The 144,179-nt window shown below is 38.2% G+C and overlaps 3 protein-coding genes and 1 pseudogene across 3 annotated transcripts; 3 read left to right on the top strand and 1 right to left on the bottom strand.

Moving 5' to 3' along the window:
- The first annotated feature begins 29,375 nt into the window (after nucleotides 1-29,375).
- LOC145772790 (uncharacterized) lies at nucleotides 29,376-33,035 on the top strand. Its single transcript, XM_082584670.1, has 5 exons — nucleotides 29,376-29,625; nucleotides 30,415-30,570; nucleotides 31,502-31,573; nucleotides 31,648-31,701; nucleotides 32,494-33,035. Exons 1-5 carry the CDS (start codon nucleotides 29,417-29,419, stop codon nucleotides 32,558-32,560), a joined length of 558 nt encoding a protein of 185 aa, XP_082440796.1. The 5' UTR covers nucleotides 29,376-29,416; the 3' UTR covers nucleotides 32,561-33,035.
- A 10,595-nt stretch (nucleotides 33,036-43,630) lies between these two features.
- Nucleotides 43,631-62,453, top strand: LOC145769611 (sorbitol dehydrogenase-like). The gene is made up of 7 exons (XM_082581283.1): nucleotides 43,631-43,699; nucleotides 51,220-51,253; nucleotides 55,284-55,611; nucleotides 56,076-56,260; nucleotides 58,564-58,751; nucleotides 58,829-58,950; nucleotides 62,286-62,453. The coding sequence occupies exons 1-7, from the start codon at nucleotides 43,631-43,633 to the stop codon at nucleotides 62,437-62,439; spliced, it is 1,080 nt and encodes a 359-aa protein (XP_082437409.1). The 3' UTR covers nucleotides 62,440-62,453.
- A 226-nt stretch (nucleotides 62,454-62,679) lies between these two features.
- Nucleotides 62,680-129,808, bottom strand: LOC145769602 (rho GTPase-activating protein 5-like). The gene is made up of 28 exons (XM_082581270.1): nucleotides 129,681-129,808; nucleotides 120,466-120,633; nucleotides 119,840-119,965; nucleotides 118,182-118,340; nucleotides 115,084-115,332; nucleotides 100,834-101,005; nucleotides 97,583-97,775; nucleotides 96,676-96,898; nucleotides 90,523-90,627; nucleotides 90,231-90,355; nucleotides 89,745-90,015; nucleotides 89,399-89,556; nucleotides 87,820-87,949; nucleotides 87,345-87,594; nucleotides 86,492-86,754; nucleotides 85,938-86,194; nucleotides 83,213-83,282; nucleotides 82,696-82,849; nucleotides 82,134-82,201; nucleotides 81,872-82,042; nucleotides 78,385-78,503; nucleotides 77,754-77,973; nucleotides 77,348-77,518; nucleotides 74,705-74,891; nucleotides 73,781-73,858; nucleotides 65,982-66,119; nucleotides 64,221-64,326; nucleotides 62,680-63,516 (listed from the first exon to the last, which is right to left on the bottom strand). The coding sequence occupies exons 1-28, from the start codon at nucleotides 129,744-129,746 to the stop codon at nucleotides 63,327-63,329; spliced, it is 4,587 nt and encodes a 1,528-aa protein (XP_082437396.1). The 5' UTR covers nucleotides 129,747-129,808; the 3' UTR covers nucleotides 62,680-63,326.
- Nucleotides 125,832-127,951, top strand: LOC145775373 (zinc finger MYM-type protein 1-like; annotated as a pseudogene).
- Nucleotides 129,809-144,179: the final 14,371 nt, after the last annotated feature.

Here is a 144,179-nt window from a genome sequence, read left to right as displayed (position 1 = left end):
TACGACTATTATTATTGGATTATTGTTTGTACGGATTATCACTTCAAGCCCTGATTGCTGTCTCGATGAGTCTGAACTATAATCACCAGCTCTATCTAGAATTGAAGTAGCCTATATCTGCCCACTAAGTTTGTTAAACGACCTTGCGGCCTGCAACCCCGTAGACCTTGCGACCTGCAACCTTGTGGCCGACCTTGCGACCTGCAACCTATGTGACTGAACCTTCGACTTGCAACTTGTGATCTTGTGACCTTGTGATCTTCTGACTTGTAATCTTGCAACCTATCTGCCACAATAAACTAACAGAACTCAAGACCGCGTTCAGATTCAATCTACTTGGCTTGTTTTTCTGTCTGTTGTAGGCGCATAACCGTATTAACTGAGCGACGCATATAATAATCCAATCCACTGTTTGGCGCCAGTGAGAAAGATATTCTTTAACGTAGAATTCGCGTCAAAATTCTACAAAGGTTTTGTGGGGCCCACGTGGGATTTCCATGGGCATTCGTGGGCTTGTGGGCTTAAGGTGAGTTTATCTGATGTTTCCGATTAGGCCCCAAGTGCGCAGCCTACTTCATATTTTTTTCTTTACAACCGATTCCCGACATATTTTATTGAATTTATCTTAATAATGTTATCATATCATGAAAATGTATCTGGGAATTTATTTTTATTTCTTGAAATAAACTTTCTGGGCTTTCTGTGGGCATGAAGTGGGCTACCCACCATGATGAAAAATTATAAAATATACGTTTGCACCGGTCCATTATGCTATATTAAAGTGCAATAATCATAAAAATTGAATATATACAACGATACAATGCGACGGCGGTTTACATTTTAATAATGGTTTCATGGTAGGCTGCCCACCCATTAGACGTAGGTGGGCTGCCCACTTGGGACATTTCTGCAAACCGTGGACACATAGGTACTGGGGCCCACGCAGTACAATGTGGGTAACCCATATGCAGCCCAAGTGGGCCCCACGAACCTTTGCTGACTGGGTTGTGATGTCATAAAAGACTCAGCAAGGTAAAAATTACAGGAAACCGGTTCAGCAGTGTGACCATGCAGATTCAGAAAAAAGGTAAATAAAAGTAGAGATATCATTAAATATAATAAAATACAGACATATAGGCTACTGCTGTAGCTGGGGTAGCTCCTGCGGTTTTTCTTATGTTTCTTTGCGTCTAATTCCCGTTGTGAAACCTGTGTTTGTTAGTAATTTGAAACGCTGGCTAAAATTTGGACGTTTCCTTAAGAATTTATAACTTACCACTTATTAGGGTTTGGTTGGTTTGTTTTGAATCTTTATTCTCAGACTGATAAAGCCTTGATTAAGTTTGATATTATACGTAGTTTTACGTCGTTGTAGCGTTGTGCATCTGTCGCATGCTGCATTGCTTGGAGCACTGAGTTTCCCTTAAATCAACTATCTATAGCGTTAAACAAAAATCAGTGGGCTATGGTTTTTCTCAGTCAATCGGGTGGTGCGTTAGTTTATGTCAGTTCACTACAATTTTTTTTCCTGGAAGTCACGGTGTCAGTTTAGTTATGGTTGCAGTTTAGTTTTATGTTCTGAATCATGATTTCGATTCAGTTCATCTCAGTCTGTAATCAAGTTAGGCACAATTTGACTGCAGCGTTTTCGATCTGGAAGCTTGTTCTTATCTTTGGAAGTTCAGTTCAGTTGTTTTTTATTTCTGACCATCATATCAAAAAAACAATACACGTCAACATAGCAAAGGTCGAGAAAAAGGTAGAAGCGACAAAACGCGAACGTTAAAACGTGCTTGTGACCGAAGTAAGTTATTAAGTTGAGAAATTTGGCACGGTCGCAACACCTTCAGAAAAATTTAAGATATAAGGGAAAATAAAAAAAAAGAAACTGTTACAAAAAAATAAAATAAACAACATATATATTTAGGCTATAGCTTTATTAGCCCAAAATAGCTTTAGCTGATATATTTAAGATTTGTATGGACAGTTGCTAAGATCGGCCATGGTGCGTTATCAAGGTACGAAAGTTATCAAGGTAGGCTATATCAAGGTACGAAGGTTATCGTTATCAAGATACGAAGGTATCATTCTCAACATCATCCTCACTACTATGCTGGCACTCGGGATGTTGCTGTAGCAGCTACAGCTAGGTATGGGCGGATGCTCCAGACAACTCGACGTCCGCTACACTGCCTTTGTTCAAATAAACTTTAATCAGGGTTATCTAAAGAAGGGGATGCGAAAGCTCACAGCGATTGCCTTATTCTTTAACACTACCAGGGCGGTAGTTTGTAACGCGTTAAACATGCGGTTCTTTTCAAAATTGCAGACAGTTTTATAGTGCAGCTGGTAGCCTATAGGCCTACAGTCAGCTACAGAAGACAGTTTTAGTAAATGCTACATAGAGCATATTCAAAGAATACTTGTTTGAAGAGACAGTTGAAAAGTTACCAGTAAGCTGTTTTTCTTAACAAAGCCTTTGCAGTAGACTAGATGTAAAGCAAGTATACAGGTAGTTGAATTAACAAGTAGCCTAAACATGAGCATGCAATTTGTATCAATGACTGATGCCGATAGTGCAATGCAGGTTATCATAACATAATCAGTTATTAAACTACTATCGGTGCCAATTGTCATTTTACGGTAAACAGAGATTATTTACGATAAACAGAAGCCCTTCTATTGTCAGACGTATTAAAAGTCTTCATATCCACTTATTTAGGCTAGATATCCCTGACTTTAATCAATGAATTCCAGTTTTAATTTCCAAAGGTTTTGCAAAAGATACAAGTGAATAAAAGTTTTGGCGATTTAAATGCAATTATTATTTCACAAAAAAGTCGTCAAAGTGATGAAAATTGAAAAAAGTATTAAAAACAAATTAAGCAGAAAGATTATAATTGTAACAATTTGTATCAAACATTAAAGCTACAGAAGTGAAATATAAGTTACTAGTCTTGTTAATACGAATTCTATTACAAAAAATATATAAAAAGAGCTGGCAGCACTGCTTTTAAAAATACAGTGAGGCCAGCGTGGGAAATGGAAATTATCGAGGCACAAGAGCATTTGAACCAAGGATGCCAGAGCTTGGTTTTTCCACCTAGATCTGGGTTTTAAGTTGTTTTTTTTTCAAATTTAGGTAAATCTAGGTTTTTTGGTTTTTAACTTTGTACAGAGCTTGCACGGTGTTAAGGCACTGGGATCCTTGATAAATGGTCCACACTGCAACACAAAAATGATAAGGTAATGTTTTTTGCATCAGCTACCGTACTGCAGTCAGTGAGGTACAGGATGCTGAAGAAATGATCCAACTTTATGAAAATGTGGATGACTAAAAATTGGTGTAACACAGCTATTTGTGTTACTGAACATTTATTTATTGTGAATTTGAGTTATTCTTTCAACGTTATGTTCAAATGAAAAAGGCTAAGCAGGGTTTATTGCTAAGAACCAATTTAGCTGTACACCAAACTGTAAGCAGGCATGATGCTTCTCCTCAGCCACAGTCTACAACTCACACAGCAAAAGTTTAGTTCAAAAGTCAAAACTAAGTTAGCAAAGTTTAATACCATGATGAGGAACGGTAACGACGCCATACTATACCGAGTCCAACTACCATCTACCATCCATCTCGCACGCCAGACCTACAAACAAAAGCCGAAAAATTCATTGATGCAGTAATTGCATGCATTACTCGTCGTTTTTCTTTGTTTAACACTAATCCCGTACTAAGAAATACGCAAATTGTAGACCCAAGAAAATGGCCCATTGACAAAGTTGATTTACGTGACTATGGCAATGTTGAAATCGAAAGCCTAACCAATCATTTCCAAAGCATACTGCTCGCAAAATCTTGCGATGTTGGCATGATTTTAAATGAATGGGTAAAGTTGAAATTGTTTATTAGAAGGCTAAGTGGCTAACCACTTCAAATTTCACTCAAATATGGCCAATTATTTTCAAAAATCGGTGCTGGTTAAAGATCGGCCGCCTTGGTCAGTGACGTCACGAAAAAGTGTGACATCATGCAAAAAAACGCAACTACTTTTAGGAAGGGTGCAAAAACGCGGAATAGAAGTAAAAGCGGAATGCTTAACTTAAACTGTACTATTTTGTACCAATTCTCAGCAATTCAATTTTTACAATAAAAATACCAAACCAACACAAATTAAAAATGTATGTTTTGCTTTATTAACCTGCCAAGTTTCACGTTTATATGTTATCTACAAAACAAGCTTTTTTCCAAGGCGATTCGATCGTGGTTCAGTATTAGCCGCCCACAGTTTGCAGTGATCGATGAATACTGCCTCCACCAAATATGCTGTAGCTTTCTCATTTCTGCTCGGATTTTAACAATTTTTCTATTGTTGGATGGCATTATGCTTCATCTACTCGAATGCATTAATTGCCAATCTAAAGTAGGCATTATATTTATGTAGCGCTAACTTAAACTTTACTATTTTGTACCAATTCTCAGCAATTCATTTTTTACAATAAAATTACCAAACCAACACAAATTAAAAGACTATGTCTTGGTTTATTCATATGTTAACTTTCACATTTATATCTAATCCACAAAACGAGCAATTGTTGTTCAAACGTAACCGCTCGACGAAGCTTAAACTTTACTATCTTGTATTAATTTTCAGAAATTCATTTTTTACAATAAATATACTAAACCAACACAAATTAAAAGAGTATGTCTTGCTTTATTCATATGTTAACTTTCCCATTTATATCTAATCCACAAAACGAGCAATCGTTGTTCAAACGTAACCGCTCGACGAAGCTTTTTTCCAATGCATTTTTCAAGGCGATTCGATCGTGGTTCAGTATAAGCCGCCCACAGTTTGCAGTGATCGATGAATACTGCCTCCACCAAATGTGTTGTAGCTTTCTCATTTCTGCGTGGATTTGAGAAATTTTACCATCGTTGGAAAGCACGATACTGCTTCTATCCGATTTAATTGGTTGCAAGTTTAAAGTATGCATTATATTGATCTAGCGCTAACTTAAACTTTACTATTTTGTACCAATTCTCAGCAATTCAACTTTTACAATAAAAATATCAAACCAACATAAATTAAAAGAGTATGTCTTGGTTTATTCATATGTTAACTTTCACATTTATATGTAATCAACAAAACGAACAATCGTTGTTCAAACGTAACCGCTCGACGAAGCTTTTTTCCAATGCATTTTTCAAGGCGATTCGATCGTGGTTAAGTATGAGCCGCCCACAGTTTGCTGTGATCGATTCATACTGCCTCCACCAAATATGCTGTAGCTTTCTCATTTCTGCTCGGATTCTAACAATTTTACTATCGTTGGATGGCATTATGCTTTATCTACTCGAATGGATTAATTGCCAATCTAAAGTAGGCATTATATTTATGTAGCGATAACTTAAACTTTACTATTTTGTACCAATTCTCAGCAATTCAATTTTTACAATAAAAATACCAAACCAACACAAATTAAAAGAGTATGTCTTGCCTTATTAACCTACCAACTTTCACGTTTATATGTTATCTACAAAACGAGACATCGTTGTTCAAACGTAACCGCTCGACGAAGCTTTTTTCCAAGGCGATTCGATCGTGGTTCAGTATTAGCCGCCCACAGTTTGCTGTGATCGATGAATACTGCCTCCACCAAATATGCTGTAGCTTTCTCACTTCTGCTCGGATTCTAACAATTTTACTATCGTTGGATGGCATTATGCTTCATCTACTCGAATGGATTAATTGCCAATCTAAAGTAGGCATTATATTTATGTAGCGCTAACTTAAACTTTACTATTTTGTACCAATTCTCAGAAATTCATTTTTTACAATAAAAATACCAAACCAACACAAATTAAAAGACTATGTCTTGGTTTATTCATATGTTAACTTTCACATTTATATCTAATCCACAAAACGAGCAATCGTTGTTCAAACGTAACCGCTCGACGAAGCTTAAACTTTACTATTTTGTACCAATTCTCAGAAATTCATTTTTTACAATAAAAATACCAAACCAACACAAATTAAAAGACTATGTCTTGGTTTATTCATATGTTAACTTTCACATTTATATCTAATCCACAAAACGAGCAATCGTTGTTCAAACGTAACCGCTCGACGAAGCTTTTTTCCAATGCATTTTTCAAGGCGATTCGATCGTGGTTCAGCATAAGCCGCCCACAGTTTGCAGTGATCGATGAATACTGCCTCCACCAAATGTGTTGTAGCTTTCTCATTTCTGCGTGGATTTGAGCAATTTTACCATCGTTGGAAAGCACGATACTGCATCTATCCGATTTAATTGGTTGCAAGTTTAAAGTATGCATTATATTGATCTAGCGCTAACTTAAACTTTACTATTTTGTACCAATTCTCAGCAATTCAACTTTTACAATAAAAATATCAAACCAACACTAATTAAAAGAGTATGTCTTGGTTTATTCATATGTTAACTTTCACATTTATATCTAATCAACAAAACGAGCAATCGTTGTTCAAACGTAACCGCTCGACAAAGCTTTTTTCCAATGCATTTTTCAAGGCGATTCGATCGTGGTTCAGTATAAGCCGCCCACAGTTTGCAGTGATCAGTGAATACTGCCTCCACCAAATGTGTTGTAGCTTTCTCATTTCTGCGCGGATTTGAGAAATTTTATCATCGTTGGAAAGCACGATACTGCATCTATCCGATTTAATTGGTTGCAAGTTTAAAGTAGGCATTATATTGATCTAGCGCTAACTTAAACTTTACTATTTTGTACCAATTCTCAGCAATTCAATTTTTACAATAAAAATACCAAACTATCACAAATTAAAAGAGTGTGTCTTGCTTTATTAACCTAACAACTTTCACGTTTATATGTTATCTACAAAACGAGAAATCGTTGTTCAAACGTAACCGCTCGACGAAGCTTTTTTCCAATGCATTTTTCAAGGCGATTCGATCGTGGTTAAGTATTAGCCGCCCACAGTTTGCTGTGATCGATGAATACTGCCTCCACCAAATATGCTGTAGCTTTCTCATTTCTGCTCGGATTCTAACAATTTTACTATCGTTGGATGGCATTATGCTTTATCTACTCGAGTGGATTAATTGCCAATCTAAAGTAGGCATTATATTTATGTAGCGATAACTTAAACTTTACTATTTTGTACCAATTCTCAGCAATTGAATTTTTACAATAAAAATACCAAACTAACACAAATTAAAAGAGTATGTCTTGGTTTATTCATATGTTAACTTTCACATTTATATCTAATCCACAAAACGAGCAATCGTTATTCAAACGTAACCGCTCGATGAAGCTTTTTTGACAATTTTACTGACGTTGGAAAGCACGATACTGCATCTACCCGAATCAATTGATTGCATGTCCAAGGTATACAGTATATTTATCTGCTAACTTAAACTTCACTATTATAACATCAATTACTCCGAAAGTGATATGACATTTGGACAACACCATGAACTCCAAACAGACTTAAGCAATGATATCCATAAGCAGACACTAGGCAAAAAGTGTTTACTAATTCTCTTTAATTGAATCTTGCTTGAACATTTTTAATTATTCCAGACATGTTGGATCAATGTGCTTGGCCTACGCAGTTTTTGAAGTCAAGATTCAGTTGGTCAAGTAAAAATAGTAGGCTACACATTTAGCCAAACGCAGCAACACCAGTTTTCAAGATTAAACAATAGAAACCCTTTAATGATGCAGAAATCAGTAGTCTTAACAGCATCAAATTTTACGTCTTGAAGCAGTTTAACATCGCCTATTTTAATACGAGAAGTAAAATGGGGTGACTTTGGTCCAATTATGAGCCACCGCTTACTTTAATTTTACAATGGTTCTGGGAGAAAACTTTAATTGTGACCGATATTGAGGGCTATCAAGAGCCCTTACATATTACCAATTTTGAAGTCATTTGGTCCATGCGTAGAGTTTCAAAAAAAACAAAACTATAAGTGGTTTTCACTCCAGTGTTTATTAGGGTGGTCCAAAAAAAACTTTTTTTGTAAATGTTAATGTCTCACCCTAAAATATTGTTACCATTGATGAGAAAATGATATATGTGAATTTTCATAAAGATTGGTTGATATTTAGGGGTTGCTACCGGGGTTCAAAGTTTTGTCGTTTGCCCCCATTTTAACGTTTTAAGAGGATGTGATACAGATATGATATGATACGGTACAGTAAAAAATATGGTACAGTGCCATGGCATATTGCAAGAAAAATACAGTTTAATAATTACTCTATATAGTCTGTTTATAATCTCATGTACGTCTGTATTACGAATTATACTAACTGGTCTACATATATATACAAAATGTGCGACTTTGTATACTTGTGTTTAAAGTTCAGAGACTAAATTTGACAATCAATAACAGCTTTAGAAGACAGTAAATAAACTACATGTACAAATGTACATGATGTAAACTAATATATTATACATAGTACATACATAGTTATTACCCTCTAAACCAGGGGTTCTCAACCGTGGCCTTCGGCCCCCCAAGGGGACCACAGAGCGTTCTCAGGGGAGCCACGATAAAAAGCTTCATTAATAAATTATAACATGTATTGATGAATTATAACAGAATTGTGACACAAAAAACACTCATGTAGGTGTTAGTATCGTAAAGCTAGCCAAAAGCATGTTTTTTCATCATATGTTCTATCTCACTGCATGTTGCATCATCTTTTGTGATTGTAACGTAACAATTAAGGATACGCTTGATTTACTAGCGTAGTCTATTACGAAAAAGAAAGCATTAAATCATTTAATCATTCGTTAACTGTTTTTATTGATTTCGTTTCATTGTTCTTTAAACAAATACATTTTTATTTTGCTCAAGGGGGCCATGGTCTTTTAGAGCCACAGTCTGGGGGGCCATGACTCAGAAAAGGTTGAGAACCATTGTCTAAACCCTTGACAGCCTGTTTCACCCTAAAAGGGTAATCATCAGAAAGTCCTCCTTTTAGGTTAAAACAGGCTGTCAAGGGTTTAGAGCAGTGGTTCCCAACCTTTTTGACCTTGCGGCACCCTATCGAAGAGATAAATAGTTTGCGGCATCCTGGCAAAACTGGGTCAATTTTATGAGATTTCTGTATTTCAAGTAACTGTATGAAATAGCACAGAATGAGTTGTACAGTATAATATAGCGCGCATAAATAAATGTATTTATTCAAAATTTAGTGTGAAATTTGGGCTTGACTTCTTGCACAAGTCCCTTAATATCTCGAGGCACATTCGACAAAGCCACCCACATTTCTTCCTCGACTATAAGCAGTCGTTCTCGTTTTTTTAGTTTTAATGTTCGTTTGTACGGAAAATCCACTAATTTGGAGACCCAATTGTAATCGCAAAGCAATTCACAAAATATATTCATATAAGTATAAAGCAGTGCTCCGCAACCGGTGTGCCGCGGGATAACTATCATCAGAACATACTTTTTGAAAAGAAAGGAGTTTTTATGTTTTAAAAATTCTCGCTTTACCACTGCAAGACAACTCAAACTCTAGCTAGACTTCCCACAGTGCATTTATGATTTTTTTGCCTCACATTGAAGTTTTCGCAATGGGAAGGCTGCCCTAGTTTTAAAAAAGGCTGGTTAACGTGGTAGTGCGTTTTTAGAAGTCAGGCTAGGTCATTTTGAATTGTCAGTTAGCAGTGTTTAATGAAAAATTTCGTAATATTGAAAGCACAGCTATTAAGTGTAGTAGCCAACGTTTTGTCAATGGCGAGTCCATAACAAACGAGTAGCCTAATTATTTTGCAAAGAACTTCCAGCCAGGAACGAACGACTGGCCAGGAAATTTTTAGAGTGACCAACGAGTTTTTCATAACCCATGGTATCCATTGGAATAACTGCATCAACGTTTGCACAGATGGTGCTTCAGCAATGGTGGGCGAAGGAAGAAGTTTAGCTGCATGGGTAAAACGTCAAAATCCAGCCATTCAACTTATGTATTGCTGCTTACACAGGGAAGCCTTGATGATCAAACATTTTACAAGGGAGCTGACAGAAACAATGAATGACTGTATCCAAATTGTTAACTTTATTAAAGCAAGAAACAAGCGCAAATATCTCATTAAAAAGATGATAGTTATTTTTTACATTTTGAAAATGTGTCGGCCGAATTGTGCCGCAAAATTTTAAAGAGTTTTTAAGTGTGCCGTGAGTAAATAAAGGTTGCGGAGCACTGGTATAAAGAATAAATCAATTATAACTTAGCCTTTTCTCGATTAGCTATGTAGGCTATCGTGTTTGTATGCGCAGGTATGGTATCCCCCATGCAAAAGTTTCTATTTTATAGTGGTTCGCAAACAATCGTGCAATTTTATAATCGTGCTGGGTCACACAATCCGATAATCCATCACTGCAATTTGACTTTGTGCGCCGTGAAACGCAAAATAAAATCATGAAACCTGGCAATAATGATGCGTTTCAAACGTTTTTATGGAAAAAACAGCAACGATTCAAAATCTCTTTCACGCTGTTATTCCTGGGCGAGAAAACAAAGGCTTATTGTGGATTAGAGTTAAAATAAATAAATAAATTCCACACTTAACGGGTTAAAGTTAAAATATCTCGCGGCACCCTTGAGCATTGCAATTGGCACCCCGGTTGGGACATTGCCGAGCGTGGAGTGGCGTTGATCACGGAATACAACACATTACACACATGTGACGAAGAACAAAAACAGTATCTTTTGCGTGTCGTCGCCGATCACCGTCAGCGATATCCAGACTGCAGTAGAAAGACCCTCGCGCAATAATTCCTGTATGTAGTTTATTTGTTGTATTCTAAAGCTGTTAATGAATGTCCAATTTAGTCTCTGAATTTTAAACACAAGTATACAAAGTCGCAGCGGTGACGCGCTCGCTTTCCAATTATGCAATCCTGGTTTGACTCCCGGCTTATACTGGTTGTTGACAAACACCGCCCACGCCCACCTCTACCCAGGGTATAATATATTGGGTGGGCGTAGTTGCTGAAGTAAAGGCAGCCGAGAGAAAGGAACTGGCCACCCTACTCTCGTTCGGAATGGCCCGTTTCGGCTAGTCCGATTGGGCTGATCCGATTCGGCTAGTCCGATTCGGCTATTACCCTTTTCGGCTACAGCCCGATTCGGCTAGTCCGATTTGGCTGATCCGATTCGGCTAGTTCCCTATTGGGCTACAGCCTTTAGCGGTTAGTTCCCTATTCGGCATTTTTTTGAAAATCCAACGATAATCCTTCTGTAATCCAACAAAATCCAACATCGTTTCTTTTGCATTCCGACAAATTTAGCGAAAAATGTTTGAATTATTAAATTTCTTTTATAGTTGAAATTATCGAAGCTTTAGATGAGTGGGGTTTTGACCTAACCCTTGAGATCTTAAAACTAAAAAGCGAATTAAATTTATTTTTGAACTATTAATGTTTGCTCAGATGAAATTGACATGCATCATGCGTCGCCGTCTGCATGCAAACTTAGAATATATTAGAATCCTCAACTATTACAAAATTCTAAATCCAACGACGCCTTCTGTTTATTTACAGTAGAGAATTTTGTATTTTGATCTCGAAGCTTTAGATGAGTGGGGTTTAGACCGAACCACTGAGATCATAAATCATATTTATGACACCGGCATAGGCGCCGACTTTTAATTTTGCACGGGGTGGCGGATAGCACAATATGGCAACCTAAAAACTTTCAAACTGCATGTTTTTGTTTTTTACTAAGCGTGTTTCGTAGATGCAATTGTCTTTTCACACCTGATTTGTAGCTCGATTATTTACAAAACAACTTTACAACAAACCACAGGAAGTATGTCGTGAATTTTATTGTTACGTTGTCGCTCCGACATTTAACATTTGGCAAAAGTATTTTTGCGAACGGCAGCTCTGTCAATCCAACTGTTAATCAACTGGTCAAGTTGTAACCGTTAAGCTTCAGCTTGATAAACATTTAAAATTAGGATGTGGTTCTATCGCTGTTGCGTCATGGTAGATCACAAGTAGGTTTTTATGCGCCTGAGTGCATTACTAAACGATCGCTCCGCCTCGCAGGTGGTGGAAGGCAACGATAAGTATATTTTCACAATGCAGACCACGTTTAGAAGCATTAATGAGATTGTTTCATTGCTTGCAAATAGATCAAACAGTTGCGACAGTTGAACGCTTTTTCGGTGGCATCTTTAAGCTGAATAAAACTGGAATGTCGGGGAAAACTTTTACTGGACGACTTTTTGTAATTTTTTCTATGATGTAACAAGCAACTCCTAACTTATGTCAGACCAATAAATTCCCTCCTCAAAACTTTTACAGGACAACTTTTCGTAATTTTTTCTATGATGTAACAAGCAACTCCTATGTAAGACCAATAAATTCCCGCCTCACAATTTGTCACGCATTGACACGCAATATTACATTATTACTGCATGAAGTAGATAACAAAGTAGAAATTAAAGCAAGAAGTAGATGACAGTACACTCCAATTGAAATCGGAAAATAATTCAAAATGCAAAATCTTGACTAATTGAAAAAGGTTGCTTTCATTATTGGAAATTGGCAGGGGGTGTAGCTTTCCTCGAATAGAATCATATAAACGTGTAAATTTGCAGAACGTTAAAACTGCTACTTTACTAGGTGCACTTTTTAAATAAAAACTCAAAAAGTTTCGAAAATTGCATTTTTTTTAATAAAATTTGAAAATAGATATTCATTTAGGAGGTGGAGCTATAAATCATCGAGATAATTTTATTTCCAAGTATTTTATAGCTGTCATAATTTATAGCGATATTATGAGCAGTTTAAAATTTTTCAAAAAAGATTTTTGAGGGAGGCAATGGAAAGATCGTATTTTATTGATTAATAAATCCCATTGTAAACCTAACAAATGTAACAATGACTTATGACAAGTAACAAATAAAACGATCGCAACAACAACAAGGAAAAAACTCGTAGCCACGTGTTGCGTAATCTTCACGTAGCTTGCTTGATGTTACGCGAGTATCATGCTTGTGACAAAAACAATCATTTTCTTCGCAATACTGTATTGGTTCACCCCTTGCTTTACGTTGACTTGAAGCGAAAACCAATGATCAAAAAAAGATTTAAACGTCCGTTCAAATTACATTTATTTGCAGTAAGTAATATAACCTAAACGGGGTGGCTGCCATCATGCCATAGAGGTTATGGGGTGGCGTGGCTGGCCACCCCGTAAGTCGGCGCCAGTGGATGCATTAGACATTTGCATTTTTGTAATGATTTTCAAGCGAAACAGAAGTGTTTTGTTAGTTGTTCGAGTGTGTTATTGTTCAAAATACATTTAAAAACTTACATACGAGTTATTAATTAGAGATTAGCATAAATTTGATGCTTTAAAACAAAGTCATATATTATCATTTATTTCAAAAAATAAAGTCATATTTTTCAATTTTTTAGGTAAAAAAAATGGCCCTAGTAATAAGTAATAGCACAACGTCACTATCAAAGCAGTTGTAATTATTAGATTAGGCCAGTCCGTGGTGCATTCCCAGGTCCAACGTCAATGCAGGTGAACAATGGTTGCGATTATTACAATTCAAGTACTTGACATTTCTTGGCACATTTTCTCAAATGATCAAAATATAGTCATCATAACACACATTATTACCTGATTTGTTGCCACACAAGTGTGGATGCGAGCCTTGCATTTCTCATTACGTCGGGAACAACGCCAGTATTTCTTAAGCCCGTCTGGACTATATTGAGCTAGTTGAAACATGTAGCCATCATGTAGAAAAACCTCACCTTTGCGCTGCGTACTAATCGATTCCTCTGCCATGATCAAGTAACATCAACTGAGAGTCTAACGAAGGAACTAACCAAAGGAATTTCAGGTCATGTAACGCCGAAACCCAGGTTTACTCTGAACTGCCACTTAGGTTTTAACTTCATCTTTTATGGCAAACGCTATTTGGCAACTGTCTTTTTTTCGTTGACACGTTTTGGCTGAGACTTCATCTCATTAACCCTTATTGGTAATCATGAAAACTGTTATTTTCATGTAAAACACATATTTTGAACGAACCCAGACATCAAAACTCGTCATTTTTACATTGATTCAACGTCTGCAGACGTTGAATGAATGTAAAAATGACGTATTTTGCCGTCTGGGAAAGCACTCAAAGGTAAACACTGGATAAAATGCAAGAATGCAAAAGATACCATATTGTTGAATTAAAATACAAAATCCTCTAAATAAACAGAAGAACCGGACATACATTTTTCTGTTATCATTTTTAATGTAAAAATTCCTTTTGTGGTCCCTTTGTCTGAAACAAATAAAAACTGTGCTGTTGAAATTTCCGATTGTAGTTTTGGTCTCAATCTCATCAACATGATTCGGAGTAAGCTGTTTGTTACGTAATTCACAAGGCTAATTGTTCTGTGGAGTGACCATTCTGTTGCTCCGGTTTTTTTTGGTAAAGTTATGAATATAGAACGTACCATATCACTAGGGATGTAACCGGTGTCATAAATATGATTTATGATACTCCACTCATCTAAAGCTTCGAGATCAACTATTGTGGAATAAAATACAAAATTCTCTACTGCAAATAAACAGAAGGCGTCGTTGGATTTAGAATTTTGTAATAGTTGAGGATTCTAATATATTCTGAGTTTGCATGCAGACGGCGATGCATGATACACGTCAATTTTATCTGAGCAAACATTGATAGTTCAAAAATAAATTTAATTCGTTTTTTAGTTTTAAGATCTCAATGGTTAGGTCTAAACCCCACTCATCTAAAGCTTCGATGATTTCAACTATAAAAGAAGCGATATTACAACATTCTCTAAATAAACAGAAGACGTCGTTGTCCATTTTATGTGAGCAAACAGTTAAATTTAATAGTTCAAACATTTTTCGCTAAATTTCATTTCAATTTGTTTTTCTTTGTCGGAATGCAAAAGAAACGATGTTGGATTACAGAAGGATTATCGTTGGATTTTCAAAAAAATTGCCAAATAGAGAACTAACCGCTAAAGACTGTAGCCCAATAGGGAACTAGCCGAATCGGATCAGCCAAATCGGACTAGCCGAATCGGGCTGTAGCCGAAAAGGGTAATAGCCGAATCGGACTAGCCGAATCGGATCAGCCCAATCGGACTAGCCGAATAGTAGCAGACCCACTCTCGTTAGTGCCGAAGGCTTAGTATAATGAGAACCTCATCCCTCGATGCTTGTATTCAAGTATGGGACTCACCTTTACCTTATACAAAGTCGCACATTTCGTACATGTACACCAGTTAGTATAATTCGTAATACAGACACATGAGTTTATAAACAGACCATAGAGTAATTATTAAACTGTATTTTTATTGCAATATACAATGGCACTGTACCGTATTTTTTACTGTACCGTATCATATCATATCCTCTCGAAACGTTAAAATGGGGGCAAACGACAAAACTTTGAACCCCGGTAGCAACCCCTAAATATCAACCAATCTTTATGAAAATTCACATATATCATTTTCTCATCAATGGTAACAATATTTTAGGGTGAGACATTAACATTTACAAAAAAAGTTTTTTTTGGACCACCCTAGTGTTTATTTGTGAATTAGGGTTAACTGATTCGTGTAGATGAAGTATCGTGCTTTCTAACTATGGTAAAATTATTGAAATCCGAGCAGAAATGAGAAAGCTAAAGCACATTTGGTGGAGGCACTATTCACCGATCACAGCGAACGGGGGGAGAATCGAGTCGCCTGAATGCATTGGAAAAAAACTTTGTCGAGCGGTTACGTTTGAACAACGATTTCTCGTTTTGTAGATAACATATAAACGTGAAAGTTGGTAGGTTAATAAGGCAAGACATACTCTTTTAATTTGTGTTGGTTTGGTATTTTTATTGTACAAAATGAATTGCTGAGAATTGGTACAAAATAGTAAAGTTTAAATTAACGTTACATCATTATAATGCTTACTTTAGATTGGCAATTAATCCATTCGGGTAGATGAAGCATAATGCCATCCAACGATAGAAAAATTGTTAGAATCCGAGCAGAAATGAGAAAGCTACAGCATATTTGGTGGAGGCAGCATTCATCGATCACAGCAAACTGTGGGCGGCTAATACTTAACCACGATCGAATCGCCTTGAAAAATGCATTGGAAAAAAGCTTTGTCGAGCGGTTACGTTTGAACAACGATTGCTCGTTTTGTAGATAACATATAAACGTGAAAGTTGGTAGGTTAATAAGTCAAGACATACTCTTACATACTCATACATAAGTTTAAGTTATCGCTACATAAATATAATGCCTACTTTAGATTGGCAATTAATCCATTCGAGTAGATGAAGCATAATGCCATCCAACGATAGTAAAATTGTTAGAATCCGAGCAGAAATGAGAAAGCTACAGCATATTTGGTGGAGGCAGTATTCATCGATCACAGCAAACTGTGGGCGGCTAATAGCCTACTGAACCACGATCGAATCGCCTTGGAAAAAAGCTTCGTCGAGCGGTTACGTTTGAACAACGATGTCTCGTTTTGTAGATAACATATAAACGTGAAAGTTGGTAGGTTAATAAGGCAAGACATACTCTTTTAATTTGTGTTGGTTTGGTATTTTTATTGTAAAAATTGAATTGCTGAGAATTGGTACAAAATAGTAAAGTTTAAGTTAGCGCTACATAAATATAATGCCTACTTTAGATTGGCAATTAATCCATTCGAGTAGATGAAGCATAATGCCATCCAACGATAGTAAAATTGTTAGAATCCGAGCAGAAATGAGAAAGCTACAGCATATTTGGTGGAGGCAGTATTCATCGATCACAGCAAACTGTGGGTGGCTAATACTGAACCACGATCGAATCGCCTTGGAAAAAAGCTTGTTTTGTAGATAACATATAAACGTGAAACTTGGTAGGTTAATAAAGCAAAACATACATTTTTAATTTGTGTTGGTTTGGTATTTTTATTGTAAAAATTGAATTGCTGAGAATTGGTACAAAATAGTACAGTTTAAGTTAAGCATTCCGCTTTTACTTCTATTCCGCGTTTTTGCACCCTTCCTAAAAGTAGTTGCGTTTTTTTGCATGACGTCACACTTTTCGTGACGTCACTGACCAAGGCGGCCGATCTTTAACCAGCACCCAAAAATCATTACAGTACATTTTCAAATGTTTTGCATGTAATAGAGATCGTACTGACCTTGCCTTCATCATCTGCGCACGTAGAGCGCTGTTTCTCTCTCTTGAAGCGACTGTTGGGAGATTGGAGAACTTCATTAAAAGCAAAAACAATTGAGTCATTAATGCGTGTATCTCTGGATGGACCAGACTTATCAGCATATGACCCCGAACCTGCCGTGATTGCGTGGCATACTGACACCATTATGACCCGTAAACTTGAGTAACTATGCCTGTAATACACCCTCATTATTTTACTAGAACACTCGTCTGAATTTAGCCAGCAAAACCTGCCTGGAAAAACAAGTCTTTAGACTATAAGAAAAAATATGCACTGGCACAATGAGTCGATTGTTTCTGGTTTTATTGAAGACTAATCTCCTTCGCTCGCTTTCAACCAAGAGAAGCATACCTTTGCAGCAATACATCTCGTGGGTGCTCGTGCATCTCGAGTTGAATTTTAAAGGTCTCACACGAAATTGGTTAATCACATTTCCAGTTCGTCATAGACTTAGGATTATCTGATATTGTTTCATGTTTGTTACATTGGTTTGGGATTTCAAATTATTTGTACGCAATAAAACGAATGCGTTTAAGCGGTAAGCAATTAACCAATTTCGACTGCATTCGAGTTTTGCCTGAAATGTTCTCTCTTTGACCCTGATGTAGACTACACTCTCTCTTTGTAGGTATCATGGCTGATACAGCCCTCGATGTACAATGATGTTCCAGTTTGAACGATCTCGTGCGTCTTGCCAAATTTTAGTAGGATTTTTGATTTGTGGTTGAAAATTGTGCAAAAATGTGAATCTTTGAGCTCCTCTTGACCGTTTTCCTATTATTTTTCCACTTAAAGATAAATCTTCAAGTTCGCCTTTCCTAATGCTGTGACCCAAGAACTTCAGTTGCCACATTTTTATAGATCTCATTATCTGCTGCTCCTGGCCCATCTGTTGGAGAACTGCTCTGTTGGTTCGAAAAGCTGACTACACTGTACATATAAACTAATAAATCACCACCAGCTTTGATATGTTTGCACTGCCTTTTGTTTGAGAGCAGGTGATTATAACTACAGGTAGGCCTACCAAATACCATTATTTCTCGACCAGCTTGATAAAATACATAGGCCTTTGTAGCTGTAAATATTTCAACAAACCTTTTCCAATACGCTGGGCCCTTCTGCTTCAGGTAAGCTGTTTGTGTAGATTTTATGGTAAACTTTTGTTCCTTCCCATACAACAAAGTTCGTCATTTTCGCATTGATTCAACCATTACAGACGTTGAATCAATGTAAAAATGGCGGATTTTCCTGTCTGGGTTATCAGTTAATTATCGCGCATCAGGCAATGCGATTTACTCATGCGTGTCGAAGTTCGGATGGCCGCCATGCGCTTGTGAATGGCCGCCGAACAGCTTGCTTCAGTCGGACACGATTGGCCGCCGGAAGAAAAAAAACGTTTCGAGGCCTGCTTAACCCCCTAACCCTTAACCTAGGGGTGTTCAATTTCGATTATTTGAATATTCGAAACTCGAAATTCAATTTATTTTCGATTTCCGAATTTCGATTTTGAATATCACAACTATTCACCAAACTGCAAACTGTGATTTTATTGAAAGAAACGACATGAAAATTTGCTAGAAAACGCGAACAAAAGCCATGAAAATTTGGAATAAAGAACACAAAATAACGTCTACAGCTCCAGGCCCATGTTGGTGTTTATGAACACAAGCTGATCGACATAGTCACCCGTCAGTCGGGATCTCAGCTTCGTAACGGTCAGGCCAGCTTTTGAAAACAATCGCTCCGCTGGACCCGAGGTCGCTGGGATCCCAAACACTTCAAGTTCATTTTCACAGCGAGCGATTCACTGCCGTGACATTTCACTGCAGAGTGCAGAACAGTGGCGTATCCTGGTTGATTTTCGTAGGCATGCAATGGAAGGAGGGTCATAGCCAGTGTAGGGGGGTCTGGGGACATGCCCCCACAGAAAAATTTTGCAAATTTGTAGAGCTCGACCGATATATCGGTCAGCCGATATGTACGGTATCGGCCGATATCAGGTGTAGCCGATATATCGTATCGGCTATTTTTCGCTGATAAACATCGGCCAGCAAAAGCACACTCAAAACCAGCCATGCATGCCTTTAGAAGAAACACAAGTTTCTCAAACGTGCTTGCATAGCACAAACAATTGCTGTGAGAATATAATTTCCCGCCCATTCTAGTGCGAGCATCTAGAAAATGTTAATACTGTATCCCTTAGCTTCAATTCAAGCAGGAAAAATTTCGAGTTTTACGTTGCTTCAACGATTGATGACATTGAATCAGTGTAACAAAGGTGAATTTTTCGCTAAGAATCGATGGGAGTGCGGGTGTACTTCTACACTAACCACGCACAGCTTATTTCAAGTCTTACGTCACAATGCCTGGCTTTGATCTCCGAGTGATATTGATAAGGCAAGATTCGTTACAAAATGAGATCATGCGAGTAGGCTATCGCAGCAAGATGCAGCAAAATTTGTCAAGTTTTGGTATTACAGTAAGAAAGAAAAGGTCCAGGGAAAATTAACTTTTGTTCACATGACACGCAAAAATAAACCCAAAGAAAAAATCCTAGTGAAACTTTGCACGGAAGAAAATAGTAGCGTCATTGTAGAAGTTGCAAAAATAAAGAAAAAATCCTGGTGAAACTTTGCACAGAAGAAAATAGTAGCGTCATTGTAGAAGTTGCAAAAATAAACCCAAAGAAAAAAGCCTAGTGAAACTTTGCACAGAAGAAAATAGTAGCGTCATTATAGAAGTTTTCCGATTCGTGCCGAGAGCATTGTGACGCAAGAAGCCACACGACCTCTTTCGGTGGAAGTTATGCGGCGTAATTAAGCAAGCAACCACCTGCGCCGAGTCCCGGGCGGGTGGGCCGCGCCCGCCGGACATTTCAGGAATTAAAAAAAAAATTAATTAAATTTTAAGTCCAAAAATTTCTGTAACCATCTGCCACCTTCTAATACTAGCCTACTTACCTTATTCGCAAGGTTGTTTTGTCGCCATATGATAGGCCCTACTAGACCTACTAATTAAGCGATTAGTTTTCGTCAATTATTGCCATGTTACATTCATGCAACGTTAAACAACGTTGATTCGCCGTTAAACGAGCAAAAGTGTCTGTCCAGCCGCGCCGTTTGTCTCCACTCTGCCACTCGTAAGCCCAGTGCTATAAATCAAGTAAATTGTGCAAACCTGTGAGGAACTTCATTTGCAGCAAAAGTCTGACCGCAATTTCCACTGCTGTTACATCGTTTTAACATCGCCAGATGTTAAATCGATGTAAAAACTGTAGCATTGTTCTTCAAAGGAGTAATTTTCTCTCAAACGACGTCATCAATTAACTCTGCTGCTAAAATGCTCTATGTTGTCGTCTCAACCATCACAGTTGCGTCTGTTACGTCACTGATATTAAACTGTGCACTACTGAACAGTGCACACGTGTTGGTTTGGCCGGATGAAACCGTTGGTTGTCACTCATTAGTTGCAATTCAGCTCCTTCGTTAACTGTTCTATTGTAGATTCAATGTAAGCTCGGTTCAATAGCGCAGTTTATCGCTAGATATTTGCAATTTATAGTAGTAGGAACTAGGAAGCCTAGATCTTGGACCTTGGTGGCAAGAAAACAACAGTGGAATTCTACATTATTATTGGTGATCACGACGTGACGCGACAGTATGTGTTCGCCCGCCCAGCTATTTTGAAAACTCGGCGCCTATGACAGCAACCAATGCATAAACTTTCTTGGACTGGTTTGTTGCTTAATGACCTTGTTGGTAACAAATTTTTCGTAATTGATATATATTGCAATCTGAGCCTTTCTTAGCTGATAATTGTTTAAGCTGTTTTGCAAAAAATGAGGTTTGGAACGCACCATGAGTCCAATGTCTTAATTTTATATCTTTATCCTGCATGGCAGGAAAGCGGACTTGAAGGGCTATGTAGCGGTGTATGGCCTTCAGCATACACCCGACCCGTTTTCTTGATGATCTTTTTAACTACTGTGCTTAGGTCTCAAGTATATCATACTATCTACAGAAGAAAACCGCAAGGACTTAAACTATGAGAACCAAAAGAAAAAAGGCCAAACAAATGCCAATCGGAAAACTAAAAAATACCAAGTGTCCAAACAAAAATAGTTCAACCAAGCACTTTTTAAAAACCCCAAATTTCTGAAATTTGGCCTTAAAAAGACCAATCTGGCAACCCTGTCTCGTGATGGTGATTTTTGTTTTGCATGCAATTTCAAATCTGCATGCCTTGGTTCCATTTGCGCCACGCTGTTGTAAAAGTTCCACGCTGTAGGTTCCACGCTGTTGTAAAAGAGCGGCAAATAGGCAAATTGTATTATCATCGCATGCTGAGCTCGTTTCAGCATGCAGAGTTGCCAGGGTCAGCAAAGTTTCCAAATTTTGAAAACGAACAGTTGTTTCGAATATTGAAATTTGAAATTAAGAGAGCGAGGTGGTTCTGCTATTAACATTTTCAATTTCTACGCATAAATTCGTTGTTTCTGAAAGATTTCTGATTTGATCAGAATTGTAAGGCATGCAGTGCATGCCTTGCATGCATGGAGAATACGCCACTGGTGCAGAGGTTTCAACTCGAAAGCGACATCGAGTATGTTTGCAAGAGCATAAAGCTAAACGCACGTTCTGTCTACGTAGCAAATTATGTTGTTTTTGGGTGCATTCAACATCTGATGACATTTGCTATGTCCCAGGATGCAAAATCAGTCATTTTTACATTGATTCAACGTCTGCAGACATTAAATCAATGTAAAAATGACAGATTTTGTTGTCTGGTGTTGGATTGTAGCATCGCAACTCGTTCTAGTGATTATTTATCGCGAAGCTGTTGCGGTTTGCATTCAAAAAGTGTTTTCCTGCTGCCGATTACTAGTTCATCTATTGTTTTATGTATCAATACAGCATAAAAAGTTGCCCCCACACAGAAATATGCGTGGGGGCCTGGCCCCCACGCAGGCCCGTAGCCAGAGGGGCCTCGCCCCCCCTGAAAAAAATTCGCCCCCCTATGGCAAAATCTCAACATTCTCGGGCAACAGCTACAATAATAATAATTTTGCCCATATAAATTTTTTCGGCCCCCCTAAAAAAAGTTGCCCCCCCTTGCTCTGCGGTATGGCTACCCCTTGCTCTGCGGCCCTGCTCCCACGGCTTAGGCGCCTATGGATTCGGTAAAAAAAATGGATAAAACTGCGACAAAGCTCAGCCTACACTTTTCCTATTGCACAACCTAGCTATCTTCATTCTTGAGAGAAATTTGGCATTAAAAATGCCAATCTGGCATCCCTGGTGCAGGACTGGCCGTTGGACCCGCGAGAGCGTGTGATAGTCACGTGATCGACGATGCGCATGCGTCGAAGTCTTTTTTCGCTTGCAAAATGCGACAAGACAGATTTCGCGCCACTCGCGTTACTTTCAACCGCGTTTTGCCGAAAAGGCGGCTATAATTTCGAATATGTCCGATACGAAAAACGAATTTCGAATATCACCTTAATCGAAATCTAAATTGAACACCCCTACCTTAACCCCCTAACCCTTAACCCCCTAATCCTCACCCCCATAACCCTAACTCTTAACCCCCTTATACCCTAACCCTTAACCCCCTAACTCCAACTCTAACCTCTAACCCCAACCCCTAACCATAAAACGGCAATGATAATTAGGCTACGGTACCTGATAATTAAAAAAAAAATTCAAAAAAATCGCCGAATAGGGCACTCGCCGAATCGGACTAGCCGAATTGGACTCGCCGAAACGGGCCATTCCGTCAAAAGGTAGGCCTACTGAAATGGATCTGATACTTGTACAAATGAAATTTTATTCTAAGCCTTTGCTAAGACCAAGTCTTTGCTGCAAGAAGTTTTTTTATGTATAGGCTAATAAATGGCATAGGCTAATAAAACATGCCTTTGACGAGTAGGATGCTGTCCTCTATACGCCTGCATTGACACTGTCTGCTTTGTAAAGTGCTGAGGAGCAGCGCATTCTGCGATGGATACAGCGCTATATAAAAACAAGCATTATTATTATTACTTTGACATGAAACTGGTTGAACAATATAAGTTGATCAAGATAAGTTCCTCCTAAAATATGCAAACATTGCATTCAAACCCGTTTCTGGGCTCAAGGCTAAGAAGTTCAGAGTGCCATGGTGTAAAGAGAGCCGTGGAATCACCTTATTAAAAAAAAAACTTATTGATACTTCTGCACGGTGAACATGTTCGAATGAAGTCGTCACAAAGGAAGTTGGAACATCATGTTTACATGGAGTGCGCAAGGCGGCCATTGCATGGATGTTGCCATTTATAGTTTTTCACGACACGACGTTAAATCTGTAGGGGCTCAAAATTGCGAAAAAAATGTTTTTGCTGTATCTCAAAAACTAGAGCTAATTCGAAAAAAACAAGCGCATTTTCGGAATCAGGGGCCTCGAAATACCCTAAAATGACTAACATGTCGTGCCTTTTAAAAAAAATTTTTCTTTGTTGGCCTGTGTTACTTACCTTCAAAGCGTTAACAACGGCAAAGTGTTTTCTTTTCTGTTTTTTATCGACTGTCTTTTATCGAATCCCGTAGCAGGCCTCGAAATTTGTACTTTTTTCCGGCGTTCAAGCATGTCCTACCGGACTGGCCCTTTCAGCGGACATTTAATATCTCAACCGGACATATTTTTTGCGTGAACTGTATCAGCGTGAATAAGGTCTCCACATTCGCCTAAGCACGTGCGGAACCCAGCTGAGACTTGCTTCTCTGTGACGTTTCTTTTTAACAAACGATCAATGTAACGCAATAATCCTCATTGTTAAAATTAGAATACATATCCTGCCGAAAAGTTCAGACAACTTTATTTCAAGGCAACATTGCAAGGCGTTGAAGTGATGTAAAAATGGCTACTTTTGCCATCAGCTCGTTTAACCACGCCACTCTAATGTGATCTTTAAAGCAATTGCCTGTACTACTGTATGATTGTTTCAGCTCCGTATTTGTTCGCGTTAAACAAACAATTGTAACAATTCAAATTTAAAATATATTTTTGCTGCATTAGCTCTATTTTTGTCAAGAATTTTGTGGCGGTCATTTATGACCGACCAATGAGTCGGCTTCGGCAGACATTCGAGGTCATTCCGGAGGTCATGATCGCCGGATATTTCGAGGCCTGCCGTAGTGCAGGAGTGTATATAGATGAGTGTATGAGATGTATATATTTTCACAATATATACATACAGTGCTTATTGAAGCAAAACACAGATGACTGTTTTGAAAAATGCATTTGCTGTAGTAAGCTGTATTCACGTAATTGTTCGTTGTGTCATAGTTTCAACTAAGTTTGCTAAAATCGATTTCATGTTTGAAGTTACAAAACATCTAACGGACGTTTGGATAACTCGTGAAATGAGAATAAATATTCAACCTCTCATTCGCTTTTTTGCTACCACGCGTTTTGACTTTGAAGTTGCCTCTCACGCGTGGAAAGATGAGCATTGAGCAGTGTGTGACTGTGAGCGTGCGTGCTCACTGCTCATCAGTAGTAATTCACGTTCCAGAGAAAGCCTACTCTTTTGCAGCCAAGAGCAACATAGGTTGTTTTTCGCTTTTTTCATTCTTTAAGTCCATTTAAATGATCTAAATCTCTTTCGTGAAGTAATTTATCTTTGAAACACCACTTGTACCAGGGTTATCGGTATTTTACCCAACCAAAAAAAAACCGGGTGGTGTTTTTTTTTAAAAACCTGAGTGTTTTTTTTTTAAAAACCCACTTAGAAAAACCCCATAAAAAAACCTAGAGCATCATATTTGTCCATTTTTTATCAGAAAATTGAAAATGTTTGAAGACGTTTCACAATACAATTGAAGACGTTTCACAATACATGCGAGGGGTCCGCGTCTATTAGGCGCAGACAGTTAGGCGCCGGTCAAATAGGCGTGCACACTGTGGCGTCAGGATATTTAGGTGCGGAGCACTGTGGCGCCCGTTCATTTAGGTGCTATTTCCTAGTAAAGTCTGCAGATTGTATCAGCTCAGCTTTGGCAAAACCTAGTCGGGGCTTTAATGGAAAACTAAGTTACTCTTCACTCAAGTGAAGGCTCGGTGGCTTAGTGGTTAGTGCGCCCGCCTCTGAATCGGTAGGCATGCGTTCGATACCTTGTCGGGTCATACCAAAGACTTTTTAAAAATGGTACTGAATCTAATTCCTGCTTCGCACTGAGCAATGGGAGTGGATTCGGGTAATAATGTACTCAGTTGCGCCTCTATACGGCTGCATTGACACTGTCTGCTTTGTAAAGCGCTGAGGAGCAGCGCATTCTGCGTTGGATACAGCGCTATATAAAAACTAATATTATTATTATTATTATAAGTCTACCACCCGCTTGAATATAGGCTACGGTATATTTTTTTAGTGATGTTTAGTGTAGTTATTATTTGACTTATATAACTAAAAGTGAACTCAGTCAGGTTCGGAAACTTGAATAATTTATTGATAAAGCTTTCGCCAACGCAAACCTGGACTAACAACAAATAAATGCCAAACACGCTCATTAAAAAAACAATATATTTTTCTGTTCAATAAAACATTTTGTGTGAAAAGCATTGCCGGTTTAAGCAGCTTCACCAATCGAAGCCATGACATATTTTTCTGTCCAATACAACATTTTGTGTGAAAAGCATTGCCGGATAAAGCAGCTTCACTCAGTGAAGCCATGACTAACAACAAATAAATGCACGCACATTAACAAAACAACATATTTTTCTGTTCAATATAACATTTTGTGTAAGAAGCATTGCCCTACCTGCCAAGCTGATACAATCTGCAGACTTTAGTAGGAATAGCACCTAAATGAACGGCGCCACAGTGCTCTGCACCTAAATATCCTGACGTCACAGTGTGCACGCCTAATTGACTTGCTCCCACAAGTCTTGCTTTTGAACCTTTGATGCCACGGTGGCCAGCGTGAAGTTCACACAAAACATTTTTCCGTAAACTTTTAGGGATAAGCATTCTTATACCTTTCAAGATGAAATCATCATCACTGATGGTTAGGTCATCACGAACATTCCAGTACCGTATACTCGAGTATAGGTCGATCTCGTGTATTGGGAATTTATGATCTAATGGAATTTATGCCAAATGAAGCTCTTTCATAAGAAAAACGTCCAAATGGTGTAATAAAAGTTGTAAGTGATTTACTTTCTTCAGCCAGTGCGATTTGGTGATAACCCTTCCATGCATCAAAAGTAGTAAATATTGTAGCATCATCGGCATTAGTAGCCTGAACGCTGAACAGTCTCTAGAACACAAGGTGAACTATAATGCTCGCATAAACAGTACTTATTTAAATGACAAAAATCAACAAAAAGACGCACTTTACCTTTGAAATTGCCAATACAGACGAAATCGGTTAATAGTATACTGCTTAAACGTATCAATCGTTTATTTGAATCAAAACCTGAAATCCCAAACCAAATCCAATCTGATGTTAAGTAAAAACATCGGTTAAGCGCATACTGCTTAAAAGAATAAGTCGGATAAAAGCATCAGGATTTGCTTCCAGTTTGCATACTTCATTCATTTAATCGTATAATTATACCCGTTAGCGAAAAGAGAATGTCTCTTTTTTGCTTCGCATTATTGTCTGCAATGGTCAAAGGCAAAATGAAGCAAATGTGAGACAGACGCATGCGCTCAAAACAAAGACAAGTGTCTGTAATCCCAGGCCATAATCTTATGTGCTAGACATCGCACTACAAAGAACCAATTTTCGCACAGCTGGGCTTCATTAAAACAAAAGAGCACACAAAAGGAATAATCACACTAAAGAAGTTTAAATGCTTTTGATGTCATCCGTAGGCGACTGGCCTTCCAAGAAATGGACATGGACAAATTATTTCGACTTAAGAGGGAAGTGTTGGAAAGCATGTCCAAAAGTTTTTACCAGAAAACTTTGGAGAATTTTTTTTAAATTGCTGAAAAAAAGTAGCCTACTGTTGTGAAATGCAGTGCATAATTTCATTTGTGCAGTTTCGTTCAGTTGAAGAGCATTGCAAATTAATTATTTTACCAGACAGCGCAAAAGACTTGAAAAAAAACTTTGCGATTTCAAAACAATGAGTGTGAGCCGTTTTTTTTTTTACCGTACCACTATTTTCGTAGGTCACGTTCCATACTCAAAACTACACAGCTGGTACTAGCTAAAAATAGCACGCTTGAATCAAAAACGTCAAAGTTCGCGTTGTGATATCACAGAGATCGGTGAGATTAAAAGAAGTCCGATTGCCGCAGTTTGCAGAAAAATGCTTTGATCATACCTGCTCAGCCAAGTCAGCAAAGCTGGTCTGTTTTACATTGTTTCAACGTCTGCAGATGATAAATCAATGTAAAAAGGACCAGTTTTGCTGGCTGGAACATACAGCATAGTGTTATGTAACACAGAGCTAGTGAACTCTTTAAAGTTTAACCAGAATTGTAAACAGTTGTAGGAAGCATCAGTTGTAATGTGCGTTGCAGCCTAGTCAGCACAGACATCTTCCCAACAATTACGCCCATTCACAATAAACCTTTTTTTTAGTAAATTGGTTAAACGAATCAATCGTATAATCGTATCAAAACGTCTGGCAAATAGGTGATTCGATTAAGCGATTTCGTCTTTGTACTGTCTTTCTTTGGTTCAACCACAATTGGATTCACCCACTCTGTTGGGGTTGTCACAGGTGATATGATGCCTTCTGTCAATAGTTCATCTATTTCTTTGAGTGCTTGATCAATGTTCATATGCTACTGGAATTCTTCTTGCCTTTACATCAAAGACGTCTTGAAACTCTTTCACTAATTGTTTTTTCATGCTATTTCTATTACTTTCAACAGTAGTACTGGTGCATTGGGATACCTTTTTTTCTAAAAATATTTTGCCTTCAGGAAACGGGAAGACTACATTTGAATCCAACTGCACCAGTTTTGAATTTGTTTAGGGGGTTGTTTATCTCAAATTTAAATTGATTCTTCTTTTTGTAACATCCCCTTTCGAATTGTCCCATTCCTTGACAAAAATTGCACCTTTTTCCTTCTGCTGGACATTTGGCATGGAATGTAATGTATGATAGTAGCCACATCGTCTGCATTCCTTTGACTTGGAATAATCTTTATCTGTCCTGTTTACTAGATTTACGGAGTTGATGTCCAATTGTCCATGCCTGAGAAAGTAGCTTAAGTTTTTTGCATAACCTCAAAGTTATTGATTATTTTTACAGCCATAGGCAATGTCAGATCAGCTGTTTTGAAAAGTTTGTTTTGCACTTTTCCAATATATATACAATACATATATTTACAATTTTGTTCAATAGCATCTGATCTACAACTTTTTGTTTGTCTTCAACACATATGTTGTGGTCAAATCTGCATGATGAGACCAGATTTATTAATTTAGAATAAAAATCATTGAACTGCTGACCAGGTTTTTGTTTGTATTCGACAAAAGCATGTCGTTTTAGCCAAACATTTTCTGTTCTACCTGTCACTTCGGATAAGGCATCAAGAAGGGCATTCAAATCTTCTTTATTATCTACAGGTAGCTGGAGTCTGATTGCATTGATTTTTTGGAAAGAGTTGGTGCTGACACATGCTTCAAGTGCAGCCCACTTCGTAGCCCATGCAATGCCAGATTGCAAGAAACCTGCTTCTCTGACAAAATTTGTGAACTTCCTTTTCCAATTAATAAATTTGTCTCCAGTATGTGTTGTCAACTCTAACTCTTCTTTTACAAAAACCTGCTTTAGGCACCAGTCAAGTTTAGACGGCATAGTTAATTGACTGACGTGGGTAAACAAAGTTACCGCAGGGGGAACGTTTCGACTTTTAAACTTCGATTAGTCACTTTGCCGGCAACACCATGTAATATATTGAACAAGACAGATACATACGTTTACATTATGTCCACTGTCCACATAACACGAGTCTCTCAACGCAATGCCGATTTGATGTTCTGCGCAAGTGCGCATGTCCCGTTTAGAACAAGGTTTCCACTTTAACAATTAAGATTCTAATATATCCCAGTTACGCTGATTTTAAATTTTTTTGGCGTGATTTTTACATGTATTTTTCTGTACAATTTACAGAAGATTTTTGAAATAAATTTGGCTGTGAAACTGAAAGTCTCAATTATGTCAGGTGCTAATTCTGGATCGCTTGATTGCAAAGTTTACGTTGGAAATTTAGGAAATGAGGGTTCTAGAAGTGAACTTGAAAGAGTGTTCGGATATTATGGAACTTTGAGAAATGTTTGGGTCGCAAGAAATCCACCGGGTTTTGCTTTTGTGCAATTTGAGGATACTAGAGATGCAGAAGATGCAGTCCATGCACTTGATGGCAGGTATTTCCCAACTTCAATATATTCAGATGTGATACTGGTTAGTTTGACAATGGTCTATAGACCATATATACTGTAGATGTATTAATCTGCAACCATTTTATTTTTTCAAAGACATCACAACATACAACTGAGAAGCAAAAGTAGCCCAGTTTTGCAAGCAAAACTTGCCGACGTGGCAACCCTTGAAAATTGTCAGCATTTTCATGAATTGGCAGACATTTCCAAGGGTGTCAGACCTTAATCTTAACTTGCAACTCTGACAATACCCTACAAAAGGCGACAATGCCTGAGAATGGGTATATATTTAGTGGTACCGGATAAACACACTTGTTGACTGTCATTTAAGTAGTTATGTGCTTTTTTGCCACTGGCAACATTCAAAATGTTAACTAAAGTTTGGTTGGTAGCTTTTTAGACCTTTTTTCAAACTCAAATAAAACTGTTCCTCAGCCCATCCTAACAGTTAATAAGCTACATGTTTACATTGTGTTAAGTAAAAACTTGAATGGTTATGTGGCACCTCTAAACCATGTTCAATCTTAGCAAAATTTCACGCAGTACCATATTTTAGACAATAGAAAAAAGGTAAGGTGGTCGTAACAGATTTCTAAGAAAAATTTGGAACCACCCTACAATATATTATATTTCTATTCGAATATGATGATAATGTCAATAGGGGTGAAACAGCCTGTAAAGTATTTTAATGAATAGTACCTGAATTTGATATAAGCAACCCAGATATAGATTTGCATTAAGTATAAATACAAGGGTAGTTGTTTTACTGTGCAGAACCATATGCGGGGTTCGTGCCCGTGTGGAGATGTCATCAGGAATGTCAAGACGTGGTGGCGGTGGTGGTCGTGAAAGAGATCGTTCTCGCGATTATGGGCGGTACGATAACTATGACAATTCATACAACAGCAGAAGAGGAGGGCGGCATGATAGGTATTTCATGTTTATACTATCAACTTTATCACGTATTGGATAACTAAACGATGGACAAAATAACTGAACTAGATTGAATTTTGGCTACTCACTGGCAGCATAGCGTTTTCGTTGTTACAGACGATTATATGTTCTCTATGATTACATTACAGCATTGTTTTGTAATTACCGTTTTTCAACATGACAAAATAAAGTAGGTCAAGCAGTTTCAGTGAATAAACCATTATTGGTTGATAATATTTTGATGGCCGCACTTTGAATTATCAATTATTGAAGACCTGTTTCTGAACACTAAACCAGAGCAACATGTAATTATTTTACTTCCAACGATTGTGCATTGTGTTGTACTGAAGACGGACAATAAATTTCAGCCTTATTTCCAGATAGAGCATTCGCCGTCTTCGACTCACGGCTAACGCTGAGAGTTCTGCCATCAAAGTGTCACAATTAAAAATCTTTTACAGTTTTAATCTGATGTTGTTTGTTCAAGCATTTAATAATGTTGTGTACCCATTTCTAGACTTGTCTCTCGTCTACACACAAGCACAGCAGTATCATCACCTGTAACTGTTAGTTAGCCAATGCATCGCAACCATCATCAGCTAAACAACGAAGTCAACTCTTGATAGTTAACCGACCATTTACTGATAAGCTGACGCCGTTGAAGCAGCAACTTTCCTTCACATAATCATCATCAACATCTCTTTAGCAACTTCCATTTAAACAGCTCAACACCAAAGAACAGCTCAACGTTTTCGACTTATCTCATCTGTATGCTGCTATGCAAGTGATATCATTTTGTATAAATCTGAGCATAGTGACAATTCACAGTAAAAGTTATTTACATAAAGTCGTTGCATGTTTGTTGAAATTGTCTTACTTTACATAAGCAAGCTTCACTCGCCAACACTCAATTTTCTTGGTTTTCTAGATCACTATCTCCAAGTCCCACCCGAAGACATTCCAAAAGCCGCAGCAGATCGCCACTACGTGAGAAAAGAAGGTAATTTCAACTGTACCCTTTGTAGTACCGATATGTTGTGATTGATTGAAGTGACGTGGGTTATGATGTTGCAGAAGCCGCAGTCGGTCTCCCAGCTACAAAACAAAGTCGTCACTTAGCCCGCGCAGGTATGAATGGTACAATTTTACTGTAGTTTTGCTTTTTTGTTGAAATTTGTACTCAGCAAAGGTTTTCACTGTCGTAAACCGTCAAGTGCCGTTTTAGCATGAAGCATAAAGAATCAAACAACGTGTATTGGGATTTTCGCTACGAGACTTTCATTTGAAACTCAGGGCTATAGGTATATGCTTTTTCCCTTGTGTGTCGAATGTTTACCGGACTACACTGAAAAGCGAAACACTGCAAGATCCGCAGTCCGCACACTTTCTGATCAATTTGATTGACGAAAGGTTGTGCAAATGTGCAAGTGTTGTTGATACTAATATACTGTAGTATTGAGTCTTCTCCTAAGGGCCACACTCGCAAGAAGAGAAAGATGCCACTCCTAGTGTTTTGTGATTGAGGTAGCAATCCCGACACGTATGTGGAAATGAGGGTTTGAGAACCGGAGATTTTGCGCCTTCCCGTTTTCCGGGTTTCTCTCGTAAAAATTTCCGTTATTTTTTTTTTCATTTGAAAGCCATGATAAAGCAAAAGATATGATTACTAAAAGCTACTGGACAAAGACCAAGCAAACCGGAACAGTTTTTCGATGCTTTATTGAGTATCCCACCAACTTCAGTTGAGGCAGAACAAATAGTAACCGATTGGGGCAATGCACTCACCAAACAGGTGCGCAATGTAGGATTGTAGGGTGGTACTTCCTGAGTTTGATGTGATGGATGTTCAATAATGTTCATCGTTTTTTAGGAGTTTTTGTGCATTTTCAAATGGACGCCTAAAACAATTTGTTGTCGCAGATCAATGTCGCCATTGAACCGATCCAATTCAGCGAGCCGGTCGCCTCGAAGCAGAAGCCGCTCCTAGCTGATGGGCTCAAGCGACACACGCGGACAATGTTACCGCACTCAACTCTGTTATATTTTTGGACTAGTACTTGTCACAAACTGAACATCGATAACTTGACCATTTATTTTATAATGTCTTCGAACTATGTTTCCATAAGTCTTAACTTCTCAATTCTCATGCATGTGTTGTACAAGTGCAACTGCACATATACAAATGCATCCAGTAATGCAACAGGACAGTGCAAAAATAATCACTAAGTAGCATTGATTTAATTGGCATTTATCATTGTGCATTTTGTTCGAATATTCTCACACCACCTTTCCGTAGTACGTCGACTGTTTGACAGCGGAAGAAGCTGGTCACATTTCATCGACCAGGAGTGTGGATGTGTAAATGACGTTTCCATGTTGCTTCGTGTCGCGCATTGATTGCTCCATTTCCTGTCAGCTTATGACAGCTTATTGTGTAGCCTTATTACAAACTTGATATGATTCGTATTGAAAGTGAGTGAAGCAAGCTCTACTTGTTGTGTACCGTTGTGAGTGGATTTAAAGAGATAGAGATTGTGGAAAGTGGCACAGTTCTGTAAAGTCCTACGGTAACTACATAACAACGTCATCAACCTCCTACTACCTGTGGAAGAAACCTTTTACTTTGGATTTCGTATACTGATACAAAGGTTGGAAAAAATATTTCACAATTGACTTTAACGACCCGATGAACAATAACTGGTTGTCTTTTTAACCACGAGTAAAACACCAGAAAAACATAGTTTCCTGTTATTTTGCCTGGAGAAGATAGATTTCGAACACCCCTAGTCACCATCCTATTGGCATAAGGAGTATTGAAAATTATTCACCACTTAACTAAAAATTGCAAGATAAAGGGTCGTTTATAAAAGCGTCCACAGTCAAAGGGAGAGGATTTTGCAAATTGTGGAAAATAAGGGGGGAGGTGGGTTGCGGGATGTAGACATCTTTTTACTTGTGCAAACAACAAAATCATTTTTCCGATTATCTGATCCCGCGTTCCCATTGCGAAACCTGGAACGGTTTGCGGATTTGTAATCTTCAGTACCTAAATTATGTTTATTATCCAAACAGAAGGAAAAATTTAAGTCAGCTGATTGTAGTCATAAAGTGAACGTTTTCGTCGGCAAACAATGACATACATAGCTTACACTCATGGTAACGTACATCGGATATAACCTTTTGTGGTCTGCCCCGCTTTACTTGTTGAGGTGGCTTTCGATGTTGTGACAAGTATATTCTGGCAATATAGCCTATCTTCAAAAAGAAAGCAAATCCATTGAATTGCCTCTAGGCTATTGCAAATTTCTTGCAGTTGCCATGCATTGTTGACAGAAATATTGAGCATGTATGAAATCAAGCACGAATAACAAGTGGAAAAAATTTCTGCCGCAGCTGGCGAGAACATCAGCAAAATTGCTGACAAGGCTTCCTCCAAGGCCTAAATTACTTCGTACTTACCAGATTCTTACTTACTTCCCTTACGTCACGACGCGCATGTAAAAACGCCAAGAGAAAACTAAAATATCAAAAACTTTCCGTAAGTTACGATAAATACTGTCAGTGGCGCCGGCAGGGGGGGGGCAGGCGGGGCACCTGCCCCCCCAATGTTTTTGGCATCATCTTTTTAATTTTTTTTTATTTTTTATTAATACATATTAAAATTGTTTTTCTAATATTTGGATCCCAACCTCAAGTAAGTCAACTCAAGTTGCAAGGGGAGGGGTAAAAGCTCTCTCTTTAAAAAAGTATGGAAAACCTTAATGACGAAATTGTAGCCTACAGTAGATAAAAAGATTTTCTACAGAAGCAAAGATATAGACTTTTTAAAGTTTTAACTACGTCACATTGATGTAGAAAAATAACAACCTGTTAAATTTTTGATACCTCACACTCCCATGACTTCTCCTCTGCGCGCATTTTGGCATTGGTTGCATGCAGTGATTCTTTCACTTAAACAAAACGTTTTGTTTCAGTAGTTTTGAGTTGTTCGATTCTTAAGTTGTAAAGGAGACTCAATTTCTCCAATATTTATCATTTATGTTTCTTCTTTAATCTCAGCAGAGTATAAAACTTGTAAAAGTTTTTCATCCATACGACGTCATGAATGAAATTATATCTCAAATCGGCGTAATGACGTGACACCATCTAAACATTTTACCCAATAATAAATTAACAAATTCGATCGTCAAAAGTGGTTTGGTGGTGGTAGGCTAAATATTACGTAATGAAAAAAATGTGATAAGGTTGGAAGATATGACGTCATGTATTTTCAATACAAATTGAAGTTTAAAATTTATTCTTTTGTTCATAGTCGTAATCCACCTTCAAAGCGGTACTACAAAGAACAATTTTCGATAAGGGAGGCATCAAGAATAAGTCGACATGACTTTTAACCCTTAGAAGGTTGGCTCCTGGAGTCTTGGTCAGTTTGAGGGGGGGCTGTCGATTCTTCTTATGCTTTAGGAGTGATATCTCTGTTATTTTGGCACGGTTTCAAAATTTGGGATTGACTTTGTAAAATTATTCACGCTGAAGATATCCGAAAATTAAAACTATGTGAATTTTAGAACTGCTCATATACGTTGAAATGTTGAGGTCACTTATGAGTGTAATTTGTAGCGTGAGTTTACACATTATTTTTTGGTAGAGTAATGAATAACGTGCATTGTAATGTTGTGATTAATTTTTTTTACATTATTTTACATACAGCCAATGCCCTTCACGCTGTGAAACAGTTAGGATTAACGAGACATGGGCCAAATTAATTACTTTCATCCAGCTGGTGGGAAAATGTTTCACAATGGAATATGAAATATTTCAGAGGATGTGCTGAGAAATGCCTTATATCTTTCAATTTATAACCTTTATTCGCTCAAAATTTCAGCTCAATAGAGGTGAATAAAAGTTAGGAAAAGTCAAGAAATCTCGTAGTCGCAGCCTCAGTGGTTTTAGAGATACAACTGTTGATACAAAAAAAGTTGAATTGACAGCCCCCCCCAACCTTCAAAGGGTTTGCATTGAGTCAACAGATCTTTGCTTTAAGGTTTACGTCAGCTTCGGAGATCAGTAAAATATAAGGTTGTCATCTTCGGTGCAACAAGACCATTGATTGATTGGTTTAGTGAGGATTCGTAGTCCTATTGCTTTCATTTTGAGTGATCATACTGATTTTCAATTTATTCCTACAAGACGTTACGTAGGCCTAATGAAAAAATATATAACTAAGGTTGGAAGACATTACGTCATGTCTTTTCAATTCAAAATGAAGTTTAAAATTTATTCTTTTGTTCATAGTCGTAATCCTCCTTCAAAGCGGCATTACAAAGAACAATTTTCGATAAGGGAGGGCATCAAGAATATGTCGACATGACTTTTAAGGTTTACGTCAGCTCCGGAGATCAGTAAAATATAAGGTTCTCATTATCGTGATTGTAAGCCGCGGGAAATTTTTTCTCTAAAATACAGATTCCCGGGAAGCTAAACATTTTTTCCAGCCCTGGTAGAAAACAAGAGAAATTAAATAATATACCACTGTCTTGCACCAGTGGCGTAGCCAAGGGAGGGGGATCGGGGGTTTCAACCTTTCAAATTGAATTTAAGGATGTTAATACATTGTTTACAAGAAAAGCTTTAGCCTATGATGTAATTTCTCGTCAAACTGTGCAAGGATGCAAGCCATCTACAACTGCTGAGATCGCTTGTTCGATCTAGATTAACATCTAAACAGCTATTCGTTATACAAAACTTGAATATATCAGAAATAGCCTAAAGTAACTTCATTGTCTCAAAGCTTTTTGTTTGACACTCATCAAGATGTATGACCTCTATGACGTTACATTTTCTAAACTTTGGGTTGACTTCAGAGCATAAAAGTTAGTGAGTTACCGGAATAAGATCGCTTTTTGAATCAACCAAGAAGAAAACTGATAAATAATAAAACTGTAATAACTCGCAAAAAAAAGCAATCAACCTATGTCTCTAAAACAAAGTTTGCCTAATTTTAAACGAAACTGCATTAAAAGAGCGAGTTTTGCCAATACCAAACATTCAAATATCTCAGTCTGGAATTAGCAACAAGAAAACATAGAGACTTAGCTTTATTTCCGAAAAATGCCGAAGAAAACATGATCTTATCCTTTTGCTATGCCACCGGACAGCACCATTTTACAAAAATATTCATACCCACAATTTTGTTGAAAATGCTCTCAGAATGCACCAAACTGAAAGTAATTTTTTTAAATTTTCAGGGGGAGGTCCCCCAGACCCCCCGCCGCTAAGTGTCGCCTTAGGCGAACACGCTATCGGGCTTCGCCCGCCGGCTGCCAACACCCCCCCTTTAAAAATTTTTGACTACGCTACTGTCTTGCACTGTCAATATTTTGCCCCCCCCATTGTTGAAGGTCTGGCGGCGCCACTGAATACTGTATGTTATTGTTCTAAAAACTTAACACAACTACTTTGTCATACATCGTAGGGAATCGCTGTTTGATACCGCTTGATGTGTGGGAATTGATTGCCGCCTTTGATTCATTTTGCTAACACGTGTGCCTAGCGACCTATATATAGGACACCAATCTTTTGAACCAATTTTCTCACCATTTTTAATACCAATTAAATTTAAACATTTGCTGTAAAATATGTTGATACATAACGAATAAAGACAATGACAAATATTTTTAAAAGCTTATTTGCATATCCGGATTTATTATCATAATTCGACATGCACCTTCAAAATTTCAGACTTAGCGAAATCGGGAAAATTGAAAATGATGTCAAGTCTCAACCAAAAAAGCAATTTTTGAAAAAAGTTGTGATATATGCTGCAAAAATACTCATAAATGTATTTTGACTTCGTCTAAATCTAAAAACTGAACGTGCAAAGAAAATTTTTAATTTGAGTAGGTGTCCTACATATAGGACGCTAGGCATAAATGGGTTAATTGATATCAGAAATTTACATGATTACTATTGTTGCTCATGTGTTAACCAAAGCGATCATACAGAAGGCAAATAATGAAAATGCATCCATCAATTCATCTACAAGAATGTCTTTTCAGCGCTTACTTTGTATGATGGTCACTATTTTGGGGTGACAAAATTTGAGACAATAGCTTAATCCGAAAGAAGACTGTCCTCAGAATACAGTGTAAAGCTGTATACTTTTGTCGGTATGAGATAGAGCAGGGGTGGGCGAACTACGGGCCGCATGCGGCCCGCGAGACCATTTTATGCGGCCCGCCGGCACTTGCAGAAACTACCGTAAAACGGGGGGAATAGGAACAAATTTTAGACTTAGAATATTTTGCATATTTCCTTATATCTGTTTATATATTTTTGCAGGCTCGCATGTTATTTTGGTTAGGCATTATATAGAGTGTAGAATAGCATAAGTGTTTGATCTGTACTTCGACAGACTTACTGCTGAGCAGAGATTTTTTCTTGAAACTTTTTGGAGTGTTTTTTGCAACCGTGAAAAACTTCTATTCCCTGACGACGTTGAGCAGAGGTGGAGAACTTTCATATTGCCAAAGACCTCGGCCATAGTAAGTAGTTTACGCTTCATGGTAATTTTCAATTAAAATCCTAACAAAATTTTGTGCTCATGGATTTCATTTTTTTCAGACATATTTTCGGGGAGAATAGGAACACGCCAAAAGAACATGCCACGAACATATAAATTGGATCCTCGAGGAAAAACATACTCCAGAAGCAATCAATCAAGCTCTGGCAGATCACCGTCGTGGAATGTCGTTTCGCTCATGCTCAAAAAAATATGGGATTCCGATTGCAGTCCTTTGCAGAAGAGCCAACAATCCCAAAATGAAGACTCAAGGGGGGCAAACTGCCTTAGATCAAGAGTTGGAGACATATATGGCACAAAGAGTAGCTACGTGTGCTACATGGGGCTTTCCTTTGGACAACTTCGACATCAGATTCATGGTAAAAGGACATCTAGACAGACGTGGTGTTTCTATTCCACGTTTCAAAAACAATTTGCCAAGCAAAGATTGGGCCGATTCATTTGTTAAAAGAAATCGTGAGATTGTGTCTTATCGGATTTGTCAAAACATAAAGCCTTCAAGAGCATCGTTGTCGCCTGCCATTGTCAAGACATATTTTTCTAATCTTGCAGTGTCGATTGCTGGCATTCCACCAGCCAACATCGTGAATTACGATGAGACCAACTTAAGCAATGACCCAGGGAGAAAAAAGGTCATCACTAAGCGAGGCATCAAATATCCAGAAAGAATCATGGATCATAGCAAATCATCAATATCGATAATGTACGCTGGCTGTGCAGACGGCACTTTGCTTCCGCCATACGTTTGCTACAAAGCAGTTCATTTGTATGAATCGTGGACAGTTGGAGGGCCATCCGGTGCTCGATATAATCGCTCTAGTTCAGGATGGTTCGAAATGCAAACCTTTGAGGACTGGTTTGTGAGCATTGCGCTTCCGTATCTGAAAAATCTGGAAGGGAAAAAAATAATGATCGGAGACAACTTAAGTTCTCACTTGTCTGCTGAAGTCATAAAACAGTGCGAAGAAAACTACATTGCGTTTGCATTCTTGCCACCAAATTCCACCCACATCCTCCAACCTCTTGATGTTTCCTTTTTTCGGCCTCTTAAACGTTCCTGGAGGAAAATACTGGAGAAAGAAAAGCGCAACTGCAAAGGTTCGGCTGGCCTTTCTAAAGATTCATTCCCTTCCCTCCTAAATACGTTGCACAACGATGTGTATAACAATGCTGCGTCAAATCTGAAGTCTGGTTTTGAAAAGTGTGGAATTTATCCTTTAAATGAAGACAGGGCTCTTTCCTCACTTCCACATCGCAGTACCGGTACCAAACCAAATGATGGAGATTCGTTTTCTGCAGTGGATGATGCCTTAATTTCAGTATTGGAAGGAATGCGTTACAAAGCTAATGCGCAACACAAAGCTCAAAAACGGAAACGGCTAACTGTGGAACCCGGAAGAAGTGTAGGAACGGCCGATGTTCCTTCATGTTCTGATCAAGGTGTGTCACCGGCACAAACTTGTATTAACACCGAATCAACAGAAGTGGACGATTTTGAGGAGGATGATATTGTTGAGATAAATGCGGCAGGAGATTATGTAATTTTTAATTATGAAGGGGAGGTTTTTCCTGGCCAGATCATAGCTGTGGAAAGCGAAGGCTGCTTAATTAAATCTATGGTAAAAAGCGGCTTCCATTGGAAGTGGCCGAAAGACGAAGACATCCTCGTTTCTCCTTTTTCAGATGTCAAAAGGAAAATTGCACCTCCACTGGTCAGGAAAAGGGGCATATTCGCTGTACCAGAACTCGATTCCGTTTGGGGATTTTGAACTCTGATATTGATTGATTGACTGCATGGACTTATTTCTTGAGTAACAATAAAACTTCGTTTAAATGCAATTATGTGTGCATTAGTTGCTCCACAACTCCCACATGCGCTTATCATATTGTAGATTATAAGCCACAAGTCGAAGCATGTTTCTTTTAGCAACATCAGTTGGGTTTTATAGGAACAAATACTTAAAAAGCAAAAGCGTTCCTTTTCACCCCGAAGTGTGGGGTGAATAGGAACATCACTTATTTGTCTCTGCTTTCTAAACGTAGTTACTTTCCAACTAATCTGGTTGTTACACGTATACCTAGTGTTGATGTACACATTTTGGAACTATTGTGGTATTGGTTAAGTCGGTAATTTCAAAACAGCATTACAAAATACCTCCAAATTGTTCCTATCCACCCCATCTTACGGTACTACTCATCACTTAGGCCTATTGTTTTAATTAAACAGATTACATGACAAAATATTATTCCCTTTACGAGTGTGTTTTTCTCTTCACTTTCACTGCGTAAACACACACATGTCAGTCGCGCATGTATTGCAACATGCTCTCACGCATTGTTTGATTCAATTGTTTGATCATAAAATACAAATACGGTAGCGGCTACCGTAGGCCTACCAGTACATCTACTTTCCTCCAAATAGCTTTTCATTGTTATTTGAGACGCACAGTTTAATGTTTTCTACTTCGATAGGATTTTCGTTAAAAATAAAAAATTTATATTTTTAGTCTGTTAAAATAATGAGTGCTGATAAGAAGCGAAAGATTGAAGACGAAAGTCGTGTTTTCAATAAGGAATGGACTGTTAAATACTATTTTATCGAAATTGGGAATAAAGCAGTTTGCTTGTTGTGCCGTGAGTCCGTGGCTGTTTTCAAGGAGTACAATTTAAAAAGACACAACCAAACCAGAAGATTGTGAAAAACTGTGAACAGTTGCACAAGTCTCATTAACTTTTGTGATGATGATTGCATAGCTTTAAACGTAACTGAGTGTGAAATACAAAAATTAAGTTTAATATGAATATGCGTTTATTTACACACCGGGTAAATTTTCCTACTTTGTAATGAGAGTGTGCGGCCCCCCGGCTGCAACATTTTTTCAAATGTGGCCCTCAGTACAAAAAGTTTGCCCACCCCTGAGATAGAGAGTTGATATTTATATTCCCGAGAAGAATTTTTTCATTTAGTTTTTGCATTTGCAGATTAAATTTATCACGCCTTTGATCACAGCTGGGTGGTAAGTTTAAACTATTTGAGGAACAATGGTTCAATACAGACTCCAGCTGGACTTTTGTCACAGCTATTTTCTTACTCAAAGACGGGCAATTTTCCGGGTGGCAATTTTCTCGACGGCAATATTCCCACACGAGCAATTTTCCGGCGGGCAATTTTCCGACGGGCAATTATCCGACGAGCAATTTTTCTAGTGCTATTGTAGAAGTGGATTACATACTGAAAGGATCTCGGAGTGAAACAAATGGCTTTCAAATAAGCAAAAAATTCTTCATATAGCCTACTTACGTATGATGTGGCAATTGTGATGATGTTGTTCTGCCAGATGAAAATGCGAAAGACTGCAGGAGCTATATATAGCTGAAGAGGTTTTGTATAATTAATGTGAAGAAAACAAGGTATTCGACTATTGATATTCCCACAGCCCACTCATTACAAATCAATGGACTAAACGTACAACATACAAATCAGTTTAATATCTTAGATCACAAATTGGAAGACCTGGCTCAGACATCCATGATCGACGACACAAAGAAAATTTAGTACACAATAGCTTAGGCCTGTATGAAACAGTACTTTGTCATCAACTTTTAAACTAAAACTATATCAAACACTATAGGCTAACTTGTTTTCCCTGTTTTTTACATAATGCTTTTAAAACATGGAAACCAACATTAAAACTTCAAAATACCATTAACACATTTCACACTCAATCATCAAAAGGAATTTTCAAAATTTTATGGACTGAACATATTCACATTTTGTTAGCCTATATAGTGCTGGAACAGAAAGTCCTTTGCTTCAACAAGTCATCAAACGTCAACTTCTCAGGTTGGGACATAAAATACGACATCCAATAAACTCAGTTTGTAATGAAACTCTCTTATCAAAGGCAAACAATAATAAGGAAGACCTTTCATGCGAAGGGTTCTTCTCTTATAAAGCACAGCCCAGAAGAACTGCGACAGTTGGCCAATAATCGCCAATTATGGAGATTTTTTATTGACACTATTTTGCACCCAATCGGTATGAAATAAATTATCATTATTGCTGTCAGTAGCGTGGCCTAATGGTTTAGAGTGGAGGTTAGGGAAGTAGTTATTTCGGTGACGTGGGGTAGGCTATAGGCTAAATCAAAGTAGCCTATAGGATAAAAGGGATCCGTTATTCTGAAATTGACATCTAGGCTACAACATTATTGATTTTTGTGTGTGTGAACAGCTCACGTATTTGTAATCTGTAGGTCGCTGCAGTAGATGGGGGTTTTGACCTGTAATGTACACACTATAACATGGGAAAATTTTTTCTATGAACCATCTGACTACCGTCGTTGTGACCCTTCTAGCCAGTAGCGTTGACCGAGGTAGCCTATAATTTTCGACCAGGGCCCGAGATAATTTTCTAGGCTCGGAACCTTTCCAAAGGTCTGGAAACTTGAGAAACCACCACGTATTATGTGGATATAATGAGTTTTTCATAAAATTGTCTTGATTTCGGGCCCGAGCCCTTTTATTAATACTGTAGGTTACCATAGCGCAGGTCAGTCAATACACGTGTATCAACTGACCTCTACCTACCTATACAAAATAACAAAATGTCCATTTTTGAAGTTTACCTATGCAGGTAAGCAAATAAAAAATATCTTACCTATTACAAATTTAACTCCAGTAATTTTAACCAGCGTCGTTATTGGCTTGCAAACAAATCAACAAATAACCACGGACAAAACTATCTGGACTGCACTGATCTACAATTTTAAGATAGATGAAGTTTGTTGAAAACAAAATCTGATTGCTTTAACTGAAACGTGATAGATCGCTATAAACTACAACTGTTTGAAGCAAAGGACAAAGGACTTTATTTTGTTTGAGCAGGTTAATTCGAAGAAAATCATTGCAAAGGAATGACATAACAAAAATGAAGCAAAATTTTGAAATAGACCTACACCATATTTTGCTTGAAACACTCCAACGCGAAACTATAATTCAAAAATTTTGACCAAGCACTTTTTATCCAAGTTCGCTCAATTTGCACTTCATGATTCTTTCTAGGTTGTAACATTCTTCTGCATTTCATATTTTTTTCAAGCGCATGACAAAACCAAGTTGCTACCATTTCGAATGGAAGATAAGGACTTTTTCTGTCTAAATAAAATGAAAGTTTGTGTTAAAAACTTTTAAACATAAAAGCAATAGCTAACTCTCCAAAATCAAATCCCCTGGAAAAGTCAAATTAGTTTAAAGCGAGTGTATCCAAAATAGTCTGCTTGAAAACTGTAATCTACGATAAATTAGACTGCAGAGTGCAGATAGTTTGTCTGGGTCGACGTTATAGCTTAGTTTTGCCTCAACTAAGCTTAAAGTGGGTTCAACATTGTGAGATAGTTTGGTTAGTCAATATTTAACTAATTGAAAGTCTCTCCCAGCGTGGTCGAAACAAAACATTTCTAACGTGTGGTCATAATGGCAACAACTTCATACAGCAGAGATAATATAGCAGCAGTGGTGGAAGGAAACAAGTCCATCCGTTTAGTAAGTACCTTAGTTTACACCACTTGAACATTGAAACTAATAAGTAGTGGTAGAAGCATGTGTATCTACATAAAAATTGAGGGGCGCCTTATAATCCATGCATGTTCAGCTTTATTCTTTAAAGACAGCAGATTGTTGATCAATGCTTAAATTTGGAAATTTAAACTTTAGAGAGTGGCCTTGTAGGCCAGCACTCCGTTTTGTCATGACTGTGATAGCAACAAGATATCGTTTACAAAGAGAAATTCTTTGCAAAGGCCGCAAAAATTTGATTAACTTTTGATAAAATTTACACAATCTTATTAAATTACTGTAGCTTGTAGATTTACTATTTATTTGCACTGTTTGTCTACATACAGCTTATAACAGGGGTGCCCAAACACAAACAGTCGATCGCGATCTACGGGTAGATCGCGTACTGATTTCAAGTCGATTGCGTGATATGTAAGAAAAATTAAGAATCAAAAGTTTTTCTCTACAGTGGCTTCCCACGGAGAGCTCAATGTTTTGAGTGTAGTAGTGCAGGGTAAACAACGTTATATTCCGTGGACACGTTTAAAAGTAAGCTGCAGCATGTGAACAACGCAACTTTCCTCACATGCAAGCAGAAATACAACGCCATGGCGTTTTACTAACTTTGCAACCATCAACCTTGTAGCCAGCCGCATATCCATTTATTGCAAGAACTGATATATTGGTGACATTGCTGCCAAAGTCAAACCACTTTTCGACTTGAATGTTCCGCTCTTGAAAATGAGATTCTGCATTTGAAGAATGTCATTGAAATGAAAGCCAGATTAACATCTTCTCAAGTTGGAGAACGTGAGGTGTTTTGAAAACTACTGATGGAGAAGAAGTATCCCAATCTCAGAAGATGTGCCTTGAATCTGACAACTCGTTTGGATCAAGTTATTTGTGAGTACCGGTATCTGCTTTTCCGCACACAAATATCATCCAATCCATGTAGGGGAAGACGGGGCAAAGCGGGACACTTTTCATAAAAACGTAATTTCAGCAACAGTGATAGTTGGATTTAGTTAATTTCTTTTTTAATCGAAAGCCTTAGTTGGTCAGCATATTTGGTTCGAAGATCAAGCGGAATCTTTCTACTGTTATAGTACAAATCAAAAAAGATTTTTTTTTAAATGTCCCGCTTTGCCCCAGCCGTGGGGCAAAACGGACATTTCGTTTTTGCGTAATTTGGTACTGTTTAGCCGCTTCTTTCAAAGACAACTTCTTGCTTTTCACATCTTCTATTACATTCTTAATATTGATAGCCTATCCGTCCATTTACTTATTTCAGTTTTTCTGTTATAGCGACAAACCATTGTCAGAATTAAATTATGTAGGCCTACCGGTACAATATAAATGAATGCTTGCTGATAAATATTTTACAATCTTGAAGGCTGAAAGAGTTAGGCTATAAACAAAAATTCAATCAACAGAAGAACCACAGATACAATCTAGACTTCTAGAGTCTCATGTTGCCCTAATGCACTGTCCCACTTTGCCCTAATACAGCTGTCCCACTTTGCCCCAAACTATAACCTTTAGAAAATAACATCTCTGCTGAAACCTGTAAAGTGGTAAAAGTTGCTTTTGTTACCAACAAATACTGTCTCAATGTCTAAGATAAAAACAAAGCTACCAACAGATTCGCTTATGCTAACGAATGTGGTAGCTATTTTTCAATCTCTTTCTTATAACAAACCATGCCAAAACACATTTTACTTCCTCACGACACGCGTTGTGCTCTGCCAGTCGCCATTTTTTTTACAGCAAATACAGTTTATAGTTGCCTAACTAGTGCTTCCGGTTAGAGGGAGCCAAAGAATACAAAACGTGAGAAATCGCGATGTCCCGCTTTGCCCCGCGTCCCGCTTTGCCTCGTCTTCCCTTACAGAACAATTACTGATGACCACCATGCGACATACAGCCTGCCTACGTCTTGTAACCAGCTCCTAACTACGACAACCTAGCCTCCTCATCCCAGGTCTCGCACTGAGGCAGGAAATGATTGCCCTTTTTCAAACTCAAAGTCTACCTGTTTTATATCTGGTTTGTTTATTACCGTACCCACAGGAGATACCTGCATATCTGAGTGGTGAGTGCCATAGTTCGATGTTCAAAAGGGCGCCAGTTCGACACCGCTCAATATTCTTTGGCAAGACGCCTGATGAATGTACACGAAGATTGTCTTCTTTTGTCTTCCCACCCACTTGAACTACATTTTCAACTGCCAGCCGTAAGCCCGGATACGACAAAAACCAGATATGAGAAAAAATACGTTTCGTTCAAGTGCACATGTAGCCTACATTGCTTTGATGTTGATTTTACTGGTAGTTTTTGGTAAAGCTGAAGAGTTAACATGGGTTATTCGTTTGAACTGCACATGTTTAACGAGTTTTCATGTAGGCCTACCCAGGCATGGGAGTCGATAGTGAAAAAGTAAAGAATATTCCGATATTCGATAGTGCCAAAAAAAGTAAAGAATTAACCGATTTCGATACTAGAAAAAAAGTAAAGAATAAAGAATGTAGTAATCGATATTGAAAAAAAAAAAATTATTCCACCACTCTTTCTGAATGCTCAAGGCAGTAACAAATTGAAAAAAATTCAAAGAAGTGAAAAATACTTCCCACTCAAAGGACTAGGAGTAACAAAACATAGTTTTAAATGCAGTCATGCAATAATAATCCTTCTGAGAAGAGTCACACACAGTTTTAAATGCAGTCATGTAATGTGCCTAACTGCTGAAGCAAGCATTACCATTTTCTAACTCGGTTAGGTTAGGCTAATCTAAAACGCTACCAGTAACTCTTAAAACTAAAAAAGAATTGACCCTAGTCTTAGCTGCAACTCTTAACCTCAATCTAATAATAACTAAACAAACACCGTTTTTTCAAGCCTACTGCATCGGCATGCTTTAACAATTACGACCCTTTCTAACAAATTGCATGAGCGCCTGGACCTAGCCTAAACAAAACAACGCAAGGGGCGAGTTGAATGCGATCAACCAGGGTTTCCCCGCAATAAAAATTCGCTCCTCCTTTCAATAGAATTTAAAAGTCTGCCTAATAAAATTGTGGAATTCGGTTAATATTTTACGTTGTTTATTTGTAAACTTTACAGAAAAGTACCGAATATCGAATATCGGATTCAACGCACAAAAAAGTAAAGAATAGCAGCTAATCGATACTTATTTGAAAAAGAAAAGAAAACACGGATTCGATATTGACAAAGTAAAGAATAACGCTATCGAATATCGATTCGTAATCGATAGTCCCAACCCTGGGCCTACCGTACATAGAGTACAGTCTGTATTAGCCAACTGGTTTTAGTTTTCTAAAAAGAAGCAGGTGATCTGCCCGAAAATGTTCAAATTATGGCTGTTGCTTATGTTGATGGTTGATAACTATCTTTACAGGTCTGCGATATTGACGCTTTTTTTATTCGTATCCAGGCTTTAGCCTGGTGGTTGAAGATTTCGATTAAGTGGACGGAAAAGCGAGGAAGCTAATCTTCGTGTCCACCTTCAGGCACATCCTCAGGTGTCCTGCCAAAGACACAGCCAGAACATGCTCTTGTCCACGATGTCGAACCGTCGCCCATTCGAATGCCGTACCAATGATCTCATTACTAGGATATGATCTGGTAGATCTCATGTGGTTGATTACTTAAAAAGTAGATCTTTGGTCAAAAAGGCTGGGCACCCCAGACTTATAACAAAACTTCGTCATTGCACAACAGTAGCCTACGTCATCAATCGTCATAAGAGCGTCTCAAGTTTGACAAATTCTTCGAAGTAGGCCAACGTCACGCAGAAAAAAAGTTTGAGAACCACTGTTATTGTAACTAAAGTACCAAAAGTATTGGACGACCAGTAAACGTTTCTTTGTTTGCTAATTCCTTACGTTAGTATTTTAATTTAACATAAGCCTAGGTCAATGCGTAGAAATGAATTTGTTGCATTGGCTTACACCGTTACACGGCATAGATTTTATAGAAGTAACTATGAAGCTATCTTATTTTTGCCCACTGGGTCATTCAAATATTTTAAGTTTTAAAGTTGTTTTAGGTTTCAAATAACTTTTAGATAATATGAAACCAAGGAACTTTCAAAAATAATTGATTAAACTACCATTCAACGTTTTATAGGCAGAGAAAACTTTTTCTCGAACCGTAGAAAATTTCATTATCAGATCACCGCTTCAATGCGTGATGGAAATCTACAGATAAATTTGCATCAGGCATTGCAGAGTGCAAAAAACAGTGTTGCAGAACGCGTTTTCGAATATTAAATTCTCATCAGTGCAACTACGTTTATGAACGCAATAACAACGGTTAAATTTAAACTCAATACAATACATTACAAACATTACTTTAAAAGGTCGTCGCTAATTAATTGGATACGCTACTGTATTACATTGTATTATAATCACTGAAATCATATTGAATTGATATTAATAACAATACCGTCTATTAATTTTCAGTGCTTATCTAAGTACTGTAAATTAGTATACTTCGGTAGATGTTCATTGTGATGGCTTTTGTGCTTTGAACATTAAGTTTGTTTTAACAACAACAAAAAAAACCTTAAGCGAGTAATGTCGGTCTGGAATTGCATGCGGGAAGTGATTTTCTGATGTCTCTGGATTTATTAATATTCAATTGAACACTGAGATTATGTCCTTATAATGTTTGTAATGTATTGTATTGAGTTTAAATTTAACCGTTGTTATTGCGTTCATAAACGTAGTTGCACTGATGAGAATTTAATATTCGAAAACGCGTTCTGCAATAACTTTTAGGATTCGAAATGGGTTTAAGCTTGCACTTTCGAGATGTGGCCAAGTTCGTACTTAAACTTGTCAGCTTACGGATCTCAAATAGCTTGTTAAACTTATTTTATACCTTTTACAGTAAACTCACGCCAGTTTGACAAGTCATGCACATCTAGACTAGACAACATTACACTGTATTCCTTTTATCATGTATCGGTAGCTTCGTTTTTACAAGCTATAATGTTTGGTTCGTATTCAGCACAATTTAATGATAGTTTTCTTACCTAATTATTCAACAAAAGATGGGAAAATGTGCACTCCTTGCGTGTGCAAACAAACCTAATATTTCAAGACAACGCGTTTGTTTGTCTTTCATTTCTACCGTGAAAAGTTACCATCAACACATGCAGCGTAGCGTATAAAGGGGTGCGAGGCCACGTGTCCCCCAATCATTTTGACTTTACAGTGTTTTTTATTATGTTATGAATAAAACAATTTTTTTGGAAAGGTTAGTTTGAAATTAGTCTAAATTATGGATTATCAGATGTATGGGAGGATGGGGGTCACCAATCACTTAAATTGCACAATTCATGCACTTGATACTTGTCTGTTGTCTGTTTCGAAAACCGAATGCAAGACAAAAATAGCAGTGACATTCCAAGATACGTCATTAATGAAGTTGGTGATTTTTAAAATATTGTTACCAACCAAGTATTAACAAACGCATTTATGACATCATTATCTTCTTTCGATCACATCAGAGGTTTGATTGTTTTTCGTCTTTTAGTTGTTGGCTAGAATTTTCTGTTTTGCTACGTACAGACTCCTCTAATTTTAAGGAAAAAGTATTTTTATGCGTTTCTGCATTGCTGAAATTGTTATCTGCGGTGGTAACGGGTCAACCGCATCCATTGAGGGGGATATCTGAACATTTTAATCTTTTTATTGCCATGATGGCTTTCTTACATTTTTCTTTATCATTCATCACCGCAAACCAACTATTAAACCTAATTATTTTGCGTACATCGAGATTGAGAAAGCCATGAATTTTTGTTCTGATGTCAACAGCAATCTCCTATAGCCAAAACAAAATTTTCTGTGACGAAATTTAAGTAATAAAATGTCCAGCTGGTATTAAAATTTCTTAATTTTGTGCTTACTTGAGCTGAATTAGGCATCCCCAAACTACTCAATTAGTCGAAAAATTGAAATGCATGTAAAATAAAAAATCCACTGAAATTGAGCATGAGTTAAGTTGTGAGAGTTAAGAAATGAATGTGTAATTTGTTGAGAGTTCGAAAAGTTTGAGCAGCAAATATCAGGATGCATGCAAATTAATGAAAAAGTTAAAATCCTAACAAGTTAAAATAACTTTTAACTTGTTAGGATTTTAGATCATTATGACAATTTGCATTTTGAAGTTTACGTAGGCCGACTATTATCTTAATGCTGTGAATTTTTTTTCTGTATTGAGTTATTAAATAAGTTATATTGTTATGGTGCTTTCGCATTATTTGGGCAATACTGGCAGTTGACAAATTACATTTACAGTATATAACAGACTATTGGGAGCACTGCATAATTTTTAATCGGGCGGACTAAGCTTTGTCGCAAAAAATCTTTGGGCACCTTAACACCTTTCATTAGATTAGGGCAAGAATTTGTTCGCACGCTCAAAAACTAACTTTTTCCACATCTACATCTATGGGCTATGGCTAACTTCACTTTGTACCCAGCCTTTTGCGATGCAAAGTAGGCTCGGCCACGTGTAATGACCACTCTGTCTTTCTTATGGAAGCTCTTTAGCTCCGCCAAGCGTACACTATCACAAACGTAATGCCTTTTTCTGTTCGTCGACAAACGGGGAGAGTTTCGAAAGCGTCATTCAATGGTATGGTGTTCGAGAGTAAGGATGAAAATACAGTGAAGCAATACAATAAGCTCAATCATGGTCTGTTACGAGACTGAGTGAGTTGTAGTCAAGATCTAAGACAAAAATAGTTCACCAAGTCTCCTAGATCCCCACAACCCAGAGATATCTAAAGAGGGGATAAGAAGGCATACATTACGTCTGACAATAGAAAGGCTTCTTTTTATCGTAAATAATTTCTGTTTATCGTATAATCACAATTGGTTCCGATAGTAAATCAATATCCTTGTTACGATAACCTGTATTGCGATATTAGCACCATGCCTGGATATTCACTTTATGATCATACTCACTTGTTAATTCAACTAACCGTAGTAAGGCTATACTTGCTTTACACCTAGCCTACTGCAAAGGCTTTAAAAAAACAACTTACTGGTAACCTTTCAACTGCGTTTTCAAACAAGTAATCTTTGAATGTGCTCTACATAATGTATTTACTTACTGTCTTCTGTGGCTGACTGTAGGCCTACTAGCAGCACTACCAACCTTCCTGCAATTTAAAGCCCTTCTAGTGTCGTAAGAAAAGGGCAAAACCTGCGACCCTTCGTATCCCTTTCTTTCGATATCCCTAGGCCACGCCCGTGGTAAATTTCAAGTAAAAAAAGGTAAACCAATCCCACTGGCAAGCTGACCTAAGACTGGGCCTTCCAATTTGTATCAAAAATGTAGTAGGCCTAAGTGAGAACCTTTCAACTGTGCCTGTCATACCAAGCTAAAACATATAGTTCCACCATTGCATTAGGCTACTGTAGGCCTACACTGCATAGACTAGATGCAGTTCCTACCTGATACGTTTTACATTTCAGGAAAATCGAAAACTACCAAAACTCGATGACAATCGTAAGTAGACGAGTCAAAATAGTTTGCTGCTTGAAATCGTTGTTTTTCGTGATATACATTATTGTCCCAAAGGCTTCAAGGTGACGCTTAAAATTGTTTATCTTAAAATTATAATCGTTTAATCCTTTGAAGTTTGTGACCTAAACTTGTCTTTTCAGCAGTCTAGAAAAAATTTAATGGGTTGGTTACCTTGAACTCCAGAAGATACATGTTCGATAAACCTATTGTAATATGCTAGGGAGGGGACTTAGACCAAACGTTTTGTTCTAACCTCTTCAAAATATGGAGACACATGCATACTGTAAACATCAACACTTTACTTTTAGCGCTGAAAAATAACGATTACCGTATCTCTTTGAACATGGGGTTGAAAAGTTTGAACATTTCCAAAACTTTTACTGTTGGTGGTACGTAAACAAATTATTAATATAAATGAAACCAGGCTACTAGTTGGGACCCGCCAGTTTTTTCACCCCTTTGGCCATGCTTTCTGGTTGTTGGAGTTAATCTTATCCAGATTCCTTGAAATGGTGTCTTCTTTTACCAACCCTAGCCTTGGTCTCACAATTTTCTTCCTCTTCACAGAAATCTTTTTTACCATTACTCAGCTTTGTTATCAGACTTACGATCCAAATGCCCACACCATCGCAAACGGTGGCTCCTAAGAAACTCACAGATGCTTTCTACTTGTATCATCTCTCGAATACTTTTATTAATAATTTATCTTTCAAGGTTTTTTTGCTTCCACCTTGTTCATATCTTCGATCCTCAGCTCAACCTTCAGCTCCGTGGCATATTGTACTCCTTATACGTAGCCTACATGTCTTATCTTCTATTGTAAAAAAATCCTTGACCAGTGGTTTTGTCCCTCCAAAGCTCAAACATACCATTGTTCGTTCACACTTAAAAAAGCCTGGTCTAGACAAATAAAAGTTCAAGAACTATCGCCTAGTGTCCAATCTATCTTTTGTGTCAAAAATATTGGAAAGAGCAGTTGGCAAACAACTGATTTCTTAAATGTTCAAATTTTATTTGACATCAATCAATCTGCTAATCATCAACATCACTCCACAGAAACAGCTTTATTAAAAATCCATAATGATATTGCTACCGTACTTGACTGTAATCACAGCGTCGTTCTACTTTCTCTTGATCTTTCAGCTGCTTTTGATACCATTGATCACGAAATTCTTCTAAATCGTCTCAAATCAGATTTTGGCATTGTAGAAATGGCACTTGACTGGTTCTCTTCTTATCTTTATAACCGTACTCAGTCCGTAGCAATTGAAACCTCAATGTCTTTTACCACATTTCTTTCGTCTGAAGTTGTTCAGGGTTCTGTTCTCGACCCTGTTTTATTTTGCCTCTACATAAAACCTCTGTTTGACATCATAAAGCGATATGGTCTTACATACCACTCATATGCTGATGATATGCAATTGTACTTGCATCTTACTGATGAAGATTCATTGTGTTGTATTAAATCAAAATTCCAAAAATGTACCGGTATGGTTGATATTTCAAATTGGATGTCTTATAATACAGCGGTTATCAACCTGTGGTCCGCGGGCATTTGCCTGGTGGTCCGCGAGCAAAGTCTGAAATCGTTGATTTTTAACCCTTGAAATATATTTTTGATCAGGTCATCAAAGTTGTTAATTTTATCAAGGCTCATCCACCAAATTGTCGCCTCTTTGGTTCATTATGTTCAAATATGGATCTTAATCATGAACAGCTACTGATGCATACTCAAGTTCGCTCAATGAAGGGGAAAAGTGTCAGACTGTTTGAGTAACATGATGCTGTGAGAGAGTTTCTTAGAGAAAAAATCCAAGATTTAAGTTATTTTGGCAGCCGATTGTAGCATCGAATAGACAGCGATAGACACGTGTTTCGCCCATGAGGCTGGGCTCATCAGTATCGCACCGTATTCTTGCCACTTGAGTAATCGACCGCCGCTTTACCAGTCAGTTTAACTCTTATCTTTGTGGAAAGAAAGAGCCAACAAAACCAGCAGGTGCCAGGGGTAGGTCAATGTGAAGAAAGGCGTTCTTCAGCGTTCTCAATGGCTGGCGTGGAAACTACACCGTTCTGGTTAGCGAAGCGTCACTGCAGCTCGCTGTGCTAGTGAGTAATCAGCCTTGTGCTGATAGCCGGGAAGAACGCCTTTCTTCACAAATCCAAGATTGTTGCTCATTTCAACGATAGCTTTCGGGTTGCTGTTCTGGCTTACTTGGCTGACATTTTTAAACAACTGAATAAACTTAATTCATCGCTGCAAGGAAAGCAGACAAATTTAATTACCCTCATTGATAAAGTGTCTGCTTTTACGAAACAATTTGATTTTTTGAAGATAAGATTATTGCAAGGTAGCTTTGACATGTTTGATCAATTGAATTTGTACGAATTCACTGAGAAACCAGAAAATGCTGAAATCAATAAGCAACTGTTGATGAATTTTATTTCTGACCATAGTCAGTCATTGCATGATCAATTTAACTTCTACTTGGGTGATTTGAACGTTCAGAATTTTTCGTGGGTTTCCAGTCCGTTTCTTGCACACATTGATTCATTAAAGTTACCAGCATTGGAATTGAACCAATTTATTGAACTGACTTATGACACTACTTTGAATATGTTGCATCCAATGGTGAGCTTGATGAAATTATGGATACAGCTACAAGTTTCACATGAGCATCCACAACTGTCTCAGAAAGCTATGAAAATAATTTTATCTTTTGCGACATCTTATTTTTGTGAGTGTGGATTTTCTGCACTGGTTACAATAAAAACAAAGTATCGTTCACGACTTAAAGTCGAAGATGAACTCCGATTGAGACTTTACGTATTAGGCTACACCTCGTTTGGATATGCTGTGCTCAAATGGGCATTGTGCAAGCTCAAGGCTAGCTCTAAATGTAGCATTCTTTCTAATACTAGCTAGTGTTTATGACTTAGCAAGCAATAAGTGACATTTGTTCGTTACAAGGGGAGGAGGAAAGGGAGTAGTGGTCGTGACTGGGACATAATTTTTTTAAGTGGTCCTTGAGTCTCAAAAGGTTGAGAACCTCTGTTATAATACGTTGAAATTGAATCAAGAAAAATTTGAGTTTATTGTATTTCCTCCGAAACGGTGAATTTCAAAGCTTAACGACACGACCCTTACCCTGAATAATATTAATCTTTCTTCTTCTAATTCAATTAAATTGCTTATATTAGTGTAACATTAAATCAACAATTGTATTTGGAAAACTTTGTCGGTGACACTGTTAAATCTTGCTTTTTTCATGTTAGAAATTATATTGGTTTCATGTTATAAATATTGGTTCCATCAGACAGTTCATAAATGTTAATGCTTGTAAAACATTAACTCATGCACTTGTAATATTCAGGCTTGATTATTCAAATTCATTGTTAAATAACATTCCACATTCTTCAAAGAGTTCAGAATGTTGCCGCTCGGCTAATTACTTTAACACGTAAACATGAGCATATTACTCCTATACTAAAGTCCTTGCATTGACGTCCAGTATTGTATCGTATTCGCTTCAAAATATGTCTATTAATTTATAAAGTTTTTCATCATTTTGCTCCGAAATATCTGGACACTTTGCTTGTACATTATAAACCTGCCAGAACTTTGCGTTCTCAACATCAATTGCTCTTGTGCAACCCTTTACGTAAGACACAATATGAAAATCGCACCTTCCCAGTTGTTGCTGTCAGTTGCTGGAACCTGAAATTGTTTGTCAATTTGTATAAAAGAAGCTGAAAATTTAAATGAATAATTATAAATAGCCGATACATATTCTTCTCAGCACCAGCGCAAGAGTGTAGCAATTTGACCATACATAAAATATAAATTACAGTAGATCTACTCTATAATGTCGACGATAACGTAATAATACAATAACAGTGCATGAAATCAAACTTGTTTGTGCGTAGGCCTATTGCTTTTTCTGGTTTCGGGTTGAATCAAATTTTGTTTTTATCTAACTTTGTTTGATTTTGATGCAACCATTTACCACAGATGTTGTTATTGCCATTGAAGCAGTTGGGATTTGCGGCTCGGATCTGAAGTATTGGGCGTATGGCCGTTGTGGTCGCTTCAGCTTAGATGGAATGGCAATGGTAATCGGACATGAAGCGTCAGGAACCGTTAGCAAGGTTGGCCTGAAAGTGAAACATCTAAAACAGGGCGACAGAGTTGCAATCGAACCAGGGGTTTCTTGCAAGAACTGTGATCTGTGCTTAAATGGCCGATATAACTTGTGCAAAGACATGAAGTTCTGCGCAACACCACCAGTGAATGGAAACCTGTGCAAATATTACGTCCACAATGCAGATTTTTGCTACAAGTAAGCTAAAATATAGTGTATTATAAAAAGATTTATTGAATTTCAAATGTCCATATTTTTTTCCTGAAACAAAATACGCTTAGCTCTCTTTAACTTTGATAACTATCAATAGCCCACTCGCAGCAAAAGAAATTATAATAGTCGATAAGGAGGAGCCTATAGTTTAAAGCAAACCGTAATTTCGAACATGGTGTCATAATTTTTAAACAGTTTCAAATATTGAATTAACTAGGCTGTGAGTGGCACAACAGATATTGCACGATCTCTGAAAATCATTTCCCACGTATAGAGTATGATATCTCACGCTGTCTTGAAGTCATCAATCATTGTCGCAGGTCTGTTCTAAATTTTAGATATCAGAAACTACAACCTACAGAAGCTACAAAATGCTCATTCATGTTGGAATTGTTGAACAAACACGATGTAGAGAATTTACTAGAGTGACATTGCTTTAAAATATTCAGGCTGCCAAACTCAATGAGCGCAGAAGAAGGAGCTATGCTTGAACCGTTAAGTGTTGCAATCCACACGTGCAGACGAGCGGACATTCAAAGCGGCCATCACGTCATAGTGTTTGGAGCTGGACCGATTGGTATTTTGTGTGGTCTTGTTGCTAAAGAACGCGGGGCCGATCAGGTTCTCATTGTTGGTGAGCACTTGTTAGTCATTGGTTTGTTCGGTAAGTATTGGTACCCCCAATCATTTTGAAAATACAGAGTATTTTAAAGTATTTTTTTTTTTAAGTTTTTTTGTAGGTTTGGTTAAAATTTTTATGGATTTTGAACTCTCAAGTCTCAAGGGTGTTGGGGAGCAGGGGTATGGGGGTCACCGGTCACTTAAATTGCTCAATTTATGCATTAAACTTTTTTGTTTTAAAATACTCGCAAGGCAAGAAATAGTAGTTATAGTCCAAGAATATGTCACCAATGAAGTTCACCAATGTCAGAGGTGGGCAGTAACTAGTTACAAAAGTAACTAGTTCCTGTAACTAGTTACTTTTTGAGTAACTGTAACGGTAACTTCGTTCCTATTTTCCAAAAGTAACGAAATGCGGTAACTAGTTCCTATTTTACCACTTTTACAAACAGTTACAGTTACAAGTTACTTTTGTATTGAAATTTTTGTTTCTAATTGCCGTCCATTTCTCTGCACATATTTATGTCATGCTTTATGCGTGTTTTTTGCTGCGCGTTGCGCAATAATATATTCTTCTCGCAGCTGTATCGGAGCAGCACTGCCCATGAGCGGCGCTCTTGTTTTGTGATCTTATGGAGCAGGATTGCCATATTGGCGAATTCATCGCCAAAATCCAGAAATCTGGCGATTTTTTTTAAGACGTTTGGCTTCATATTTATGGTTTGGCAATTTGGTTCTTTTTTAGCGCTTTGTGAGAACTGATTCGGCTAAATTAATTGCTTTTGGTGATTGATCAATATGTTACTTTCTATGAAATCTATGCAATGTTTAGCAAAAGTGTTTGGCAACACTTGATAGCTCAGTTCATGCTTGTCGTATAGCTATACGACAAGCATGAGCCAGAGGTGATCAGGAGCCGTAGTTTTGGAGTATTTAGGACCCGGAGTCTCGGTGTTACGTTCACTGTTCGCAACCTTATTACATCATTGTTTTCTCGATTCAAAATCGGAAGTCGATGTTTAAGTAACTTCGAGTCATAGCAGGGAAAGCAAATTATTTCCTTTGTTTCGAACATTTAAAGAGAATATAGTTTCGGGAGAGAGTTTGCTTTTTTGTACCAAAGACAGGCAAAACACAACAATACCACAGGGTTGAGCATTACAACAATATATTTTACATATTTAATTACAAGTAGTTTAACAGTCAAACGTTTTCGGCTTAACTCAAGCCCTCATCAGGAATCTGAAAATATCTATAAATTGCAATAATTTAAACTTTTTGAAAGTAACTATAACTAACTGACCATAAGCATCAAGAAACACGCAACGATTATAAGCAATAGTGTGGAAAACAGACAGACGGAAAACAAATTACATTAGGAAAAGGCAACTGCGTAACTAGAAAAGAATTTGCACCACAGGGTGCGTGATAGGCTACGTCTAATAAATGTTGAGGAGAATGGATGCGCCTCCCGCAAATAATTGTTTGTTTAAATTTGGATTACAGCGTTTATGTTGAGATTTATGAGTAACTGAAAGTAACTAGTAACTGTAACTAGTAACTGTAACTAGTTACATTTTTGAAATCGGTAACTGTAACGGTAACTCAGTTACTATTTTGGCCAAGTAACTGTAACTGTAACTCAGTTACTTTTGAAAGTAACTTTGCCCACCTCTGACCAATGTAGACTAAGGTTTTTAAACTGGTGAGATGCCGAAGCATCATGATAAGATAATATAAGATTGATTTTCCTCAATAACCGGACATGTTTTCCCATATTTGCGACGCTTTTTTAGGCGAAATAAAAGGAAAATGGCACGAAAATATCTTTCATTTGCACGGCAAATTTTGTTTGCCCCCCCGAAATGTTTTACGCTCCTACTGCTATGGCCTACTGCCATTATGTTAATTATGCACAGTGAAAAAATACCTTGAGGTCAAAAATGAAATGTAGCCTATCAATCTATGTTACTCTTCATACTTATGATTTATGCACAGGTCTGTAAAGAGAATAATTTAGGTCCGGTAGCCGGTAGCCTACCAATGAGATCTTCGGATCCCAAATTCAGAGAGTTCTAAGAAAAATGCACTAGGCTATATCCAAAGCATATAAAGTAGTTTGTTTAAGTGCCCGGGCTCATTGGAGAGAACACGAGTTCTTAAAATCATCCCCGGTCCGGGTCTAAAATGCAATCCCTGGACTCCCCCTTGTTAACGCTCCTGTTCGTACAAAAAACACAAAATTGCTTTACTTACTTTCCATATCCTTGCATGTATTTTTAGGTGCTAAGATTAGGCTAATTTATTTTCACACAGATATCGATGAAAATCGTTTAGAAATTGCTAAAAGTCTTGGCGCTGCCGACATCACTCATTGTGCAACGTCTTCTGATGATGACCCTGTTCGTTTTGCCGAAAAGCTGCGTCAGTGCGCAGGGGATGATGGCTGCCATGCGGCGTTGGAATGCAGTGGCGCTGATATTAGTTTAAAAACAGCTCTACAAGTAAGTGAGACAATTGTGTATAGCAAAATGAGGCTAGAACTTGTCGACTGAGGTTTTAGACCCTTGTTCATCAACAGGTAGCCCGCGCGGGTGGCAACGTGATGTTAGTCGGAAGAGGCTCGTCTGAAGTAAGTCTACCAATGGTGAGAGCAGGAACTTATGAGGTTGACGTGAAAGGAATTTTTCGATACGCCAACACGTAAGTTGCCTCACTGAGCATGCAATCCTTTTTATTAAGTTCTACAATTTAAAGAAAGTTTTACATCTTGGTCACCTAAATACTGAAATGACATCAACCGCTAGTTAGACAACTTAGATTATATGCAAACTATATATATGTTATTATATACCGGTATATATACAGTATAACTATATATTATATAATAAATATATATAATTATATGCAACTATATGCAAACTACTACAATGGGCTATGTTGCTACTGCAGATTTTATGAACTAACGATGCCCTGAAAGCGAGCAGACTACTTTTATTTACAAGTAAGAGTAAACATTGCAAACGCTGGGGTAGGAACAAATCAACAAACCACTCGTAAAGAGACTCCTATAGCCTAGACCAGCGGTTCTCAACCTGTGGTCCGCGGGCATTTGCCTGGTGGTCCGCGAGCAAAGTCTGAAATCGTTGTTTTTTAACCCATTGCATCAAACTTGTTAGTTTTATCAAGGCTCATCCACTAAATTGTCGTCTTTTTGGTTCCTTATGTTCGAATAAGGATCTTGATCATGAGCAGCAGCTACTGATGCATACTCAAGTTTGCTGGTTATTAAGGGGAAAGTGTAACCGACTGTTTGAGTTACGTGATGCTGCGAGAGAGTTTCTTGGAGAAATAATGCAAGCTTGTTGCTTATTTCAACGATAATGTTTGGGTTGCTGTTCTGGCTGATATTTTTGAACAACTGAATTCATCGCTGCAAGGAAAGCAGACAAATTTAATTACCCTCAGTGATAAAGTGTCTGTTTTTACGAAAAAAAACTTTATCTTTGGAGGACAAGATTATTGCAGGGCAATTTTGACATGTTGATTAATTGTACGAATTCACTGAGAAAGGGAACGTTCAAATATTACGTAACGCCTTCGAGGGGGAGGGGGGGGTTTATGCAAAGCGTTACGTTAGCGTCACATCGGGGGGGAGGGGGTTCAAGCAAAACGTTACGTAACGCTTTCGAGTTCGGAACGGTAGTTTTTTGTGCTGAATTCGTAGTGAAAAAGCGTTACATGGGGGAGGGGGGGGATTGAAAAAGGCGTTACGTTGGCGTTACATGGGGGAGGGGGGGGGTCAAAAATTCGGAAAAAAAGCGTTACGTAATATTTGAACGTTCCCAAACCAGAAAATGCTAAAATCAATAAACAACTGTTGATGAGATTTATTTCTGACCATACTCAGTCACTGCAGGATCAAATTAACTTGTACTTTGGTGATTTGAACGTTCAGAGTTTTTCATGGGTTTCCAGTCCGTGAACTGACCAGTGACACTACTTTGAATATGTTGCATCCATCTGGGAGTGAGCTTGATAAAATTTTGGATACAAGCTTCACATGAGTAATCCACAACTGTCTCAGAAAGCTTTGAAAATATTTTTACCCTTTGCGACATCTTATCTTTGTGAATTTTCTGCATTGGTTAAAATAAAAACCAAGTAGGCTATTGTTTTCGACTTAGGCTAAAGTCGAAGTCCGATTGAGTCTTTCAAGCATTACACCTCGTTTGGATATGCTGTGCTCAAATATGCAAGCTCAAGGCTCGCACCAGTGTAGCAATCTGTCTAAAACCAATACTATTTATGACTTAGCAAGCAATAAGTGACATTTGTTCGTTACAAGGGGAGGGGAGTAGTGGTCCGTGACTGAGACACAATTTTTTTTAAGTGGTCCTTGAATCTCAAAAGGTTGAGAACCTCTGGCCTAAACCTACCACTAAACTGTTGCTGTAGGCGGCATGCTTACCGTCAGCGCTGCGGATTTATAGCATACATAACATAACCGAGTCTTGAAGTACGGTAGTCTAATCGTAGCCAAGCTGCAAAATAAGCAAGTTATAGCGATTGATAACTTTCAAGCAATGCTAATAAGCGGAAAAAAGCAAGCTCAAGTGCTCAACTGTAATTAAACTTAGAATTTTACGTAACTGTAATCATAATGAGGAATCATTTACACGAAAATTTGGCTAGGCCTACAACACCAATTGAGTACGCTACATTATCCCTAACAGTCAATACACACAGCAGTTGTGCTGTCTTTCAAATTTTCTTTACGGTTTCAAAATCCACGCCTTCAAAATATTGACCAAAGTTTGTGAAAAGATGGTCATTGGGCTAAAAGACTTTTCAAACATTGTACTACACCATTTTTACCCCCATTCATACGACATTCGAAATTTGCAGCATGAATTTGTTCACCAAGCAATGCAACATGGTATGACGGCGATAATCTCCTCTCGAAAGGCGCCATGTAGGCTCAGTGATAGACCCATAACTTAGATTGAATTTGCGATGCAATAAACGATGAAAATCTTTGGCCTACAGCTACAGGCGAAGTTAGTGTTGGCATTTGGCAAAAAGACAATATCAACTTTTCTGACCTCAAAAAAAGCTGCAAGAAATGCCAGCCTCTTATCATGACATGCATGAACAGCATGATTTGTCAGCACTTTGCATTTCCATAACAGCTTTGCATTATACTGAACCATAACCTCGACTATATTTTAATGGTTAAACTTGAACAAAAGATCGACATAGTGCAAGCTAACGGTTGTTTTGGACCTAGATCAGAGGTGACGACTGACGAACCTGCGGCCCGTCAATGAATTTTGTGCGGCGCGCAAAACAATCGCTCATGCATTAAAGACAAAAGACATATCAAAGCTGTTTTATGCCTTCACTGGTAGGCCTACACCTTTCCTTTGCTATTTTCTTGCCCTAAACACTAACTTTCAGAGTTTAAAGTTAGAAAATAGAAAAGCTATAGGCCTAATGTAAAGTTGTGAAAACACTATTCACCAACTTCACCTTGTATTTTTGGTCGATTTTATATTTCGATTCTGCCTAAGATATTTCAACTGGGGGTTTTATTACTTTCATCTGCCGTTTGTTACTTTTCATGAATAATATCTCGAGTCGCTTCTAAAAGATTTCATAGCAGGTTACGATTAAAAAGTTGTGTGGCCCGATAACTCATGTGTAATTGACAAAGTGGCCCGCGACCGCAAAAAGGTTCATCACCCCTGACCTAGATGAAATGGCAACACCACCAGCTACGTTGAAAATATTTGCCGTAATATACAGCCGCCGCAATGCACGCGCAAGATTGGTTAATAATCCTGACGGTGGCACAAGCATAGTGGAGCCGAGCACTTGGATCTGCTTATGTTCTGTTGTCATGAACCTGTGCTCAAATTCAAACTTACATGAACGAAGCAGATAAAAAGAAAACATGCCAAAGACTGTTTGCAAGGTATACAATTACTGTATTCTTCAGCATTCCGATCTCGCTTTAAATAATTGCTTTGTTGCAGGTATCCAGAAGCAATCCGGCTGGTCACGTCTGGTGCGGTTGACGTCAAAAGGTTAATCACACACCGGTTCGTGCTGGAACACGCAAACGAAGCTTTTATTACGGCGTCAGATCCCCACATCAGGGCGATAAAGGTCATGATAACCTGCCAATAAATGGTGCTATCACGAGAGCGTGGTAAAATTGTCAACTGTAAACAATAAAACTTACGAAATAAAGGCTGGTCTAAAATCATAGCTTATTGAAAGGTAATGCTTTTGTCAAATAACCGGTCCAGTAGATTATTATTTACCGGTAAACAAAATGAAATCCTCTGAAAGTAATCGACAAAACTTTTGCGATTTTCAAAACTGTTCTCCACTAAACTCAAGCCACACAAATCCTGTAACCAGGTGTGACGGAAAGCAAAGTATGTTTGCATTGTTCTAATCTAAACAAACGATTATTATAATTAAAAAGAGCAAACACCAATAAAAACTAAGAAAAGCCTACGATACTGTTAAATAACCATCACTCTTTAATCGCGTTAATAATTTGTCGAAAGAATTATATAGAAGGCACAAAACACATTGCAAGATTATTACTCCAGCCTACGAGGTTGACAACAGCAGCGTAGATGCGAATTATAAGTTTAATCTAAAGATCTACACAACAGCGACATATGCGCCACATGAAGTTTGGTCGGCCAGTCTACTGGTGCTAAATAACTAACGCGCAACAACACAATAATTATGATTAAGTCGACGTTGTGCGAGCCGTGCAATCAACTACAGTAAAGATCAACGTTAGATTGTCGGTCATACTTAAAACTACATAGTGTTATTTCGGCACAATAACATGAAGAAGAGGTTATTCACTGGGAGATAATCACATCGCGTTAACATCGCAACAATGCAGTAAAAAAGAAAAAAAAACACCGTGTTGACGATGAAAGGTTAAGCACATGGGGAAGGTTTAAGCACATCGTCTTAACAGACCAGCAACCCAAAGCCAGCATGGTTTGTTTTGACATTGCGAAAGCGGAATGTCGCGATGCACGAAGCTAAACTTCAGGTTTATCATAAAACATAAAGTCGCACTGGCTAATGCAAAGAGCTAAAACATCTTTATAAAAAGTCTTCGGCATAGCGGCAGGCATGTTGCCGTCCATGTCGGGGCGGAACAGTGTGTTCCACCAACATATGGCCAGATTGTCGCCAGTCATCTTATTCTCATGGGAATGATCACTCACGCTGAAAGTAAAATATCGGTAGTTAGAACAAAGCGCATTCGAAGTTGATCAGACGATTTACTTCAAAACCTTATAACATCGTGCCGTTCACAACTTGCGTTTGCAGCAGCACATGCTTCCGATCATAATGATAATGCCAACGTTGGTCTACTAAACCTTTGCCAGTAGATGGACCAGGTATTTCTGTAAGTCCGGGATTCAAACCACTATGGATGTCCAAGCTACGTTGACCAGTAGGATCACTGGTTTTTGTGCTTTAATTTGTCTTTTAAGTGCTAAGCTAAAATCAACAAAACCGATAAAATACAAACACTTGGATGAAAAGGAATCAGGAAAGACAATGCATACAATTTAAAAAATCACGTAGATGCGCCAACAAGCTATAAAGGGCTATTAATTAAGCTCTTAGAGCTTGTTTGCAGTATTTGTGCATTGCTTTAATCAGAGCAACTGTCTATATTTTGCAGAGAAACCCACTATGAATGCGAGTATAAAGTTAATAGCCTATTATTATTAGAGAAAACTAATTATTTGATCTACGACTGTAATGTAAAAAAGCTGGACGGTTGTTAAATGTTCCAATCATTTAGTATTTGCTTAAAAGTTGATTGGGAAGAATCTCTGTTGCGGCCATAAACCTGAAGATAATTTCAGAGTGGCGATTACAACATTAAAATGAAGAGAAACCTATCAAGTATCGCTTACTTCTTGAGATGGGTGCATATGAACTTGTAGGTGGCGTAGTTGGAGTATGGAAGCTTCCTGATAATGCCACGTAGCGCCATCACACGCATGCTCGAGATAGGCATGTCTGAAAGGTATACAACGATATAATGAATTTGCATTGCAAACATTCAGTTCATTCCCATTATTTTCATCACCTAAACCGGTGTTCTTAAAGGTTTTCAACATTCTTTCCTTACAAAGACAAACACTGTCATTTCCTCCCCTAAAAATATTAGAGAAAATTAGAATTACACAAAATCGATACCACCTGGTTATGGTTTCAGGTATTAAATTTATATTAAGGAGAAAAGCATTAAGTTTTGGTGGAAGATTTCCACGCTTGCAAATGTCCAGGGTTAGTCTGTCAAAATGACCGTGATAGTTAGATCGCTCTGCCACCACACCTCACTTGTCGTATTTAGCACAGAGTTGCGGATCGTAAAGTGATTCAAATGTACTGTGTACAAATGGAAAAACAAATTGTTTTATCTGCCAAACTAGGTAAAAAAGTGAAAGATTTCTCGACAATGGCAAAAAAACTGCCAAACGGGCAAATCTAAGAGTAGGTAAATGGCAGAGGTGTGCAGCAGCAAGATCCGGATCTTACTGTTTTTCAATTGATGAAGATTTTTTTCGATGGAAACAGAATGCGGATCGAATCAGAATACTAAATTTGTTAATTTAAGCTTTGAACACAAAAGCGTATCATCAATCAATCATTTTACTTCAAAGAAGCCTGGTCATTATCCCAAAACATCAGGGTTGATCAGTTGTCTGCAGCGACTCCTCCATCTCTCTGTTGTTGGCATCTTCAATTTTCAGGTTTCTTTTGTTTTTGTCACTTTTCACGGTGCCACGTTTTCTTTGGCCTTCCTGTTCTCAATCTTCCTGTCACTATCTTATTCCAGACTCGCTTTGTCAAACTGTTCTCATCCATTCGTTCAAGATGTCCAACCCATCTCAGACGATGACCAATTTACCACACAGGTGTTACTCAATATTCTCAACATCAGTCCACTTTCTCAAGACATCATTATTAATTTTGTTGAGAAAATTAAATGATCACAAAAGCGTAAATTTTAAATACACTCCTATGTGACAACATTTCCAAACCGGGAGATAGTTTTGAACTATGACGTCTGTGCGCATTATTGCGTAAACCGCACATGTTATACCATCGCCTAACAAATGTCATACTTTAGATGTTTTGTAAACATCTTTTAGCACTGTACTGTATTTTATAGTGTATATGTTAAATTGTCATGTAGTGAAATACTTTTTAATAAATTTTCGTGAAATACTTTTTAACAAAATTTTTAATAAATGTAGTAAGATTAATTCGGAACTGTTTCAGATCCGAATCTCAAAAAGGAAAAATCGGATCAGGATCCTAAAATCTTGGACCCGTACATCTCTGGTAAATGGACATTATTGTGAAGAAACAATAGATGATTATGAACGAAATGGACTCTTTTATAACATGTCACTGCAGTACAGAAAGTTGTCCTTGACCGTCAGTACTGTTGACAAACTACGACCAACCTACTTGTGCACTTTTTATGTGCTTAATAAACCAATAAAAACTTGAAGTTTTTCATAAACAGCTTTTCTACTCCAAACTCCTCTCTGGAGTAAATTTTTTTCCCGGAAAACAATACTTCCTCTCAGAGCCAAGCGGCTCGTGATTGAAAAGCACCGACAGAGACAAACAAACTATGTAGTATGTACAGTTCCACTCACTTATCGCTTCTTCGAGTTCATCGTGAAGACAAGATGGTATGAGGGGCTCGGGAAGGTTCTTGTGGCTGAAAAACCAGGTCAAGCATCCCGCCACCGTGTGCACAGATGCTTCGGCCGACGCTAGGTCGTAGGTGTTATCTGCACAACACAAAGTTTAAATAGGTTATCGGAAGCTGAGAATTTTCACAAATAATAGATGAGTATTGCCACTCCATCAAACCATTTTATGAGAAAAAGTACTGTTCAAATACCATATGACGCCTTACAAGATGTTTATTGTCATCCATTATTGACACCCTCAGAGAAGGATTGGACTCATTTTTTGCTCGAGTCTCTGCTGTGTTTTATAACTAACTTCTGAAAATAAGTTTCCATCACTTTTAACAAAAAAATAAACTTCAAATGAACCCTCAAAATGCAAGGGTGTACGGTAACCAACATCACGCGTCTTGAAAGTGTAACTTCCTAGTGCAGGTATTCATATAAAAGCCATTTGCAGAAACATGTTTGTATACTAACACAGCATAAAACTAGACAGGAAAGCAGTATTTTAAAGCTCCTAACCCTAACCCTGCTAAAGGCGTCATATGACATTCGAACTTCTCAAACCATTTCATCAAAGATTTTCTTGGCTGTACGCAATTAACAGCGTTTCAAATATATTAGTCACTCACCATACAAGTTTAGCTCACAAACTGATGAATATGGATTAGGGTGCATCAAACCTTTAAAGCCAAATACTTTGTTATTATACGTCACAAGAAAGCCCATCATTTGCTCTGAGTAGCCTACAGTAGCAGAATATGCAATAAGGTTTGTTTTCTAGCTGGTTTCAAATCAAGCAAGATTAGGCCTACTGATGGACTACTGATGGACCTTTTTCAATATTGTTGAACCAACCATGTGGTTTTCAAGAAATACTGTAGTGTTCGGGTGGTTGCTATTAGGCTAAGGTTCTTCAAAGAAATGCATATCTTGCTCATCATGTAGATGTGCTACTTGTAATGTTGGATGACCACCATGAAAGTGTTCATCGTCTAGCAGTGAATAAAATATTTTAATCTTGTGTTACTCTGCAACAGAAAGTTGGACGACCATATGACGATAAAATGCCCACATGGTCAATTCGTCATTTAGAGCTATAAACATAAGAGTTAAAAAGGGTCATTTCTACCTGATAGGGTGTTCAATCCCTCATAAGATCTGAGCTGTTAATGGCACTACAACTCTTGAACTCAACTTGACAGAAGCAAAGTTTTCAAATAATCATGTTTTATACAAATATTCTCATTGGTTTGGGTGTCAAAAGCATTTGAAAATTGAAAAAAAAAACACTTGTACTGGCAAAAATTTAGGATTTTGAAGATGCACCTAACACCCATGCATCAAGAAACGTTATTTTTTATTGTTGAGTTGTGTAGTATAGTTTATAATGATCTAGCACAGCATTTTTTAGTATTCCGTTACATTTACAATAGAAGTCATGGGGCTCTAAAAATTACAAAAATTGCTATACGCTACCCCCACAATTCAAAAACGAGGGTGGTATTCGAAATTCAAATTGAGATATTGATCTAAAACTTGGGGTTCTTTCGTTTAGTAGCCTAAGTAGAGCAGGAGCCGGGTCGATTTATTTGACTGCAAGCCTTAAAGCAGCCGGCGGCCATCGCGGCCATGGCCGCTAAGTAGTTCTTGAATGACCGCCGGTGCTGCCTCCTCGGTCGGCCAACTTGGCCGCCGGTTTCTTCTAGCTAATTATTTAATTTCGCAATAGAATGATCGTGGATTAACTGTCGAAAATATCTAGCATCAAAGACTGACGCAGAATTAGGTCAGCACGTCATAATCACCACTGTTCTATTGTGCGGAAACATTTGCTATTGTATGGAAAATATAAAACTGTGATCACCAGCTATAAGTCTTGTTTGTAATTCCCAAGTCCCGACGTTTATTTTAACAAAGTGTTAATCCGAAGTGCTAATTTACATCGGTTGGCAATATTGTCGTTTTTATGTCGATTCAATGTTGTCGGACATTGCATCGTTGTTAAAAAGGAGAACTACCTAGACAACAAAATTCGTCATTTTTACCCTGATTTAACGACTGCAAACGTAGAATCAATGTAAAGATGACAGATTTTGTTGTCTGGGTAGGTTATTTGACATCCGAGGGGAAAATACGTGTTTTCGAAGTTGAGAAATGTTTCCGCTGTGGGTTAGTGACTTCACACTCTCAATGGTGACATCATAACAATATAAATGGTCAGGTTTTATGAAAGGCGGTATGCAGTTGAAACAATTTACTGAGCAGCGAGCAGTTGAAACAATTTAGTGTCGTTATAGTTAGATGGTCCCGCAATACCGGATTACAATCCCGCTAAAGCAGTTATTGCGTGGTACAACGATTCTATAGCAGGACGTCGCCCAGACTTCAACACTAAGTGATCATTTTGGCCTTGTTGCAAGTTTAATTCTATTTACTTGTGCTATCGTTATTTGTATTTTGGCCTCCAAGCACGCAGATTTGGCCGCCGAGAAGGAGCTCTCGGTAGGCCACGATGGCTGCCGGAAAAAAATACGAGTTTTAAGGCCTGGACTGTCTGAGTCAGTAAAGTTTGAAGTGTTTCTAAACTGAAATTTTGCGTAGATTTCGAAAATAAACTTCTTACTTGCACTAGCCTGATCGTTTTCTCTGTAAAGACCTGTTGTTATGGCCTACTCTTATCAAGAAAAATGGAAAGAAAGTGCTTATATGCGAGACATATGCAAGAAAGTGCTTATTTCATTGTGATATGATTAACATGCAGTGAAACTTCACTATCTTCGAAATTAAATTCTAACTTGAATTAGTCTTTGTGTTACTCTATCTGGAGACATGGCCACTGCCGCTCGATATAGTGCATAGCTCGGTGGTTGCGAGCGCAGTGATTGAAAATATACCACAAACTGATAGACTACGCGCAGCCCCACTGATGAGACCTGAAAGGTCGAAACGGTTGTCTGGAGATTTAGTATGAAGTTTATGATATTAATATTGAATATTCATTCCCATGTGAACCTAACCTCGACTTTATTTTCACTGAATTCACAGTCTCGTGAAGTTTCACATTCACGAGACTGTGGTGCCATCTTGACTTAAGCAGTTTGAAAGAAGAGACAATGCGTGGATGATATCTCGTAGCTTTGTTGAGAATATTCCAATGTGGTTTGGGTGGAATTCTCTGGTTACTAAAGATGACTTGCCAAGTCAAACACTGACATTCATGGAGCCAGTTGGAAAGCCACCAACAAGGCTTGATGTTGTGCAGCACACAATGAATAAGTTGCTGATGCATGCCATGATTCATACATACCTGTGACCTATGACTTAGCAGTTGCAAAGCCTGGATTACAGATTCAGTCCTATAAATCACCAATGTTTGACAGACTATTTGTATGTTTGCAGCCTTCCGCATCAAGTTAACATATTTCAAGTGCTTAAGATACATCTTTTCTAGTTCGAGTGGTGACCACATTCTAGTAGAAAGCGGAGTACTTGCAATAGGTTCACTAAATGGTCTTTTAAAAGGAACATTTTACAATCGAGCAAAGAGACTTCATCCCCTCCTTGCAGTCGCTTTCAAAATATAGCATCTGGAAACTTTCCTCCTTCAAGCAGACATATCCATTGTTCTTGTGATGACACTTCTTCAGCTACTTCTCAACAACCCTTCACCTGGCCTGTTGAACGAAACTGAGAGTAATGAAAAATACATAAACTTTCTCTCAGCCTACGAGAAATTCACAGATGGTGCACTGAATGGCAAACATGGAGCTACAGCTCAGTTTTGGATGCAGTATTGCAAGTTGGTAGAGCTCTACCAAATGTTCACAAGAGCTGTGAGGAATAAGAAACTTAACTTTGTTCAGTTATTCTCTGGACAAGATGATTCCCCTGTTCTTTGCAACTGGTCACCACAACTATGCCGGATGCATGACCTTATATATAAGGACGCTGCTGAACATTGAGAACCACCGGCGCCGAGTCCCGGGCGGGCCGCGCCCGCCGGACATTTCAGGAATTAAAAAAAAATTAACACAATTTTAAGTTCCAAAATTTCTGTAACCACTTGCCACCTTCTGATACTAGCCTCTTATTCGCAGGGTTTTGTCGCCATGTGATAGGCCCCACTAGACCTACTAATTAAGGATTAGTTTTCGTCAATTATTGCCATTGTTACTTTCATGCAACGTTAAACAACGTTGATTCGCCGTTAAACGAGCAAAAGTGTCTGTCCAGCCGCGCCGTTTGTCTCCACTCTGCCACTCGTAGCCCAGTGCTGTAAATCAAGTAAATTGCGAACGACCATGACGCAGAAACGTCTTAACCATGCCTACATCATGACCGCTTACAAACAAGAAGTTGATGTACTTGACAAAGACAAAATAATTGCGCAGTTTATCTCCGAAAGCACTGTTCGGAAAAACACATTTTTTGTTTAACTATGATATGAAGTGCCGTTTGTAAAAAAGTGTTTTATACCTTTCGTTCTTTTCCCCACTATGGGCTTCTCGGGAGCTGAATTGCCGTAAAATCGCTTCTGCGTTGCATTACAGCATCTTGTTTCTTATCTGTGCGTCCGCTAGGAGCGACTATCGTATGAACACACCGATGTATTGTGTGTGTGTTATCGTGTTGTATCAACAATAGTAATGTAATTATGGAACTAGTACAGTATTGCAGTTTTCGTCCCGCAACCCACACATACCAATCACAAAAAATATGCGGAACTGAATTACCAGAACCAGACGTTGTTGCGTACCAATTATATTTATTACTTGTTTCCAAATCGTGTTAGAGGAGACATAGACTTAAATGTAAAACTAGGCTAGCCCAACAACCTAGCAAAATCGCCCTTTTGAAAAACGCACAAAATAACCTGTATGACGTGACAGTATGTGTTCGCCCGCCCAGCTATTTTGAAAACTTGGCGCCTATGTTGAGAACACTCACCATGGTTTGAAAGATCAGTTGCAAAATGGGTCTTTCAGCATCAGACGAACATCAAAAGCATTCAGTCTATGTGATGTTGATCTCACGTTGGAACAGACCGTAAATGCAGATGCTGCATCAAGACTGACAGAGATATCATCGATGACACAGAATTTTGGTGCATGTAACAGGTGGAATATTCTTAGAGCAACAAGATGTGTTGTTGTTGGAAGCTTGATGATGAAAGCTCAACTTGAAGAACCTGCTCAAGAGCTGAAACCATCAAGAGTCAAGAGAGATGCATCAGATTTGAAAAAATCCTCAGAGAACTCAAGTATCCCTTAACTCTTGTTGTGGACACAACTATGAATCCATTTGCAGATCCTGTTGAGAATGATGTTTTGTATTCCATTGGAAGTGGAAAATCTGCATCTGAGGAAGTCACAAGTGAGCTTCTGCAAGTTCAGAAGATTGGCGAGAAGATGTAGGCAGGCTACTCTGAGTTCAAGACAGATTGCTTGATATCCACCTCTGGATTTGAGTCACCAATCCACAGAAAAGTAGTCAACTTCTCTTATGATGCTGTAAAAGCAAATGTAGTGAACAAGGATAGAAGAATATAATAGAAGTGAAAGGGACAAGAGACCTGTTTGGGCGACTACTTTTTCTTGCTGTGACAACTCATATTGAGTTACCATTTGTCTTCAAGTATCCCTTAACTCCTGTCCCTTTGTGCCTTGGAAATGTCGATGGGTCAATGAGTTCTTCTGCAAATTCTACACTTCTGCACAAATTGTAAGGAAAGGTTACAGCACATAAATCTGTGGATGTCTTATTGATGTCATCAAGTTTGAAGGTTAAAACACCCCTTCTTCGCTTCCTTGCTCAACAATGATGGTGTGATAATCAGTATCGTGATGTACTGGGCAATAACAAACTATTCTATGCTGTTGATGACAAATGCTTCGTGTATTCTGTTGAGGATGAACACATGACAAGGAAAGAGTACAAGCCACTTGTGAGTTCCCACATCGAAGCAGATACAAGGATGATGCCACACGTGAAGCATATTCACAATTTCACATCCTCAACCCCAATCACATCATCACTGTAAGACCAAATGACACTGATGTGCTGGTGATTCTGTTGTATCATGCCAGTTGTAACAATTCCCTCACAATATACATGGACGCAGGAAATTCAAATAACAGCAGTCGCAGGTACATTGACGTAACGTTGCTGGCAGACACTTTGGGAAAAAAACTTTGTGAAGCATTACCAGGTTTCAAAAAAACGTTTGGAGAACTTGACTCTTCAACAATGGCTGAAGACATCTACCTTGTGCGGGAAGAGTTTGTGTGTGTTTTGTATGGACAATACAAGGTTAAAGAATATGTTAACATTGCTCACTTCAGCCTTTTCAATGTGACGTATCAATCCAAAGACCTTCACATGCCTTTGATAAATATCAAAGAAATGGAGCCATCTGTGCTTCCTCCATGCAAAGCAACCATCAAGCAACATATCCTTCGTGCAAACTTCATTGCCAACATGTTGAAGTCAGCAGATGAAAGCGTCATTCATCAGCTTGATCCACATGGTAACGGATGGAGTAGGAAAAAGGGAATGTACATGCTGAATTGGTTCACAGGAAACTGGTGACTCAGATGAAGATTAGTTGTTTATTTGAGATGTAGGTCCGAATTCAAATGTATGTCCCTGATTTAGCTTCTGTTCAGCTTTGGCATGAGTTGCAGTTCTAAGTAGCCTACAGCACCAACAAAGTAGGCTACCTTCTGTATGACCGGATTTCGTCTAAAGCTGTCTTTTGTATGTAACTGTCGTATAAGAGGCTACGGTGCCTACAAGGGTCTGTGATAGATTTGCTTCAGCTCTTGGAACTTTGCTAACATTACCATGTTAGGCTATGTTCGTATGTTCTATCTAAGATATACATTTATACAATCTAAACTTTCTATTTACCTTTCGTACTTACTGAATGCTACTAGATAAGCTACCGGTATGTAAAAATGGCAAAGTATTTTGTCTGGTGATTAAAACTTTTTGCATGTTACCGTGTTGCGTATAATCAAGCAAAAAGTGTTAATTTTGATCATAATATCAAGTTATGTTCTTCCTAGTACCTTTAATTTAGAAGTTACCTTTCCTTAAAATCATCTTTTATTGCCTCTTACTGTTTCCGGTGATGTATACCATCTTAATAAGCATTCAGTCACATAACAGACGGATATAGCGATATTGCCAGGTATCATCTCGGAAAATGCTTAATATAACAAAAACGGTCAGACCAGTGCAAGTAAGAAGTTTATTGTTGAAATCTACGTAAAACTTCAGTCTAGAAACACTTGTCAAACCTTACTGACTCAGACAGTCAAATAAATTGACCTGGCTCCTGGTCTAAAGGCATAGTATGACAACTTTTCAGCAAAAAGCGAAATGGATCACACTCCAGATATCTTCATATTGGTTATTTTCAGGTGGAATGATCCTGTTTTTCGTTGGTTCATTCAAATTTTGTAATATTTTACACAATTGATTTTTTCCAAGGATACACCTACAACTTTAATATACTGCCATGAGAAACTTTTTTCATGAGGGGGGTTTGATGCACCCTAACATGAATATTCCAGTTCAATTGCACATAAATCTTGGAAAGAAATGCAACCACTTATGAATACAAACCGCAGTGTGCTGTTGGAATGAGCGTCACCATCATGATGACTGCTTGAGATACGTCATCACGTGACGCAAGGAATTATTGTGCGTATATATATAGCAACATGAACAAGGAAGCACATCAATCATACCTTCGTCAAATTTCTTGATGATCATTTCGCGTTCTTTAGTGTTTGCAGGAATTCTGTACAAACCTTCAGTATGAAGACCTGTAACACGAAATAGACGTGCCGGGTACCAAGTTATGACGACGACGTTCATCACATGCCAACGTTCACACACAAACGAAAGAATTCATTAAAAAATTATAAAAATAAATTTTCTCAGCTTTGACTTTTGCCATTGCAATGACCAAGTTCCATTTGTGCTGACATGTTTTAATTACAATTCTGCGTTTATTGGGAAACATGATCTGACGAATGCATCCAGATGTTGTGCTGAAACGTTGTTTGACAATTTTGATCATGTTCCTCGATAGGTAGTCTCTGGGGCACATATTGCGCTAGGCCATCATGAAAAGTGATAAGTGCATGTGTTTAGGACTGAGAGGCCATGCTTTCCTACTGATAATAGTGAAAGCAAAGGTATAATAAACAGAATCATTCAACTCCGAGTCTCCTAAAGGTTAGCAGTTGTGAACTGAGCAAATGGCAGTTGTGCAAGTAACAACTGAGCTAGCAACATTTCAGCAAGTGGCTGAAGTTGGCAAATGATGAAATTGAGCAAGTAACAACTGAACAAGCCGAAACCTGGCATGTCATAAGTCAGAATATTCAGTTTAGCAAGCGATGACCAAGCAAGTCCTAACTGAGCACGTAAATCTCATTTGTTGACTTGACAGTAGCTGAAATGTACTTGCTGAGTTGTAGCACTTGCAGAGTTGTCGAATGCAGAGTGGTCTGACAGCCTTCAAATGTCTACAACGATCAAATGTCTACAACCATCACATGGTCTCATGATCACACTGGTTTTGCTAAACTTTGCGTAAATCATGCGACAACAAAATCATCGCTGAAGCAAGTGTGCTCCAAACATGCCCATAGCTTACTATCTACCTGTGTTCTCGATGTACAGAACGCACTCCTCAGGGAACCGAGGCACCATGTGGTTCAGTCTTTGGATGATTTCGTCAAGACGTTTGTTGAAATAATCTGATATGTTGTGCTTGTTGCCAACAGCAACCGAAGCTGGGGGATTACGTGGCGCATGTTTCTGCTTTAAGCGCTGTCTTTGCTCCTTCTCCTGCAAAAATGCGACAAGGTCACGAAAACAAAGTTCAAGTTATATACACAAGCACTTCAACAGTAAAACTTTAAACATTGTAAACAGGGGTATGCTTAAGCTTCGAAATGCTTATGAAAGGAAATATCAGTAAATTTATGGAAACGAAAAAAGCTTGCGTTTGTTTCAAATTTCCATACAGTTCACCTGCTGCACGAAGAAAAAAGATACAAATAGCGAAAACTGACTAACGAAAATACTTCAAACATTTAAACCAGAATAGCAATGTCAAAATAAACGTTACAGGGTTAACCAAATTATGCTAAACTTATGAAATAGAACACGCAAAATAAAGTTACCGGGGGTTTCAGTACGGCTGTTAGACGTACTGACGACAAGAACTTAAAAAATAAAATAACTCAGCCAGTTTAGTATTTTTGTAATTATTAGCTCTGCTATCTGCATCGAGCACTTTGTTTGCATTTGCTACAATTTATTCTTGGAAGACAAATATAACATTTTGTACCAATAAGCATTGCATAAATATAGCAATGTATTTCTATATGGAGGGTTAAACAAATATATGCATTCGGGGCTGTTCAAATGTGACATACTGCAGTTTTCTTGCTTTTGGTCACACCCTCCCCGATATGAGAACAACTATGATTATGGTCGACAACTTATAAAAGAATAGGGAAGTTGTGGCAACCGTCCAGACTCTAGGGAAACGTACCATATTTCAAAACAAGCTTTTACATTTTTTTCATTATTTCAACAGCACGCAAGATGCATAGCGTTCACAATCTCTCAAATCTGCCAACAGCTTCTTATATTGCCGACAGAATAGAGAAACAAACTTCAAGCAATTTTAAGGTTACCTTGATCAACAATTTATTACTATAATTTTAACAAGTATGGTGCAAGGCTTTTACAGACGAAAGAGATACTGTATAAGAACGACATCGCCAATTGACATAAGATACTTTTCTAAAAATCAACTTTACTTTCTCCAAGTCTAGAGTTCATCGCCACATGATGCTGATCATGATTCAATGGCACTAAAACAAAACTATCTCATTTGCACACTACGAAGCCTAAAATAGCTCGACAACATTCAAAAGCAATACGAGTATGGTGTCTCTTCTTAGTCAACAGTAAGATAATAACTGTGCTGCTTTAAATGTTACTAAAGTAGAATAGAAACATACCTGGATGATTAAATAATTCACTAGAATCTGAAATCTCTTTGTATCGTTGATATCAAACATGCTGCTTGAAGACTAAGTCTATGACAGAATTAAAAATGCTACATTATCCCAAATTCCAAGCCATCCGCATAACACACTGTAACAATAAGCACCTGGTATCGTAACACAACTGGGGATAAAGCATAATCTTCACTGGCCAACTCAACGTCAAGTCAACTAAACAACGAAACTAAGACGTTACTGCAACTTGCCTCACAGAACAATCAGTAAACTTTGCATATGCTTTGTTAGTCAGCGCTGCTTAAAGCAGCAGCAACAATTGAATGAACGACTTCCTTGCCACGCACAAGCAGCGCTCAATGACGTAGGCTAGCTTATATGCTCAGAAGCGCAGAGGGAACCGGTAACACAACCAGTGCCTGAACCTGTGAATAAACCTACAGTATATGACTGTGAAGACGAACCCTAATAATTAATTGATAGCCTGGTGACAACAGTTGGTTTAGGCTGGCTCGGAAGACATAAGGTAATAAAAAATTAATGTTTTTAAGTGTATAACGTCATATCAGCTAGGCAGCTAGAATGATACAAATAAAAACTATCAGGTCCAACCTTTGCTTTCCCGCTTATATGATAAAACTATAACATGTACTTTATTATTTTTAATACGTAATCTCTGCCACTTGACTAACAGATAAACTTCGCTACCCAGTTCACCTCATGGGTGACAATTCCAGCAAAGGCATAAAACTGTACGTGTCAGTGCTTTGTGAAGACTTTTCTTGATTCGTCAAACCTGAACCAACATAACACGACTGTTCAGCTAAACCACTCCACACGTTCCTTGGAAAGGAAATTGATTAACGCACGAGCAGAAAATAGAAATTCGTGCGTTTACTTCGTCCGACTCATCAAGTGAAGATATGACGATAACAACATTAAAAGTCTATGATGGTCAAAAAAAAACAAAGAAAATTTAAGAATGAAAAATTTTAACCTCACCAGCTTTGATTCTAAAACTAGTATAAAAAAACCCATTTTTTTCTCAAAAGTGCAAGCAATGATAAACTGCAGTTTCAGCACATCGCTTCCCAGCACAGCACATGCATCAATCAATAGTTGCGATTTTTATCATTTTTATCAATCGCCGACAAGGTAGGGAGAAAAAGATGAAGGTTGAAAATTTGGATGAATGAAAAGTTGTAACTTGAAAGGCGAAGGAAGCCTATGATCGCGTGCTGTCGATGAAACAGTCGAAAACAAGCTCACTCTATTTTTCTTTTCTTCCTTTCTTTTCTTCTCTTCTTCTTTCATCTTTTTCAAATAAAGTTTTTCTTTTGGAGTTGACCGATCCTGAGTGGATGACAGGAATGCTGGTACAGATGGGCTGGAATGAAGAAGATCTTCCTGACTTGAAGTGAATCCACGTTTGCTTAAACCCTACAAAAGGTAAGTAAATTGTAAAACAGCTACAAAAGTTGACAAAGTTCACGGCTAGTAAGTTTGAGTTAATTTTTGTTCCTGCCACCAAGTATATTTCCAACAGCTTGGTGTGGTAGCGACATAGCCGCGTGGTCTAGGTAAGCGTCAAGATGGCGCGTGCTGAAATTACGTTACTTGTTCCCGGATATTTGAATGCTTTCCTTTATGACTAAATCAATTGTGTCAAACTTACACATCCATCTGTCTCAATCTTGGAAGCAGTGAACGATTGTGAAAGTATGTCAGCAGTGGAGTGGCGCATCTGGCGCGGTGTTGTCACGGTGTGGTTGGTAGAGTCACCGATGTCGACACTCTTCAAGGCCGCACGCTTTGTGGGGTGATGACCCGGGGGGCGTCGTTGGGAGCCAGCAAGAGGTTCAACCACGGGCAGGGTGCGACCTAACGCGGAATGCCTGGAAAGTCGAATATTTTTTTTTTAAACGAGAACACTGACCATACCTTCATGGCTCAATTTGATCTATAACTTTCTGAAAGAAGTCTGAGGTTGAACATCTTGCAACAAGGTTCGTTACTTTTTGGCGTTCTAAGTAATTCAAAGTGAAGAAACCTAAAGACTCGTACGTAGAATGTCGTACTTGACAAGCTTAAAACTTGATCAATGACAACTCAACTGGGGATTTTATGGGTTTATTTATCACATCAACTTGATGATTGTTTTATTGCAATAAGACCCATCAAACTCGTGCTGGATACAAGCAAACAGAATACTTTCACAGCGGTGACAATGAAACTGTTGTGAAAATAGCACCATTTTGTTACAGAGTATATACATTACAAGCAATACAAGAGTTGTCACAGCTCACTTGGCTTCCACGGGGGAAGGCAGCACCCTCACACCGCTTAACTTCGGCTGGTCATGGATGGCCATGTAGGGCGGGTCAGAAGGTGGACGCATGGAGCCGAATACATCCGGAAGATTGACCTGGACGAGAGGAATGATCACTGACTGGACGAATGATCAATGAGAGTCGGTGTGATCACACTCGGCAATCACTGGCATGTGAGCAAACATAGATGGTAACATCTGCAATTCTGCATTAGGGTGGTCCTTAAAAACACTGTTTTTGAATTTTGTTAGTGCCAGGTGTTTAAAGTGTTCTTTTTGGTAAAAACATATAACATGCAAAATAGTTTTAAAATATTTTCATATTTTATAATTCCTTTTGTCTCACTGTGTGAGTTGACTTTGACTTCAAAAACTCAGAATTTTAAGGTATAAATCACTTTGCTCATCCATCCTGCATGGTACTTTGGTCCAGGAGACATGCATTTGATGATCTTTCTGGGGGCACTTCACTAAGAAAAATCATAGCCAACTCCATAAACTCAGAATAGAGATTTAAACTAACAGCAGTTGCATTTTTAATGCCAGTGGCTAAACCCTTTTTATTTATTGAAGTGGTGTGCCTGCCTCTGCACACCTGTGTGTATGAATGTGTAGTTGGATATATTGTTATGGGGTGGTGACTGACAAGATGACCGCTAATGGCCTTTCACTACCATCCTGATTAAGCCATAATCTAACCAACAGCTGCAACTTACAATGCATTTTTTTTTACTTTTCATTACTCTGCTTGTTTGTTTATATGTGTTATTGAAACAAAATACTACACAACCACAACAACACTAAAAAAATCAACATTTTTGAAGGGAAGGGGTCTATGGTCCAATCTCCCCAAAACAAATTTGCGCAAAATTTGGTCAAAGTCGGAAAGTTTTTGGTGAAAATGGAATGAAACCATACGAAAAAAGCGCGACTGCTAAGTTGGTGTCAAACTCGTGTGTTTACTTTATCGTTCTCTACATGTTCGCGCCAGCTAGAAAATAAAATTAAATTGAAGTTTTCCCACGACTCCAAAACAAAACTACAGTAGTCCAATTCCGCAAGAAAACCGCGCAACTGACAACTCTGGTTAGTGGTTAGCCTACATTGCGATCAAAAGTACTTCATTATAATCGATTCTTGCCAGTACAAACATACCAAAAATTGCAAAACTGTAACTCTACTGTAATATTATAATGGAATAATCTCAAGAAGAAATCCTTTCTTTTCCTCTCCTCCTGGGAGATGTAAACGGCTTTCTGATTGGTCAATTCGCTCAATGGTGCCGAATAACAGTAGGTTTTACAAATTTGCAGACAGGGTCTGTCAAGACACATCTTCAGCTTTTGCTCATCACGATCTAGGGAGCTAGTGTTGGTTATACGCCACCCTTTCCTGCCATCCTTTATGTTATCAGCACATGTCTTTCTGGGGGTCCAGGTTTCTTCGTGCTAGGTACTGATACATTTGGCATTGGCTTATTCATCCATTGCTCCTTTCAACATGTCCAAACCAAAGGAGATGGTTGGATCGAAAGGCATCCTCAATATTTGACAAGCCCGGCCTGGCAAGAAGGGTATCTGAGCTGGTGTATTATTGCGTTGTCATTTCTTTTGACTTTTTCCAGTACCTCTTTTGTTACAGCCGAACATTCACTGGCAAACAACATCATACTCTTGACACAGGTACTGTAAACCGGTCCCACGAATTACCCATAAGTACCCATAAGCACCATAAGTACCCATAAGCACCATAAGTCGCATCGAATTACCCATAAGCCCCATAAGTCGCGTCGAATTACCCATAAGCCCCATAAGTCGCGTCGAATTACCCATAAGCACCATAAGTCGCGTCGAATTGCCCATAAGCCCCATAAGTCGCGTCGAATTACTCATAAGCACCATAAGTCGCGTTGAATTACCCATAAGCCCCATAAGTCGAGTCGAATTACCAATAAGCACCATAAGTCACGTCGAATTACCCATAAGTCGCGTCAAATTACCCATAAACACCATAAGTCGCGTCGAATTACCCATAAGCAACGTGGAATTACTTACACCTTCATGTCAGCGTATATGTAATCTGCAGTTCGCTGCAGCAGATGGAGTGTCACATAAAATAAGGTTTTGCGATTGTGCCATGTTTTAAACTGATTGTCCTGCTTTGGTATCATGTACGATATAACTTCCGCGTTTTGTCGCTTCTACCTTTTTCTAGACCTCTTGTATGTTTGTCATATATTGTTTTTTCGTTGTGATAGTCAGAAATGAAAACAAACTAAACTGATAATACATGTAGTGTGAGCGTTCTCAAAACATTTCCGATATAAACTAAATTAAGCGACGGTTTCACGAGCGCTGGCATGGCGTAATGGTTTGGACAAAGTAGTATTGATTTTGTTGACGTGCGTTCGATTCCTACCCTTTCCATTATTCTTTTTTTTTTCTTGAATTATCAAGTTCAAAGCAAGGACTTAAGTCTCTGGCTGAGTGCTAGAACAATTACTATGCTGAAGTCACCTAGTTCATCGGGAAAATTGTCCTATGTTAAACTGTTTTACCGGCCAAAACACTCCATCTGCTGCAGCGACCTGCAGATTACACATAAGCGAACGGGAAGACAAGGAAGCCAATCTTCGTGTCCACCTTCAGGCATGCCTTCAAGTGTCCTGCCAAAAACACAGGCTCTTGATTGGTGTCGAGCTATATTTTCGAACGCCGAGCCAGTGCTCTTCAACACTCGGCTATGCAGCCGACTACTAGGCTACCAGACGGCTATAGGCTACAGGCTTATGGGTAATTCGACGTTACTTATGGGTAATGTAATTCGACGCCACTTATGGAGCTTATGGGTAATTCGACGCGACTTATGGGGCTTATGGGTAATTCGATGCGACTTATGGGTAATTCGACGCGACTTATGGTGCTTATGGGTAATTCGACGCGACTTATGGGGCTTATGGGTAATTCGACGCGACTTATGGGGCTTATGAGTAATTTGACATGACTTATGGGTAATTCGACATGACTTATGGGTAATTCGACGCGACTTATGGTGCTTATGGGTAATTCGTGGGACCCCTGTAAACCGTGCCTTTACTAGCAAGGGGGATACCTTTGTTGGGAAGTAAGAGCCAGCAGTTGTTTGAATTCACACCAAGTTGAGTTTGTAGGGTTTTGCTTGTTGTACATGTTACAAGTTCACTCTAGTGGTGGAGATGAGATCGGTACCTCTACCTGCACTGAGCATGTCACCTAGATAACAAAATGAATCTACCACCTCTAACTTTTCATTATCCATTTAGACGTTAGTCATGCTGAAGCCAAGCAAAAGATCAAGCAAGGAAAATCATAATTATATCATATAAAAATAGCGCATTTTTTTATAAACCAAAGTCTCGCTTTCAACTAAAAACTCATACAGCAAATACAGCTGAGTTGACCATGCAAATTAATGCAGCAACTTACAGGCTGGGCCCGGAAACCTGATGCCACTTTGTTAAGCAAGTCTTGATTGAGCTTGCCAGGTTGTCTCGTGCCAAATGAGGGCTGAGCGGTGGCGCCACCTGGGTACAAGTGGCTGCTTGTGATTGGTGCCGGCTTGGCTTCAAAAGGAAAGTCGCTGTAATCAGGATTGACCTGCGTATATTTCAATATTGCTTTGTCATGCCAAAAATATGATCAAAATTAAAAAAAAGTACGTCATGCACATGCTGGAACAATACTGTACCTCATTGTCTAGTAATCCAGCAGTTGGGCTTGTGTTCGGCGTTTCCCTCTGGAAATCCTCACTGATTGCTGCAAAAATATAAGTCAACAAGTTATCATCTGCACAAAAGCTCAATGCGCAAAGAGTGGGTGTGTGTTAGACATCCACCAATACCTAAGCCTAAATCAAGAGAGCGTTTTGATGTAACATTTTTCCCTCTTTGAAACCCGTGTGTGACCTTGCATTGAACCTAGTACTTATAGACGTGGTATACTTGTAACTTCCAACGACCAAAACTGCAATCAGAAAACTGAATAATTTAAACTGAAATTTGCAACATTGCAGCGATAGCTAAAGTTCAAGTTACCGACAAATCATCCACAAGACACGCATCAACTTTTGCAAATATGACAATACAAAGTGAGCCTCCACACCGGATTTGTAGATGATAAATTAGAATAACAAGTCAAACTGTATATATGACTTGTAAGATAAAAAAGCTATTCGATTTGCACGATAGATCGCGTATCAGAATTCAATGGACAACGAAACATTCTCGAACGGACTGAACAAATCTACTGACTCGACCAGGTGGATGCTGGCGTCATCCCTTCCAGTTGTACATCGGTGTCGCTGTTCTGCGTCGAGGTGTTGAATTGCAAGGTCCTAGGTGGTGTGATGCTTTCAAGCGATCGCTCATGCGCCGACTTGGTCGCCAACTGCTCCATGCTGCTATGCTGTACAAAAGTATCACAGTGCGTGTTGAACATGAACATAGTTTATAAATGTAATAGTTTGTACAGTATAATTACTATAGCTGGCATAAATTTTCTAAAGTTTGTCAAATCTTCAAAAAAATTGAACAAGAACATCAACTTTTACTTTGAACCGGTTATGATTGCATGAAACCCTCAGATGAACATAATAATGGGGAATACGTAGTACCGACTCAATCGTAAAGCATTTACTGGTTGGTGCCAATTGGATGGTCCACTGTTCAAGGAAAACTTCTATGTGGATGTGGAATCACAATCCTCCTGTAGCTCAGTGAGCAGTAATGTTGGTCAGTTCTCTAGGTTGACAATTTTCACGTAAATTACCTTCTGCAGCGGCATAGTGGGTTCCACTTGTGCTGAGCTATTGTCTTCCTCCACCACCACACGGTTGATGCTGCAATGCAAGACATTAGTAACTGTAGTGCGTATAACAATCACCACCGTGCTCTGTTGCATTCGGAAAGTGCAGGAGAGCGACACATGTCACAGCAAGGGGTAGGCTACATCGGAATGGCACGTGTCGGAGACTTCGATTAGAAGATATCCCCATTCGGAAACTGCCCTTTTTGTAAACAGCCTTTTTCGTAGGTTTTGAACAAATGACCGAAAAGTCTCAGCAAAAAAAAACAAAAAACAGCTGTTAAACAGCGCCTGTGACACCAACCGTTATAGCTTAAGTTGATTGCCTAAATGCCTAATTGCCTAACCTATAAAATAATCGTTGCTAGATATACACGCAGGACATCAGCTAATTTATACCTACATCACAGTAAAACAACTACAACATAAACCATTTAGTTACCATGGGTATGGGAAGGTAAACATAAAAACCGCCTACCTAAATAATCTCTATGAAGTCTCTAAATCAGTGCTTCTCAACCCCTGGGTCGCGACCCAAAACTGGGTTGCTGTTTCATTTGGCTGGGTCGCTGTAAGATGTGATGATAAAAGATAATGTCTCTTGAGCATAGTTAAAACTGTCTACCACTAATTTAGTTTTCGTAATTTCTGCTATTCACACTACGCTGCGGGTTTCACTCGATGATTTTGCCACATGCATTTTGCGGTGAAGTGTACACAACAGTACACACTAGACTAGGAAATTGTAACAATTAGTTGCTTCAAAAACCACACCAAACAAATACAATCAATTGCCAAAATTGGGCAATTAATTGTTTTAAACTTTATCAAATAAAAAATTAATGCATTTCCCACATCCTCTTCAAAGAAGGAAAAAGGTGCGCAAGGAGATGAAGGAATTTTTAATAAACAAGAAGCATAGCTTGGCAGAAAAGTTTGCTGATCAAAAGTGGCTTTTGTTGGTGGCATATCTTTCTGGATATATTTTTGCAGTTTATTCATCATCATCATAATCCATCGTCGGTTTGTTCCCCACTAGTGGGGGTGGCCGATTGTTTCCTCGCAGCAATTGTTTTAATCCCTTTTCTCCATTTCACTATGTCTCTTGCATCTTCCTCCTTCAGTCCGACTTTTTTAAATTCATCCTTCACTTGTTGTTTCCACGTTCTTCTTGGACGACCGCGTTTCCTCTTCCCATCCACCTTTAGATCTAGTGCCTTTCTAAGAAAACTTCCTTCCTCCTTCCTTATCACATGTCCATACCATCTTACTCCATTTGCCCTTGCCAGTTGGTCTATGGTCTCTCTCATCTCTAGCATATCCAACAATTCTTCAGTCCTTTTTTCCCTTCTCGTTTTCACCCCACACATTGCTCTCACCATTGACCTTTCCGTTCTTCTCAGGATTGCCAGTTCACTCTCTCTCAATATCCATGTCTCGCTACCATATAGCATTGCAGGCCGCACACAGCTCTGATATACTTTCCCTTTCATCCTTAGTGAAAATTTTCTGCCATACAACATTTCCCCACATTCCCTGAACTTTGCCCAGCCCAATCTTGCCCTTGTTGTCACCGCTGCTTCACATCCACCACTTCCATTTATCCGATCACCCAGATAACAGAAGTCTATCACTGTTTCGATGCCATGGCAGAACTCATCATCATGGCTTTCCACTTCATTCCTTCCACTTGATTATCTTGAATAAATCTTTGCAAGGACCAAACATAATGTTGGTCGATGTATCTGAAAAACTGATTGCTTTTACAGAAAAGCTGAATTTGTGGAAAAAGATCGTGTCCCAGAAAACAGCATCATTTACTGTTTTGAATCAGTTACTGGAAGATACGGAGTTTGGCTTTGACGATGTTCAGCTTGTCATAGAAAGGCATTTGGGTTCATTGATACGAGAATTTGATTATCCCTAAAACTGCAAAGGATTTGGAATGGGTGCGCAATCCATTTGCTATTGATGCACAGTAGATACCCTACAGGAAAATTACCCAAGCATTTTTGAGTTTCAAAAGGAGTTTATTGACATTCAGTGCGACAGTGTACTGATGAACTGTTTTAAGAAAGAAACCATTGGTCAATTTTGGACAAAAGTCACAAATGAAAAAACTGTTGTTGGCACGCACACAGTAAAAGCTCTCCAGCCATTGGTTACTACCTGCCTGTGTGAGAGCGGGTTTTCTGCGCTTACCCACATCAAAAACAAAGGAGAGAAATTGTCTTCAACCTGAAGATGAAATAACGTTGACACTGAGCAAGATAGCTCCAAACTTTGACAAAGTTGTTGAAACATGGCAAAGTCAAAACTCACATTAATTAAATTCGACATTTCGTTATTATGTTTAATCGTGTTATATATGAGTGTGGCTCATTTTTTCATGCTTGCAAAACGTTGTGCGAAACATAGTTTTGGAATTAGGGTTACCAAACCTTTCCTATTAATTTAACCTTACTATTTGGGTCGCCACAAATAAAGGTTGACAAGCACTGCTCTAAATAAATAGACACCGTCGCTAGATTTTCAAAAAATCACCAAATCGGTCGTCTTCGACAAAGGCTGTCTCCGATTTGGGATGTCTCTGTCTCCAAACGGTCCAAGACCGAGGCTGCGTTGTAGCTATTGTTAACTGTAAATGTCAAGGGGGGGTTGAAAATCAAAATGTATTAATGATACTAACTTGTGTATGGACTCAGTGTCCTCTTTATGCTCCCATGCATCTTTGAAGAAAGTGCTATAGACCTCTGTCTGTCTACGGTGTCTTGCTGATGCGCTCACAAATTTTGCGTGCAACTTGTCAGCAAGCGCGTTCCCATCAACAATAAGCTGCCGTGCGGTGGTGTCTTGTTTGAAGAACTTTGCAGCTGGCACTTTGTCATTGGGGGATACACAAAGAACGAGGAGAGGATAAGAACTTGCAGTGTTGGTAGCAAACACCTAATCACACAGTTTACAAATAAAAGTTCACAACTACAATGCCGTTACAAACATTAGAATCGCTTTTTAGCTTCCATCATTACTGACAAAAAAGGTTTCTGGCGTCATACTGAAACATCAAGCTGTACTTTTTTGTTGTTGCTTCTTTTAATTTTGATTCCAGTTGCAGAGGCATGGCACATCGCATAATATATATATCGTTGGCTTGTGAAGCAATTTTTTGGCTACAAAATTTTGCAAAAATCGTTTACTATTGTACCTATTAACTTAGTTCATATTATTCCATTGCCAAAATACCTTCATAATGGAGAATGAGCTCTTAAGAGTTGTGTTATAAACCACAATAAATCCGTGGATTGGGCTTCCCTTGCTCAAAAGATTGCGAGCACACTGGTATGATGAAACAGTGATCTCAATGCATCGACGTTGGGTTCCCAAGTACGTATCCACAACAACCGTGTCCTCTGTTTCTTCGCCTTCCGCTTCTTCAAACCCTTGATCATGAAATGATGCGTGATTCAAGAGAGGCGCAAGAGCAATCTCGGTCGTTTGAAAGTCGCCTACCAATGTAGTAAGATGTAAGCAGCCAATAGTTTCACACCGTATCCACGACAATAAAATGCAGATTAAATAAAACAGGTGACAATGAAATCGATCCTCAAGTTCACCTTAAGCATATATTCAAATCCTCCAGCTGTAAACCACAGTAAGCATGAAGCAGCAGAGTTGTTTCGAGCTATTGGGGTCCATCTACTTACGCTTATTCTGGTCGCATTGTTGCCCACAACTTTTATCTCCTCATGCATAATGTCAAATATTGTGCAATACACAAAAGAGCTCCCATGTAAGTGTGATGTTCTTTGATATTGATCACAGTCAAAAACAGCCATGAAAGTGATACAGGATGTAATAAACGCTAACTGAGATAAATATGAAGTGACAGCCGTGCAAAGTGAACGCTGCACAATCTCAAAAAATGCAATTTATTGCATCAGTATGATAAACTGGGCTTCTATTAATAATCGTGCTTATAAATAGTACTCCAACTGCCATAACTTTTCTTCTAGATGGGTTACTAACGGATAGCCTATCAAGAAAGCCATAGAACAACCACCGACATGACCAAATTTCAAATTGAGGCGAGCCAGACCTTTCCTGGTGCACATAATAATGCGCAGATCTGATGGTCCTTCACGCACAGCTTGATGATCAGCGTCAGCCATGCTGTTCCTCCCGCTCCCAGCCCGCTCCTTAATGCCACGGATGAGTGACTTCATGGCAAGACGGATTTGTGACTCATGGAAACGACGATTGTAAGCGTACTCAGGTGCCAGCACATCGATAAAGGGGCATCCGATTCGAGACGCCAACCGCTCTCCCATATCTCGCAGCTTGTGAACCTGTTCATTTGTTCAACTTACACTTTAAAATTATTGTCAATCAAATCTCTCGTTTTCCAGTTTTTATAACAATACAAACACGATAACTATGGTTTTAACGATAAAAAAAAAAACTGTCTCCGAACATACCTGAGAGAAACAAAAAACCCTGCAACACATGTTTTAAAAACAACGCTACAACGTTAACAATAATGACATTGAAGTTACAATCAAAATTACCCTAACCTCTTTTTCGGAGTTTGAATAACTTGCAAGCAGGATGGACACCGGCAAGCCTTGGAAAGGAGGAAGATTCTCTGTTTCTGGAGAATCACTCGAGCTGACCACAGTCGCCTCTAGACTAGCTTCCACATAGCTGAAACAAAGCAATCAAGCATGAAAATTTTGCTACAAACATTGCCAAGAGAAACAAGGTAAACATGATTGGAAGCTTTAAACTGAAACAAAGCCTACCCAACTTCCGGTGACAAACACATTCAACACAAAGACATAAGACCAGTGATTGCAAAAATGTTTTTTGTGACCCATTTTCGTTGGACAAAATTCCGTGGCCCATTAACTTTTATGCAAGAAAAAAGCTCACAAATAGGTTTGAAAGCAATAAACAGCAAAACCTATTTCAAAACAGATTGTTTGTTCAACCGAGCGTTAGTAAGATACCAGCTGCTGAACATTATTGACTACACCTTTCAGTTATGGCTTGATTGTAATCGCTAAGTCGTCTATCACATCACAAAGTGTTGTAAAACCTCAACGTTGATCTAAAACTGTGTGCTCAGGCATAAATAAATCAAACTTATCCCATGGCAATAGATTAATTTAAGTAAATTTGCATATCATTTACATTCCTCCCTTTAAGTTATAAATTACTCTAAGGAGTCGAGTGGCTCCTTATAAGAAAACCACAATGTTGTCGTACGGTAGCTCATTAATTGTATCACGCCACAAACCTATTAATTATTTCAATATTAGAATGAAAATTACCGCTCTCTAGCAAAAAAACTACAGATTCATTCATTAGTTTCTCGGCAGTCAAGTGTAGCAAGAATTGACAGCAATAGACACGCGTTTCGCCCATGAGGATGGGCTCATCAGCATCGCATTGCTAATTCATGCCACATAGTTCTCAACCGCTGCTTTTGCCAGTCAATTGAATCCTTGCTTTTGTGGAAAGAAAACCACTAAACTAACTGTCGCCAAACACTCGACTTCCGAGAAACACATGCTTTTGGAAAAGTCTTCATGGCTAGTATGGACTGTGGAGGCTACACCGGTATGGTTAGCGAAACACAATGCTCACTGTTGTATAGTGAGTAGTCACTAGTCAGGTAGTGCTCACATAATTTTTTTCCGTTAACTGGACAGCATAGCATAAAAGTAACATAGCTGATGCGTTTGTGAAGTTGCTTGCAAAGTAATGCAAATGTGAAATCTGCTTACTGTCCACTCCACTTTTGTGGAAGCAGAAATAACATTTGGTGTAAGTGGACTGCTATAAAAATCCGGTGTGGTTTACAGTTTACAATCGATTCAACAATCAGATCACTATTTTGTAAATTGTAGAAGATCGGTTTTCTAATATTTACGTTTATTTTCTGGTTAACCAAAATACAAATATCCGGATACTGCAAATTATTGATATCCCAACTAACCCTAGTCATAACACACACCTTTGATTTCTAAAGTGGTGAAATTGCTATCGTGAACACTCTGTGCTGACCCGCAGCTACAGGAAAAAACTTTAAATTTTGTGCGCATGCCAAGATGGTATCATTAAGCTTCAGCTAAAGAAAACGATACGTACTTGAGCGACTCCATGGAGGAAAACACAGCAATACAACCATGCGGGGAAAATGATGACGTCTTGAAGGAATTAGCCGGAAGTGAAACATCGCCGTCAATGCTCCGCAGACGCAGCGGAGGAATGCAACTGTCCAGTGTGTATTCATCCGACGAGTGAACCTGCGGAATACTTTATGCCAAGTTTTTTTTTTTTATCAGCAAGAAGTGTTTTTCAAACACCAGCCGTCAGAGATTAACAATGAAGCAAGGAACAAGGCTTGAAACATGCTATTTGCTCTATAAAACTTGTTTCAGCATGAATGATGAAAGATTACAGAAAGTCTAGCATCGCATACTCAGTAACTCACCGTTATTTCATTGGCTAGTTCATGTGATAATCCATTAGCGCCAAGCAAAACCACATTCAAGGTTTCAGAATCAGGTTGTAGTTGCCAACGGAGGGAGGGAGAGGTCATGTTGGTATTGGGAAGTTCGCGAGATAACCGGGCGCGTCGCGACTTGAGGGAAGCAGCAAGACTCTGTGCTCCCCAGTTATCGATAGGCGGGTAAAGTGCTTCCGAAATATGACGAGTTAAAATCTCGTCTTTTTCTTTTGGAAGGCAAGCCATGGAAATGTATCTAAAAAAAATTTATACTCAGTCAATCATCTTTTCTCGAGCGATAAAGTTGCCAACAATTTCAAATTAAAAACATAAATTTGATTAGTTCATAATGTTTTAATTGGAATTGTTGTTACACACCTTGAAATCGCACTACACAAGTTACTTAACAAAGCACAACTGACTTACTCACTAACTGGGAGTAACACACGCAAACAGTTAAGTCATTCTAACCTCGGATCGCTTTTCAGTGCGTCATGAATGTCCATATGAGTTGCATTGTTGCTTGTCACAAATATTTCAGATTTTTCATAAAGAAGCTCTTGAAAATTCTCCTTTGCTTTTTCAATAATCTCAGCCTGAAATTGCAAGCTTGGCATGTAAGGCAACAGCACTGTCCGCTTACCCTCCTAAAGCTGTACGACACGTGGTTTGCACTTCACTGAACAGTGAACACTTACAATTATTAAGTTGTACTTTTATGGCAAACAGGTCACAGCATTTGAAAATGCGGCGAGATTCTCACCTGAAACTGATCATAGATCGTAGACAATTCTGCTTCTGTGATCTCAGCGATGGAATCGTGCTTAAAGAACTTTGCTACGTGACCCCATTCACGACCCGGGGTTACCTGAGCCATGCAAAAGTAAATTACTGTGATAAGAAATAACCGTGAATCTACACCTGGTATACCGGTACTATTAGAAATGAAAGCTAAGTTAGAATGACAATTATCAAAAAAGAAGATCCCTGTAAACTAGATAAAATTGAGCTTCAGAATAGTTGAAATTAAAACTTAGAGCAAAAAAATTCTTTGCATTCGAGGTAGATAGAAAGTATTTCCAAGCAAAGGTGAAGCCCGTGTTGGAAATTTAGATGGAAGAGGAGAGGTATTGTAGCATTATCCTTGAAAACATTGTTGAAGTTTCGGAAATCTCTTGTCACAACAACCAGTGCGCCCGCTGGTGAAAGTGTGGAGCTTTCCTTCAAAGCATGGAGTAGTTCTATTACACAAGTTCAAGGACTTCATTTTTGAATTTTTATGACACGAACTATCTTCTCCTTGTAGGCCACCATGTTATGTGCACAGCTGCTAGTTCATTTGCTTCTAGTAATCCCATCCGTTAGACCTTCCTACTTGTTAAAGGTAAAGGTGGTCCCATACTTGATGCAAGTGTCGGGTATGAGAAGACAATGTTCTCATTGTACTAAGCCTTTGGCACTAAGGAGAGTAAGGTGGCCAGTTCCTTACTCTCGGCCGCCTTTTCTGCAGCAATTATGTCCACCCAATTTATTACGCCCTTGGTAGAGGTGATTGGTGTTTTCAACATCCAGCTAAAGCCGGGGTCAAACCAGGCTTGCATATTTGGAAAGCCAACGTCTCATCCGTTGCGCCATCCCTACTTGTTAGGGTTAAGAATAAAGTAAAAGCATAACAAACAATAGTTAAATCTACAGTACACCAAGCCATGTAAATGAATTAACCAAAAATAAGTACATCAAATTTTAAAACTCTACAAAACGTGGTAAAGCAGTATGGAACTTATCAACTCAGATTCATGTTTAACACATTCAAACAGTGCATCATTCTAATTTGAACAGAACGCATTCGCTCACCACACGCGACTTTTTTCAGTCACAACAACTGCTTTGTTTATGTAGTGCGTTTGTCAAAACAAAACAGTGAAAAAATATTAGTGCAACATTTGACTCATGATGGGAGACCCGCATGTCACCAAAGATTTTATTTTCATGATCAGATCCATTACCGCATTAAAAATAACCATGGAGAAGATTACAAACCAAGAAAAAAAAGAAAAATTTATAATGAGAAGTTGTGACAAAAGAGAAACCAATCAAATAGTTTATGTTCAAACGATTATATCCGATACAATGACAGAAACAATTGAGACACTTGATCCAAACGGCTGAGACATCAAAGATTTCAGTAAAACTGAAAGTAGATGGTATATGCACCATTTGTAAGAAAAATAGCACTACCATGGTAGTGACAATATATTCACTTGCTTGGACTCTGGCTGCTAAATATTGCATTGAGGGCTTACACATTTCTCATGAAATCATCAACTGTTTCGGGAAAGTGCAGATACCTCACAAGACAAAGAATTGAGAATGTATTTGTTATAAACTGGCATCACTAAGTGTTTGCCAACTGTTATTTTCTACAGTTATTGTAAATAGTTGCAGTTCACAGATACGCCGCTTTTAACGTCGTGCGCCGATCTCAGTTTGTATAAGGGCATGTTGCTAAAGTGAACGTTTGCCGTTAGAACCTCACCTCTTATCGATCAAATCGAAACAACCACTCTGGCAAAACATGTCATGAAGGAAATAGCGCGGGGTTGAATGAACTGGAGCAAAATCATGTTTCTATATGTCATTCACTATTTACATCATATGAACGTAGAATAACTCTCCAGCCAGTTCATGATTAGATTGAAAATTGAATGTATTGCAAAGTGAAATGAACTCAATGTGATACCAAACATACAATAAGAGATATAACAGTGCATTAAAGAAAATTAAAAGCATCACCACCAAACCTTTCAACAAGCATTCAGTATTAAAACAAAAACGCAAACAAAATGAAATCAGATACCAAATAAAACTATTCAATCACACGGGCCAGAGTAGACACACCCCGACTTATGTGCATTGTAAAGTTATCGTTCTGTAAAAAAAATAATAAAAAAATATTCATAAATGAAAAAAAAACAGGCAAAAACAAAAGCAAACATTCACAACATACCTTTCCAATGTTGCATTGATTGCTTCACTAATTTCCAACAAAGCAAAAATAAATATGAAATTAGCTGAAATTCTAACAATCAGCAACCCTTGAGCACTAACATGTTTGTTACACACAAAACAGTTATTTTAACAAAACTACGATATCAAAAGCCATTGCTACCAACAGATGAAGCTATAGCAGCGTTTGGAATAACAGAAATATTCTCGTCAAAAATAAAATTATAATTATCATGTTGGTACTTGGTAGTGATGTTATGAGCTAACAAACAACAATATTGATTTTCATATGTTTTTGAATAATAATGACATTGAAATATCCTGTCCTGCTCGCCCTGAAAAAGTTAAGCATACACAAATGATGACAGACACAAATAAAATATTTGTGTCTCATGTAGCTAGCAACCAATAACTGGTAGATGCTACAATTTTTTAAGACAAATATAAGACAATCCAATAACTGCTTGCATTTCACCCAGAACCTTTGGTTGGAAAAAGAGAAAAGATAACAACTGTACAAGCTTAGCACGTCGCTCGCCAGAACAGCGTCGATAAAACCTTTAAGGTATGACGAGGAAAAACAGATGAAGACTTTACAAAAGAAGAATCTGGATTCTGAATAAACAGTTAAATGTAAACAGATTTTGGTATGACAGAACTCCGGTCAATACAAGACGGGGCATAAATTTGTAGTCGGTACCAGAAGAGTACCCCATTCATTCAACAATTTTGCAATCAACCTATAAAAATGGGACTGTTCAAAAATGTGCCTGTGCGAATGTGCAGGAAGCTGTGATTTATATATTATACAGTATATAGAAGTAGAACAAGAAAACGTTTTTCAAAAATTAATAAAAGGTTTGAAAAATTTCGATTGTGTCTAGAAAATAAATTAAAAAAATCATTGATCATAACAAAGTCACAACGTATTCTATAGTTTTGAAACAAACTGGCCGCAAATGTCACGCATAAACCTCATAGTGGGCATAAAAATGTAATTTTTTCTTTAAAAAAAAAACAGTTTTCTTATAACATTGATGCATTTGTGAAGAAAGGAGCGTTCTTCCCGGCTATCAGCACAAGGCTGAGATACGTTTATACTATTGATACGTTTATTCTTAAACTAGGAATGCTTTTTCCATTCAAACAAGTGCTAGTAAACAAGAAACTGTTGCATTGATAAGGTGCAACTCTGACAACGGGACATCAGAGCATCCGACATAAGTGCTAGCTCAAAGCAATAGTTGCAGTTTTTGTTTACCCCAGATATTGTCCAAGTAATTCTACCAGAAATTATAAGGAAAATAGTGAAATGATTCTAAGTACGGTAATAACTTATTTCACAGCAAATCTGTGGTTAAACGCATCAACACCTCTCAATATTATTTTACCTATGTCACTATGTCAGCCACTTAGCCTTATAAAATTTTTAGTAATTAAATCTCCAAGGACTTTGGATTGTTTTCGTCAGTGATCGGAAGTTAAGCGAAAAATAAGTGATGTGCGAGACATGTAATTTACTTGTGGCAACGGCATCTTGCCATGGATCTTAAAGCTTGTGACAAGGGTGTGAGTGAGTGTTATGACAAGAATGCCAGTGTGGTGCAACTGAACAGACCGCAGACCATGTCATCCACCACTGCCTAACCCACAGGCCTCCACACGGTGCACATGGTCTGAGGGTCCTGGACGAAGAGACTGTTAAACTGTTGAGTGGCTGATGATTTCTTGCCTTCCAATCTAGCCTGGGAAGATCTACTCATACGCCGCCGCCACAAGGGTTGAGGCTGAAGTCCTCACAACTCTCCTCAGCTTTAAACAAATTCTTACTCCGCCATGCTTCTGAGATCAGAAGTCATAAAACCACCCACAGGAGGCTGAGAACAGGTAGTCGTTCAATCGTTATCTCGTCCTGCTTAAAAATCATGAGACTAACACAACACCCAAAAGCTAGTTCTCACCAACAACGTTCCATCCTCTTACTGGAAACAAACTCCATGTATGCAAACTCACTTTTGACACCGCATTGACTGCATCACGACAGTGCCAGAAAATAAGCACGATTTACAAGTAGCAAAAATCATTCGCACCTTCAAACGTTCAAATACGTGAAGTACATAGGAGATTAGGAGAGAAGGCAAATGAAGACCACCAAAATCGTAGGAAAGACATAATTAACTTAAAAACCTCAAACATATTCTTTATTTAGTACGTCTACAAGGGGGCGTATAACCTGGTAGATTCAAGAAAACCATATGACAGAGACCAAGTTACGCTATATTTGCTGTCCAATGTGTCACTAGACAAGAAACGTTCTGAAAAAAGGGTATATAATAATTTTATTTTATTAACTTGACATTGGGTATTACAATATTATTGTTAATACAAATAATAGTATAATACCGTATATATAATGCAATAATAACATTATGCCTTTATATAATAGGTAGAACCGTGCATACTCAATTCATCGGTGCAAAATCAGCGAAGAAACAATCTATGCTGTACATAATTTACAAAACGAAAACCCAACTCTTGAGAAAACACTCCATCCAACCATCCTACTAATGCCGGATCTGCCGCACAGGGTTTATTGCAAGGATCAGCTTCACAGTCATCTTCGAAGCCAAGCACAGACAAAAAAAACTAATTCGAACCTGATTGCTACATGAAGGGGGAACGTTATCATAAATTAATGACATGATGTTGCCAGAGCAATCAGGCGTGCTAGACTAAGAAGGCCCCCTTTCAAGTCATTGCAAAATATAACACTTTTCAATTTGAAGAACGCGTCCTACATAAGAATTTTTGCACCTTGAGCATAACCTTGAGGTATGAGTAATTTTAATTTAAAAACATATGTTGAATGAAGGCATTCAGGTCACGCAGCAATGGCAGCATAAGGTCGTGTACCAATTTAAATATCAAATCAAAGTGATCAGTCTGGCAACACAAGCCACCACCGTGAAGCCGCTTTTCGCAATATTGTAGCAGAGCGGAACACCTTTTCTGAACCTTTTATATTGAACACTGGTCTGAATTTACATCGCATATTAAACTAGTAGTAATAATTTTTCTCCGTCTTGTTTCACAAGTGCAATGCGAGTGTGAACACAGAGCAGCTACAATAAACTCAAAATAATATCACTTTACTCGATAAACTAAAGTGCAAATAAGCATATAAATCAAATTTTGGCGTGCAACAACAAAGCACTTGTAAGACAGCTTTTTGGTTTATGGACGTGGGTGCAACAAAAGGAGTTCAAATGCAAGTGAAAATTTCAAACGTCTAAGTCCAGTGTATAGATCAGCGGTCGGCAACCTGCGGCTCCAGAGCCGCATGCGGCTCTTTTATCTCTGCGCTCTGGCTCACGCGGATGCGCTATGCACTGAAGTTCAGGAGCAGAAATCATATTAACTGCGTGAAATAAATCATTAAAAGAATTTGTCTATGTTTAAATCTGACCATGAACCGATTAGTTGTGTTTCCCAGTCATGTTAAAAGTTGACAGCTGTTGGAATGGTAACTACAAATCAGTTCTACAGGGTGCGGCCGAATAACTCGAACAAAACGCCTTCCTGTAAGCGTTAGGTTTTTGCTGTAAGCAGTCAGTTAGATGGTGCGGATCCGAGCAGGTTTTAGTTTGATGGAGACGAGACCAAATGGCTCTTTAAATGCTAAAGGTTGCCGACCCGTGGTATAGATAAACGTCCGCTTAAATTCTACAACACGTTTACCAAACTTTCTAGTTTAAGGTTCCAGTCTTACCGAACGTTGACTGACGAACGTCACTTGTTAGTTGAAGCTACATAATTAAATAAAGTCAAGTGCAAAAAAGGTTAACCATTTAAATTAGTAGCACTGAGCACTTGAAGCAAACATAGAAACGACCTTAACAAGTACACTAACCTCGTCAGATTGTGACAACATTTCTCGAAAATTTTTTTTCATTTCCGAGTATTGTTGCCTTGTTTCCAATTCTTGCTTGTGAAACAGAAAATAACGCTCAGCATCAGCGGTTTGCATGAGTTCGGAAGGAATGCGGCGATCCTCCAGCGACTCCATGTGAGGATTTTCATACCAAGGAAGGTTCCCACCTCCGTTATCAAGATCTTCTAACGGCACAATCCAACTGCATAGCAAAACAAAAATAGGTGAAAAATAAATGCATGGTTTTCTTAAAGTTAAAACGCCAAGATTATTCAGCTGGAAATCAAAACTTTCCTAACTGATCGTGCGCCAATATGCAAAATATTTCCAATAAACACAATGAAAAAATGACCTGGCGATCACTTTCGAAATGCGTAAACTTAAAACAAATAATGTAAAGGAGCATGCACATTTTGGTAAGCCTAATTCCACTTATTAATGAGAAAAACGATATTTTACTTGGACTAATTTATAGATTGTAATGATTGTTTGTATCATCTCATGATCAAGAACATATGAAATGGTTTAAATTATTGTTGATGTGTACAACAATTGAATACAATTTTAAAATCACTGTGAAAACTAGCAACATGGTTGCGAACGATTTAAAATTACTTTGCAGCAAAAACTACTGATAACGAATAAAACAAGCGATGCTAAATGGCAAATATAAATTTACATTCTAATCGATTATGTTTACCCTAGGCTTGGTCACTGTCTTTCATGACCAATGTAAAGCATGCTGAATCGAGTACTCGCTTTAAAATCAGAGTGGTTATTCCAGATCTGAAATCTATGCTTCTCTTAAATTTCCCACGACAAAGGAAGCATCCATTTAATCGGGCCAAATTGATGTGTTTTCCATAATGTAAAGTCATGTCCTTACTTGCTGAACTCTGGGTTAGAAGTCATAGCTTGGAGAGTTTCACTCCACGTTCCGTGAACACAAGACAGATCAGACAAGATCATTTTCAAGGCTCGAGGGAAGAAGCGGAAATATTCATTCTGAAGGTTCAAACGATATTCATCTCGCAGACGGTTGACGTGCTTACGAAATATCTTGGAAGCCGCATTCTTGCCTAAGAAAACAAATTTATATTACAAAAAACATACTGTAAAATAAAAACGAAAAACACAATGCCCAAGCAAATCACTGGTTGAAAATCTCGGAATGGCCCGTTTCGGCGAGTCCGATTCCGCTAGTCCGATTCGGCGAGAGCCTTTTTCGGCGAGTGCCCTATTTGGCGAGTTTTTGAAATTTTATATTTGAAAGGGAATTAATTATCGGGTACCGTAGCCTAACTGTTTTCACATCGTTTTAACATCGCTAAACGTGCAGAAAATAATAAAAATAAAATGCTTGAACTATTAAATTAAAATTCGTCATGTCAGTTCAGTTGCTTTTAAGGTAGTAGCGACAAAACGCGAACGTTAAAACGTGCTTGTGACCAAAGTAAGTTATTGAGTTGAAAGAAATTTGGCACGGTTGCAACACCTTCAGAAAAATTTAAGATATGAAGGGAAAATAAAAAAAGAAAATGTTACAAAAAAAAAATCATGTTTATATCTATAAGTTAGTACTTTTGAATAATTAAAATGATTAGTATGGATCAACAAATGTGTGGCCTACAGCTTGGATTGAAAGGAAATTATCGGGTACCATAACCTAGTTATCCCGACCAGCAAAAATTGCCGTTCTTACATCGTTTTAACGTCGCTAAACGTTGAAATTGTGTAGAAAAGAGAACTTTGCTGACTAGGATACGTTGAAACTGGGAAACATTCACAGAAGCCCTTCCATTTGTTTCAAGAACCCATTTAGCCTAACAGTTCATTTGTACAATGATTCAACGTCTGAATACATTATCTTAAAAATGCATAATCTTAAAAATGCAACGTATCGAAGGGCTTCTGTGAATGTTTCTCAGTTTCAACGTATCCTAGTCATCAAAGTTCTTATTTCTACACGATTTCAACGTTTAGCGACGTTAAAACGATAGGCCACACGTTTGGTTAGCCTTTTCATTCTGTTACTACAATGTAAAAATGAACTGTTAAGCTAACTGGGTTCTTGGAACAAATTTTTGCTGGTAGGGATAACTAGGCTACGGTACCCGATAATTTCCTTTCAATCCAAGCTGTAGGCCACACATTTGTTGATCCAATAACTATTCAAAAGTACTAACTTATAGACATTAACATGATTTTTTTTTTTGTAACATTTTCTTTTTTTTATTTTCCCTTCATATCTTAAATTTTTCTGAAGGTGTTGCGACCGTGCCAAATTTCTTTCAACTCAATAACTTACTTCGGTCACAAGCACGTTTTAACGTTGGCGTTTTGTCGCTTCTACCTTTTTCTACACGTTTGCTATGTTGACGTGTATTGTTTTTGATATCATGATCAGAAAGAAAAACAACTGAACTGACATGACGAATTCAAGCACGTTTTAACGTTTGCGTTTTGTCGCTTCTACCTTTGCTATGTTGACGTGTATTGTTTTTCATATGATGGTCAGAAATAAAAACAACTCAACTGAACTGACATGACGAATTTTCATTTAATTGTTCAAACATTTTATTTCTATTTTCTCTGCACGATTTCAACGTTTAACGACGTTGAAACGATGTAAAAACGGCAATGATAAATAGGCTACGATACCCAATAATTTTCTATTTTTTTCTGTACGATTTCAACGTTTAGCGATGTTAAAACGATGTAAAAACGACAATTATAATTAGGCTACGGTACCCGATAATTTCCTTTCAAAAATTTCAAAAACTCACCGAATAGGGCACTCGTCGAAAAAGGCTCTCGCCGAATCGGACTCGCCGAATAGTAGCAGACTCGAAAATCTATTGCTTGCATGTCGTGTTGTTTCTCAACCAGGGTTGTAATACCCTGTCACTCCGTCAGCTACCCGAGCGAGTTATTTTTGTTTTTTTATTTTATAAAAAACTCATTTTTTTAAGGACGTGGCTGGGTTTATCAAACTAGTGTTGCCAGATGAAGAATTCTGCTTCAATTTGAGAAAACTTCAAAGCTGTTTAAAGGCCTACTAAATGAAAATTTCTAACGGGAATTAAGCATTAAAATGAGTAAACTAAACATTCAAGAAAAATTACCCAAAAGAAAATTGTTTTCAATGGCGCTGGCAAGGCCCAAAGTCCAATGTTTCATTTATTTTCAAAATAACCAAAAATGCAAACACTGCTCGAAAATACGTCACAAAAGAGAGCAATAACAAAAGCCACGTTACCACATCTGATGTTTTTAGCAAACTGTCTGATGTTTTGATGTTGAAATCTGATGTTTTGATGTACATACATACATAGCCTACAGTCAAATTGCCCGCAGTAACAATTATTGCGAGATCAGCTGATTGCTAGTCTCTAGTGACGCAGACTGTACAGTCGCACGCTTTGCTGCTCAAGCCCAATCTCGTTTTGAAAGCTATGACAAAAGCACGCGCGCAATGGTGGTCAGACCGCAATGGGGCAAAATTTTATTGAAAATCGTTTTATGGTAGCATGTTAAACAGAAAGAACATGGAAAATCGCCAAGTCAGGTTTTTCCTTTAGTATCCCTTTAACAAAAAACTTGTAACAACAGCAACACCTGTGCCAGAAGCCCAGAACAAAGCATTTTCTCAAGATTCTTAAAAGTTGAATTTTCAACAACTAGGTAATCAAATAACTACTCCAAAGTTTGGGTGTTTATCGGAATTGTTACCTTTTCTAGCATTCATTTTGTTGCAACTATTGCTACAAAAAATTGAAATAAAAACAAATTCTTGTTACACTTAGCAGGCTTAGCAACGAGAATATGATTTTTCATATGAGCATAATGAGTATGATTTTTCACATGGATGTACATATCACATAATAATAGTGAACTTATTCTTAAACCAACAAACAAATTTTACAAAAAAATTGTTTCTGCTAATTTTACGTGATAAACACATTATTGTCCACAAAACACAGCTTTTAACTTAAAAGCCGTTTTATTTCCTAAAGCCCAGGCGGCTTGGTTTTATTAAAAAAGAGGTTTTTTTTACAACCCTGTTCCTAACCCTATTATATTAATTGTTACTGCATAGTACACATAAAAGGATGAAAACTATTGATATCAACAAACCTTCCAGTTCAACGTAATGCAGATACTGCGTTTTATTTTCCAACATGCGCCTAACGACCTGCCATGTCTCATGGTAGTCGGTCACTTCACTTTCCAATAAACTCTCAAGTTGTTCTTTTGCATCTTTCAATATGTCCTTTCTCATATGAGCCGCGTCTTCAAAGGAGATAATCTATTGACAATATCACAGTGGTAAGATAAGCTGGACAATGGACATACATCATCTAAAACTTCACTAATCACTAGTAGACTTTTTCGATAGTAATAATAAAAAAAAAAACGTGAAGAAAGGCATTCTTCCCGGCTATCAGCACAAGGCTGATTACTCACTAGCACAGCGAGCAGCAGTAACGCTTCGCTAACCAGAACGGTGTAGCTTCCACGCTAGCCATTGAGACCTCCAATAAACGTTTAAGTTTTTGGCAGCCGATTGTATTGACCTTCACATTGACCTACCCCAGGCACCTGCTGGTTTTGTTGGCTCTTTCTTTCCACAAAGATAAGAGTTAAACTGACTGGTAAAGCGGCGGTCGATTACTCAAGTGGCAAGAATACGGTGCGATACTGATGAGCCCAGCCTCATGGGCGAAACACGTGTCTATCGCTGTCTATTCGATGCTACAATCGGCTGCCAAAAACTTTAAAAAAAACATTAGAATGTGTAATATGACAAAGGATACAATATTAAAATAAGACTTTCAAAAATTGTTTCATCAAAGTTTTTAAAATCCACCTCTGTGTTAATAAAGACCATTTTTGCCAGTTAATTTAGACATGTTATCTATGGACATCTTTTTACATGAAGGATAAAGTAAAAACGTTTCATAAAAACTTGACGTTTTTGCACTCATATTATTAGCTTGTTGATTAGTCCTTGTAACGTCAACCGTAATTCGATTAAAACCTATATGGCACCAGAGATTACTTACATTTATACCACTGAAGATGAAGACAGTGCAGTTTTCGAAAAAATTGTTTACTGAACATAACTTTAGTATCTACGTTTTGGGCTCTTAATTTTTTGAATAGATTAACCAAGCGTTCCAATCATTTTACTAGTAAGCTAGAGCACATGTGCATTTGTGCAATGAAGGTAATATATACAAATACACAAGCTTTGTGCAAGTCTATCACAATACATATTACATTAGTTTTGTTGTTTAAAAATGAAATTATGCACCATGCACATTGCACACAGACCAGTGACTCTCAACCCTTTTTTGATATGCCTCTCTTTAACAATGATTACATGTTCTGTGTCCCCTCCACCCCTTTCCTGCGTCCCCTCCACTTCCAAGCTCCGTCTGTATATATAGCCCTACCTTGACATGCTGTCAAGAATTCAAGGGCACAATTAGGAAGTCTGAATGTGCAAAGCTTATTACGTTGTAGAGGTACTGACTACTGAGGTGAGTGAAAAGCTAGCTGAGAAAGAGGAAGGTAGATGCTTGCTGTTTACAGGGACTTCGATGGAGTTGCAAAGGAGCCCAGTTTTCAGGTGTCAAAGGAATGAGATACAAGTTGTGGTGGTAGGGTAATGAAATTGGGACAGGAGTACTGGAGGAGTTGGGATTTTAGTCTGGGTTTTTTTTTCCGTCATTGACCGATTTTTTAGCAAAATGTCGGAAAAAAATTACAGTCAATTCGGTCAAAATGTCCGAAAAAAAAAAAACTATACGTTTCTTAGTGAAACTTAATGTTGTAGCTAGCCAGAAAGTGCAAATTTAGGTTTGTATCAGTTACTTAAAGGAAATATTTTCCTCAGAAAAAATGACCGAAATAAATAAAAAATGACCGAATTTTTTCAAGCTAGTTCGGACAAATGACCGAAAAGTCTCAGCGAAAAAAAAACAAAACAGGATTTTAGTGTGAAGAGCTTTCTAAAAAAAAATTGAGGTTCGTAAACAGAGTGATATAGTCTGGGAGCCTACGACAGAAGATTTCACCCCATAAGGTACAAAAGGTTTGACCCCTTGAAGTTACTGGGGTCAACCATGTCACTCACAAAAAGTATGGAAGATTGACCGCACCGGGTGGATCTGGACCCTAGAGCCCCCTAAAAAGCCCAAAAAGGGGGTTAATTTCACCCCATAAGGTACATGGACCAAACTTGGTGAAAACGAAGTTCTATGTCAAGACATCACAAAAATATCAAATCTAACAGTATTTTCGGGTGGAAAGGTGATGTAAGACCCCCCTAAAAGTGACCCCCCAGGGGGTTAATTTCACCCCATAAGGTACATGGACCAAACTTGGTCAAAACGAAGTCTTATGTCAGGACATCACAAAAATATCAAATCTAACAATATTTTCGGGTGGAAAGGTGATGTAAGATGACTTCAAAGTGACTTCCCTCAATGTGACCCCCTCAGAAGGTGTATTTCACCCCATAAAGTACATGGACAAAACTTGGTCAAAATGAAGTCTTATGTCAGGACATCACAAAAATATCAAATCTAATAATAGTTTTGTTAGGAAAGATGATGTAAGACTCCCCCAAAGTGACCCCCAGGGGATTAATTGCACCCCATAAGGTAGGCTACATGGACTAAAGTAGGTTAAATCGAAGTCTTATTTCACGGCATAACAAAAATATCAAATCTAACAATATTTTCGGGTGGAAAGGTGATGTAAGATGCCTTCAAAGTGACTTCCCTTAATGTGACCCCTTCGCAAGGTTTATTTCACCCCATAAAGGGCGAAGGCAGCTTTTAGCCAATTATGGCAGCTTTTTACCCATTAGGCAGCTTTTAGCCAACTCGGACAAGACAAAGAAATTAGTGAAGACACTATCATCGCAATAGAGAACTTTGTGTGTAACATGTGCAAAAACAAGAAAATTAATTATGTCAAAGAAGTCCGTTTACAAATCGTTTTAGACAGCTACAAACCCAAAAAAGAAAATGAAAGGATATCATGCATACCAGAAGCTACTGTAGATAGTATAGTACTCTACCACTTTGTTCACGAGTACTTCTCCAGAAGACAAGGCGCACACATCTCATCACAAGACGGTGGTTATCTTCAACTAGAAGTGAACAAGCAGCAACATCGCTGCTAGAGTATGGCTGGAAAGAAGAAGGAGGTTGTTATAAAGTGGTGTGGTTTGAAGGTAAAGCTTCACCTTCATCTTTAGATGTATCTGCGTGGAATCTGATCTCATCCAGAAAAGTCAAGAAAAAGGTAAACAGCATTGGATTTCGCTTGGGTTACCCTTTATAAATATAAAACTTTCTCCTGGTCTATCCGTCATTTACTTTCTTACTGTAAACATTAGCCAATAACTGGCTGTATAGTTTCGTTTTAGGAACCTGTAACCAATAATTTCTGCAATCTTGAGAAAAATGCCTGGGTGCACTAAATAACTAATAAATGTTGAACTTTTGCAGTAAATAGTAAGTTGCAATGTTGCATTGTTCGAAGAAAAATAGACGTCTGTAAAAGATAATAAAATTATTATTGTATGTTACGCATACCTGTAGTGGCAGTGGCGTATTTAGAAAGTTTGTTAGGAGGGGGGCCAAGACATTGTGTCAGTCAGCCGCATAGCGGCTGGAGGCCAATAGGGGTAGTCTCAACGGAAGTACATGGAAAACTCAAATTTGGTGAAAATGGTTGTTAATTGTTTCAAAATTTTTCTACTTGGGTAAAAATTAGACTTGTTTGATCCTTTAAATAGGTGGAGTAGGCTATACCAAAATGTCATATCATGCGTCAGAATGGGGGGAGAGGGTTAGCTGAAGCCATCAGATAGGAGGGGAGGGGGTCCAAAATCAAGAGCGAATCCGCAGAAGTAAGTTACTGTTCCAATCAATGAACCAACAAAAGATATCAAACACTTCAGAACATAAACAATAAGTTAGGCCTTCCGACCTCGAACACCTTTTGAACATTCTCGGCGATTCGCAATGACAATTTACAGTTTAATGCGATGGCTGCGCTTGGCAAATATATCAATGACTGCATCATACTCGAGTATAATATCCTTGTTTAAATACATCTGAGCTAGTAGACCATCCAAACGTGGCTCGGTCATGGTCGTGCGTTAATAATTTTGCAGGTACTTTAGTGAACTGAAACATCGCTCATTGGAGGCAGTTGTAACTGGAAGCGTAGCAAAGATTCGAAGTAATTTATGGATAATTGCCGAGTTATTCAACAGCTTGACACGCATCCACAAGAGTCGCATGCCTTTTATCCACAGAAATTGCAAGCCGATTCGCTCTTCGTAATTTAATAGTAGCTGCAAAGCAATTGCTTGGTTCAACATCCAGCATTTCATGGTAGGCATGGTAGAAGTCGAAAATCTCGTCGATCGGGCAGTCCTCATCTTCATGAATCAATGAAGGCAGATATATCATGTGCTGACTTTAAAAGCTAGCGAGCAGTGCTCATTGAATCTCTCGTGAATTTATGCCATGCAATTGTGAAGAAAAGGAAGAAAAACTGTTTGTTTGAAATAGATCTCAGCAGTTTCAGCTGGAATGTTAGGTTAATGTTGTTGTCTAGATGCTCTCCGCGGCATTCGGATTTCTTCGCCAAAAACTGAGCAAGTCTTGCCAAAAAGTTGGTGAAAAAGCCTATTATCGCCCCTTAGGTCTTGTGACACAGTTGCGCAGGATGAATCATTCAAGCAATTATGTCTTGCGCTACAACTTTTTTTTTGCAAAATTTATGATTTTTTTTTACCTGATCATTAGGGGGAGGCCATCGCCCCTTATCCTCCCCCCTAAATACGCTACTGTTAGTGCATAATAGCAAATGTTTCGTACAGTCTTTATTTCTCTGTATATAACAGGAGAATTGTATGAATCTGAAGAATAAGACGAAGAAAGTGAAAGCGACAGCAGTGACAGTGAAGAATAAAGAAACGACTATTTACATTTACACAAACAATCTCTGTTTATGAATGAACAGTTACAACAACTGATTGGAGACATGAAGCAAATGGCATTAAACAAAAATTTACTACATTGGGTTTATTGGGTTATTTATTGTAGCAGCTGGAAAATGTTCATTACTGCCTGAATTAACGTTCCAAATGATTCATTTCGAAACGTTTTGATTTGGATAGTCAGTTGTTCGATTAAGTCAACATTTAGTGGTCGTATCAAGATCTTGGATCAATTTTCTGGCTACTGTAGCCTATATGCTTGTTATGTACTTTCTGTTTTTGGTGTTACAAAGCCATGTATTGTCATGTCCTGTTGCCTTTTTTCGATTGGCTAAATATGATTTATACAAAAACTTATTGTAAAGTAGGCTATAGTTCCATTTCATGCATCATGGGACAGCTTGTGAATGTATTTCACCAAAACCTACATAAAAATATTTTTAAATTTAATCCATTCGTACTGTCCTGGCATAGCACTTCCGTTACACCAAGGTTGGTTCGAGTAAGGGATGAAGTAAATTAAACCAGAAGGAGATTCACTTTTGGGTAGGTCTATCACCTTCCCAACTGAGAGTATTGTTAGATTTGATATTTTGTGGTGTCCTATAAGACTTTGTTTTGACCACGTTTGGTCCATGTACTCTATGGTAAAATAAACCCTCTGGGGGTCTCTTTGATGACATCTTACATCACCTTTCCACCCGAAAATATTGTTAGATTTGATATTTTTGTTATGCCGTGAAATAAGACTTCGATTTAACCTACTTTAGTCCATGTAGCCTACCTTATGGGGTGCAATTAATCCCCTGGGGGTCACTTTGGGGGAGTCTTACATCATCTTTCCTAACAAAACTATTGTTAGATTTGATATTTTTGTGATGTCCTGACATAAGACTTCGTTTTGACCAAGTTTGGTCCATGTACTTTATGGGGTGAAATACACCTTCTGAGGGGGTCACATTGAGGGAAGTCACTTTGAAGTCATCTTACATCACCTTTCCACCCGAAAATATTGTTAGATTTGATATTTTTGTGATGTCCTGACATAAGACTTCATTTTGACCAAGTTTGGTCCATGTACCTTATGGGGTGAAATAAACCTTCCGAGGGGGTCACATTAAGGGAAGTCACTTTGAAGGCATCTTACATCACCTTTCCACCCGAAAATATTGTTAGATTTGATATTTTTGTGATGTCTTGACATAAGACTTCGTTTTGACCGACTTTGGTCCATGTACCTTATGGGGTGCAATTAACCCCCTGGGGGGTCACTTTTGGGGGGGTCTTACATCACCTTTCCACTCGAAAATACTGTTAGATTTGATATTTTTGTGATGTCCTGACATAGAACTTCGTTTTCACCAAGTTTGGTCCATGTACCTTATGGGGTGAAATTAACCCTTTTTGGGCTTTTTAGGGGGCTCTAGGGTCCAGATCCACCCGGTGCGGTCAATCTTCCATACTTTTTGTGAGTGACATGGTTGACCCCAGTAACTTCAAGGGGTCAAACCTTTTGTACCTTATGGGGTGAAATCTTCTGTCGTAGGCTCTCGGTCTAATAGAGTAATGGCAATGGAGTTTGAGCAAATAGTGATGAAAGTTGTTTGTGCTTAAATGCAACACAAAGCGGAAGATCTGATGCAGAAAAGGGAAGATTTTATGACAAAATGGCCCATTAATGAAGCGCAAAAAGTGATCCGGAAATTGTATTGGGTCTTGGGGACTTTAATGGGCACGTTGGCAAACAAATCGATGGGTTTGAAGGTGTCCATAAAGGGTTTGGGGTGGGCAAAAGAAATCGTAATGGAAGGCGACTACTTGAGTTCTGTGACGAATAGGATCTGTGTGCTGCAAATACCGAGTTCAAGAAAGAGGAAAGAAGAAAAGTGACTTTCAGTGAAAGTGAAACTGAAATTGACTTTGGGTTAGTAGGCTATGCAAAAAAAACAGAAAACCGATCAAAGATGTGAAAGCATACCGTGCAAACTTCAACACAGATTGGTAGTCATCGACTTGGACAAGAGAAGTCTGAGAGAGACTGTATTAATATCATTCCAAGCAGAACACAGCTTCTTAAAAAGTGGTTCATAAGGTGCTGTGGTCTTCTTCTTATCTCCAGTTGTAAATTTTCCGAGGACGGATTCACTTGCTGCACCACAAAGCAATTCGTAAACATGATGCCGGCAAGCTAATTTCAACAGTGCATGAGATAAGGAAGTTTCCAAGCGTTTCACAATGCCAAATTTTACACCAGTATTAACTGCGGTAGTGTCAAATACGCATGCGATTATTTTGTTTAGTTCTATGGCCTTTTTTATTAGCAGAATAAGAATTTGGGAGTGCTCTTCAGCTGCAGATCCATTTTTCACAGGTATTATTCCGAGTAATATCTCGTCTCCCTCAGAAGTGGTTAGCAGCACGGCCACTCGCTCCTCCTTGTCAGCACAGTGAGTGAGAGCTTTGAATATTTTCCCGTCCCAGTGAAGTGTGAAAAAATCAGTAGCTGCCGCAAGTTCATTAGCTAAGAGATTTCTTTCTGCTTCAGTAGAAAATTTCATCCGCTTTCGGCGTACAGTATTTACAGAGAGAATTTTGTAATTAAGACTATTTTCTGCTGTCGCGGCACCTACCATTTCAAACACTTGCCTGTTCGACAAAGAATATTTGGCTGCCAGGCTGCAAACTTGGGGTGTAAGAACTTGCTTTTTCTTGGTTTCCGTTGTCTTGCTTGTTTTTGCCGACAAATCCCCCACATAGATTTAATCCAGATCTTCCCCACTTTCTTCTGAAGAAGTACTAGATTGCAACAAATCTTGCGGAAGTGGTGTATCCAAAGCATCTTTAAGTTTACGTTTTATACCTTGATCTTGTCTCGTTTTCTTTCTTTTCATTTTTATTTGCTCTTGAATATCCAAAGAACCTAAAGTGGCTTTTCGATTTTTACACCGGATTGCTTCAAGATAATTCCAGTCCTCCATTTTCTTAGGGTTGGTAGACGTTCTCAAATCGTCTTCTACGTTTTTCTTAACAACCCATAGCGTATCTTGCAGATCATCTAAAAATTTCTTTTTGTTTTCTTTTTCTTTCCCTTCTCTGTGTTTGCACTTTTTCAAATTTTCAAACCGGTCTGTCAACTTCTTGACCATGTAAGTTATAGCATCTGTGGTTTTAAGACCGATTCCTGTTTTCTTCCACCATTGTTTAATATCTTCAACAACTAGAATTATTGCTTCTCATTTCGGGGAAGTACCTTTAGATTCTTCTTGCTTAATTGGGTGATAACCATGGAACTGAAGCAAGACTTCTTTCCCACATAGAGGATAATTTCCAATAAAACCATGTCTATGAGCACCAGCGTTGAGATTTAGCAAAGGTGATTCGTCAATTAGCCATAGTTTTGTAGTTGATCGAGACATACTATGTTTTTCATAAAATAGCTTTTCAAATCATAAGGTTGATAATCCCAAATAATGGCCTAATATATCCATATGTATCTGCAAAATACTTTTTATTCTTAATCATTTGTAGGATTTTAGCTTGGTTGGCTGAGCCTTATCCTACCTCATCCTCTCAATACTTCAGGTAATATGAAGATAACTACGTCCATGAGGTATATTTCAGAAGAAAATATACAGAATGATAACCGGGAACACCACACATTAAACCAGCCAATCCTGCACTTCCCTTTCAGCATTGCATTCAGTAAACTTGGCCTCCTGCAATCCCCTGACAGTTTCTTTCACGCACTCTCAAATTAAAACCAACTTGGATACCGTCCCAGTACTTTATTCAAAACGTCAGCTCGACGCAGATTGTCAGCACAGAGAAAATAGAAAGGTCACCCAACGTCGAAGCAGCAACAGCACAGAGAAATAGACTAGTCTTTTACCAGACTATCTAATCGAGGCGAGCCGTGAAATCTTTAGTCAATAGAAATCAAAAACCACTGCTAACCCAGGCTTCAAATACGTCCGATCAGCAAGCTTATCAAGCACCGAAAAAACTAATGTTAAAAACGGTCATGGATAAAAACTAGCATTGTGACGTTATCAGACGTCATAACGAGGAAAGGTGGTGTGATTCTTCTACAATGTTCTACAGTAATCATTGAACCATGCACTGGCGCCGACTTATGGGACGCCACCCCGTAACTGCTGTGGTGAGGTGGCAGCCACCCCGTTTAGGTTACATTACTTACTGCAAATAAATGTAATTTGAATGGACGTTTAAATATTTTTTTGATCATTGGTTTTCGCTTCAAGTCCACGTAAAGCAAGAGGTGAACCCAGGACCGGATTTAGCTGATGGGGGGCCCGGGGCACTTTCAGATCGGGGGGCCCCCCCCGCAAAATTTTTTTTCGCGCCTGCGGCGCGAAAAACCACCTCTGCGTCTACAGTAGCATCAATCCAGCACTGCACAGCATTTTGCAGAAACTTCAAAGGCTGAAAGAAAGAAAAAATCACATTTTTCCACGTAGGGGGGCCCTTCAAAAGTCGGGGGGCCCAGGGCACCTGCCCCCTCTGCCCCCCCCTAAATCCGGGCCTGGGTGAACCAATACAGTATTGCGAAGAAAATGATGGTTTTTGTCACAAGCATGATACTCGCGTAACATCAAGCAAGCTACGTGAAGATTACGCAACACGTGGCTACAAGTTTTTTCCTTGTTGTTGTTGTTACGATCGTTTTATTTGTTACTTGTCATAAGTAGGGCAACCAAATTTTTGACCTAAAAACTTGAAATTTTGACTTTATAATTTACAAATTTTGACCTAATTTTGACAAATAACTTTAGCCTATGCGTTTGCAACCCAAATGCGAAACACAAAGCATATTAGAAATCAAACCGTTAGGTAGCCTAAGTATATATTTTTTTGTAATGAAATGAAAGAAAAATGTGGAAGACTCAACGACACCACAGCTAACGGAAGAGGTAATAAAAGTCCCTCGAAACAAGAATACTTGTAAAAACTGCAAAAGATAAATATGGAGTGTGTTTTAAATATCCCGAAATTACTGAGAGAGTTCTGCAGTATTAGCCTATACTTCTAGCTAAAGACAGATTTGAGAATATCAGGAAGCTAAAATTCAATGAACAGTATAATGTATACTGGTTTGAGCATTCACCTAACCAAGAACAAAGACCACGTTACCTGCCTTCCACGCCTAGCCTACTTAATATTCAATCGTCAGTGGTGGGCGAAGCAAGATTATTAATTCAGAAATTGCAACAAATGGATCATTACGTCAAAATAGCACAACAGAAATTGCAACAAAAAATCAGTATCTGTGTAGCTTTAATAAAATATCAATAGAGAGAAGAAAAACTTCGTTGAAAGAAATTTTTGACCTAACCATGAAATTTGACTTTATTTTTACTTAATAACTTTGAAACCTCTCTTCGTGTCAGCCTGAAATTTAGTTTATGGACGTTTTATAAACTTTGAACAAGGCAGAAAAACTTTGACTTTATTGACTTTTGGTTGCCCTAGTCATAAGTCATTGTTACATTTGTTAGGTTTACAATGGGATTTATTAATCAATAAAATACGATCTTTCCATTGCCTCCCTCAAAAATCTTCTTTGAAAATTTTTAAACTGCCCATGATATCGCTATAAATTATGCCAGCTATAAAATACTTGGAAATGAAATTATCTCGATGATTGAAAGCTCCACCCCCTAAATGAATATCTATTTTCAAATTTCATTAAAAAAATGCAATTTTTGAAACTTTTTGAGTTTTATTTAAAAAGTGCACTTGGTAAAGTAGCAGTTTTAACATTCTGCAAATTTACACGTTTACACGATTCTATTCGAGGAAAGCTACACCCCCTGCCAATTCCCAATAAAAAAAGCAACCTTTTTCAATTACTCAAGATTTTGCATTTTAAATTATTTTCCGATTTCAATTGGAGCGTACTGTCATCTACTTCATGCAGTATTTAATATTGCGTGTCAATGCATGACAAACTGTGAGGCGGGAATTTATTGGTCCGACATAGGAGTTGCTTGTTACATCATAAAAAAATTACGAAAAGTCGTCCAGTAAAAGTTTTTGCCGACATTCCAGTTTTATTCAGCTTAAAGATGCCACTGAAAAAGCGTTCAAAATTGCAGCCCTCCATTGAGTCATTTTTTATTGCATCTAGTCAGGATTTCAGCCAGCATGAAAGTGACCAAACGCCTGAACGAAACGAAAGTGTGCCACTGCCAAAAGGCGTTAGCACGATCAGGGAGGTGGAAGAACCGAAGGGAGAAGCTATCAAAAATCGTGGGAGAGCGAATTCCCGTGGCTAGAATACGATAGTAGCAAAGATAGAGCATTCTGTCCGATTTGCAACTAGGTCGCAACTGCTTGATCTATTTGCAAGCAATGAAACAATTTCATTAATGCTTCCAAACGTTGGTCTGGATGGTGAAAATATACTTATCGTTGCCTTCCACCACCTGAGAGGCGGAGCGATCGTTTAGTGCACTCAGGCGCATGAAAACCTACTTGCGATCTACCATGACACAACAGCGATTGAACCACATCCTAATTTTAAATGTTTATCAAGCTGAAGCTTCACGGTTACAACTTGACCAGTTGAGTTGGATTGACAGAGCTGCTGTTCGCAAAAATACTTTTGCCAAATGTTAAGTGTCAGAGCAGCAACGTAACAATAAAATTCACGACATACCTCCTGTGCTTTGTTTTAAAGTTGCTTTGTAAATTATCGAGCTACAAATCAGATGTAAAAAGACAATTGCATCAACAAAACATGCTTAGTAAAAATCAAACAAAAACATGCAGTTTGAAAGTTTTTAGGTTGCCACATTGTGCTATCCGCCACCCGTGCAAAAATAAAAAAGTCGGCGCCTATGGAACCATGCACATAGAAATCACAATTAATTAAGTTTTGACTGGCGACATGAGGGAATATGATGAATACATTTTATTGGATTAATTGCAGAAAGGCAATTTTAAATAGTATGACATCATCAGGCCTCGAAATTCCGGCGGTCATGACCTCCGGAATGACCTCGAATGTCTGCCGAAGCCGACTCATTGGTCGGTCATAAATGACCGCCGCAAAATTCTTGACAAAAATAGAGCTAATGCAGCAAAAATATATTTTAAATTTGAATTGTTACAATTGTTTGTTTAACGCGAACAAATACGGAGCTGAAACAATAATAGTACAGGCAATCGCTTTAAAGATCACATTAGAGTGGCGTGGTTAACGAACTGATGGCAAAAGTAGCCATTTTTAAATCATTTCAACGCCTTGCAATGTTGCCTTGACATAAAGTTGTCTGAACTTTTCGGCAGGATATGTAATATGTATTCTAATTTTAACAATGAGGATTATTGCGTTACATTGATCGTTTGTTAAAAAGAAACGTCACAGAGAAGCAAGTCTCAGCTGGGTTCCGCACGTGCTTAGGCAAATGTGGCGACCTTATTCACGCTGATACTGATAGAAATAGAATTTCTGCACAGAAGGGAGGGTGTTAGACTAACACTATTGTGTTAGTTAGTTAACACTAACACTATTGAGGGCTTACACTACTGAGTCACTAATGCGCATTTGTCTGGACAGTCCTGACATGGAGATTTACGACCCAGCGCCGGCAGTAATCGCTTGGCACAACGATTATATAACGCGAAAACCACCGAATAAATGATCGTAGTTGCTTTTGTAATAAGGAAATTTGGATTGTTGTTTTCAATTGTGTTTATTGCGTCATTACACGACTGTCATTAACGCACTGATTTATTTGCAAGCAAAAAATATGTCCGGTTGAGATATTAAATGTCCTCTGAAAGGGCCAGTCCGGTAGGACATGCTTGACCGCCGGAAAAAAGTACAAATTTCGAGGCCTGCATCATAGTGACATCATCAAATATTAGTTTGGCCAAGTTTAATACATGATTGCTTAACCTTGCTAATTACCTTCCCATTGATACCTTGAATGTGTCGCTAGCTACAGTGTGTCGCCAGTTACTAAAGTAAATATAAAACTACAGCATCACCATGTGGTTGAAATTTTCAATATTCAAACATCTTCTCCACATGAATATCTCACAAGGTATTTGAGCCATGTTCATCAAATTTTTTTAATATGCTGCGCATCCAGTTGCTTCATACGCGTATCAAATATGAGGAAGATTGGTGGTAATTTAGAAGGTCTTATTGGCGTTTTATGTCGTTTTTTGCAAAATTTGACAAAACTGGGGCACTTTGGGGCGTTTGCGGAACCCTTAAAAGTTTTTTAATCAAAAAAAATTTTTTACCATTGCTAAGCATATAGAAAATGGCAACTTTTTTTAATTTTTTGGAACGAAATTCCAAAGTCGGTTTTTTTGGCCCACCCTAATGTACTGTGAGTGAGAGGCACTTCATTGGTAAAAAGTAGTGTTTGAGGTGAAATAAGCATGAATCTACCTTTTTTGCATCTTTTTTAAATAATACCCCAAAAAAAAACGTTTTTCTTCTCAACCCTGATGAGGATCCTTCAAAAATGGAGTTCTGCAAACTTGTGATGAATTTGTGAGAAAACAAAAGGCAGGATGAATCCAGGAAATACACGGTGGACGGTGGTGGAATGAAGAGGTGAGGGAAGTAATTGGTGAGAAAAATGTTGCGTACAAGGATTGCTGCAGAAATAGATCAGAAGAAAGAAACTAAACTCAAGAACAAGCAATTGAAAAATCGGGCAAAAAAAATGCTTGCAAAAGCTATCAAGAAGCTGAACAGGAATTGACCAAATCCAACAAAGTACGGTATGCAAATTTATGAAGGTTCTGAAGCGGGATGGGAAAGACATGGATAGTGGACAATGTATCAAAGGAAGAGATGGATGGAAGACTTGGTTTCAGTGAGAAAGATCGTGAAAGAATTTTGAAAGAACATATGGAGGAGATAATGAACAAAAAAACAATTGGAAGGAGGGAAGGTGTAAAGGCGATTGCAGCACATCACCGGATTAAAACTGGCTTATTGCTACTACTATTATTATGATTTCCAGTATTAAAAAATAGAAATGACCAAAAATAATTCAAGACATTAAAATCAGTGCAAAAAGATTAAATATCGTTGTAAAGCTCGCAACCTTCATGAAAAGTGGTTGAAGCCCTACTAAGTACTTACGAGGCGTGTCTTCCCGATTAAAAACCACTGATATGGACACTTTTGGACAGTACAAGTTTTCTTTCATGACCATCACCATCCAATCATTCATACTTTGAGACACTATAAGGCAAACTGAGTATCGTGTTGCTTTGAATTATTCACCCCTACCAGAAGCTTTCATGCATTCAGAAGTTGCAGAGCACAACAACATCCTGTCATACAACACCTATCATTCACTAACCTTAGATTTCGATCTTGTCTTGTCAATCATTTGAGCCAGTTGTATGAACGTTAATGTGACATTAATGTTCTCTGATGCAGACGTTTCAATAACGAGAAGGCTTCGACTACTTTTTCCACCTGGTTCCGCAGCAAACTTGAATCCCTCTTTGACAAATGCTGGAACAGCCTCGTCACACTTCGTCAGTGCCAGCAAAATTGGCTTTTTTGTTTTTGCCAAGTAATGGTAACAATTTTGAATAAACTTCACCTGAAGATTAATCACAAAATAATGAAGAAAAATACACTAAAAAATAAACACAGCTACAAAAGCATGCTGTTAATAAATCGTAAACTTTAGTGACAAGACCTCAGGTTTGTAAAGGTGTGTTAGCTGTGTGGCTTACAAACTTTTCAACCTAGTTTCCGTGTTGCAATTTTGAAATAATTCACTTTTTTTCACATAAAACGAGTGAACGCATTTGTAAGGAAGTACAGTAGGGTCATGCGGGGTCAAACGGGACACTTTTTCAGTTTTTTGAATGCCACATAAAACCTATAATGAAATTTAAAAAAAAATATTTACCACAGAGCATTACACGGCACCTTTCAGCACTGAAATAAAACATTTTTCAGAAAAATTAAAAACTTGTAAAAACATAAAAAAATGTGCTAAGCTGGGGTAGCTGTGGCCCATTTGACCCCATCAGCTGTGGGGTCAAATGGGCCACAACTTCTATACGTCTAAGTGGTAAGGAAAGAACTTCATTTTTGCTATTTTATCACAGACCTGTTGGGTGGCATGTATTTTGTTCAAGTGATGTTCAACAATTTTAGCAATAAAGGCCTTCTACGCTCTTTTCAGATAAAGGTAGAACACATAATTTGCACTGCTCTTTTTTGCAAATAAAATTGAATGATATGAATTGAATAAGGAAACATTTTACAAATGTTCAATTTTAAACGGGCAGTCATAAACAGAGTAGAAGAGGCCAAGTCAAACAGCAAGGTCTACAGTTGACAGTTGAAATAGGATACTATACAATAGGGTGATTCATAAATTGGTGAAAAATTTAAAGTTTGAAATTCAAATCGGGCACCCTCTCGCATCGTGTCAATACCTGAAAAAATAATCCTGTCAAATTTTTGGGGCAACTGAAAACATTTTTAAGGTTGCTACCTACTTTGAAAGCTTCACGGAATACACTAATAGCAACTGTTCAACACGGGATTACATGATAGGAATATAATGACAAAATTACTCAAAATTAATTAGTTCAGTGTTGACAGATGTCCAGAATGTTATTAGTTATAGTTATTGCATCAGTGTAGACCAGAGGTGACGAACCTGCGGCCCGCATGCGGCCCGTCAAAGCATTTTGTGCGGCCCGCAAAACAATTTGACAATCGCTCACGCACTAAAGACAAAAGACATCTTAAAGCTGTTTTATGCCTTCATTATGTTTTATGCGTTGTATGAAAATGTTAGTATGCAGTTGAGAGTTGCCACATCGTCTGTTCGACCTAATATTGAACGCTTAGTCAAGCAAAAAACTTTCCAAAATCCAACTAAGCAAAAAAATTCAATGGTTTAATGTTACTTTTTAATATTTTATGCTTCAATGCTGCATTAGATAGCTTCAGCTGTATGATTCGCATGGGCTTTTGTTTGTTGTTTGAAAAAGAAATTTTATTAACTGATTTGTTGTTTCGGAGCATAATGGTCGAAACATTTAGTCAACTTGAGCAAAAAGATAGAGCCAAAAAAAGAAGAAATCATACTCAAATGAAAGCAAACGCTTCGAAAATTAAACTGTCTTCGATATCAGTGCAAGTAGGCGTACTGTTGCTCTATCCTTTTTGCTCAAGTTGATTTGCTTTTATTTTTTACTGTTGTATGTTTCGATTCTGCGTAAGATAATTTCAACTGTGTGGGTTTTATTACTTTCATCTGCCGTTTGTTACTTTTCATGAATAATATCTTGAGTCGCTTCTAAAAGATTTCATAGTAGGTTACGATTAAAAAGTTGTGTGGCCCGATAACTCATGTGCAATTGACAAAGTGGCCCGCGACCACAAAAAGGTTTGTCACCCCTGGTGTAGACTTATGCCTATCTGGGTACAGCTGTCTGAAGTTTTAGACTGTCATGAGGAGGAACCACTTTTGCTCTTTGTCATTGGTGTGCAGAAAATTGTATTCGCCACACCACATTCAGTTATGTCATTCACAACTCTCATGCCAAGTAGAGTCGATTTTGTAGCAATATAGGTGTCATTGGGTTCTGACTCAAAAAGTCAAAATGCAGTTCAGTAACTTTTAAAAAGCGTGTGTTGTTTGCTGTGATGAAGTCCTGCAGTTCTTTCCTATTGACAGTCATCAAGTCCACAATGGCACGTTTACAAGGGTTCTCAAATCTTGGACTTTTCAAAGCCTTTACCACTTTCAGTTTTATGCTTTCTATTTTCTTTTTGCTCAAAGAGAAAAGGCATGTCTAGAGCTAATCATGCAACCAACAGCTATGTCTAATAGTAATAATACGCCTGTTTACCTAAAAAATACCATATAAATTAAATAGAATTAAAAATGTTATGCAAGTGAGCTATAACTTGTCAAAAAGCCAATGTGGCCCATTTGACCCCATTTTATTTAAACAGAAAAATTACAAAAAGTAAAAAAGTGGGACTATTAATATTTTCAACATACTAATTCAGCGTTCTGGGGTGTATGCTGGTCAGTAAATTTTCATTCCAGATTAATTAGTTTTTGTGGTATACCAAAGTTTTTTTGGTAAATTTTCAAATTTTAATATTTTCACATTTTTTGGCCACTTTTTGTGTCATCTGAAGTATATTTTCCAAATGTAGATCTGTGTTTGTTTTACATGATGCAAATCTATGGGAAAGCAGGTTTAAAATGAGCTATTACGTTCCGATTTTAGAAAAGAATAAGTAGGGAAAAAAATTTAATAAGTAAACACTAAACAGAGTAACAGAATGGCCCGCTTGCCCCCGCATGCCATTTGACCCCGCTTGACCCTATTTAATAATACCGGTACAACTTGGTCAAGACAGCATCAAAGATATAAACTCAAAACTTTTAATACAATGACTGCAATATACCTGGTCATCAATCGAACGGTTGGTGACTAAGCTCACGTCAAAACACAGCACAAAGCCATCAATGGTAAGTTTTCCATCCGACATAGGTTTCGCTTCAAAGTCTGACTCAATCCCAAGTTGGTCAGTGCAAATGTACATCATCTTTTCAGCAGAAGATATCTAAAATTATAACACTGTATAAACCAGACTGAAAGATTGACAGTCCTGTATTGCATATGTAATGTATTCAACACAACTAATCCAATATTGGAAAACAGTATTCCTCGTAAAAAAAATTTCACGCCGTACCACAAATATTTCAAACTGTTTAACCGCAACACTATCGGACACAGCTATTCGTGCATGCAAAACGTTTCCGATCACATACAAAGCCACAATTGTAATGTTTTAAATGATAATCAAGTATCCTCCGAAACAAAACAGTAAAATTGCCGAGGTAAAACGAGTTGCCCTTTGAAAGGAAATTGTCTTGTTGTCTGTGTTGTTTATGAAGCTACCATCATTCATTCAAACTCTGAACAATTTGGTCTCAGAGAAGATCAATTCAAAACAAGATTTTGAAACCATGTAAAGTGGTCTTTGAAAATCATAGGAAAAAAATTATAATCAAATGGAAAATAATCGCCAGTTCAAAGCCATACAGATGTGGATCAAGAAGGTGTGATTTGTGCCTCACAGAAAAAGTTTTCATTGCAACAGCAGATCCTTCTTCATGCATCAACAAAAGAGACGAAACACTTTCAAAATGCAGGTACAAACATAAATCTAAATTAAAAAACTATATGTATATAGTTTAACCCTCTTATACCTTCGCCTTTGTTTTTAAATCATTATTACCCACTTTTTGTGATATTACAATTTCGATACGCATATTGTTTATTGACGCTCTTGGCTTACGCCGATTGAGCACTTTACTGGGAGCACTTGCTATGCATTGCGCAAAGCTCACTGCTTGCAGTTTGAGCACTTTGGCAAGCTTGGCAGTAGTACTATTTTTGATGCTTACGTACCACAAATAGGAAAATGTCACATGGAGGTATATACCTTCATGGCCATTCCAGTGTAAACACTGCACTGACGAGACTGGAAGGTCGAAATGGTGGGGTCTGCTACAATTCGGTGAGTCCGATTCGGTGAGTTCCTAACCTCTAACCCTAACCCCAAACCCTAAAACGGCAATGATAATTAGGCTACGGTACCCAATAATTTTTAAAAAAAATTAAAAAAATTCCCTGTTAAGGGATCGGACTCACCGAAACGGGCCATTCCGAAAACGGTGTGCACTGTCTGCAGTTACACGCATATTATATATTAAGCTATTTTTTACAGGTAAACAATTTTGGACTTCGAATTTTACGGTTTTACTTGATTGCTTTCCATCAATTGGTAGTACTTCAACTTTTTCCTGTTTACTTATTATTTTATTTTTTCAGTGTTGTGCCCAACGATTGCTAGGCCACCTAGCATAAAACAATAGGTAGCACATGACTTACCCACTATAACCAGTTTAGTTTTTTGTAATTATTAGCTCTGCTAGCTGCATTGAGCACTTTGTTTGCATTTGCCGCAATTTATTCCTAGAATAATATTCAACAACTATATACTGTAGATAGGCTATTCATTTAAACAAGCTCCAACAACAAAAAGCTGTGGCCTACCTTTGTCTGGGCACTCCTTTTACAGTAAACTTGATTGGATGACGAGCGATGTGCTTGATATGATTGGTCGTCAATAAACTCAGTTTGTTCAATAACATTGAACTTGTAATCCAACTCATTATCATCCTGTCAAATTAATTAACACCATTGAGCAATACAAGTAAAAGCCTATTACATTTATCATCGATACAGACAATCACCTGACGAAAAAAGCAATCTCAAACTAAGTCACACATATCTTGATATAAAATAGAAAAGCGAAATAGGTGGAAGCAAATGTATTGTACCAACCATTATGACTACAACTTTCAATAGATTCTAGTTCATTCCAAAGAAATGACCAGAAAAGTTGAAATCCGATTTTGATGCAACAGTTACTTCATTGTGGTTCGTAGTGAGAAAAGAAAACCGTCTAGAATTTTTACTTGAAGCTAGTTGTACCCAAATTGAATATGTTTAATGTGATTGGATTAAGTTATAATTTTCATGTATAATATAATTTATCTTAGTTTTAAAGTGTCAAAAATAAATAATGATCCAAACTGTGTTAGTGTGTTTGTTGTGATGCAACTGTTGTGAATGTACGATATTATACCACCAATCAACATCTTAAACCAGAGACTCACCTGTTTTGTTACCTCTCCCCAGTAAAGAAAGTGATCGTTGTTCACAACTCGTCCACCAAAATCTGACTGGCTTAGAACTGAGGTGTGGTCAGGATAGTAAGCATCGGCCTCTTCTCTGACAAAGCGATTGCAAAGACATGACTTACCCACTCCACTACTTCCTTTGATCTATAATAAACCAATGATAGTGAAAAGATTACTGGACCAGTTATAACATGGCATTATTAGTAGGGCTGTGGAGTCGGAGTCATTAAAAAAGGCCGTTGATCATACAAAATGATAAACGATAAACTTTTTGTTTGTAGCCTAATATTTTTTTCAAAATATAATTTCTTGTTTTCCATATTGAGTTCAACAACTTCAAAATGGCTCGTTTCAGAGAATCTAATAGGAAGAGGCTGATTCGGAAAAATCCCAATACAGAGACAGCCTTTTTTGGAGAAAACCGATTCGGTGATTTCTTAAATCCAGCAATGGCTTCTGTATATTTAGGAAATTTGTAGTGATCATTTGGGTAAGCGGTTTTTGTGTTTACATTGCCATTGCTATTTCTGTTGAATAGTTGTAGCTATAGTAAACATGGCACTTTTTTACCAAACAATCATAGCGGAATAGGCATTAGATTTGCATCAGTAGTAAATTTCCTACCCTTTTTCATTAAAAATTGAAAAATCTAATATTCTTTTCAGTAATTATTTGTGTGAATCATCAGCATGATTAAGACAATTCAGTTTAGTGGTACCAAACTTATCATATGTGCAATTATTTTGCAAAAACAACATTTCAAACAAATTTATTCTTGCTGTTATTTGACCAAATAAGTTCTTGAGTGCAGCCTCCAATGTCAGCTCAAGACAAAAAGCATAATTTTGTCTTGAGCAAGTAGTAGCAAGTAGTACTAAGTGTGTTACAGTTTTCACCAACTATTACCAAGGATTGGGAGAGTGGTTCTTTTTGATGCTTGCAATTAAAGTGACAAAACGATACCTGACACTCATGGAAATCAAAATACTCATAAAAAAAATAGTTTAAAATATGACATCACACAAGTTAAAGTAAAGACCAATTAAAATGTGTTGATTATGAAACTAAACTAATCGCAAAGCCAATGTAACATAACTAAAAACAGCAACACAACATTTGAGTGTGTAGCACTGTAGGTTTTGAGCTGCTGAGCTAGAGAAATCCGTTTCTTTTCTTTTTTTGAGAAAACATTGTGATGTCCTAGCATAGGTGTAATCATCTATCAAGTTCTTTATTGAGCACGGCATTTGGTAAAATAAAATTATTGATTTAAACATTGTCATTTCTTTCAATAACAATGCAATCTTCTTCTTCTCTCGTTTGACTTGTAGTAGCTTAGATTGGCAATGCCTCCTCGTGCAGCCAAGATACGGTAGTTGGGTCCAGTTGTCGAATACCAATAATTCCACTTGGGGGCCGTAAGATGGAACATTCGTGGAGTATGTGTTGCATTGTTTGTTCTACCGCTCCGCAGACACATATCGGCGTATTATGCAACCCCCACCTAAACAGATTAGCTCCAGTGCAGCCAAAATCACATCTGATCCTGTTCAATGTAACCCATGCAAGCCTTAAAGCAGCCGACGGCCATCGCGGCCATGGCCGCTAAGTAGTGCTTGAATGACCGCCTGTGCTACCTCCTCCGTCGGCCAAGTTTGGCCGCCGGTTTCTTCTAGCCAATTATTTAATTTCGCAATAGAATGATCGTGAATTAAATGTCGAAAATATGTACTATCAAAGAGTGACACAGAATTAGGTCAGCGCATCATAGTCACTACTGTTGTATTGAATATATCCAGCTGCGATCACCAGCGCTGTAAGTCTTGTTTGCAATTCCCGATGTTTATTTTAACGAAGTGTTAATCCGAAGTGCTAATTTACATCAGCTGGCAATATTGTCGTTTTTATATCGATTCAATGTTGTGGGACATTGAATCGTTGTTAAAAAGGAGAACTAGGTTAGTTGACATCCCTGGGTAAAACACGTGTCTTCATAGTTGAGAACGCTGTGGGTTAGTGACTTCACACTCTCAATGGTGACATCATAACGGAATAAATGGTCAGGTTTTATGAAAGATGGTATGCAGTTGAAACAATTTACTGCGCTGCGAGCAGTTAAAACAATTTAGGGTCGTTAGATGGTCCCGCAATACCGGATTACAATCCCGATAAAGCATTTAATGCGTGGTACAACGATTCTATTGCAGGACGTCGCCCAGACTTCAACAACGCTAAGTGATCATTTTAACATTGTTGCAAGTTTAATGCTATTTACTTGTGCTCACTGGCGCCGACTTATGGGGTTAAGGGGTGGCCACGCCACCCCATAACCGTTGTGGCGGGGTGGCAGCCACCCCGTTTAGATTACATTACTTACTGCAAATAAATGTAATTTGAACGGATGTTCAAATCTTTTTTTGATCATTGGTTTTCGCTTCAAGTCAACATAAAGCAAGAGGTGAACCAATACAGTATTGCGAAGAAAATGATTGTTTTTGTCACAAGCATGATACTCGCGTAACATCAAGCAAGCTACGTGAAGATTACGCAACATGTGGCTACGAGTTTTTTCCTTGTTGTTGTTGCGATTGTTTTATTTGTTACTTGTCATTAGTCATTGTTACATTTGTTAGGTTTACAATGGGATTTATTAATCAATAACATACGATCTTTCCATTGCCTCCCTCAAAAATATTTTTTGAAAATTTTTAAACTGCTCATAATTAGGGATGCACAATACAGAATATCAAATCTTAGAGATTCGAATCTCAATGTATTCGAATTGCATTTGCAGTTTCTTTTCGGATATCAGGATTCGAAAATAAATCTGTTAAATGAACAGTGTGCGACGTTAAACAAATGTAAAGTTGATATTTTCCGTCTTGCGCGCCGACTGTTTTCATCATGGACTGTTTGTTCCAAGCGCCCTTTTTTCTTCCTTCATATGGTTCACGCAGTTATAAGAACTGCAGGCACGCAGTGCGTTCCCGTACGAGTGCATAATTCAGGCCTCGAAATTCACGGCAGACATGTCCGCCGACACAGCATGTGATGTCCGCGGGAAGTACCATCTAGATCGGTCATATTTGTCCCCCGAAAAATAACACAGGAACTAGCGATACAAATCGTCACTGCATGGCACGAACAATTGTTGCGAGAATATAATTTTTCGCGCATTCTAGCGTGCATCTAGAAAATGTGAATACTGTATCCCTTAACTTCCATTGAAAACTTTCGATTTTTACGTTGATTCAACAATTGATGACATTCATTGAATCAGCGTAACAAAAAGCATTGTGACGCAAGAAGCCACACGACCTCGTTCGGTGGAAGTTAACCAGGTATGCGGCATATTTAGCAGCTACACGGCGCTTTGACTCTTCAAGCGCATGTCGTTGGTATGATGAAAGCCTTTCAGAGTGACTTTGCTGAAATTTTAAAACGCCTTCTAAACCGTAGCTATAGTTCTTAAATGTCGAAGAATTATCAAGATGAAGTAATTAAGCATGACAATTGACGCTAAAACTGGTGTGTCCACCGTGAGACTTAATTTGTCCGCCGATATAGCTGCTCAGACCGGACACGTTTGTCTGCCGTCAACAAAAACGAATTTCGAGGCTTGATAATTTGTGTGTGCAGCCACGAATGATTCATTACGTGTGTTGTACAGTACTGCGCATTGATTTACACCACACGCTTGAGATTCGTGAACTGGTGAGCAGTAGACTGTAGAAGAATAAAGGGATGCTAAAGGAAAAACCTGACTTGGCGATTGTACACGTTCTTTGTGTTTAAAATATTAACCATAAAACGATTTTCAATAAAACTTTGCCCCATTGCGGTCTGATCAGCATTCCGCGCCTGCTTTTGTCAGAGCTTTCAAAACGAGAATGGGCGTGGGCAGCGAAGCGTGCGACTGTACAGTCTACGTCACTATAGACTAGCAATCAGCTGATCGAGCAATAGTTGTTGCTGCGGCGATTTAACTGTAGGCTATTATGTATGTAGGCTATATATGTATTATGTATGTATATTGTATATACTATTATCAAAACATCAGATTTCAACATCAAAACATCAGGCAGTTTGCTCAAAACATCAAATGTGGTAGCGTGGCTTTTGTTATTGCTGTCGATAGTGATGTATTCTCGAGCAGTGTTTGCACTTTTTGGTCATTTAAAAAAAATTAAAAATAAATGAAACATTGGACTTTGGGCCTTGCCAGTACCATTGAAAACAAATTTTTTTCGGTAATTTTTTTTGAAATGTTCGGTATTCTTGAATGTTCAGTTTACATATTTTACTGCTTGATTCCCGTTTGAAATTTTTTGAAAAGTTTGATAAAAATCATAGATTCACAGTAACACAGGCATCAATTATTTCTTCGATATTATTTGGAAAAAATTGCCGCGTAATTTCAGAATAGATTCGAAATTCTGGATTCGAAATTAGGTATTCTAGAATATTCTAGAATAGCCAGGTATTCTGTATTGTGCATCCCTACTCATAATATCGCTATCAATTATGACAGCTATAAAATACTTGGAAACAAAATTATCTCGATGATTGATAGCTCCACCTCGTAAATGAATGTCTATGTTCAAATTTCATTAAAAAAAATGCAATTTTCGAAACTTTTTGAGTTTTATTTGAAAAGTGCACTTAGTAAAGTAGCAGTTTTAACGTTCTGCAAATTTAGACGTTTACATAATTCTATTCGAGGAAAGCTACACCCCCTGCCAATTTCCAATAATGAAAGCAACCTTTTTCAATTACTCAAGATTTTGAATTATTTTCCAATTTCAATTGGAGTGTACTGTCATCTACTTCATGCTTTAATTTCTACTTTGTTATCTACTTAATGAAGTAATATTGCGTGTCAATGCGTGACAAACTGTGAGGCGGGAATTTATTGGTCTGACATAGGAGTTGCTTGTTACATCATAGAAAAAATTACGAAAACTCGTCTTGTAAAAGTCTGATGCGGGAGTTTATTGGCCTGACATAGGAGTTGCTTGTTACATCATAGAAAAAATTACGAAAAAGTCGTCTTGTAAAAGTCTGATGCGGGAATTTATTAGCCTAACATAGGAGTTGCTTGTTACATCATAGAAAAAATTACGAAAAGTCGTCCAGTAAAAGTTTTCACTGACATACCAGTTTTATTCAGCTTAAAAATGCCACCGAAAAAGCGTTCAAAATTGCAGCCCTCCATTGAGTCATTTTTTGTTGCGTCTAGTCAGGATTTCAGCCAGCATGAAAGTGACCAAACGCCTGAACGAAACGAAAGTGTGCCACTGCCAGAAGGCGTTAGCACGATCAGGGAGGTAGAAGAACCAAGCATGAGCAGGATAATCGCTGTTGAAGGGAGAAGCTATCAAAAATCGTGGGAGAGCGAATTCCCTTGGCTAGAATACGATAAATGCAAAGATAGAGCATTCTGTCCGATTTGCAAATGGGCAATTTCGCACAACAAAGTAAATGTGGCGTCGTTAACTCCATTAATTCAGAACTCTGTAAAAGTTTGGACAGAAACTGGGTATGGTAACTGGAAGAAAGGAAAACAAGGTATCAAAAAACATAGGGATAGTGGTATTCACAAGGATAGCACACAAGCAAAATTAGTCTCTGAGCAAGGTCTCCAAGCTACAATTGCTTTATCCGAAAAGACATGTAAAAAAATGCAACAAAATCGTGATGCTATCAAAGCAGTATTCAATTGTCTTTTGTTTCTTGGTCGGCAAGGCATTGCTGTTCGTGGTCACACTGACGATCGCTCAAATTTTTGCGAATTAATGAAACTCTTGGGAGAATACAATTCAAACGTAGCGGAGTGGCTCAACCGTCAACGGTACAAATGGTTAAGCCATGAAATATGCAACGAAATTTTGGAAATGCTTGCTCACAACGTGCTTCGTAATGAAACTGCTAATGTCAAACAAGCAAAGTATTATTGTATCATGGCCGATGAAACAACAGATGTTACTACTAAAGAACAACTTTGTTTATGTGTTCGGTATACAGATGAAAAATGGAAAGTTCATGAATCACTTCTCGGTTTAATCGAGTGTCCGTACACTGATGCGGCGACTCTTCATAAGCTAATATCTGATGGATTGACTTCTCTTGGCCTTGACCTTTCCCTCTGTCGAGGTCAAGGGTATGATGGAGCTGCTGCCATGGCAGGAAGACTTTCAGGTGTGCAAGCTCGCTTTAAAGAAACTCGCCCAGCTATGCTTTATTTGCATTGCGCAGGTCATCAAGTAAATCTGATCGCACAAGATTGCTTCAAATCCACTAAACAAGGACTGCATGCAATATCAGTGTTAGGTGCTGTTGTTAATTTTATAAAAGCATCTCCGAAAAGACTGGCGAAATTTAATGATTTCATGAAGATAAATGAATCTTCTTCCTCGCCTTCATTGCGCCCTCTCTGTACCACACGCTGGATAATGCAGCTCCCAGCCGTAAATGCTTTTCTTGGCCAATATGAGGTCATACTAGATTGGCTTGACACAGCATCGAAAGAAGATGGCATGGATGCTGTCACCCGAAACAATGCCATTAGCCATGTTTTATCCATGGAGAATTTTGACGTTTACTTTTCCTTGCGTGTCCTGCAAAAGCTTTTGCTTATTTTAAGCCCTGTACATATCGCTGTTCAGAAACGCGGGATCAATGTCGGAAAGGTACGTGAATTATTGGAAGCCGTATCATCAACAGTTTCTTGGAATGCAGCAACAGAAAGTGAGGCATCTGCGTTGTTCGACGCATGTAAAAAATCAGCTGTTGATATGGGTTTGCAGTTGCCATCTTTGCCGCGTGGCCGTGGTAGACGTACTGCAAGATCTTTCGATGACCAGCAACAGCAACCGTTTTTTTCTACCATAGATGCTTACTACCAAAGCATTTATTTAGACGTATTTAAACAGTGTTCTTCTTCACTTTTGTCACGTTATTCACAGCAGGACATGAAAACGTTCAATGACAAGGAAACAGTTCTGCTTGCCAAGGATCAAGCATCGGAAGAGAACAGAGCTGCTTTTGAAAATGTCACTGCCACATATAAAGATGACATAAACCCAACGCTTCTGCGTCTGGAATTGCAACAGCTGGAAAGTTTTCAACAGCAAAAACAGATTTTTGTTTCAACTATGTCGCAACTGCTTGATCTATTGGCAAGCAATGAAGCAATTTCATTAATGCTTCCAAACGTGGTCTGCATTGTGAAAATATACTTATCGTTGCCTTCCACCACCTGCGAGGCGGAGCGATCGTTTAGTGCACTCAGGCGCATAAAAACCTACTTGCGATCTACCATGACGCAACAGCGATTGAACCACATCCTAATTTTAAATGTTTATCAAGCTGAAGCTTCACAGTTACAACTTGACCAGTTGATTACGGTAACAGTTGGATTGACAGAGCTGCTGCTCGCAAAAATACTTTTGCCAAATGTTAAGTGTCAGAGCAGCAACGTAACAATAAAATTCACGACATACTGTAACATTGGAAACGTGCCTTTAAACTTTTAATTCTTTTGAGAACTTGCCTTTTAAGTTTGTACCTTGTGTTTCGCATTTTGCCTTACGCGTTTTCCATGATCTCTTGATTGGCTGCTGTTAAATACGCTTTCCTGACAGCGTTGCGTCACTTCAAAACTCGAGTTCCAATAATAAGTTCAAACGTTTAGTGCCGCAGCTATGTGGGCGTTTACGTTGCTAGTTTATGTTGAAATCTGATTGCAAGTTGAAATTCAAATAAAGCTATCCGTTTGTTTATGAGAGTTCGGCCGAGATAGTTTAGACTTTGTTTTAAAGTTGCTTTGTAAATTACCGAGCTACAAATCAGGTGTGAAAAGACAATTGCATCTACGAAACACGCTTAGTAAAAATCAAACAAAAACATGCAGTTTGAAAGTTTTTAGGTTGCCATATTGTGCTATCCGCCACCCCGTGCAAAAATAAAAGTAGGCGCCTATGCTTGTGCTAATGTTATTGTATTTTGGCCTCCAAGCACGCAGATTTGGCCGCCGAGAAGGAGCTCTCCGTAGGCCACGATGGCTGCCGGAAAAAATCACGAGTTTTAAGGCCTGCCCATGCCTTTCTTGAGAGGTCTGCTCCAGGAGGGATGGAGAGTGCTGGTATAACTGAAAACTGGGGAGGGATATGTGGCAACTCGTTCCATTCCTGGGCCCATGTCTCCATGCAGCTGAAGTTCTTATCCACAAGCTGTGTAGCATATCGATGGAATGGGTGTCTTGATGGTAGGCATTGAGGTTTGACTAGTCCATTTCTTTGGAAGTGACTGTGGAGAAGGTGTTGAGGATCGAGTCTTGCATGCAAAGCCAGTTTGTGAGAGGCTTCTTCCCTACGTACATGAGCAGGAGCAATGCCAGCCAACGTTGGCAGATAAGCAGTACGTGTGGGGCGGAGACAGCCAGTGATGATGCGCAAGGTGTCGTTAATGCATACATCCATCTTTTTTGTGTGTCTGCTGCGGTTCCACACAGCTGAGGCATATTCGGCTGAGCTGTAGACCAAGGCTAGTGCACTTGTACGCAAGGTTGTTGCTCGGGCTCCCCATCCTGTTCCTGCAAGGCTTCTCAAAAGGTTATTTCGCGAGGTAACCTTGGCACGGAGTGACTCGATGTGGGGTCTGTAGGTCAACTGCCAGTCAAGTTTTGATAATTTGAATAATAACAATGCAATGACAATTAGTTTAAAAAAAAAATTGAAAAAACCACCTGATAGGGACAGGACTCACCGAATCGGACTCACTGAAACGGGCCATTCCGTGCCAAGCTGATACAATCTGCAGACTTTACTAGGAATAGCACCTAAATGAACGGGCGCCACAGTGCTCCGCACCTAAATATCTTGACGCCACAATGTGCGCCTATTTGACCGGCACCTAACTGTCTGCGCCTAAAAGACTTGCACCCTGGATACTGGACAGGCATTATTATTCCATTTTGGTCTGTGTCGATACTTTACAACTTACAAACTCATGTCATTCAGAGAACAACACCCAGCACAAGCTGTCTAAATAGATAAAAGGAAGATAAAGGAGTGCCACTGCACAAGGCTTTCAAGTTAAAATAGTCAAAGTTTTATTTTTCTATACTGGTACCTAATTCAATTAATTTAGATTTGTAGCATAAATGTTGACAAGTCAAAGAAACAACTTACTTGTTCTGTTCCAGATAATCCAACCACTGATATGTTAAAAACCTGCTTTCTCTTATCTTTAGACATTTTATGTTCAATTCACAACATCATTAACACAGAATATTACTGCAGCATACCAAGTATCAAAAAGCTAAAAAAGACAAATTATAGTTATAAATTTCGACTTTACTTTTGGTTTTCTTTTTCAAAAATAAAACACGGCGTCTGATTAAGGAGGCAGTTCTAATTAGAAAAAAAAAATTTCAAATTTATTTTATTTTATTGATAGCCTATATATTGGAAATTTATCATAGATTCCGAATATGCAGTCAGTTTTTACGTATTTGCCCTCATTAGGCTTCAAACGGAAGGTAACAAAAAAGTCACATTTAAAGTCAAAGGCATCAATTTACGAGCCCACGTCTTTTAGGTGCAGACAGTTAGGCGCCGGTCAAATAGACGTGCACACTGTGGCGTCTGGATATTTAGGTGCGGAGCACTGTGGCGCCCGTTCGTTTAGGTGCTATTCCTAGTAAAGTCTGCAGATTGTATCAGCTTGGCAGGTAGGGCAATGCTTTTCACACAAAATGTTATATTGAACAGAAAAATATGTTGTTTTGTTAATGCGTGTGTGCAGATGAGCTGCGAGACAATGTTCTACTACTCTTGATATTAACACATCTCTACAGGACATTTGCTATGCATCCTAAACACAGGTTGCAGCCAGATGAAACTTTACTTACTCTGTTATCTTTCGCAATTCTACTCGAGATGGATTGGTCGTGTGGCGAGTTCGTATGAGACAACGCTCTACTACATGAATACATTTCTATAGGGCATATGAACCCTGGCTACAAGTTGCAAGCATAATGGTGCGACTTTGCTCGTTATTAAACCTAGTCGGGGTTTTGACGGAAAAGTAAGTTACTCTTCACTCAAGCCTACCACCCGCTGGAACATATATAGGCTACGGGATATTTTTTACTGATGTTTAGTGTAGTTATTATTTGACTCAGTAAAAGGGAACTCAGTCATGTTTGGAAACTTGAATAATTTATTGATAAAGCTTTCGCCGACGCAAACCTGGACTAACAACAAATAAATGCCGAACATGCGCATTAAAATACAATATATTTTTCTGTTCAATATAACATTTTGTGTGAAAAGCATTGCCGGTTTATGTAGCTTCACGCACGGAAGCCATGACATATTTTTCTGTTCAATATAACATTTTGTGTCAAAAGCATTGCCCTACCTGCCAAGCTGATACAATCTGCAGACTTTTAATAGAAATAGCACCTAAACGAACGGGCGCCACAGTGCTCCGCACCTAAATATCTAGACGCCACAGTGTGCGCATCTATTTGACCGGCACCTAACTGTCTGCGCCTAAAAGACTTGCTCGCTAAATTTACCTAATTCTATTTTTCAAATGCGATTTACTCAAAATCATGTTTTTGTGCACTAAAAATGTTTCCTCTAGAAAACTACTTGTCAAAATTGGCTACAATTTTTAACAGATGTACAGTAGGGAGGCCCTTGCGAACATAATGATTGAGTTTTGTTTCAATATTCAGAGTAATAAATATTTTATTACCAAATCCTGAAGTCAAATTTGCTCTTGATGCATAACAATTACGAATTTTTCTTTATTTAAAAAAATAAAAGAGTTAAAAGAAATCCCCTCTATCAATTTATGGCTAGGATACCTTACTAGATCACCATGCAGTTTGAAGTCCCTACCTCTAGCCATTTTTGAGTTTTTGAGCTGCAATGAAGACAATCGGTTGATTTTATGTACAAATTCAAAATGGTATAAACCCTTAATGGATTGCCCCAGCCTAACAAAGTAAATATTTTTGGATAGCTTGTTTCCTCCTTTTTCCAGCAATATATGGTTTGTTGGGGTTTGTGGGTGAACTTCTGTGTGAAGATCAGGGCTGGAAAAAATGTTTAGCTTCCCGGGAATCTGTTTTTTAGCGAAAAATTTCCCGCGGCTTACAATCACGATAATGACATCATAATTATAATACACTGTTTACAGTTTTCCGGCGAAAAGCCTCACGCAAAAAATATAGACGGCCATCTGTAGCTTCATAGTTCCAATAAAGAATCTTGGCATCGTATTCGTAAGCAGACATGGCGCACTGTTTGTGCCCGCTTTGATCGGAATACATTGGCCAACAACAATAGCTTAATAAATTAGACGCCGCATGCTTACAAATTAGATCCACTGACTCACCGACCACCGTGTGAATGTCATGAAACAATACGACATCACGAGCCGCTTGTTACATACTTGACAAGTTGACAATATTATGCTTCATGCTCCAACGGGTTGATAGTATGTGCAATGTGCATGAATAGCATAACTAATTATTAAGCGATATAGGCATATAGCACAACAAACGGCCAGACGGCTGAATGCACAACAAGTTTCGCTGAGTGAGAACACAAGACAGGCCTCGAAATTTGTATTCTTTTCCGGCGGTCAAGCATGTCCTACCGGACTGGCCCTTTCAGAGGACATTTAATATCTCAACCGGACATATTTTTTGCATGTAGATTTTGCACAAAATCACACTACAGTACTGTGTAGTCGTGTTTGTAGAAGAAGATTTTCTACAGCAGACAAATGTGTCTAACACCCTCCCTTCTGTGCAGAAATTATATTTCTATCAGTATCAGCGTGAATAAGGTCGCCACATTCGCCTTAGCACGTGTGGAACCCAGCTGAGACTTGCTTCTCTGTGACGTTTCTTTTTAACGAACAATCAATGTAACGCAATAATCCTCATTGTTAAAATTAGAATACATATCCTGCTGAAAAGTTCAGACAACTTTATTTCAAGGCAACATTGCAAGGCGTTGAAATGATTTAAAAATGGCTACTTTTGCCATCAGCTCGTTAACCATGCCACTCTAATGTGATCTTTAAAGCAATTGCCTTTAGCCTACTATTATTGTTTCAGCTCCGTATTTGTTCGGGTTAAACAAACAATTGTAACAATTCAAATTTAAAATATATTTTTGCTGCATTAGCTCTATTTTTGTCAAGAATTTTGCGGCGGTCATTTATGACCGACCAATGAGTCGGCTTCGGCAGACATTCGAAGTCATTTCGGAGGTCATGTCCGCCATGACTGCCGGATATTTCGAGGCCTACAAGACGTTGGGAAAATCAAAATTACGACGCTAAAACAACTGTTTTTGTAAATCAAAGAAACCGCAAGCAAGTTTTGCCCATGCGAAATTACTACAAATACATTACCAGGACATAAAAAATGGTGACGATTTCTTGTTGTTTGGTCTATCTACCACAGCAGACACTTTGTACATTTTCGAGCGAATGTCATTAGTAGGCCTACTAAAATGCCATAGTTTTCCTTTGAAATGTAGGTTAAGAGCTTGTTTCACGATGCTATTACACTTGCTTATGTGAGGCCCATTCCAGTGAATGAACAGCTCGTTGCTAATGTCTTTATTTTTTATTTGTGGATGTTTTTGTACCTCCGCAAACATTTCGAATTTTTTTAATTACACCACCCGTGCTTTTTACGACGCTTTCGGGCGGACTACTGCAATATATTTACGCAATTTTGCTAAGAACTTGTTCAGCTCTGAGGTACAAGTTGGAAATTGTAAATACGCACTACGCAGTAGGGTGGCTCTTATTTGGCAAAAAATGAAAAAAATTTGAATTTTGTGTGGGACACCCTTTTAAAAGGTGAGGTTGTCAGAAAAAATAACTCCTGCAAAAAATTTTTGAATTTGAAATTGATTTAGAGGTGGCCCTCCCCCCCTAAAGTTTTGCTCCCTCCTCCAAAATACCAAATCTGCATATCTCAAAAACTGCTTGAGCTAGAGATACGGTTTTTGTGTCAAAAGATGCAGAAAGCATGATTTCCTATATGCTTTGTGAACAGTGATTGCGTCTATCTTGAGTAGAAAAGCAGTTATTTAGAAAAAACCTGTTTTCGGTATTCTAGCACAAAACAGTGCTAAACAAGTATTGTGGCCCAAGCTATTCAATAAACAAAGTTCATAAACTAACCGGTAAAACTGGTAAAGCAATAAACGAAATAAGTATTCCTAAACTTTTATGCATTCATGCATAGCTAAAATGCCCGTTTTGTATCATATTCCTTGGAGAAACTCCTGAGCGTGGAATCCGCTTTCAAGCTTCAGGTACTATGCATCGCACTTGTTGGATGGCAAAGGCGATTTATGCAAAAAGCTTGGTGTGCATTTATGGTATCTGTCCGAAGAAATGGTTGGACTAGCCTTGTTTGACTCTCGATTGTCTGTGGAAAGTAAAAAGCTAATGGTGGCAACCATGTTAGATGAAACAGGAGAACGTCCACCAAGGAGACCAAGCATCAAAGTAGATGCGTTTCTTAGCAATAAGGGTCTAGAACAGTATTGCACCTCTAATTCAAAATGGCTTCTTCAGCTGTTGGGTGAAGATGAAGCAATAATTATACTTTCAAAGGATCCTGCTCATTGGACTGAAGATGGTGCATTTATTCAAGCTTTACACATGGCAAAGGGACTTTCAGTAGTCAATGACAGAGCAGAGAGAGGAGTTGCTCTAAGTCTAATCCAGGATTTTAACAAAATCTTAACTGAAGATGAGTACCAACTTCAGTTTCTTTTGCAAGTTGTTACTGAACACAGAAAACTGTTTCCAAATTCCAACAAGAACAATATTGTCTATTCTTCTTCGTTTAAACCTTCTTTGTTACTCCAGGGGTCAAGGGCTCTGTCTTTTACCACTCTTGGGCAGTGGCGATGCGGTTTAGATGCTTGAGCAGGTGTCGAGCAGCAATCCTTTGATTCGTCCATTGATTCGTCATCCAGTTCAAGCAGACCACACACACCATTTGGCGCAGTTACAGATGGTGTGGTCTGTGGTTTGTTCCTCTTTGCCACACTCACAGATTGCGGATGGAGCCATCCCCAATTTGTGCATGTTGGTGCGAAATAGTCTGACTCCAGTAGGCTAGCCCAGTACGCAGGCGGTTGAGCCGCACCCAGGCCTTCCTTGGCAAATTATGCATTCCGGTTGGATGGGGGCTGGTGTCGGAGATACAACTTTAGAGTCTTGAGGAGTTCTTCTTCCACTCTGAGCTCCATTTGTTGTTCTCCCAGGTAGCCGCGCTGATGGATTGGTCTTCAGCGGTTTTCATCAGAAGTTGTGCGTCACATACAAATGGGTGTCTCGATTTCAGTTGCCGAGGATGCTCGATTGCTCGCTCACAGACTCGTAGAGATTTGAGTGGAGCAAGTGGTTGGGGTTCGTAGTGCGACGAGAAAGAGACAGGATGGCTTCTTCGCGACGAAACTCAGCTGGTTGGTTGCCTGCAAGGACAGGGAAATTGTCCAATGGTGTAGGTCGCAGACATCCTGTCACGATGCGCAAGGCAATATGTGAAATATTGTCGATAATATCGCTTTTTCCAGTATGATACTGACCAGAATTACATTTTGATATGAATATCGTTACCAGTGTTCCCTCTAAGGTGCAAAAATTAAGACAAAAAAACGAAATTTTGTAGACGGTTTCGTGGTCACAAAAAAGGTTGTAAAATCAAGATTTGGTCAAAGGCGTTTTTTCTAAATAACTGCTTTCCTACTCAAGATAACATTCAATGTTCAGAAAGCAGATAGAAAACCATGTTTTCTGCATCTTTTAACACAAAAACTGTATCTCTAGCTCAATTGGTTTTCGAGATACGCAGATTTGGTATTTCGAGGGAGGGCACAGAACTTTAGGGGGGGAGGGCCACCTCTAAATCAACTTCAAATTAAAAAAAAATTTGCAAGAGTTATTTTTTCTGACAACCTCACCATTTGAAAGGGTGTCCCAAGCAAAATTCAAAAACTCAATTTTAAGAGCCACCCTACTACGCAGTGATACGAATCAGTGTCGGAACCGCAACGTGTCAGCAAATTACGATGACGGTTGACGGTGAATGAAAGACGTTATAGTAACGTGATTCTTACAGTCAAAATTTCCCGCGAACCGACAAATTTCCCGGGAATGTCATTCCCGGATTCCCCATTTTTTCCAGGCCTGGTGAAGATTGTGATTTATGACAAGTACGAAAAATGCAATTCTAAGTAGAACAGCCCCCTTAAGCAAATAGAGGATGTGATTGCAAAATGTGCAATAGGCTACTAGGCTAGTGCATATTGCAGCAATCAATATGCACTAGACACTGGGCAATAGGGGTAATGCTATGCAGTTGATTTTGTATCTATTTAGTCTGTGTGCACTTACAACTATTAGACTTGTGCTTTAAATGGCATTGTGTAGCCACTGCAGACATGCTTGTCCTCAGTACTTAATAAGTCAGAGAGAGAGAGAGAAGAGAGAAGAGAAGAGAAGAAGAACAAAACAGAACACTTTATTGAATTTTTATGGTTAAATGTTTGTCCTAAAATGACAGTGCCAGTGAAACACAGCTTTCATAAAACTTATGAAAAGTAATAGAAAAGCTACCCGAATAAATGTATGTTGGTGTTAAAGAGAAGTGAGGGCAGACAGACCAACGAGTATGCATTTATATAAATGACGTTTTACCAAAACTAGCAATCATGTTGCATGATAACCTGCATAGTTCTTGCCTAGACTTTAGTAAAGTCATCAACACTGTTAAGTCCTCTATGAGATTGCGCACAAACTATGTACAATGCAGAAAATTGCGTAATGTAAAACTATGCTTTAGCACATACTAATTACTAGGCTATACTTCATGATCAAGTGACATGAAGACCATAGTCTCAGAAGCTAGGATTTCTTTATATGGTAAAAATAACCTCTCTCAATTTCTAGAGAATTTTTTTATTAATCTATGTTTTCAACTTTTTGATTTGCAATCTTTTCCTGTTATTGGTGCCAAGCTGGGTTTTTTTTTTGCTGAGACTTTTCGGTCATTTGTCCGAAATGACTTGAAAAAATTCGGTCATTTTTTATTTGTTTTGGTCATTTGTTCTGATGAAAATATTTCCTTTCAAGTAGCTGATACAAACCAAAAATTTTTCGGACATTTTGACCGAATTGACTATATTTTTTTCGAACATTTTGCTAAAAAATCAGTCCATGACCGATAAATGACAGAAAAAAAACCCAGGTACCAAGTTTATGCATTCATAGTGTATATCGTTGGGGTAAAACCAAATAGAGTTATGTGCAAAATCATCAAACTGAGATAACCGCAAAAAAATTGTTTGAATGTTTTTGATATCTCAAATAGATCAAACCAACCAGTGCCACAATACTTACAACCATGTAAGTGCCACAATACTTACAACCTTGTTTTGCAAACCTGGAGTGCTGGAAAGAACTACGCTCAAAAACCGACACATTGCAATAAAACTAAAAGTGGACATAACCCAGTTTGGTTCTACCTCAACGATATATGTGCAAAACATGGTAAACCATACCGTAACTATCAAATATATATACGGCATAACTATATAATACAGGGTGACCTAAAAAAAACGGGCCCCGCGTACACTTTATGTCATATCTCCTTTATTTATTCACCGATTGCCCTTATTTTATAGGACATGGCAGAATCAACGATCGTGAGTACACCAAGACTCCAGTGGGAGCTGGGACAAAGAATACACTGTGTTAAATTTTACTACAAGACAAGCTCGTTTAAGAAAACCCAGCACAGTTTCATGCATCAGTTCGAATGTGAAAAGGCTCCATCCAAAAGCAGAATTCAGAACTGGGTGGACCACTTCGAGAAGTATGGGACCGTGAAGAACCTCAACGCTGCCAGTGAGAACCGTCCAGGTCACTCGGGACGTCCCAAGAAGCGGACAGCCATGCTGGTCGAAAGTGTGAGGGAGTCTCTCCAGCAGAGTCCAAAACGCTCTGTGCGTAAACAAAGTCAGTCTCTCGGTATGTCCGTGAGATTTACAGGAGAGTGCTGGTGAATGATATCAGGGCTTACTCATACAGAATACAGACGATGCAGACCCTTAGAGCCTCAGACAAGAAGCAGAGGAGCGCTATGGTAGTCAAGATACTCGAGAAGATCGAGGAGACATCAGGTTTCCTTAACCTCCTTTGGACCTCAGATGAAGCCCACTTCCATCTTGAAGGAAAAGCGAACTCCAAGACAAATGTCTTCTGGGGGTCCTCCAGACCCACTGAAGTAGCCACCAAGCCCCTGCACTCTCCTAAGTGCACGGTGTGGACTGCAATCTCGGCCAGAGGCATCATCGGATCAATCTTCATCGAAGAATCTGGCGCAGCAGTGACAGTCACCAAGGAGCGATATGTGGAGGTCCTCAAAACCTTTAAGAGTGAGCTCCAGACCCTCTACCCGTCGCTCATGAGCAAGTTCTGGTTCCAGCAAGACGGGGCAAGTTCTCACACCTCAAACCTGTCCCGAGATTGGCTGAAAGAGAACTTCGGAGGCCGAGTGATCATTCTCAAGACTGATTTTGAGTGAGCACCCCATAGCCCGGACCTAAGCCCCCCAGATTTTTTCTTTTGGGGCTATCTTAAGGACAGAGTGTACGTAGGGAAACCCAGAACCATCACAGAACTCAAGGAAGCCATCAGGGAGGACATGAGAGCCATTCCCAAGTCAGTCTGTAAGAACGTCATGGACAACTTCGTGCTGCACCTCAAGAAATGCATGGAGGTAAATGGAGACCATCTAGAACACATGCTGTAGAACGAAGAGAAAAAAAGGCCAAAGACCTTAGTGTTTTGATGTGATGTTTTGAACATAATAAACTAGTTATAACCAAAGTTTCATTTGATTCAGACGAAACACTAAAAAACGGGGCCTAATTAGAGTTGGGGCCCATTTTTTTGGGTCACCCTGTATGTAAGGTATAACATTGTTGGTAAACCATACTTGTGAAGAAAGTAATATTCTTCCTGGCTATCAGCACAAGCCACAAGGCTGAGTTTAGTACTCACTAGCAGGGCTCAAGTTCTTCAATTGTCTTGGAGATCGACAACTCACAAATTTTGAGAAAAGTTGTTCACCCAGGCAAAGTTATGCTGTTTAACGATACACTATAACTTTGGTTTAATTTATTAATAAAATTTTAAAAAATTTCACTTGCACCGGTATTGCCAGGTCGTCTCATGAGTTTAAGTTTCAACACAATTTCCAAAATCTAGTGAATATTTGGCATGTTCGAGATATTGCTAGTGGCAAAAAAGTGGCATAAAATATAGTCAAAGACTGTGTTTTCAACTATAACTCAGACAAGAAGATTACTTTTACAACTTAGCCTGCCGTCAATCATCAATCATTTTATTTTTCGTCATTAATGCGTCCGGGACGAAAAAGATACCGTACTAACTACAAAAATCGATATAAACCTACCAGCACGTTAACAAACGGGAAAAATCAAGCACAAACCAGTTTACCAAGAAACGAATTTAAAGCCTGTATTGAAGATCGCCGTGATTTAAATAATTTAAGCGATGCCTTGTTTGAAACATATTTTTTATTCAAACACAATGTCAATGATTTTTGTCACAAACTTTTGTTTTCACTTTCATCTTATTTTTGTTGAAGCTGCTGCAAGTATAACATCTGACAACTCTCGTTTGGCGACATCTGGTTTGGCAGTAACTTCTAATTCTAGGCTATGTACGCATACACGATCTGGAAATTAGGGTAACTCTTAGACCGCAGTACATAACTAATGGACCGTTACACCGATTAACAAAACAGTGTGTTTTATTCTTCCTTTTGAATGTTTTTATTACTTTGACAAATACAGTATTACAGTAACCTACAGTGGGTGCAACCTAGTTCGTACCCTGAACACTTCGGACCCTCAGTTCGTACCCTGAAAAGATCGACAGAAAAAATTAAAAAAAGCCGAAATCGCTGATCGCAGTTTAATAGCACAAAGCCGAAGTCGCTGATCGGAGTTTCCACAAACAAACTCGAGGGTTAGGGTTAACGGAAAACGCGGTTAGCGGAAACTGCGGGAAAAATATTTGCAGAAACTGCGATCAGCGAGAGTTAGAGAGCATAGATTACTCGATGGTTAGAATTAGGGTTAGGGTAAGCCGAAACTGCAGTTAGCAAAAACTGCGAAAAAATGTTTGCGGAAACTGCGATCAGCGAGGGTTAGAGCATAGATTGCTCTATAGTTAGGGTTAGGGTAAAGGTTAGCGGAAACTGCGGAAAAATGTTTGGCGGAAACTTCGATCAGCGAGGGTTACAGTTAGAGCATAGATTACTTTATGGTTAGAGTTAGGGTAAAGGTTAGCGCACAAACTGCGATTAGCGGAAACTACGGATAAATATTTGCGGAAACTGCGATCAGCGTGAGTTAGGGTTAGAGCATAGATTAGTCTATGGTTAGGGTTAGCGGAAACTGCGATCAGCGACTTCCGCTTTTTTTAATTTTTTCTCTCGATCTTTTCAGGGTACGAACTGAGGGTCCAAACTGTTCAGGGTACGAACTAGGTTGCATCCACTTACAGTAGGCTATCCTGTCCAAAGTATTTTTTCTGTTTTAGGTTAATTTAGACGACACAATGTTTCACAGTGGGGCTCAAGCCATAACTTTTAATTAACCTTTGTTGATATAATTTCACTGGCTTGGTGTGTCCGCCTAAGAATTGGTGAAAATCAGTTAAATACCCTGCCGGGACATATAATTTTTTAGAAGTGATACTAAATCTTATTCCTACTTGACACTCAAGAATGGATTTGGGTAATAATGTACCTACTTGGTTGAGTGTGGCACTGAGACTGCCTTCTTAAGCGCTGAGGAGCAACGTACATCTGTAATGGATACAGCGCATTATGAAAACATGCATAATTACTATTATCATGAAAAAGTGAGCCATGAGCGGAAAAAAGTTGGAAAGCACTAGCCTTGCCTTTGGCCAAGCCAAGCCAATCTCAATCAATTTGGTAGAGGCCAGGGATGCCAGCGACAAATTTCCAATGAACTTAGATTGTGTGCTAAAAAAAACCTAGATGAGGCAAAAAAAACCAGGTCCAGAAAATATGTAGTAAAGCAGTTAAAAAAACCTGCGTATGCTTCTAGCACCATTTTAAATCATTACACAGAAGTATATATAATTATACAATATACATGCCTATGTTAGTATGGTACCGTAGTTAATATAGCCTATATGGAATATAACTATATACAAAAACAAGACCTTGGTAGGCCTACAAGGGCTCACAGCAAAGATTTTGGCTCAAAATTGCCTTTATGGTAAAGCGTCTAGCTAGCAAGGTTCGGTGCAGTGTGTGTTTAACCAAAATTTCTAAAACTGACTAGATGTATGAGTGTAAATTATAGGCTAGCCATTAAGGTTAGTTTTGACTTTTGAACTAAACTTTTGCTGTGTGAGTTGTAGACTGTGGCTGAGGAGAATCATCATGCCTGCTTACAGTTTGGTGTACAGCTAAATTGGTTCTTAGCAATAAACCCTGCTTAGCCTTTTTCATTTGAACATAACGTTGAAAAGAATAACTCAAATTCACAATAAATAAATGTTCAGTAACACAAATAGCTGTACTACTCCAATTTTTAGTCATCCACATGTTCATAAAGTTTGATCATTTCTTCAGCATCTTGTACCTCACTGACTGCAGTAGCTGATGCAAAAAACATGGTGCAAGTATAGAATCCGCCAAAGGCCACCCTGATCAACATAACGTCACAAAACGGACGCAACTACTACATAAAGGGTGAAAAAAAGGATGCTGAAAAGCGGCGGAATGAAGGTGATAAAGCGGAATGAATATGGATTTTTTGACAATTTTACTGTGTTTTTACAATAAAAACATTAAACCAACGTCGAGTGTTGAATATAACTACATAAAATGACAAATAAATTACCAAATTGCATCAATTCAACTAAAAATTTACCCATTGAACTTTAAAAATAAAAATATGAGTTCAGTTCAGTTCATTTATTTGTCACAAACACAAACATGAAAAGAATACAAAGTATACAATAATAATCGGTTGTGTGTCATATGACGAGGAGACTGCGAAAAGACCAAACGGTCATCTAGTCAGCAGCCACCGCAAGCTTGGTGATGTAGGCCTAAATAACATATATACAGTAAATACACAAACACACATACAAAAAAAGAAAATCAAGCATTTGGTGATACAGATACACATGTTTTCATTATGCAAAAGAGAAAAAAAAAAGCAAACAAACTAAGCAGGTTTACCGTGCTACTGAATGAATTAATTGTGAGTGGAGTTTAAGAGATATCAATCGACAATTTTAATCATTAAAAAAGATAAAAAGCAACGTATACCAAAGAGATGAGCAAATAGAATAATGTAATTATAGCCTATAGACAAAACAGTTATTATTCAACAGTGGCGTTTAAATCAAGAAGGTAGTGTTTAAAGTTTCTTTTAAAAGAAGTTGGAAAAAGACCTTTGCGATCACCTGGGACCTCATGCCACACTTTAGGACCCCTTATTAACTAGGGACTTTATATTACGGGACGCGAAACTCCGCTTATCCGCCAACACTAGAAGGGTCACTGCACAATTTAAGTAGATACGCAGTCACATCGAACAGCACCATCAATTTTGAACATATGAATGTATTGTCACTAAAGAATGGCAACAACGTTCTAATAAAGTAATAAATGTATCAAAACGCTTATATGACATTTATTAATAAACTGACATAGGCCTATGCATATTGTATGCTACAGGCTATATAAAGCTATGTCGCATACATTTCACATACCAGAGCATTATAAACAATATTCACATATCAAACATTGTCATGTACATAACATAAGTAAACAAATACACAATGTATAATAAATATGGTTCTTCTATAACCAAGCAACCTCTTCTCAATATATATTTAATGATTGCTTACAGTTAGTTTTTTGAAGGTAGTTTTTGAATTTTTCGCGACGAACTGGCAACCAAATCTTTTTTAATGTCTTCAAAACGTTAAGTTCATTCTTTGCGACACAATTGAAAGCAGTTTCTACAATCATTTTAAAGCTTGCATGACCAGAATCACACTTTAAAGATACGATGACAAGAAGGTAATTAAACTGAGACACTGCGCATTCCGTGAGAGCGGAAACAAAAATATTACGTTGATTTCCAATAGTGAACAGTCCTCCTTTTAAATTCCTTTTAATTTTCCACTCTAACACTCTAATAACACAGCATAATAATGGTGCACTGCAAGAGAGGTTACAATAAAACATAGTTCTGTTGGCTTGGATAAACCACCACGATCAGCTAAAGCAAGAAGCTTGCAACACTCATTGCTTTCTTCCACTAAAGTGTCATCTTGACCGGCAACAAGAAGATCCTTGCAAGCATTACATTTCCTACGAGGACAAATGCTTCTGTCAATATACCCAGCAACATAGTATGCCACATTCATGTCAGATGTGGATAGGTCATCTAATGTCACAATCCTAAAAAAATCAACCAGCCAAGTTACTGACAATGCAACTTTTGTTGCTGTAATTGCTGGGAAATTTAAGGATGACAATTTGGCTCCAGCTAGCAAAGCTTCTTGTTGAAGTAAAGACAGCATCATCTTGTATTTTATTACCTGAAACATTGAGTAAATGTAGTATCTATCTAAGAAGCTTCAACTAATTTCGGCATAAGCATAATCTTTGGGTAATGACAGTACTTTATGAAGATAATGTGTTCTAATATGTATATTTTTTCTTTGTAATCAGTCATACAAATTTTGGAGGTAACATGCCAGAAAGCTTCAGTCTCCACAAATAATTTAACAATTAAGAATAAACAAACATACTTCTTCATGTGTGCCTTTGCAGCAAAATGTTATATAATATTTATGTGAAGTTGCTCTAACCTTTAAACTGATGTTTCCCAAACATCACTTTCCACAAATTCTCCACCATTTTGATAAATCGAGCGGTTTCAAGAAAAGATGGGTGATCCTCAGCATAAAATTCCAATCCTCGACTAGTTGATTCATGAAAAATGTCTTAAAATGTGTCATATGTTTAAGAGTTAATACATTGCAACTTTCAAGAACACTGAAGTTAATGTAAATGACAGTCATGCAAAATTGATAAGCAAGCATATTTCTTTATATTGCAAACAAGCATATTAGATTACAATATAAAATAGACAAAACCGGATAATTGCATAGTCCAATTGTCAAATTTTTTATGATACATGCGATTATCCAATTGTGTTATGGTTTAGTATTCAAGAATCTCATGCGATAAAACGGTTTGTGTATTTAACCAAGATATATATTGAACCATAGGCATACGAAGCCGAGCAACGTTATCAAGTTTAGCATATTTAAAGATTATTATATTTACAAAAACACAAAACTACGCAACAATTAAATATCGAACGTTTTCGACATCACAAGATGTCCTCTTCAGGAATAACATACATACAACTTCAGGAATAACATACATAAAGTTGTATGTATGTTATTCCTGAAGAGGACATCTTGTGATGTCGAAAACGTTCGATATTTAATTGTTGCGTAGTTTTGTGTTT

Source organism: Aplidium turbinatum, chromosome 1 (genome assembly GCF_918807975.1).
Source record: "Aplidium turbinatum chromosome 1, kaAplTurb1.1, whole genome shotgun sequence".
NCBI classification, from domain to species: domain Eukaryota; kingdom Metazoa; phylum Chordata; class Ascidiacea; order Aplousobranchia; family Polyclinidae; genus Aplidium; species Aplidium turbinatum.
Note: the sequence above shows the minus strand (reverse complement) of the source record. Positions and strands in the feature narration are given on the sequence as shown.

Bases quoted from the DNA above. Each gene is read 5' to 3' on its own strand.
- LOC145769611 (XM_082581283.1), top strand. From the start codon at position 43,631: ATGGCAACAACTTCATACAGCAGAGATAATATAGCAGCAGTGGTGGAA. The intron at 55,612-56,075 runs GTAAGCTAAAAT...TAAAATATTCAG, and splicing joins AATGCAGATTTTTGCTACAA to GCTGCCAAACTCAATGAGCG. The intron at 56,261-58,563 runs GTGAGCACTTGT...ATTTTCACACAG, and splicing joins CGATCAGGTTCTCATTGTTG to ATATCGATGAAAATCGTTTA.
- LOC145769602 (XM_082581270.1), bottom strand. From the start codon at position 129,746: ATGTCTAAAGATAAGAGAAAGCAGGTTTTTAACATATCAGTGGTTGGA. The intron at 90,628-96,675 runs GTTAGTGTACTT...TGCATGGCTCAG, and splicing joins TGTTGTCACAATCTGACGAG to GTAACCCCGGGTCGTGAATG. The intron at 77,519-77,753 runs GTAAGTTTGACA...TACCTTTTGTAG, and splicing joins AGATTGAGACAGATGGATGT to GGTTTAAGCAAACGTGGATT.
- LOC145772790 (XM_082584670.1), top strand. From the start codon at position 29,417: ATGTCAGGTGCTAATTCTGGATCGCTTGATTGCAAAGTTTACGTTGGA. The intron at 29,626-30,414 runs GTATTTCCCAAC...TTTACTGTGCAG, and splicing joins GTCCATGCACTTGATGGCAG to AACCATATGCGGGGTTCGTG. The intron at 30,571-31,501 runs GTATTTCATGTT...TTGGTTTTCTAG, and splicing joins AGAGGAGGGCGGCATGATAG to ATCACTATCTCCAAGTCCCA.